General features: G+C 37.8%; 2 protein-coding genes across 3 annotated transcripts; both read left to right on the forward strand.

Annotated features, from left to right (window-relative positions):
• The first annotated feature begins 5,983 nt into the window (after window positions 1–5,983).
• On the forward strand, window positions 5,984–40,351 carry UFL1 (UFM1 specific ligase 1). Of its 2 annotated transcripts, XR_008380224.1 has the most exons (20): window positions 5,984–6,255; window positions 7,316–7,461; window positions 9,178–9,206; window positions 9,901–9,998; window positions 10,840–10,954; window positions 13,305–13,435; window positions 20,199–20,257; window positions 21,753–21,899; window positions 23,442–23,617; window positions 24,675–24,854; window positions 26,624–26,744; window positions 29,552–29,674; window positions 32,704–32,821; window positions 34,205–34,368; window positions 34,448–34,578; window positions 36,104–36,184; window positions 36,493–36,578; window positions 37,114–37,294; window positions 38,202–38,471; window positions 38,987–40,351. XR_008380224.1 is itself a non-coding variant. In XM_053592135.1 (19 exons), exons 1-19 carry the CDS (start codon window positions 6,179–6,181, stop codon window positions 38,418–38,420), a joined length of 2,382 nt encoding a protein of 793 aa, XP_053448110.1. In that variant the 5' UTR covers window positions 5,984–6,178; the 3' UTR covers window positions 38,421–40,351. The 2 variants fall into 2 exon arrangements, 1 of the variants encoding a protein (XP_053448110.1); XM_053592135.1 differs by having other exon boundaries at window positions 38,202–40,351.
• A 3,661-nt stretch (window positions 40,352–44,012) lies between these two features.
• FHL5 (four and a half LIM domains 5) lies at window positions 44,013–85,311 on the forward strand. Its single transcript, XM_053592689.1, has 6 exons — window positions 44,013–44,209; window positions 73,152–73,322; window positions 74,065–74,239; window positions 74,751–74,920; window positions 79,629–79,815; window positions 85,087–85,311. The coding sequence occupies exons 2-6, from the start codon at window positions 73,164–73,166 to the stop codon at window positions 85,248–85,250; spliced, it is 855 nt and encodes a 284-aa protein (XP_053448664.1). The 5' UTR covers window positions 44,013–44,209; window positions 73,152–73,163; the 3' UTR covers window positions 85,251–85,311.
• Window positions 85,312–144,179: the final 58,868 nt, after the last annotated feature.

Genomic DNA, 144,179 nt, shown 5'->3' on the forward strand with positions numbered 1-144,179 from the left:
GTTACTCTAAAATGAAATTCTGACAATATATTCATAAGTAATACTAATGAAGAATAAGTGGGAGCAGAAATATAGATGGGAAATTTACAGTTTATAAAGTATTTACATGCATTTGATTCCATAACTCAGACTACAAAGATTATGTACAAACGATAAAATGATATAAACCCAAAATGATGCTCTTATTGCAGGGAGTCCTAAAGGTTGCCATACACACATACATAGAGAAAACAGGGAATTATAGCTAAAGGTCTTTGACAGATGCAGGGCAAAGGTCATAATAAGCTAAATCTTGCTCCCCCCCCAACAAAAACCTAAAAATATCAAAAGAGACTCTTAAACTTTGTTTTAAAAGAAGAAAAAATATATATATAGGAAATCAGGAAACACTGTAAAAACAAATTATTAAATAGATGGCTTTGTAAGGTTTAAATCAGTGGTTCTCAACCTTCCTAACGCCACGACCCTTTAACACAGTTCCTCATGTTGTGGTGACCCCCAACCATAAAATTATTTTCATTCCTTCTTCATAACTGTAATTTTGCTACTGTTATGAATCATAATTTAAATATCTGATATGCAGGATGTATTTAGGTGACCCCTGTGAAAGAGTCGTTCAACCCCCAAAGGGGTCACAAACCACAGGTTGAGAACCGCTGGTTTAGATTAAGGAAACAGTGATTACGAGGACTTATAATATATTCTCTCTCCCCTTTATAATTATACATTCTCTCCAATTTTAATATCAGGTGTACCCAGATCAAGTAGGATGATTTTGAAGTATTTCTTCTTTTTCTATTGTCTGTAAGATTTGGCATGATCTGTTTTTTGAAATGATCTTTTACTTTTATTTATAAATATTAGCTATTTTTTGAGACTTAAAAAAAAATAAGAAGAAGTTAACTGATGACTCCATACTGAATCTCAGAGTCAAAGCATTCTATAATAGACATACTCTTATTTGACGATGTGAATGTTAATTTCTTTGCATTATTGTTATTATTATTGCTTAATATTTCGACACAGCAATTCTCTGATTTCTTTTCTGAATGTATTTATATTCATTCATTCTTTATGAGGTTTTTGTTTCTAGTCCTTATCTTAAACGTTGTTATTGTTATTAAATTTTAAGCCTCTTTAATTTTGTGAAGGCAAAAAAATGGAAACCTAATAAACACATATATGTGTAAAAAATAAATAAATAAATAGATTAAGGGAACAGTGATTATGAGGACTCAGTAGGAGTTTCTTATTTAAGAGTAAATCTTGGAATATTTACTACTTGTAGAACTGATACATTTGAATTCTATAATTCCACAAACAGGTGGCATTCTGTGATCTTCCCTTTGAATAAAAGGAAAAACATGGTACCTCATATGACCAAAGGTCTGTTATTCACTGTTTTATGTGAAATAAGTGAATCAGACTGTGAGATGTCCTCTAGCTCCAAAATTTTTTAAATCTGGGATCCTAATGAATCGGGGTCTCTAGTTTATCACAGGAATACATCCTTGATTTTATCTTAATCTATCTTGTTATTAACTTGAATAAAGACAACCACATTTATCAAGTTTATGGATGGCAGAAGATACAGAAATAACACTGTTGAATATAAGATTTAATTTTTGAAATCATCTCAACTGCTTAGAACAATTTATTCTTTGTGGTAATCCCAGAACACAGCAAAAAGACTGCCACACGAGACCTCAAAAAGTGTTAAAAGAATGAATAAAAAAAAAAAATGAATGAGTTAAACCTAACAAGGTGAAATTTATCAAATAAAATGAATTTGTTCAGGTACAGAGTAGATTAAACTTAGTTTCATAGCAATCTGGATAAATACTAGTCAGATATAGTTCATTACTGGCTCACTTTAAATCAAAAGTCCAACGAACAGGTAAAATACCTAGTAAAATTAATCTCACTGTCATCTGCTCCAGTCAGATTATGTGTAAAATACTAAATTTCTTCTGGGCATCATTTTCTAAAACTGACATTGGCAAACTGGAGTTCAACAATTTTACTCTGATGGGATAGCCAGAATATTAAAAAGGTCTGGAAATCTTGTCATGAGATGTAATTGAGGTATCTGAATGTTTATTTTGGAAAAAGAAAACGGGAAGGACATACTTTAAATATTTCGAGAGAATGAGAAAGATATCTTAGACTCATTCTGTTTAGGACCCAAGGAAAGCATATGGAAGCTACAGTGGAAATAGATCTTGCTGTAGTAGTAGTACAAGGAAGGGATTTTTAACAGTTATCTGTCTAAAAACAGATTCATCTGTCTTGCAAAGAAGAAAATACTTCATCATTTGAAGAATTCAAGCAAAAACTAAATAATCTGCTGGGGGCTTTGCAGAGAAATCATTTTTGTGTTAAGTAGGACATTAGCATGGATAATTTGAAAAGACTTTCCTGGCCTGATGTTTTATGGTTCTATCCCCCTTGAGGGACTTGCTGCCTCCCTCTTCAACACTGTCAGAATCTTTCTTTTCATTGATTTTATCTTCTTCCAACTTAATACCTGATCAGGTCTACCTTTGTTGTAAGCTTCCAATATTCTTAGCTGTTTGTGAAGCAGTACTTCTGTGATGGTTAATTTTATGTCTCATTTTGACTGGGATAAAGAATGCCCAGATAGCTGGTAAAACATTATTTGTGGTATGTTTGTGAAGGTGTTTTCAGAACAGACTAACATTTGAATTGGTAGGCTGAGTAAAGAAGAGGCTCTCCCCAACACAGGTTGACTTCATCAAATCCCTTGAGGGCCTGAATGGAACAAAGAGGCAGAGGAAGGGCAACTGGGCTCTCTGCTTAAGGTGGAATATCCATTTTCCACCCTTGGACATTAGCACTCCAGGCTCTCAGGCCTGCAGATTTGAGCTGGGATTTATGCTGTCAGCTCCCATGATTCTCAGGCATCCAGACACTGACCCAATTACACTACTAGCTTCTATGGTTCTCCAGTTTACAGATCATGCTTCTTGCTTCCATAATCACATGAGCCAATTATTGTAAATAAATACTCTCTCTTCTCTCTCTCTCTCTCTCTCTCTCTCTCTCTCTCGATAAAATATCCCACTGTTTCTCTGGAGAACCCCATTCTATTGCAACTTTGGCAGGAAAAAAAAAATCCCATTGTAAAATTCACAGTCTCTTTGCTATAATAGCCAATGATCCTGCATTTATTTTCATTCTCCTTGACTCTGCAGATATATTGTTAACTATTCCTTTTTCTATACTTTCTTGCTTCTCCAAATTCTCTGATCCTTTTCAATGGCCTTTTTTCTTTCCTTCCGCCTTTGAAATCTTTGTCTTTTCCTAAGGGACTGATACTTTCTGTGTATAGGTTTTTACTACCATTTTTGATGATGAGCTTTGAATAATTTTTAAATCTTTCATTACAATCAGATAAGTCGGTGATAGATTTGTGATTTCCCTATATAATAAATAGTAAATACTGATTTGTTTGACAATAACCATTTGGAGTTGTTTTCTAGTTTCCTACTTGAGCTGGGGACAGTACTTCAAATTCTACTGGTTTATTTTGCTAGTAGACAAGAGGAAAATGTTTCATATTTTTATTTTTAAAAACCTTGTCTTTCAGGAACTTTAAAGGATCACATTTGATATCAGATCAGTGCAGCCACTGATTCACATTACAGATGTTCACGGATTTTATTACCTTTCATATTTAAAAATGAGTCTGAGGACAGCTGAAGACACCATAAGTCCTTTACACACCATCCATATATCAAAATTCAACGGAAGTTTAGACACAACCACAGCTGTTAGAACATTTTGTAGAGAATGGAGCTCTATTTCCCAAGTCCACACAAAGTTTATTCTTCGAAGGAATCTCCCAGTTGTTACTAAATAGCCCTTGGGCTTTTTACCATTATTCTAGTCACATATTATATTACTTAAAGCTCTTCTACCTTATGTCAGGTATTTGCCAACATGGGAATATCCCCCACTCAAATGCTTATTGCTCATTCAAAATTACTGAAAGTATAGGTGGAGTATGTGGTTACTAGAGGGAGATAGTAGATTTAAGTCACATGAACTCAGATTCTGAACAAATGTGCATCCTTATCAAAGGTCTAGACCAGAGCTGTACAGTAAGATTTTCGACAAAGATGAAAATGTTTTTCTATACTGTTCTGTTAATCATGAGCCACATGTGACTATTGAACACTTGAAATGTAACCAGTGCAGATGATGGACTAAATTTTCAATTTTATTTCATCATAATTAATTTAAATTTAGCCCCATATGGCTAGGGACTACCAAACTGGCAGAATAAGTCTTTCCTCTAGAAAACACAACCATGAATTATTCTTATGTTCCCCTTCTTCAGAAATAATGTAAATGTTCATAACATTAACATCGGGCCACTGTACCAAAACACAGTGCTGCACCAAAATATTTATACTGACTTACTCATATAACATTCCTTCATAGACTATGGTCATTGTTGTGCTAAGTGCTGAAGAGCCTTTGGGAACTCCTGTAAGAACTCAGAGATTATTGAGAGATGAAATAAATAACTAAAGTACAATATAATTGTACTTACTATTAGAGTCATCTGAATAAAAAATTGCGGGAATATAGCATATAGAATAATTGTTCATAGGAGTTAAAAAATTTACTCCAGTACTTCTATTTATTTCATAGGGCACCATGGAAGAATAAGTAGCAAAATAATATGGAGGGAAAGTGAAGTGAGGAAGTTGACAGGCGTTCCAGAAAAAGACACGGACTCTTGAAAGCACTTAAGTGTGTCTATGAAACAGCAAACTATTCCACATGTGGTGTGCAAAAGACATTCCAAGAAAGAAGGCTGCAGGCTGACTGTGAGAGTGTTGGTGGTAAGCATGGCTGTCAAGTGGTTGCAGAGTACCCTATACTCCCCTAGTTTCAGGAATTTTTACACTTTTTAAGTATTTATTTTTTTAATTCTGCTTCATTAGATTTATAAATTGCTATGGTGAAACTATATCTGCTTTCTCCACTACTGTACCCCATGACATCTAACAGAGAACCAATGGTATTTATTTTATGAATGAATGTCTCTATTCTGAAGCAGATGCCCTTTGGAACCACATTACCTATCACCTTGCAAGTTACCTCTCACTTTGTGGTGTTGCACCTCTTGGTCTGGCATTAGCTTTCAGGTTGTTATTTTGTGGCAGTCTTAGGGACAGGTTTTATGACTCAGTTCTCTGCATTTTAAATAAAGCTAAGAACTTTAATAGGCAAACACATTTGTAGCATTGGATCTGAGTTACCTAGAATAATATAATTAGACGGGAAAAGAACTGAAATAATTCCCTTTTACCAACTCTTATCAAAATGGCATATGATAAAAAGGGATTTTTTTTTTTTATAGAGTGAGGCATAAAAGTAAAAGGGAAAGAGAAAGGTACTCCAAATATCTACTCTTTACTGATCTCAACACAGGGAAGCAGAATAAATGTTCCCCTTGCTTTCCCCATGTCATTTGCCCCCATGTACACTTAATACCTTGGGTTTACGTTTCATTATTTCATGGAGTTAATCGTCCTCATAAGAGAAATAAGACTCTACAGCACATGGTAACAATTCCACAGCCTTTATAAATGCCCAAATTTATTCTTTTTGTAAAAAAGAAAAAATAGTAATTACCTTCAGGAATGTCCCCCACGTGTCTCCCCCAAATGTGCATCGCTCTGTAAAAATTAACACGATTCTCTATGCAAAGGGGCCTGCTCGAATGTAATAGCTAGAGAAGAAAGGATGCTAATTACAGGCGCAGATACATCATTTCTTCGCACCGGCTCCCCAAAATAAATGGAAGTCAATAGAAAAGTGGTTAATTTATTACTGCACGGAAGCATTAGGGATAATGCAAACAAAGATGAGCGCTAGGACTTTATTAAGTCTGCACTCCTCCTTAGTCCCGCCCGCACCCCTCAGGAGACCCCAGCCGCCCTCTGAGGCGTTCCGGGACCGCGAGCCGCGCCGCAGACCCGCCCGGCGGCCGCACTTCCGGCCCGCCCCGCCGCCCGCGCCGCGCGTTCACTTTCCGCGTCGGGGCGGGGTCTCTTGTCCCTCTGCGCGGCCCGTTCCGCCTCGCCTCTCCTCCCGGCTGACGTGTCTGCGCTTCCTCTGCGTCTCTGCTAGCTGGGCCGTGATGGCGGACGCCTGGGAAGAGATCAGGCGGTTGGCTGCCGATTTCCAGCGGGCTCAGTTCGCCGAGGCCACGCAGAGGTGCCCGACCCTCCCCTCCCTCTCCAACGTGGAGCCCACATTAGGCCCCGAGCGGAGATGGCCGGATCTGGGACCTTAGATTCCTCGACCCCAGACCTTTCCCCTCCCTGTCACCAGACCCACATCCTCCCTGTTCTCCGAGCTTGGATCGCAATTCCGAGTCTCCTCGGTGGGGAGCTCCCAGTAATCACCCCATCCCCGCCCCAGCTTGGTGCTTTGTTCCCCGCCCTTACCGTGGCCGAGGCTGGTGACTCCTGGCTGAGTGTTCTTCTGATTCTTCCTCACCCACCTGCCATAAAGTCTGTATGGCATCCTGCCTATCATACGCGTTATGAGCTAAAATAAGTTTGAAAGGAGAACCCTATCCTCAAATACAGTACTTTACAAATAGTATGTTGACCCTTTAAAGTTGTTTTCGTCTTCCATAACAGACCCTGAAGCCATCTGTCACTTTTAGGGCTGTGGGTCACTAACCTTTGGGGGATGTGTCCGGAGGACCCTGAATCTGCTTTTTCATATTACAGAATATATATAATGCTAATGGAATCTTTTTTTATCGGTTGACTATTTCTTACCTGAGATGTTTTTATTCCTTTTGGGCCTAAAGATAGCAGTAACAAACAGTAGTAGTTAAGTTATTGCTAAGCCGAACCCCTCCTGTCTGCCTGCAGACTAAGTGTATGAGTGAGGCACTTATGCATTTAATTTAAAAGAAAATTTTTAGTAAACAAGGAATTGAAGTGAAAGTAGGGCAGGTTTTTTTCTTTTTCCTGTCTAAATAGTATATCCTCAGTTTTCTATTCGGATTAGAAGATTGGAAGCAGGCTTAGAAGAGACACCAAACTTGAAATTTGTAATTGAGTGATATATGTAAACCTGATTACTCAAGAGATTTTTAACTTAGTCAATATTGTTAAACTAATGAAAGATACAGATTTTGTAATGCAGAAGTTAGTGATTCTTTACATAAACTTTTTAAAAGCCTGTTTTTATAAATTGTGTCAATTTTATTGAGCACAGGTATATGAAATACACTTTGAAAACTTCTTCCCCTCCTTAGGTTGTCAGAGCGGAACTGCATTGAGATTGTGAATAAATTGATTGCTCAGAAACAGCTAGAAGTAGTTCACACACTCGATGGAAAGGAATATATTACTCCAGCCCAAATTAGTAAAGAAATGAGAGATGAGCTACATGTCCGTGGTGGTAAGTGATTCTTTAGTGTTTCTTTCTTGCATTTTTAGAAGCAGAAAAAAAAATAAATAAAAAGGAAAAGAAGAGGGCGGCGCCTGTGGCTCAGTGAGTAGGGCGCCGGCCCCATATGCCGAGGGTGGTGGGTTCAAACCCAGCCCCGGCCAAACTGCAACAAAAAAATAGCCGGGCGTTGTGGCGGGCGCCTGTAGTCCCAGCTGCTTGGGAGGCTGAGGCAAGAGAATCGCGTAAGCCCAAGAGTTAGAGGTTGCTGTGAGCCGTGTGACGCCACGGCACTCTACCCGAGGGCAGTATAGTGAGACTCTGTCTCTACAAAAAAAAAAAAAAAAAAAAAGGGAAAACAAGAAAAAGAAAACCATATACCTTAAAACCATAACTAAGTGATAAATTATTTGGAGTTTATAAGACATCCTTTTCAATTATTAATTTGATAATCTGCATTAAGATTTTTACTAGGCTCATACAAACATGGTTACATAATTATTGATAAACGTAAGTGATATTATCACTTTACAAAATAGCATTTTTTATCATTTTGAGTTATGTGTACTATATGTGAATTAATTGTTTTCACAATTCATTAACTTACTGCATGACTCAGGGAAAATACTCAGCTGCCTCTTATCAGGTGGTAATTGTGAAAAGGGAACAGATCCAGGCAGGGGTCCTCAAACTGCGGGCTGCGGGCTGCAAGCCACATGAGGCGGTGTGATTGTATTTGTTCCCGTTTTGTTTTTTCACTTCAAAATAAGATGTGCACTTACAAGGGTATGTGTGAAACTTGGTAAACGTTCTGTGAAGCTAGTGAATGATGCCCCATGATCATATCAAAGTACACAGCTATGATTTAATAAAAAAAAAAAAAGATGTGCAGTGTGCATAGGAATTTGTTCAGAGTTTGTTTTTTTTTTTAACTATAGTCCAGCCCTCCAACGGTCTGAGGGACAGTGAATTGACCCCCTGTTTAAAAAGTTTAAGGACCCCCAACATTCATTTTTAAAAGTAGTTTTAAATATTTGAAAATTCAATATGGTGTCACAGCCATCGTATGGTATGGAGTGCTAGTACAAGCAAACAACAAAATTTGTTACCTTTGTCTTTTTAAAATTTGAACAAAATGAGCAAAGTTGAACACTAATTTAAATAGAAGCAACTATGAAAACAATTCTTAATTAAATGTTATGGGAGTATAATCTTGGTGTTTGCCCTTTTTTTTATCTTCTTGCACAATGCTAATAAAATCTGAGCTGTAATTTGAAATGTTTAACTGATATTCTTTTGCTTATAGGTAGAAGCTTACCTTTTAATTTCAAGTAATTGAAAAAAGTTCATCTTAATTTAGTTGTCAGTATCTCTGGCCACAATAGATAAATTCTCAGTTGTGAAGGGAAATGAATACCCTCCACAGATCTAGCCGACTTATGCATCAGTTGAAGCTCATAATTGGCCTGATGGAGGGGAAAGAACTTTGATGCTGGTAATTAGCCTGATGGGAAATAGGGGAAGGACTTTGAAAATAAATTATTGCCTGTTGCTTCAGCCATGAAGCAGTTACTCAGTTAACGGTTTGTATTTGAAGACAATAATTATTGTAGCTCTGTGCTCTTTGTAAAAGGACTTTGTCCAAAACTTAAATCTATTATAATTTATAGTTTAGGGTTGGTGTGCACTTATAGGTATTTAAAATAAATGAATATCTTTTCTTTATAGGTCGAGTAAACATTGTTGATCTACAACAGGTAAATTTTAAATTTACAAATTGTTGCTTTGATTTCTCAATTTTTTGAGACCATAAATTTGTTTAGTGGCTTAAAAATTATTTACTAATACTCGTACTACTCGTACTGTATTTTGTATGATGTTTCTGAAGAAATAGTTACGTCCTCACTGATACCTTGAATCAATTTAATAAGTTCTAATATATTGAAATGATTAATTCTTTCTCAGTTGACTTGCTTATTCTTTATTCCCTTCCAAATAAATTCATGGTTATTTTATATAATTGTGGTGTTTCTACAATTTGGAGAAAAAATTCACTAAAGTTTCATGTTTACATGTTTTTAGTATGGGGAAGAAAAAACTATAAAAAAGAGTTGAAGATATTTTCAAAAAATATAATTGCACATGTCTTTGTCAAGGTACACTATCTACAAGAAGCTGGCTATTTTTTTGTGAAATGGTGGCCATTATATAAATATGTAACTTATTGCTAAATGTAAACTTTTGTACTAGTGAAAGTATAATTCTTCAGAACTAAAAGTAAATAAACCATAAGCCTTTTGATTTTTTATTTGACCAAGCCTTTTTACAATATTTCCAATCAATTCAAAATTCAAGAATAATTTCTTAAAAAAATAAAGTCCTAAATGCATAATTTCAAACTTCAAAAATAATGCATATCTATCACTAATAGAATTTGTGTTTATTTTTCAGGTAATTAATGTGGACCTGACTCATATTGAAAATAGAATTAGTGACATTGTTAAATCTGAAAAGCATGTTCAGCTAGTGTTGGGACAACTGATAGATGAGTAAGTACAAAGTTTAACAATGCTTTTTTTTGAGACACTGTCACTATGTTGCCCTCAGTAGAGTGCTGTGGCTTCACAGCTCACAGCAACCTCCAACTCTTGGGCTTAAGCGATTGCCTTACCTCAGCCTCCCAAGTAGCTGGGACTACAGGCGCCTGCCACAATGCCCAGCTACTTTCTTGTTGTAGTTGTCATTGTTTGGCAGGCCCCGGCTGGGTTTGAACCCACCAGCCCTGGTGTATGTGGCTAGTGCCCTAGCCACTGAGCTACAGGCACCGAGCCTGCTTTGTTGTTTTTAGTAGTATTTAAATTTAGGCTAATTGTGGCAAGTTAGGCATTTTATTTAGAATTTGTTTCCTATTTTTTTTTTTTAGAACTCTTATAGTGCTTATTTTCATTGTAAGGATTATTCTTCTTTAAAAGGAAGTGCTTAATTTTGTGGACTACTTGGGAATAATAAAAACTTTGATTTTTTTTTTTTCCCCTGTTAAAGAATTACGAAACATTTATTGTCTTTCCTATATGCTTTTAACTCTGAAAGCACACATTTGTTCCATAAATATAATGAAACATGACTACAAAATTTCTACTCTTTAAAAATAATCTCAACATTCACAAATTGATTATTAACCTTATACTTAACTACATTTGGTGGGGGGAAAATGATTTTTAGAATATTGGTAACAAATGATGTTTACTTATACGTACCCAATTTATTACTTTTGAGACATAATTCATTTCAATAGAAATTAAACATAAAAAATAAGAAAAAAATTATTCCTAATTTGTTTTTGTTTTTTGTTTTTTGTTTTTTTTGCTCTTTTCTTTTTTTCACTATTAGGAACTATTTGGATCGGTTAGCAGAAGAGGTAAATGATAAATTGCAAGAAAGTGGTCAAGTAACCATATCAGAGCTATGTAAAACCTATGATCTTCCTGGAAACTTTCTGACACAGGTATTTTTCCTTGATAGTATAATATGTCCTTTTTTAACAAAGAATTTTAAAAGGAGAGGAAAAAAACCAGACTTTCTCACCATCAGTTGATTTATTGTAGGTATCTGATTGATATATGTTGTAGCGATGTATTTTGGAGGTACCTCCTGTACCTGAGGAGACTGTTCAAAAACAATTATCTTCCTGAACTGAGAGACATTCTAAAAGCAATTAACAGACTAAGTTCTAGGGCTGTCTTGATGGAAAAGCAAGTATAACATAAGTGCATGAATTCACGTAATGCTTTTGATTTTAGTTGTATGGAAACTAACCAAGATATCTACAATTCTGGGGGCCCTGTTATATTTTAAGAAAGAACAGATGAAGATTATAATGTAGAGCGGGTACTCCTGGTTTCTTGTGGCTAAAGGTCAGGGATGCTACGGAGCATCCTTAATGCACAGGACATTCACATTAACAAAGAATTTTCTTGCTCAAAATGTCAGTAGTCCAGCATCTTTTGGTAGAATCTTTTTTTCCTTTAAACTGTTAATGTGATAGGAAAAAGAACCAAGGAATCTCACATATTCTCTTAACTTTAGGTACTATGTCAATACTCAAATATCTTGATTTACTGTGTCATAACAATGCTACCTGAAAATAGAGGCTATTTCCTTGTTTTTTTATTCTTTTTTTTTTTTATGTAGTTTGGCATTTTAGAATCATAGAGGTCCATTGGAAAGGTTATAAGCTTTAAAATTAAACAGATCTTGATTTGAATCCTCTCTATACAACTTATTTATTTGACATTAGGAAAATTATTTTATCTCTTTTATGCTTCAGATTGCATATCTGTGAAATGTATGTCTTTTTCAAAGACATTAATGAGGTATATCTGGTGATATATCTGTCACAATGAGTGGAAGCACTCAATAAATGATAGTTTTGCTTTGAAACAAGGAAAAAGCCAAATCTCTAAGTTTATATCACTTAAGAAAATTCACCTTAAAAAGCTTACCAAACCATAATTGTAGGAGATTAATTTATAATATAATAAGATTAATTCACATTAAGAGACTTTCCCTAATTGCCTTAAAAATGACATTTAGAGCACAGATTTGTTGTTTTTATTTTGAGAGACAGTCTCACTTTGTCACCCTCAGTAGAGTGCTGTGATGTCACAGCTCACAGCAACCCCCAGCTCTTGGGCTTAGGCAATTCTCTTGCCTCAGCCTCCTGAGTAGCTGGGACTACAGGTGCCCACAATGCCCAGCTGTTTTTTGTTGCAGTTTGGGTTGGGCCAGGTTTGAACCCACCACCCTTGGTATATGGGGCCAGCGCCCTTCTCACGGAGCCACAGGCACCTCCCCAAATTTGTTTTACGTAACATTCCAGGAGCCTATTTTATATAAGCAAGTATTAATATGTACTAATCGCAGGTCAAAAATATATTTTAAAAGATACTTGCTTACCAGTCCCAGCTGCTCGGGAGGCTGAGGCAGGAGAATCGCTTAAGCCCAGGAGTTGGAGGTTGCTGTGAGCTGTATGATGCCATGGCACTCTACTGAGGGCGGTACAGTGAGACTCTGTCTCTACAAAAAAAAAAAAAAAAGATACTTGCTTAAAGTATCAGATTAGATCCAAATGATTTCTTATAAAACTGTTTCTGAATACATTGTGGAAACATGCAGTTTTTTACTATTTTTCAGTTTTAGTTTTTCTCAGTATCATAGGCAGTATTCTAAAAGCTCATTAAGTTGTTTAGAAAATTATTTCTAGGTCATACAAGTATCAACTGAGCTGATAGATTAGATTTAACAAACTTGAGATGTAAAATATGTCCAGATCTATTTCAGATGTACTGGACATGAATCATAGTGCACCTATGGAGAAGTACTCTCAAGTTTGAAAACAGGTTCCCAAGAAACTAGATCATCTGCCATTCTAGATCCTATGGTCTGAGATAACTTATTAATATTTGCATCAGAAGAGAGAAATTTTCAGGTTTTGTTTCCCTAGCTTAGAGAATCATGAAAGAATATTTATTCCTCTCTGTTATGAGTCTCAGATTCTCCAGAGAAGATCCTCTCCAAGATCCATATATATGTCTTGGTTATCAATCATTTATATTTTACATTAGAAGTGGCTCTTATTAGCAAGGGCTAGTGATAGCTAAGTCTTGTAACATATAAACAAACTCATTTCTGGGCTCTGCTATGAGATAATGATGTTTTCTAGGTTATCTATGCTTGTTGAAATTTCTCAGTCATGTCATTGATGGCTCAGCATACAGCATGACTTGAGTCTGACTGCGAATATATATGGTTTTTTATCTTTGCACATTAATAAAAATTTATATCTTCACCCTCAGGCACTAACTCACCGACTTGGTAGGATTATCAATGGACACATTGATCTTGATAACAGAGGAGTAATTTTTACCGAAGCATTTGTAGCTCGACATAAAGCACGCATCCGTGGACTTTTCAGTGCTATTACCCGGTAAGCATGTTTTAAAGCATATATTGTGCATTTCCTTGATCATGGTTTGTATTTTTTCCTTGCAGCTGAATTATTTTAATAAAATCTCACTTACAGCCCCAGTGTGTTAAACAGATAAAAGGGGAGCTTCTGTGAAATAGTAGTGGGGATTTCAGAGTTCTAGAATACAGCCTCTCTCCAACTTCTCTCCTTCTCCCTATTTTTACCACCCTCATAGCCACAGGTGCCCTTCTGCAGAATGCACTTCAGACACTTCCTACTCATGGAAAGAACATGCAATTTGAAGTCGGGAACTTGAGTCATAGCTTTATCACATAGTAAGCATGCGACCTTGAGCAGATAGGTCAGTCACCTAACTTCTCTGGCCTCAGATGGGGCTAGATATTTTAGGATCCTTTTTATGATATAGCATCTATTATTCTAATGAATAATGGTGTTACTTTCAAAATCACTAACTTTTCAAGATAAGAATTTCTGAAATGTTTGGGTCTGTGTGACTATAGTATAGAATTCACAAAAACCTACATTCTCAGTTATCTTCTTTCTCCTTGGGCTTTGTGTCCCACCAATTTTTAAATATGTCTGGATTGCTCCCATTTTAAAACAAACCTCCACTCCATCTACTAGCCTATTTGTTCTCTTTTTAAAAGTGGCCCTTCTCAGGAGCTGATGTCTATATTTACTGTCTCAATTTTGTTACCTTCTGTCACTTCTTACCTATCTAGCATCTACTACAGACGTAGCACTAATGTCTCAAATCATTAACTCTAATGGATACTGTCTTTTTTTTGTTTTGTTTCATTTATCCACTTATTATATTTCAAAGCATTGCAAGTATTTTTGGGTACATAGACTGCTTTAATAATGCTTGAGTCATGGTTATAAGTGTGCCTGTCACCCAAATAGTGTTCATTGTACCCATAAGGTAGGTTTTCACCCATCCCCTTCTGCTCAGTTTTACTTCTCTCTACACATACTTCCCTCTGGAGTCATCAGTTCCAATTTAATAGTGAATACGTGTGGTATTTGTTTTTCTATTCTGTTGATACTTCACTTAGGATAATGACCGAGGTCTCTAGTTCATTCAAATTGTTGCGAAGACATTCAGCCATCCTTCATGCTGAGTAGTATTCCTTGGCACACATAGACCACATTTTGTTAACACAGTCTTGAATTAATGGGCACTTAAGTTGATTCCACTTCTTTACAATTGTGAATTGTGCTGTAATAAACATTTGAGTGCAGATGCTTTTTTTGATAAAATGATTTATTTTCCTTTGGGTAACTACCCACTAGTGGGATTTCTGAATCAAATGGTAGATGTACTTTTAGTTTTTGAGGTATCTTCATACTGTTTTTCATAGAGGTTGTACTCATTTGCAGTCCCACCAACAGTTTGTAAGTGTCCCTTTCTCTCTGCATCTGTTGTTCTTGGACTTTTTAATAAAGCCACTCTGACAGGCAGGGTGACATCACATTGTGGTTTTAATTTGCATTTCCCTGATTAGTGACATAAGCCTTTTTCATGTCTGTTGGCCATTTGTCTGTCTTCTTTCACAAGTCTTCTGGTTATGTCTTTTGCCCACTTTTTAGTGGGGTTGTTCTTGCTGATTTGCTTGAGTTCTTCGTAGATTCTTTTTTTTATTATTCAAATTAATATGAGGGTACAATTTTTAGGTTACATTGTTCACTTCCAAGGTAAGGTTCATTTGTAGAAGATCCCCTCACCCAGAAGGCATGTTACACACCCTCACAATGTGCACATTAGGTGAGATCCCGCCTCATGCCCTCCTCCTTCTGCCATACATATGTTCTCCCCCCTTTCTTTGTAGATTTTTATTATTAGCCCTTCATTGGACATACAGCTTGCGAATTTCTTCCAATTCTGTAGGTTGTATTGGCATGTCCAGTTTAACCTCTGAGACAGTAGATGTCACTTGTGGGTGAGAATCTATCTTAACCTGTAAGATTTAATCAGTAAAAGCTCTGTTAAGGCCTGTGCTAATTTACCTCCCTATCAATAGGTGGCACTGCCAAGAGAAATGGGCTGCAGTATTTGGGGGGGGGGCCCTGTGACCAGTTCTAGTACCTCAGGAAGAGCACTGAACAGTCCTAGGAGGTGGGTGGGAGCCTGGAACTTGCATGTATGCCTTTATTCTCACCACAGGAGAGGCGCATGGGGGAGTGAGGCTGGATGGAGCTGGGTTGCATGAGTCTACCCTGTGGCCCTGCAAAAGCTGGTCAGGTAGCTGTTTCATCAGGGTTCAAATGTCTGCTCCAAGCTTCTGGGGAAGACTATCAGGGAGGGGCTGAAGTGGCCCTGCCTAACCAGAATATCTGCTTCTGACGACCAGGGCCACCTGAAATTCACAGTCTGGCTGTCCAACTCTCAAACCTTCCCCTAGCCTGTGTGCCTGACCTGCTAGTGTGCAACTCTGCAAAATGTCAGCAGGCAGGGAACTCCCATATTGGGTATCCTGGGTCCACTACAAGTCCTCAAGGGAAGAGGCATGGGCCCCATTCTTTGTGGAGTCCTCAGCCTAGAGTACAGACCCACTGGGTTTGTACTCAGCACAAACTGCTCTTATGGTTGGAATGGGTCAGCTAGATTACCTGACTGTACCCTACGAAGTTGCTTGGTCTTTGGGGATGGGTTCTTCCTTGCTGAAGTACCTGCCCTAATCAACAGGTACTTCAGGATTGTACCTGTGAGGATAATGGGGGCTGTCCCAGATCACTGCACTTTAGAACCCCACAATATTTTCCCATCAGCTCTGCCATGTGGGCTTCTTCATCAACTGAGTCCAGCTCCTATACCTTCCCCCTTGTCCCTCAGCAACCCACAGAAGTCCTAGGGGCACAGGGTCTGGCCCACCTGTCCAGCCCACTAGGTGCAACTCCTTGAAACAGTGGCAAATAGGCAGCTCCAAAATTGGGCAGCCCAGGTGCACTGCAGGCTTCCAAGGGGGAAAGGAATGGTACCCACTCTCTGTAGGAAGCTCAGGATGCCACATTGCCCTCCTGGGAAGAGTGGTCTGCTTGCCAAACACCTGGTTCTAACCACTTTCCCGGTTTCAGTGGGTGGAGAAGGCACAGGGAGGGGAGCATCTAAATGGAGGAAAGTCAGCTGTCTGGCCTTCTGTGACATTCTTCTTAGAGGGGACCCCACACAGAGTGTCCAGCTCCCAGTAGTGTCCTTTACACAAAAGGAGCCAGTTTAGGATCAAATACACAATACTGCATTTCATTGGCATGTCTGTTCATGCACCTTCAGTCTGGAACACTTGACTTTCATGACCTTGACACTTTTAAAAATCAAAGGGCAATTATTTTGTAGAATGCTCAATTTTGCTTGTCTGCTGTTTTTTATATTATATGTGTTCATGTTGTGCATATTACACGTTTTTCCTATTTAGGTTACACATCTTTAGCAAGAATACAACAGAAGTGATACTCTGTTGTTGAATTCTATCAGGTCGCATACAATTTTAGATTTTTTCTGATGAGATAGCTGCTAGCTAGACTTCTTGTAAAGCTACTTATTTTCCTTTGTAATTAACAAGTATTTGTAGCGAGAGCTACAAATTCAAGGCACTGTGGGCTTATGGTTCCCTAATTTATCCATTGGATTATAATTTTCTATCATTATTTACATCTTTCAAACCGGCCGTCATTTAGCATTATTCTTCAGCATTTCCTTTCCTTCTGGTGTAAGGTGTTCCACGTTCGATTCTTACTTGCTCTATCACAAGACTAGAATAAGCCAATTCTCCAAGGATCCCTGGTTCCTTTTAGTACAGTATTAGAAACCAAGGTCTGGACACCGCATAGTTTATTGCTATTTGGTTCTCATTACTCCCATGCCATCACGGTGGACAAGCCAGGAGATATACAAACACATATGTATACTCCCTCCATCTCTGTTTATCTGTCTTGTTATGTCCTTGACTGTGTGTACAACGACCATGAGTTTATGCTCATACCTCCAATTTTAGTCTAATACGTTTAATTTTGTTCTAGTTTCCTCTTTTTCATATTTGTAACTCCCTTACCCAACCATGAGAAACTCAACTCTCGTTATCCTTAATGTATTTCCTTACTTGATGAATTTCCCCTGTGCCCAGTGTCCCACTGCTGCTGCAGCTCCTTTCCCACACGCATACTCTCCTTACCTCACACAGGCTCTGACAGCCCGCATCAGGTCCCCAGCCAAACATAAGAAGCTGGTGGTGGTTTCTGGGGAGAGGAACTATGTAGCTGAGTGGTAGGAAAGGAGGAAGATTCAGTTCTGGAACTTGTTTATACCCTCTGCATCAAGATCAACAATGTTTTTCTTATTCGTAGTACCCCTAAGTTTATTTGGAGATATATCACACCATGAAAACAAAACAAGTTCTGAGTCTCAAAAGATGTTGCTAGGCTATGTGGGTTCCAGTTAGTTCCATTCAGTTCCATTCCACTCAATAGCTTCATATTTGCCTCTTAAAAATAAGAAACTAGGTGGCACCTGTGGCTCAACAGAGTAGGGCACCGGCCCCATATGCTGGAGGTGGCGGGTTCAAACCCATCCCCAGCCAAAAAAAACTGCAAAAAATAAATAAATAAATAAATAAGAAACTACTCCACTTTTCTGGACTAACTTCAAAGAAATTACCTGCATCTTTTACCTTAAGTGTTTATATTTGTTGTTGTTATTGGTAGCCAGAAAGAAGAGCAAAAATAATTAATGAGAAGAATTACCTTGTATCAAATTGAAATAAAAATCCAATTTTGGTTTAATTATACCACAAAGAGCTAGAAATTCTGTACAACTGAATTCAGCATTTATTGAGCATCTACAAATTATGTACCCCAAATTTTAAGATAAAGTCCTTTAAGGAGCCCTCTATATTTTTGTAAGTATGTGTTTGGGTAGAAGGGAACAGCAAACACATCCAAAGAATAAAGCATGAGACGATTATAATAATTATTAAATAGAGGAGAGAAAAATTTACAGAGCACCTGGACCTTGTTGGTTTGGAGGTTTGCTATGGTTTGGATGTGGTTTGTACCCACCAAAACTCATGTTGAAACTTGATTTGCTACATGGCTGTGTTGGGAGTTGGGGCCTAGTAGTGATATTTGGGTCATGCAGATGGATCCCTCAGTGATAGGTTAATGCCCTTTTAATGGGAATGAATGAATTCCTGAGAGAAAGGAGATTGTTAAAGAGTCTTGCTTCCTGTCTTGCCATGTGATCTCTTTGCATATGCCCACTTTGTTTCTACTTTCCACCATGAGACCCTCACCAGGTGCAGCTGCCCAGTCCGAACATTCCAGCCACAAGAGTCATGAGCCAAATAAACTTCTTTTCTTTATAAATTACCGAGCCTCAGGTATTCTGTGATAGCAGCACTAAAAGGATGAAGGCTGGGTTCTAGATAATTTAGCTGAATATTTTGAATAAAATAATTTGATAATTTAGTCAAAAATCTCCCAACACAGGGGTTTTAAATACTCAGTTTAATTTTAGACAACTGTTTCTGTTTTCCCAAGTTTGTTGTAGAAAAAATTTACGACATCCTAAATAATCAACAGTAGAGTGCTAAAAAGTTAATATTACTTAAAAGTATTTTAATTATATGCATAAAAAATAAAAACATAGAGCAAATAGATGCATTTTCTTAAAATGAATAGTAAAAGTTATCAGAACAAAAAGTCTAGACACTTTTATCCTTTATATATATAGATGTTATTATGAAAGAAATACATTCATAGTAATCTCCCCAAAAGAAATGAAAACATACATTCACACAAAGACAAGAACATTAATGTTCATAGGAGCCTTATTCATACTAGCTCCAAACTAGAAATAGTTCAAATGTCTGTCAGCTGATAAGTTATAAACAAAATGTGTCACCGTACAGGATAATGTTGTTCAACAGTGAGAAGGAATTAACTAGTAATGTGCGTTTCATCATGGATGAACCTCAAAAACATGTTAATAGAAGAAGATAGAAACAAAAGAGCACATGTTGATTCTGTATATTAAATGTGAAGAGGCACCTTTATAGAACACGGAAAATAGATGGTCGATCTAAGAGTGATGGTAGGAATTACTACAGATAGTTCTCAAGGAACTTTATGGGTGTTGGAGACATAGTGATGATTGTACAACTCTATAAATGTATTAAGATCATTGAATTGTATGCTTCCAATTAGACAGATTTCATGTTACTTAGGCTATACCTTATTAAAAGCTGCTTAATAAAAGAAATACATAGTCATTATAGAAAATACTTATAAGCAAAAACAAGGGGGCACTTTAAATGAATTCTTCCCAGTCACCCTCATCTAGGAGTAGATAATTCCAAATTCTCTTCAGTGCACAGATCTTATTTTTCTTCAAAAATAGAATTGTATAACATTCACTTGAATATTCCCAAGTTAAGAACCTCCCAGACAGAAATAACACAATCAAGGAAAACAAATACACAGTAAAGGGCAAGGCAAATAGTCAAGTGTCGCAGAAATCTGAGATGAAATTTGGCAGAATGGGAATGTAAATTGTTCCTGGATTGAAAGACAGATCAATTGCCCTGGTATTTCAGTAGCATAATTCTGATTAAGGATTTAAGATATGGTATAATTTGAGGCATCATTTTTTTCTTTTAACTGATTTTTCATAAACTCTATCCTAGTTATTTTATTAATTCATAAATCTGTGTAACTCTATAAATGAGTAAAAAGGGATTTTTTTTGTTTCTTTTGACTTTCTACAAAGGCCTACAGCAGTGAATTCTTTGATTTCAAAATATGGATTTCAGGAGCAGCTTCTTTATTGTGAGTTTGGTTTAAATTATGTTCACTTAGCTGTTGAATAGATTGTTAATATAAAACTTATTAATTTCAGTGTTTTCTCCCTTAATAAAACTTAATGTAATTGAAATTTATTTCCTAATTTGAAAAAGCTTCTATAAGTACATACACTGTTATACGTACAGAGAGATTTTAAATGATAGAATTAAGAATAATTTTTCCTGGCTTGGTGCCCGTAGCGCAGTGGTTAATGGTGCCAGTCACATGCACCAAGGGTGTCAAGTTTGAACCTGGCCCAGGCCAGCTAACCAGCAATGACAACTGAAACAAAAAGTATCTGGGCATTGTGGTGAGCCCCTGTAGTCCCAGCTACTTGAGAGGCTGAGGCAAGAGAATTGCTTAAGCCCAAGAGTTTGAGGTTGCTGTGAGCTGTGACATCACAGCACTTTACTGAGGGTGACATCATGAGACTCTGTCTCAAAAATAATTTTTCCTTTGTTTCTTATATTTTTTTGCTGCATTTTCTAATATTAAAGTATTTAGTGTTTCACTAATAAAATTTTCACAGACTTTATAACAATAAAAATATAACCTTAGCATTCAAACAACATAATATTGTCTCTAACAGTGGTTCATTGTATGTTTTGTGTGTTTGTGAAGCTCTTATGAGGTTCTGAGGGTTTTGTTTTTTTTTTTAATGCTTTTCCTGGAATAATTTTTTAAAAGAAGATTTTTTTCAAATCACATATTTTGTGGAAATGTAAGAACTAATGTGAAGCATGAAAAAGAAAATTCAGTTATTATACATGTAGAACCAAATATGAATTCTCATTCATTATATTTTTAGAAGTATGAACTTTATAAAATTTTTGTTTAAGATAGATTTAAAATTAAACTGTAACTTTTTTTGAATCTGCATGATTGAGGGTTGGTGTGATTTCATTATAATGTAAAGTTCTTTAAGTAATAATTGATAACTTCACAGTTGTGGCCAGAATTTGGGTGCTTCAGTTTAAACAGTGGAAACACAGTAACTTGTAAAAATGTTCATAGTTTTATTTCACACCATTGGTTCTAATATGGTCCAGGTGTCTTGATTTTTCTAAATACCAGAAAATTGAAGTTGTTAACACCATTGACTGCATATTATCTATTTTCAAAATATTTTATCATCTACTTTTAAACAAATCATGAAATAAATAATGGCATGCTGATTTTTTTCACCAAAATTACTCAAACTATTTGAATTTGTTGCTGTTAACAACAAATTTTGTTGTTTGAGTCACAAGTTCAACACCTTTAGCTTGTTGCCAAAATTTTCCTGAATTTATGACCTGAGAATTCTCATAAATGACAGGAAAGTGTTATCTAAAATCTTATACCTTCATTTAAGCTATTTAAACTTTAAATTGGTTTTTAATAGGGTGAGATTAGGTAAATTATGAAATCATGAAGTATTTTACTTTTTAAGATTTATACCTACTCTGATTTATTGGTGTTTGTATGGGTTTGTTTTAAGCTGTGCTTGAGGAACTTGTTAATAGTGGACGCTTACGAGGCACCGTGGTTGGTGGGAGACAGGATAAAGCGGTGTTTGTCCCTGACATCTACTCCAGGACACAGAGTACTTGGGTGGATTCCTTTTTCAGGCAGAATGGCTACCTAGGTAACTTCTTTCCTTTAACTTTTCTAGTATTAAACACATTCTTCTAAAAGTATTGTACTAACCCTGGAGTCCATGGATATCTTCCTGTTATTGATCAGAAAATTATGATGAGTGTAAAAGTAATCAGTGCAAGTTTCTTTTCTCAGGTCTTGGAACTGACCTTAATTTCATAGTTACTAAACAATTTTAAGGTAGAAAGACCAAAATCTGTTATTGATTATTACCAATCTTCCAGTTATATTCACACAATATTACTAAACTTCAAGTATTTTTTAATTAATAAAAGTATATTTATTATATCTTATATATTTTTTTTTCATTGGGGGTTCATTGAGGGTACACAGAACCATGTTACATTGATTGCTTTTGTTAGATAAGGACCCTCTTATAATTGTGTCCCGCCACCAAAAGGTATACAACACCCCTTGTCCCCCACCCCCTCTCTCCTTTCCTTTCTCAGCTCTCCCCATCCCCCACTCCCCACCGTGTACTAGGACCTTAATTATCCTCATATCAGAATTGAGTACATAGGATTCTTGTAAAAGTAGGTATATTAATTATATGTTATATTTTATGAAGTCCAGTTTTTCAGTTACATCATCTTAAAATATATTGTTTGCTATCAGCTTTATGGTGCTTATTTGTATTAGTTATCCAGTACTTCAGAAACATTGAAGTTTTTCTTATTAATAATTCTGTTACTGAGGTTCTGCTCTCATTTGACAAAGTAGATTTAATTCATTTTATTAAAACACACAGATAGCTTACTTAGTTTGAGCAACTTTATAACCCAAGTCAAACCATATAAAGGATCACTTCTTTAGTAATAATCCTATCAATTATTGCCATTTAAATGATTTAAATATATACTAGGTTACTGGCTTTTGCTGTGTTACTGACTTTCTGTGATGTACTTTTCAGTTTCTTTAACCATAGGTTTGGATTAGAAATTTTTTATTTCTTGTTTTCTTAAGTATTTTTTGGTGTAAGGGTAAGGAAGATAGGAAAATCTGTCCTGGCTATAAATTTTAAGTCTGTATTTTTTACTTTTGTTTTATACACTAATTTTTTTTCTAGTTTAAATTAGATTGGTAAATTACTATGTTCTAAGTTATGTGATGAAACATTTGAAAAATAAATTTCATTCTTTTAATTAACTGTAATCAAAATTAATTTCAGTTTTTGCTTCTTGAACCATTGTCTTCTCCTTTACCTCCATTTCTGACTTTGTTACTCTGTAATCTCCACATTTCCCTTTGCCCTTCAGTTGGAGTGGGAGTAACACTTCCTCTGATATTAAGTAAGAACTTAAACCAGTTTTTTATAAAGATCTTCAGTAATAAAAATTTGGAAAGGTAAGAGAACCAGGGAGGCACCTTTAATGGGATAGACTGGGATACATTTCTTTGCTCTATACCTAAAAAATATTAGAATACAGTTTATTTACTCTCTAATAGATTTTGGTAGAACTTAAGTTTTTCTAAGATTTTAAAAGGTATGAGTGATTAATGATTCTAATCTAATTTTTTGATGTATTTCTAGAATTTGATGCTTTATCTAGACTTGGAATCCCAGATGCTGTAAGCTACATAAAGAAGAGATATAAGACCACACAACTCTTGTTTTTGAAAGCAGCTTGTGTTGGTCAAGGACTTGTAGATCAAGTGGAAGCTTCAGTGGAGGAAGCAATCAGCTCTGGAACATGGGTTGATATTGCCGTATGTTTCTTTAAAGCAGTTACAATTGATATATTGCTAATATGAGACCATTTAAACAATTAGAGTACGTAAAGGTAGTCTAGGTTTCAAAAATTTCAGCAGTCATTTTCACAATAAAAATCTTTATTTTATGCATAAAGTCTTTCTGGCTTTTGAAGTAGAGAGTGACCTTCTGCATGTGGGTAGTCAACATCCAAAATTCTATAAAACTCAAACAAGCAAAGAATATAACACATCAATCAGATATGGAAATTATTGAGACTTCTCACTGTCTTATCCAAGTATTTACAACGGTATTGGCATCAGACATCTGGTAGCATTTGTTTATCCCGTATCCTTTAATCGCCGCTAATGTCCTAACACAGCTGCTTTGGCACTGGTAGTATTTTACTTCAGTGTTCAATGTTGACCTGCCCTTCATGCCAAAAAGCTAAGTAGAGGTAAAAATAAATAAATAAATAAACAAGAGGGCAATCTATCTTTTCTAGTCAGGGCGCATACCCTCTTTATAAAGTAGAAAATTCCCTACTTTGGATATGTAAGTTCCCAAAGATTCCAGATAATGTTTTTAAATTCATTTCCAAATTTTATTAAATGCCTTCTTTATGCACCATTCTACTTGTTGGAGATGTGGTAAGCAGAGAAGTTTCCTGCCCTCAAGAAGGGCACTTTCACTGGGAAGAAATAGTTTAAGAAAATAAGATAATTTCTGATTAGAAAGAGCTAAGATGAAATACATTTGAAGTTAAAGTTATCAGGACACGCTCGTGGATTGTTTGAGGGTTTGTGAGAGAGAACTGACTGTGCCCTATAGTTTTCAGGGTGGTTTTGCAGATTTAAAGGTGCCCCTTAGGCATACAAGTGGGAAAGTATGCAGCAGGATATGTGATTTCAGAGCTCAGAGTGGTAATGAAACAAGAAATAAATTTGGGAAATTATAAGCATAAATGTTCCAAAAGCCATGGACATATTGAGATCACTTAGGGAGAACATATGTATATAACATTGGTTTATCTGTATTGATTTATACTTCATTTTATTTTGTTTGTAATTCTAGCCTCTGCTGCCCAGTTCTTTGTCAGTTGAGGATGCTGCCATATTGCTTCAGCAGGTGATGAGAGCATTCAGCAAACAGACTTCAGCTGTGGTCTTTAGCGACACTGTTGTAGTCAGTGAAAAATTTATAAATGAGTGTACAGAACTTTTCAGTGAACTGATGCATCAGAAAGCTGAAAAGGTATGCCAGATTTCCTTTCATCTCCTGATTTTAGCAGTATTCTTCATGTTAGAATTTTCTGATGTCTTTTGGAAAATGGGGTAAACAGTCTACCCCAAAATGAACACTTTGTATCATATATCATTTTCCTTTAATGTATCATTTTTTTATCACCTCTCCAAGATTTTTTTTTTCTCTTATTCCCATCAGAAGGTATAAATTAGAACTTGAGGAACTTACTTTATAAATTGAAATCACATAAATGAAATCATACACTTCACAGTCAAGTCACCTGAAGTATTGGTCCAATTGTCAAACAGGATGTACACAAACATCCTTTGTATGAATGTGTAATATGAATAAATACATGATCTGTATGAATGCATATTTATTTTTTAGTCAGTACATAATATATTCACTAAATCTAGAGAGCCTCACTAATTTTGCCTACTTGGGGTATGCAAAAAAGATAACTTATTGAGTAAGGAAATTTTGTTATCCCTCATGATTGATGGTTTTCCCAGGAGCAACTGCTATCAAAGTACTTGGGAATGGAGGTCAAACTAGGTTTTCTTTAATGACTGTTCTGTTCATTTTTCTAGTTAGCAGCACCATCTCCTTAATAAAGCCTGCTCTCAAATAATTAAAACAAGCCTGTTTTTCTTAAACTTTTAATAAATACATCAGAGTTTGTTAAATATGTAAATAATTTCTATTTAGCTATACTCCTTTTAAGCTGTTTAATAGCTCTTTGGTACAATTGTTTGCTTTTAGCCTAATTTGATGCTGTAGCCTAATAAGTAATAACAATAATTAGCCTAATAAGTAGCAGAGGTGATTAAAAAATATATACAGATTTGATATCAGTACACCTGAATTTAAACATGTGTACTCTCTGTGTGACTTTGGACAAAAAAATTAATAGTTTCCTTATCTTCAAAGAAAGGATGATGATACTTACTCTGGAAAGGATTAATATAATAAATAATGTATATAAATGTATATAAAACGTCCAATACATGTTAACTACCAGATATTAAATGACTATTATTTTTATTTGTGGTCGTTTGCTAAAGTAAAATTTAACATACTCATCACTTTTCTTCTTTCCTTGAGCTCTTCCTTCTCACAGCAAAAATAAGTTCAAAAAAAGGTGATTCTGCTACTTTAATTATCAAGATTCTAAGCACTTTTCTTCAGAAAATCTAAAAGGAAATACTGTGATAGCATTTTTTTACCGTGAAAATCTATTTTATCATTAGAGATTATAGGACACTTTCCCATGAGAAAGGACCTAGTAGTTCACTGTAGTTAACATAAACCTTTAAAAAGCAAAGATCATCAAGAATAGATCCTGAGGGAAAAATGTTTATATGACTTAGTATGCAACTTATATATGGTATTTGGGGAGTGAGGGGTGGAGGGTCCTTTATCTTTCCAATAACTTTAAGTATCCAGGTGGTATTGCACTTGCAAATCTCAAAAAGGAAGGAAACATGGGGGCATCTATTAAACAATGCTAAAACCAGCCAGGATTACATCTGATGCTATATGCTCAGTTGATAGGGACCAGTTGGATTTCCCATCAGCTAGAGAAAGGCCAAGAATAGCAGGGAAAGAGACTGATTTGGGGCAAGGAAATTCATCCTTTGAATGGCAGCTCTGAGACAAAGCTCCGTAGTTCTTAACAATGAAATCAAACAAGAATAATTAATATATAAGCAATTTTTATTTTATGCTTCCTCAAATGCTATATATTTTTCCTAACAAAAAAGCATATTTTATTTCAGGAAATGAAAAATAATCCTGTGCATTTAATCACTGAAGAAGATCTGAAACAAGTCTCCATGTTAGAAAGCATTAGTACAAGTAAAAAGGACAAAAAAGACGAGCGAAGAAGAAAAGCAACAGGTAACAGATGAGCAAGGAATGTTTAGAGGTGTTTGTGTTTGTTGCAGTGAACTTTGCATTTATTGCATTTATTAGGCTGTTTGGAAGGCCTTTTGTTTGATTGATTCGTCTTTAATTTTAACTGGTAATGTCAAATCTCTTGCTAGTGAGTTAAATTTTAATTATGAAAATGGAAATATTGATTAATTATTCTGTTTTCTTTTGTGAACATTAACTTATGTTTCATGATATTTCATCATCACCCTCCTCTCTTGTTTCCCCCCAGCCCAGTAGCCTTTGTATTAGACTGTCAAACTTGTCAAGGTCGTGTTTACCTTATAGTTTTTGCACAAATTGTTCCCTCTACCTGGAATGTCCTCTCCCAAAGGTCAAGTAACTGGTTCCTTCTTTGCATCACCTTCAAATGCCACTCCCATAGAGAGACTCCTCAGAAGTAAACAAAGTCAGTCTCTATCACCTTATCTTGCAAGTTTTATTACTGTAATGTGTTTTATTGTATAGGATCCTCATCCATCTCATTTATTGTTGTACTCCTAATACATACCTAGAACACTACTTGTGTTACAGTTTAGATAACTGAATGAATTTCCCAATAAATACAACATTTTTCATTAGCAAATAAATACAATTACATTGAACATACATCTAAAAGCTTAATTTTTGCCATGGGAATTTACTTGTATTTCTTTAAGACAGTTTCTTTTCTCTTCCAAAAATTTTATTCTGCAAAACATATCAATGGTATTCTGACACATCTCTCTATTCTTCCAGGAAAACTTTAGTAAATTACTCTAGTAAGTCACAGTAATATTCATGGCCATGCCTATTTTATCATTTTATTTGAAGATGTAATTATTAATTTGACATAATCATCATTCAATTAGTGTCTTATGTTAGCATAACTGGTCCCTTTTAGTTCTTATTGAAAACTAGAGGTCACCTAGTGCTGTGTTCTCAGTGACGCTGCTCTTCATTGAAGTGGCTTCATCATGGTGTGTGGGGTCGTGCCCAGTGAACGTCCTCCCCGTGAGAAACCTGCTGCCAGATATGTGACATATAGTCACTTCAGATTGTGCTTTTGAAAATAATATTTTTCCATCATAAAAGCAAGAGAAAAAGAAATTATTAGAAGCTTTAATTCTAGGATATGGTGAAATCTAAGGGAAATCTACTTAGAAGTTATAGAAAGATCTTTATATAAATCACTTTGTTTTATTAGAAAAAAATTAATCTTTTATAAAGAAATATATTTGCAGTATTTCTCAGTGTTCAAAACCCATTATATTTATTGCATTTTATAGAGCAAATATTTTAAATATCTCAATATTTTTATTTTATTTATAGTTTGTTTCATAATTTCTTTTTAGTCTCTGTTTAGCCAATTGATAATGACATTTTTCTACCTACCCAATTTAATATTCATTATCAACATTCATTGAGCACCTCTTAAATTTCAAGCCTTGCTCTAACACCAGACATACAAACATTATTGAGACCGCTCTCAAGATGTCTGTAATCTGGGTGATGGTGAGTCAGGATATCTCCTCTAAACATGGATGTAATCTCTCAACCAGGAAGGCAAAACTAGAGATCAAAGTGTAATTGAATTTATGAAGTATTCTATTAGAGGGTTAAGGATGAGGCTCTGGTAACAGAGATGCATCAATAGGGCAAATATCTTTTTTTTTTTGCAGTTTTTGGCCGGGTCGGGGTTTGAACCCACCACCTCCGGCTTATGGGGCCGCACTCTATTCCTTTGAGCCACAGGCGCCGCCCAAGGCAAATATCTTTTAAGAAAGGTAGAAGAGAAAGTGAAGGAATGGGTTTAGCTATGAAAAGATTCAGAATTACAGGAAAGTGACATGAGAGTAAAAGGAAGAGACTACATTTTGAGCAGATAACCCAACTAAAGAGTTCGCTTAAATTCAAGACATTTCCTATGTTTTTGTTTATCGATTTTTTATTGATTGGATTTACTAGGTTTTGTTTTAATAAGGAAACTCCAAGTTCAAAAAGAGTCTAAAAACTTCTTCATAGGGCTGGGTGCAGTGATTCATACCTATAATCCTAGCATTCTGGGAGGCTTAAGCAGATGGATTGCCTGAATTCATGGGTTAGAGACCAACTTGAGCAAGAGTGAGATCCTGTCTCTAAAAATAGCGGGGCATTGTGGCAGGTGCCTATAGCCCTACCTCCTCAGGAGGCTGAGGCAAGAGAATCGCTGGAGCCTAGAGTTTGAGGTTGCTGTGAGCTGTGATGCCACATCACTCTACTGAGGGTGACAAGTGAGACTGTCTCAAAAAAAAAAAAAAAACGGGTGGCGCCTGTGGCTCAAAGGAGTAGGGCGCTGGCCCCATGTGCCGGAAGTGGTGGGTTCAAACCCAGCCCCAGCCAAAACTGCAAAAAAAAAAAAAAGAAAAGAGAGAGGAGTAACTATTCCATTGTAAAATTTCATATTGTAACAGTAATTCACGGCTACTTTAAAAATAATATTTTATTGATTTGGAAAATCATAATGTATTTAAGTGAAAAAAAGGATACAGAAGTATGAGGGAGTTGAGGACACACTACACCAAAATATGTCACCTTGACCTTGAGAATGCCACGGTAGCAGGAAGGTCACTCTCACCTACACCATCACACTCTACAAAGAACAACAAAGTGAGACTCTGTCTCCAAAAAATAAAAAAAAAAAAACGCTTTTTGATTTTGCCTGTTTCTGCTGTAAAGTTAAATATGACAATAGTGCCATCATTTTCTGAAGGTAGTGATTTAGTGAGATAATACTAATGTCTTTTTCCCACCAGAGGGCAGTGGAAGCGTGAGAGGAGGAGGTGGGGGCAATGCCAGAGAATACAAAGTCAAAAAAGTCAAGAAGAAAGGAAGAAAAGATGATGACAGTGATGATGAGGCTCAGTCGTCTCATGCTGGTATGTGGCTCTATTTTGCTTTTCCTTTGTGTGTGCATGATTTTTTAAAACATTTTCTTAAGATGTATCTCATTAGGCACCTATGTTTATATAGAAAGTCCTTGAAGCTTCTGGAATGGAATAACTGAGATCCTAAAAAGAACATACAAGGTTGTATATTTTTTAAAGGAACAATTAAATAAAAGGCCAATACTTTAAAAAAAAAAAAAGGAAATCCTTGTTTTGCATAAATTTAAATTACCACAGTTGAGTTAAATGATGTCAGTCTATCACCAACACAGTTTAATTATTAGTTACCAAGATATCTTGTATATTAACTGAATAATTATATAAAGTACAGACTTTACTGCCAGTTCTTCAGTCTCCACATGAGCATGTAAGTAACAGATGTGTCTCATGACCCAGGACAGCCATGTCACTTACCTTCTCGTTTGCCAGTGATTGATCACTGTGCATCTGTTATTCTTTGAGCACAAATAACGACGCAGATAGCTGTGTTGCCTCATTGTCTCCTACTAGTAAACCCAGGGTTATTTTACAAAAATGGATAGTTGAAAGGGAAATTCACCCACAAAAATAAAAGTACAGCAAAGAATTACAATCAAACATAAATGGAGTTGCAGAAGGAATGGCTGACTGGGACTGTTGATGCTGCCATTGTTGAAGAGCCTCTAGCTACACAGCCAGAGGGGCTCAGTAAAGGCGCTGAGGAAAGTAGCTGTGACAGAAAGGATGAAAACGTCTTAGAGGGTGTGAAGTTGGCAAAAAAATTCATGTTAAAGGGACTCTTGGAGATACCCAAGATATTGAAAAGGAAAAGAAGAAAATGTTGGAAGTTGATCCAGAAGTAGAAAAGGCTGTGACAATTTGTAAGGCGTAGAAAAGATGCTGTTCCACACTGCAAAATACACCATGAGAAGAAAGCAAGCACTGTGCGAACTATTCTTGTAGGGTTTTGTACAAAGAATTAAAACACTCCTATTCTTCATGTTTCCAATATATTGAATTACAGTGTACTCAATTATAAAAATTTTTTCCTTTCCCTATGCAATGTTTTCACACAAGTTTTTAAAAGGCCACAGAACAGTATGGTTTGTCCTATTGGTTACTAAGCATCTGCAGGGCTTCAGCTGCATGATCAATTTCATGGTGTTCCACTGTCATGCAAAGCAAACACTAGGACATTCATGAAAAGTAGACTTCTGCAAATTTAAGTAGGAAACATGAATTTTATACATGTTTAATTTTTACAATAATAACTTCAATTATTCATATGTAAAGGGGACAATTTATTATATACATCTTTCTTCTCCTAAATTTGTTAGTACTTGGCAAGGTTAAGTCTGTGAGACATCTTATTTTGTTTTTCTAAATAAAATTATGATTTTTTAATTTTTCTGTTTAAAAAAATTAAGTATTGAAACCATGACATTGCCTTCCTCATCTCCAGTAAAAAGAAAACAAAACAAAACAAACTTCAAATAATAATTAGATTCACATTTCCCTCTTTCACAGAGTCCCTTCCATGTTGGCTACAGCAGAAAAAGGCAGCTAACAAGCCATAGCTATAATGTGCTACTTGCTGTTTGTAGGCACAGTTGCTTAATCTCTGTATTCTAAGACAGGTAGAATAGCTGCTGTTCTTAATGTGTGTAAAACAGAGTTAATTAAAGGGAAAGTACCTTTGTGGAAGCTACTAGCTCTGCTCTTATTTTAAATATTATTAAGACTATCCAATGTGGATTTTAATTTTTCACTGGTAAATGAATTTCCCAGTTTCCCAGATGTACTAGAAATGGGAAGTAAAGAGGCATTTAAGGAAAATACTTAAATAATTGTTAAATGAAGCATGTGATCTTCCTTTTGTGCATAGATTATTATTGAGGAACTATGGAAGTAAAACCATTATACCTCAAAAATGTAATTTTGGTGCTTTTGAAAAGGGATTGTGTTTTAATCTCCAAAGTGGAGATGAAATTAGGTTCTCAGCTAAATTGTAGGACCATACTCAGTATGAAAGAGAGAATATAATTTAATAACTTGTGAAATGCATGCAGGAAGCAAACAGGGAAATCATAGACCACTCAGGGTGAACATCAGGGACGGACAGCAGCTCTCGGAGAAGGTAATACTTTCTGTCTGCTCTAAAGCCATGATCTCAACTCCTTAGATCTTCATTCATAGTGAAAATTGATTTTTTGAGCTATTTTATTTTTATTTCTAAAGTTTTTTTTGCTTGTAGAATCGATAACCTAATTTAGCTAGAAATAATCACTTTTATACCTTTATAATTTCAAATGGAAATATTGTTAGCTTTCTTTGTCTGCAACCCATACTTTTCTAAGTAAGAGAGTAGGCATGGCATTTCCACAGATAACAATTATTTTCATTACAGTAGCTGCATACAAATTTGCCTTATAGAGTTATTTTTGCGAGAGCAAATATAAATTAAGGGTGTGAAATTATGAGAGTGTTTTTTTTTAATCTATGCTGTTCCAAAAAGATAAATTTTAGCTTAAACAAGTCTACCGAATTGTGCTTCTTGTGATTACCAAAGACTTTCCAAATACCTTAAGTAAATTATAATGATGATTTAGTTTTTAATAAATACTTATTTTTATAAAGAAGGAAACACTGTCCAGTAACCATTGTTTAACAAACAAATTATCCTTCCCTGAATGATCTTTTTCAGTCTACTTTATTATTTTGACTTCTAACTATTTGCATCATCCAGGTTTGATGAGGAGGGAATCATCTTTATTACTTTTTGATTAACTTATAGAAAATAGTTATGAATTAACTTAGAAAATGATCATTAAAATAAATTTCACTATACATCCCAATTTTAAAGTTGTTTTCATTAGGTATTGTTATTTGACATTAATATTTTTACTAATACAAAAATTAATAGCAGAGTCTCAGTGGTAGGTGGTAAATGAATTGCTGTCTAATATTAAGCATGTTAATGAAACTTACTTGCTATTTAATTTTTTAAAATTGCTTTTTCCCATCTCTTTCCTCTATAATAGTGAAGAAGAAGCCAGAGATCACTTTCATGTTCCAGGATGAGATTGAAGATTTTTTAAGAAAACATATACAAGATGCCCCTGAGGAGTTTATTTCTGAACTTGCTGAATACTTAATAAAGCAAGTATAAGACATATTTTTTGCTTTATGATAGAAATTCAGTGAATTATTAAAGTTTTTACCAATATCATAAAAAACATTTGAAGGTCTTTTCAAAGTTTAGATTTAATTTAACCAACAAAGGTTGGCGCCTGTGTCTCAAAGGAGTAGGGCGCCGGCCCCATATACCAGAGGCAGCAGGTTCAAACCCAGCCCTGGCCAAAAAATAAATAAATAAATATAATAATAATAATAATTATAATTTAGCCACCAAATTCTAGATTTTATTCACCTATAGGGGCAGTTTAATTCAACATATATCTGTTAAGCACGTTGAACACAGTGGTATGGGAAATAAAAGGTGACAGCCTGAAAGTGTCCTCAATTACTGATCTTCCATTCTTAACTCTGAGTTGGGGAGAAAAATGTTTAATCCCTGGCTGTTTCCTTTCATTGTGTGACAATTAACTCCAAAAGGAAGAATGTTCATTTTCTATTTTGATTTGACAGAAAGTAAACCATATTTACTTTCAAGGAAAAAATATACTAACAAACTAACCTCAAAATGAATAAATTTAGACACTACTACCTTGTGAATGAGCCAGGTTCAATTTTTTTTTTCTTTTTCTTTTTGTCTGCTTAAGACCAGCCTGGGCAATAAGAGAGACCCTGGCTGGTCTCAAGCATTCCTCCCATGTCTGCTGGGATTATTGTCATGAGTCTTGCCTCCCAGCCAATCTAGGCGGCATTTATTTTTATACAAAAATAAAAGAAGTTGTATGTAACTTGACCATTACTAAGTAACCTAGCCATCCCTCAAGTTAGTACCAGTATGTAAGCTTGCATAAATATAATCCAGGAGTTTATTTTAGAAGTATATCTTTTGTAGTGAGAACTTTTTAAAATGTAAATATTTTGATTCATAAATATATTATAGAACCATATTTTTTCACATGTAAAAAAATGGTTATTCATTTATCATTGCTTTTTTAAATAATGTATTTAATTGAGCATAAAAAGGGTGTTGTTGTTTTTTAATGTTTTACCTTTTAGTACTTGAGAAATTGAGAATGTGTTATATTATAATTCCTGAGAATGGAGAACAGGCTTATATTCCACTGTTCTCCAAATTAATTTTACAAAGCTTTTTAGAATTGTGTGATTTTGTTACTATTCTTGTTGTCTATAGTGCAATAACTTTGACTACTTTAAAATTTAGAAAAATAATTCATTTAAATTATAATTCTTGAGACTGGGGGACAAATTCTTTGTGAACTAGTCTCCAAATCAATTTAGTTTGAAAAATAGAGATCTTTTTTAGCCTGATGTCCATAGAAGCAGAATTTCTAATCTGCGTAAATCCTAGTACATTTTAATAATCTAATGTATTTATCTTGTGCACAGACCTCTTAATAAAACTTACTTGGAGGTGGTCCGCTCAGTATTCATGTCTTCAACTTCTGCTTCTGGAACTGAGAGAAAACGCACAATCAAGGACTTGCAAGAAGAGGTTTCAAATCTATACAATAATATTAGATTATTTGAAAAAGGGATGAAATTTTTTGCAGGTATACCTATTACTGTCTTTCTAATGATTCTCTTAAGTTGGGAGAGAAACCGTTTATAATAAGTACCTTTGTTTTCCAGATGATACCCAGGCTGCTCTTATCAAGCACTTGCTGAAGACAGTGTGTACTGACATCACTAACCTCATTTTCAACTTCTTAGCTTCGGATTTAATGATGGCAGTAGACGACCCTGCAGCCATTTCAAGTGAAGTATGTCAGTGATTTGCTTGCCACTCTTAAAGGATTTTGTTTTGAATCTGAGCCCATTTTATTTATTTTCCTTCATTTGAAATAGTTTAAAAGGAAAATAAAATACAATAAATTAAGAGATTTTAGGAAAAATATAAAAAAAATTTTATTCAAGTTTATTACAATGTATAGACAATTGCTAGTTGGATTGGTAATAAAACCAGTCTATTAATAGTAACAATGCTTAATTACTTTAGAATAAACAGTTTTTTTCCTAATCATTATTAATATCACGTCCTCCTTTTTTCTAATGACTTTCAAGTCCCTTAACATTCTGGCCAGTTTTCATAACGTAACAGTTATTTCCATTTAATGACATCATCTCATTTCAATATTTAGAGTAATTTCAGTTCAATTTTTTAAAATTTTAATAATCTCAAACTAAATTCAAATGCTCATTTTCTCCCTTCTTGACATATATAGAGCAAATGGCTCCCAGTTGCCTAGAGGAGGAAAGGTGTGGTCTGTCCCTAAGGTGATGACAATGACAAGGACTCCTTTCCTTCCCCCTCCTTCCCTCCTGTTTTTTCTCATCCTTCTAGTCCACTTAAGATTAAAGATTTAGGAAAAATGAGGGAGGCAAAAGAGTCTTCATGTGACCAGCTATATATCACTACTTTGATTAGGCCAAACCAAATCAGTCTGATTTGGCCTCTGGTAATGGTGGTTGTTGCCACATAGGCAGCATAGATTGTTTTCTTGGAATGTTGTTTAGTTTCATGTGACTTCCCATTTTAAGGAAAAAAATCCCAAACAGAGGTATAGTTAGCTCTCCCTTCTACCCCAGCAAGATTCTGGCCCTCTAGTACCCATCCTCTATTGAGAGAAGACAGGAGGTCTTGTTCCAAGCCCTTCAAGGGCCGCAGAGAGGCAATAAATACACAGACCCTGTCTTCCAGACAGGCTGTGCCCTTCAGAACCTACTGTCTAGCCTTTTCAGCGAGGCTCCTCCCTAAATTAACACTAGAAGAAATTAAAAGACTTTGCAGAAGAATGCCACCAACCTTCACTGGACACGTGTATGTGGAGAAGGGTGTTTGAGAAGGTTCCTCAGGGCAAACAGCATAACCAGCATCCAGCCATGGAACAGGTCTCAGCCCCTCTTGTACAGGCACCCTGATCTTTGTGAGTGGGGCCTTCACAGCTGGCACTGGGGAGGGGGAACTCTTTCTACACCAGAGGAAAAGAGAGGGTGACTCTTGCCCTAATAATCTACTTCCAGCAGAGTCTCTCTTTGCACTCTTCCTCTTACGTTGCTGGAGCAGGTGGGAAGAGTAAGGCTGAATCTTTCTAGCCTCTTAGGCTGACTGGCTACTGACTGCCTCTCTGATTTTAGAATGTTTTTAGCACATTTTTATCCCGAATTTGAAGATCTAAAATTCACTCAGCAATTTGTTACAGTAATAAATGTACTTTTTTTTCTCCTCACTCGATCCACTGCTTGTCAAAAGCACAATGCTGGAAGAATTTTTATTTTCCCCTACAGGTAAGAAAAAAAATTTTAAGTAAACTGTCAGAAGAAACCAAAGTGTCTCTCACAAAACTCCATAACTCTCTGAATGAAAAAGTAAGTAAAGTTTGATTCTATTTATAGATATCAGGGCTAGAAGTTGTTGTTACAAAGACCTTTGGGTAGATTTTCATCAGAATGACTATCCAAAACAGTATTTTGCACTCAGCCACCTCTTTAAGGGGTGAGGAGGGAACCACGCTGGGGGATTTTACCCTTTTTAGTCCTAAAGCACAATTTCTAATATAATGACAGAGACCTCTTTAAAAATTGTTTTGTGTATGAATTACAAAACAGTATTAAATGGCTATATTTCTTCAGACATCTGCATATAAAAATAAATTACACTATTAAATACCTTTCAGAGCATAGAAGATTTTCTTTCTTGTTTGGATTCTGCAGCAGAAGCTTGTGATATTATGGTCAAAAAGGGAGACAAAAAAAGAGAAAGGTAACATTAAATTAGTCTATATTATTAATATTCTTAAATACGGGACTTTCCATATGTGAAATTTGAATTTGACTCTATGACCCCTGCACAGAGAACTGTATCCACATGGCTGTAGATCTTCAGGCATACCACACTCTTAGTACACTTAGATATTCCTCTCTGACCCTCCAGTTAAGGTAGCAGAGTTTCTTATCCCGTAGTTAAATCCAAATGCTTTCTGTTAGCTTTGGGATCCTCCTTGCAGGAAACCTCATCTAAGTCAGTGTACTTTCATTTGATCTCCAGCAAGTCAAAGCAAAAAGCATACTGTGAGTATCCCTACTGGATAGCTTTTTCTTTAGTTTTCTAGCATACTAGTCTATCCATGTCATTTAGTGTTGTGTGTGTGTGTGTCCCATATTTAAAAGTTACCTTGAAATGTTGACAGGATTAGGTGATTTAAAGTAGAGAAGCAAAAAATGAATACAGAGGAGTGGATTGAAATTTCAATGCATTGTTTGATATAATGCATTTGTGTGCTTTTATTTTTCTTTAGGCAGATACTGTTTCAACATCGACAAGCACTGGCTGAACAGCTGAAAGTCACGGAAGACCCTGCTCTCATTTTGCACCTCACCTCAGTGCTGTTGTTTCAGTTCTCAACCCACACCATGCTCCATGCACCTGGAAGATGTGTCCCACAGATCATTGCTTTTCTTAATAATAAAATTCCAGAGGTATTATATTTTGAATGTACTGGAAACTTTTCAAGATTTAGATTCTGAATACTTTTGAGTGGATAGATACGAATTATTGTCAGTACGCAGGTACAAAACATTTAACATCATCTGCCTGCTTCTAAGACTATGAACTGAATCAAGGGATTGATTTTAAAAATTCAGCATAGCTCAAGAATCTTTCAGGTTCCTTTGAGATCCATAGTAAAGAATATTTTTGAACTTGGAAAAAAGCTTTGAGAAGAATGTCAGATCTGCCATTTAACTTCTCTGGGTTTAACTTACACTTCAAGAGCCAGCTCAAAAGTTTTGTCCTGCATAGCTTCTCTTGTCCTGCTCAATTAAAAGTAATTTGCCTTCTTTGAACTTTCCTATCATTTTGACTATGTATACAGATGGTGCCCTAAAAATGTATACACATTTTAAAAAAGGAAAAAACTGTATTGAAATTGTAATTCTCAGTATATACTATTAACGTGTGTTATCTTGTATCCTGTAACTGCAGAAGGCAAACTGTACTTGAATACAGTTTTTCGTTTCTCAAAATGTGTATACATTTTTTTGGCACTCTGTATGTATACACATATGTGTGTGTATCATATTCAAGTATATAGTGAATATATTGTACATATGTGTTTCTATATACGTGTGTGTATATATCACATATGTAGGTGATAGAATCTAGCAAAACCAGCTTATGGTAAAGTGATCTGCATTCATATTTTATCTCTCCTAAACTATAAACTCCTTGAGAGCAGGGACCCTGCTCGATTTGGCTTTCTACTTACTTGCCTGGCATTTTGTAAAGATAAGAACCTCAGTATGTATTGGTTGAACACATTCTACTTGATCTGTCCCATAGAAAATCGAATTGTGTTGTTAACTTTTCCTCTTTCCTTTTTCACAGGATCAGCATTGTCTTTTGGTGAAGTACCAAGGTTTGGTTGTAAAGCAATTAGTCAGTCAAAATAAGAAGACTGGGCAGGGAGGTGATGCTTTGAGTGATGAATTAGACAAAGAACAAGAAAATATCATCAGTACTACTCGTAAAGAGCTTCAGGAACTTTCTTCATCCATTAAGGACCTTGTTCTCAAATCCAGGAAATCATCTGTGACTGAAGAATAATGATCTTGATTTACATTTGTCATACAGTGAACACTTTCCCCAGAATTAAAGGTGAGTGGTTACAAAAAATAATCATTTCACAATTCCCTACTCCCTGCTAATACCCTTTCCCACACACACGATTCAGTTAAAATGATAGCATTGTATTAAATGCAAACTTTATAAAGATGTGAGTTTTATAAATTGGTTTCTTCATGGAAGTTTTCTTTTTCACATTATTGTCACATAAATTCCATGTGAAAATTTTCACATATAATTATTTTCACATAATTCTGAAAATTACACATTTAAGGTTTATATTCTTTCCAAATGCTGGATGAAAAATAAATTTTCTGATACCTTCCATCTCTAGGAAAAGACTCATTGGTTTTGCTATTAGATTTCAAATGACATTATTATATTTATACACATTTAGACAAAAATCTAAAATGTTATGTTTTAAAAATTAAAATACCCTTTGTTGTCAGAAATTAAAATAAGTCATGTATTTTATTTTAAAATTAGTGAGAATGCATCCAAATTGAAATTTCAAAATATCACTAGGTCCTTGCTCTTATTTCTGGCAGAATAAACTTTTATGTGATTGGGGCCACAGGAATGCCTTGGTAGGGGCACAAGAAGCCTATAGGAGTCCATGCAATTGCTGTGCTCTCTTCTAAAACAAGCTAACAAGTGTGCGAGCAAACGTACCATTTATTGCCAGTAGGTATAACTCACATTTAACATTGGAATAAAAATTTTACAGATTTTCCTTTGATCCAGTTTGTATTTCTACATTATATTTTTTAATGTCAGTAGTTGCTCTGTCGTCTAACACTGTAAATACGAGTGTGACAAATAGTTCACCTTTTCCAGTAGGAGGTTCTATAAGTGCTTTATGTCATTGGAATCTTTTTTCTATAAATAGAAACCCTTATAAGAAATAGGTATTTTTGTTTTCTAAAGATTGTTAGTTAGAAACAACTAAAGCAGTTCCTTGGGGTAATCATTTCAACCAAATGATTTCAAACAAAAATTTATTAATTATCAAAAAGGAATTAAATTATTTTGAATATAATAGTAATTGAAATCTCAAATATTTAAAAAATACTATTTTATATAATTCCTTATATGGCATTTAAAATTTTATATTTCAAAATATTTGAATACAAAGATAGTCTACCTCTATTCCATTAATACTCCAAAGTATTAATCCTAAGTGAAGATAATATAATTGCTGACTATGCATTATTCTTAAAGTTGATGGAACTAGAACATTTAATTTAAAAACATTTTCCCTAGCCAGGCATTGTGGCGGGTGCCTGTAGTCCCAGCTACTCGGGAGGCTGAGGCAAGAGAATCGCTTAAGCCCAGGAGTTGGAGGTTGCTGTGAGCTGTGTGAGGCCACGGCACTCTACCGAGGGCCAGAAAGTGAAACTCTGTCTCTACAAAAAAAAAAAAAAAAACATTTTCCCATGGATAATTTTTTATTATATATTTTATATATATATTATATATATATATGAGCAAAGGAAGAAAGGGGCAAATCCTCTGTCATCACAAACCCGGTTTACTTTTATTTATTCAGCTTCTAAAATTTTGAACACCCAATCTATTTTTTATCTAACCTTTCTTCAAGAACCTTATCACTTACGTTTCAGCAGATACCAAAGTAATCCATGTTCAAACTAGATCATAGAAAATAAATATAAGAGATGATGAAGCTAATAAAAAGAAACCATTGTCTTGGTTTGCATTGTTTTTTCATTTACCAAAAACAATTCTGATTTTTCCACAGTAAATAGGATTTTTATTGCTTTTGTTCATAAAATTACATAGCTGATTCTGTATGTAAAGGTCTAATTTCATTAATAAAATAAAAAATGTTTATTGTAACCTTAATTGGTGGGGTTAAAAATGTTTAAAATAAAGTTGCCTGTTGTTCTATTAAATTATATGGTACTTCGAAGCTTCCATTATTTTAACTAATGCTATCAAAATTTTATGTGTATATTATATGTAATATATTTGTATTGGAATTCTTATTCTGAACATTACTAAAGTATTTTTTTTTTTTACACAAAAATAGTTCTCAAAGTCTTTCATTCCTATCTTAGTAATTTCTCAAATTAGCTGGATTTCAGCAAGTGTGTAGCTGCATGTCTGTGTCTGTTAACTCAACTGTCACAGTAGAGATCCTGGAAAATGTTGGGGTTCACGTGCAGGTGTTCAACCTCCCGACCCTTATATTTTTAAAGAGTCAAAAGAAACACTTCTAGCCATCAGAGACTGTGGAAAGTGGCGTATAGTCTCAAAATCATAATATATTTTAAGAAAAGACCTTATGCTAAGAACAGTAAATGAAGCAGTTGCTTAAGGTGAAATAAAACCATCTTGAACTCTTTAGAGAATGTGTTTTAGACCAACAAGCACAAAGGATGAGGTCAAGGTGCAGCAGTGATCTGGACCATATCGCAGGCTGTAGACTGAGAAGGAGCAGTTCATTCCCTCCTCAGGAATGCCTCTTGACCTAGCGCCAGATGGGTTTTTTCTGTCAAGTCCTTCACTTGTGGGAGTTTGGGGATGGAAGGGATGCTTTCTTTCACTAAGAACAATGAAGCCTTTACCTCAGTGCACGTGGGAGATAAGGTAAGCACAGAAAATTCCTCCAGGGTGTCTGTTTTCCACATGGATCTGAGAGCACCACTGAGGTGACATGAAAATGACCTGCTGATGCACAGTGTTAACCTCAAGGACCACTCTGCAAACAAGAATAAACAGATGCGAGGGGAGACTTCTTCCAAACCACTTAAAAAAGAAAAGCCCTGATTTTCAGGCTTTTAGAAAAAAGTTACTCTATATTACAAAAACAACCACAGTATTTTACTGTGTATAATGTGCACTTTTTGTCCAAATCTTTGAGGGACAAATAAGGATGCATATGATACTGGGTAGTAGGGCTCAGGAGAGGGGATCCCAGCCCGCCTCCCAGGCTCCTGTGCCCTCACTCCTAGGCCCGCCAAGCACATGGAGTTCCAGTCCGGGGGGATCCAGAATCTGCTGATAGCTGGCTGGAATGGCCTTCACCAAGGGCCTCAATCAGAAGAGAGGTCCAGCTGGGATGCAGCTCTTCAGTGTGAGGGCCAAGGCCCAGCTGCACAGAGGAGCCCAGGAGCCCCACACAGGCCCCAGGGAACCTCCTGGCTGCCTGCAAGCCAGTGGCCACAGAAACTCCTACCCCCAGCCACATGTGTGGCCATTTCAGCTAGTGCTCCCCAATGTGGCAGGAAGGGAATGGCTCCTGGCAGAGAGGGAAGAGGCAGCCTTCACGGAGTGGGCAGCCGTGGGAAGGCAGTGCCATCCACACATTTGCCAGGAGGGCCGTTAGCCCTCCCCAGACATGTCTTTCCCAGCCAAGAGCTGGTCACTTCTCAAGGGGCATTTTCCTGAAAGCTTGGGCCAAAAACATGGGTGTGCATTATACATGAGAGCACATTTTACATGGCAGAACATGGGACTTTAAACATGTATTAAACGTTTGTAGGTTCCCGGTGTTGCGTTGTTTTACCACACTTGGCCCAATTGCTCTCTCGGTCTCCTAAGTGATTAGTAGTGAGACAACCTGGGTGTTTGTTCTGAGGAGCAAGAAAGACAGCATTACATTGACAGTGTGATGGAAGAAAGGGAGGACATGGTGAATTTACAGCCTTTGCCCGATTTCTTGCATCTTGTATGACAGTACGAGGAATGCAAATGCAAATTTTTGATCATATGCCTTACTTTCAAGGACATGGCAAAAATCAATAATTATAATTCAATATAGTGTTTTGATAGAAGCAAATGGGGTGCTACGAGCGAAGACATGCAGTTAAGACCATCTTGCATAGTGGGGAGGTTAGACAAAACCCCCTAACTGAGTCCTAAAAGAAAAAGTAAGATTAGTGTTGGTGGAAATGGGAGACAGGAAGGCGGGCGCAAGGAAAGGAGGTGCAGAAGTATGAGTTAGTACGACACGGTAAGACATTTGGGGAGCCGTAAACTATGCAAATACGAAAAGTCATCTGGGGAAGTAGTACACGTATAAATGAGACGGACCAGAGGCGACTGTGACATCCTTATGTGCTCAGCTAAAAACTTTAACCACTATGCTGAAAACACAAAGAGCCTTTAAAAAAGTAAATTAACCAGGGAAATAAAGTAATTAGATCTATCTTTCAAAAAGATCACTTTTATTCTAGAAAGCCAATGCTCTTCAGGTGGCTAATTAAGATTTTTATGATCTTAATGAAGAGCCTTTGGAATTGCGGAAAGTTGAGGAGGGAGAAGGAAGCTCAGAAGTTGACTCCATGAACATAAATTTCCTTCCCAGGAAGCAGAGGTGTGAGAAAGAGGGTGGTGCCCGTAACCAGATGGGGACTTGGGGGTTCTCACATCTCTAAGGGGCTGCTTTTCACCTAGGAAGGGAAGAAAACACACACAGGTGATGGCTTTTTACCAGTGGCGTCATGAGGCTCAAAATCTATTACTCATGAAATGTACTTGTGTTGTTTCACTGAATTGAAATTTGTTTCTGCTAATCACCATGCTCACCTTTCTGTAACGTCTTCATCATCCAAATCAGATGACTCGAGAAAAGGGCAGAGATAATTGACTCCGCATTTCTCTATCTCAAGTTCTTTGATGTGTATACCTGAATTTGACCTTAGAAAACATTAACATATCATGGCTTCAGCACTTAGAACAAGGCCTGGTTAAGTTTCATCTGGGGAAAAAAAATGGATTTCAGGCAAAATATTTCTACTCTCATCCTACCTTACAAACAGAAGAAATGGCCTCAAATGGAGATTCTAGGAGAAAGGGTCACTTGCTTTATGAATCAGTATGACTCACTGCAAATCTCAACAAACATTACTTTAGATTTAACTTTTAATATCTCTAGCTACTTTTCATGTTTTTAAATTCAACCCCCTACCCCACCATGAGTCTGTGCTTAAATGAAGTCATACAGCCATGGATGTGACATAACAATTGTTGCCAGCTCATAAAGAAGTAGCAGAAGCAGGAAAGGCTGAGTCCACACTGGAGGTGCAGAAAGCAGGGAACTACCTTGAGTCATACTACTCAATTTCAAGGCTCAAAGTTTCCAAATTTCCCAAGAAGGCAGTGATAGAGGCCACAGCTCAATCTCTCAAGCTACCAAGAACTCTGCAGGTGAGAAAATGGGGCCTATCTCTATCCAGATAAATGAACAAAAAAAAAAAAAAAAAGCTCATAATTCAGCCATTTCTAACCAACCTCAAAGAAACATTCCAACAGCCACCAGCAAACAAAACCAAAACAGATTAATCATGGAAACAGAAAACACATCATCCTTCTAGCAAATTGTTGTTATAAATATTCCCTTCATTTAGCCGAGTCAGTGGAAATATCTCAAGTGTGTATGTCTGTATGAATGCTGTGTATTTTAAACTTTTTGGAGCTTACCCAGATATTTCAAATACTAATCCTGGTAGAATTTCCCTTTAAGGATGTCCTGCAGAGAATTTGTTACTTGTAATTTTAAGTAAAAATTGAAAAGGACTGCTTTCTCAGCCCAGTAGGAGTCAGCTATGGGCTAGTCACGAGACTCGGAGGAAACACAGGGGCCCTCCTAGTTTCTCCTACAAAGTTGAAAAAGCTGCAGTTGGGAGGAACCCTCAGATAGCCCTGGCGGCCCATTCTGTTCCTTTGCAGTTGTGCTAGAGGAAAGATAACCATCACATGTTCTTTCAAACCGTTTAAATCACAGGAAGAAGCCGCATCAAGAAAACGTGAGTTCTCTCCCCTTAATGTTTCCTTTCTGTGCGTTTATATGCTATTTTGCCTTCTCTAAGTTTTTCTTTTTTAAAGGACAAGAGTTTCTACAAACTTTCCAGTAAGTGCTTAAGAGAAAACTTGCTTGGCAAAACACACACCTGGAAGATTCTTGGCCATCTGAGCCAACCGTTATTTGTTCGTGGAGGCAGCACAGAGGCCAGGAACTCCTTAGAGTCGCCTCCTGAGTTTTCTTAAAGGTCTTAAGACATGGAGCATAGCTTCATTTTTGTAAAAAGGGGGAGAAGAGGAAAGATTCTGGAATTCTATTTAATTTGTTTGAATGAGTAACATTATCACTGAGGATATTCCATGCCTAGATTTATATTTCCAGAGCACATTTTGAAGTCACTTACAGATTCCTGCTATTTTCAAGAAAAATCTGCCCACTTTCCAGAAGCAGACATGCAACAATTCATAATCTTAGGTTTCTAAAGATTGAATTAAAATGTCTGTCGGTCCAGCCCACACAGATAAGTAATGTACTACAGCAATCTGAAGTGCTGCTGCTTGGAACCGAGACAGCGTCATTTGGGCCACAAGGGTGCCTGCCATATGTGTTCGTGCTTCCTCACTATTTTAGTCTCGCTCTCTGCTGTCTGTCATCCATGTGAATACCGAACGCAGCTTTTCAGCTGTCATTCGGAACTTTAGCAATGTGATATCGAAACAGAATTATTAACAAAATGAGTGACTCTTAAATGTATAAGAAAACCCTCAAGCCATTTTATTAATAGCCATTATTTCATATATCCACAATACTGTTGGATGTAAATTCTAGCATTAGCAAAGTGTAAATGGATTAAAATTTAACACGAATATTACAAACGTATGTGCCAAGCAAAATATTTCCTGACACATGTGTAAAGCCATGATCCAAATTGCTTTGCGGAACAGGTAAACTCTGATGTCTGTTTTCTATACTTGTTTTGTTTATTCCAAGATTATGATTGGTTGCCAATTCTGAGTTGATTTTATGTATAAAAGAGTAGCAGATGTGTGTTTTATTGTAACATCACCTCTCTAACAAATTTACCTCTTATTTTTATTACATTAACATTTGCTGACAACTCTTTGAGTAAAGCTGGGTTAATTTGAGTTTCTTAGGCAAGGCTAGAAACTTTTCTCCTATATTAAAAGTAAGTGTTCAGGATATTTTAAAGGAGCTTTAATTTGGTTTTTCTTTTGTTGTTTGTATCTTTTCAATCTAGGGAACATGATCCCTTTAGAAATAAAGATCCAACACCTGCATTATTAAACGTGCTTGCATGTCCATGTTCTTATAATTATCTTTGTCTTCTGTGACTGTCATCATTTTTCTTGGCTACCTTTTGGTACCCTGGAAACTCTCGAGAGGGGAGGAGGACTATTTTCCTCCAAACATCTCAAATCAGTGGAAAATAATGAGATTGAGCATTTGTCTATCTCTACATCAAATTACTTTTGAAATCACAGTTCTTCTTATGAATCTAACAGGGTCAATAGGCCCTCTTTTCAGAAAAAGCCAACCCGCTCCAGCGAGAAACTGGCGATGAACCCCATCCTCCACCTCTTTCAAGTCACACAACTCACAGAATCTCCAAGTTCTTCCAGTGCTACCTCTTAAAGCCACCCACTTCCTCCCTGCATCACTGCTACCTCTCACGCCAAGGCTCCGTCTTCTTTCCCTTGGTTAATGGTGACCCGTAAACTGGTCTCCCTGCCTCTAAGAATTGCCTTCTTCCATGGTGCTCTCCATACTGGAGAAAGAGTACAGCTGGAAAGTATGGCTGGCAAGCAAATTAGGCTTTGCCCCTCCCTTGTTCAGATCTTCCCCTGACACGCCACTCACCTTAGGGTAATGTCCGTGTTTCTTCCCAGGGAATTTCCTTTTCAGAGGAGCAGTTTAGTATAGTGGATTACAGAAAACACCAACCTCAGAACTGCTTTGAAATTTTTGTTAAAATGTCAATTCCATAGGTTTGGGTTGGGGCTTGACTTACTGCATTTCTACCTGTTAGCTCCTGGGTGATGCTAATACTCTGGGTCCATGAGACTGTGGGAGACAGGGTTAGAATATTTTTTCTCATGCCAGACTGGCTGGTGCTCAAATCCCAGTGTGAACTTAGAGACATCCCTCAGCCTCTGTCTCATTTTTTGTCTATAAAATGAAGATCATAATGGTGCTTTTTTTCCCTTAGGTTTGATGTGAGAAATAAATGTGTTGGTATATTAAAATCACCTACAGCAATGCCTGGCACAGAGCGCTATTTAAATGCCAGTTTCTATTATTATAAGTCAAGACCCTGAATAATTTAGCATCTACCTTCTTCTCCAAATCAACTTTTACTATTGCACTGATACACACACACACACACTATTGCTGATCAACACTGAATGATCTTCAACAAATGAAGAACAGGGCAAATGCCTCTTTTCTGTCGGGCCCCCCTAGGTACTTCCCGCAAAGCACTCTCCTAACTCACCTCAAGTATCAGCTCCTGGTGCTGCATTCCCTGGGAAGAACTGACCGGCCATTCATCTCTCAAGTCTATACTTCATTCCGCTTTTGTGTTTCTTATGCTACCAATGTACCCTACTGGGCACACATTATAATATCCCTCATTTACCAGGTGGGATCTCCTAAAGACCGTACGGTCCATTTGAATAAGGAACCGTGACATTTAGGACTGAATTCTAGCATCCTGAAAACTCCTATGAAGGTGGCAGGTGACCAGTAAAGAATAATGTATTAATGCATTTCCAAAAACCTATAAAATGAGACATAGGCATTTGATCTGGGAAAAGAAAAGCCTTGATCTGGTTGGAAAAAAGGGAAATGTTGGTTAAAACAGGGTGAACTTCTCTCCAAATGCTGCCTCTGGGGTGGATTGTGAACCCATTGGAAAGAAAATAGTGTGTATGTGTGTAAATGTGTATACATACAAGTATATATGTGCACACATTTATGTACATATGCACACATATATATTTCCATACTCGCTCTAACCTAACGTCTATAGCCATCATCATTTGCTCATTTAACTCATACTAGATAGTGAAAGAGGCTGAAAACTGTACGTGTGGCTCTTCAATGGCTCTTCTCAGGATTAGTTTGTCTGTGTGAAAGTTCAGACCTATGGTGAGGATAAGGTGAATCCAAACCTATAAGAATGCCTTACTAGTTCATGGTATTTCAACAACAAGAAGTTTTAAATTCATTAAATAAATAAAGCTATGGAGTCAATGGGGAAATGACATTGTGATATGAAGAAGAAATTTGAGGTTCTGAAGTCTGATTCATGCTAAATCCTCTGAATGTGGGCAGGTTCGTTCGCCTCCCTCCTTAAAGATAGACTGAAAATAGCTATATTGTAGAATATTAGATTAGATTAACAGTCAAAGTGGTCATTTTCATTTTTATTTCTTCTCAAACTCTTTGTCATAATTCAGGGTCTAGCAGACCGTGGTGCTTTTTATTTCAATTTGCATGGACTATCTTTTTCTATTTATTCATTTTTATTCCATATGTGTCCTTACAGGTGAAGTGAGTTTCATGTACTGAGTAGTTGGGTCACAGTTTTGTTTATCTGTTCAGCCAGTCTACATTTTTTACATGGCATATTTAATCTGTCTGCATGCCAGGTGATTATTGATAAGTGAGGACTTACACCTGTCATTTTGTTAAGTATTTCAGGTTGTTTTGTATATACTTTTTTTCTTTTTTCATCCCTTATTGTTGATTATTGCAGTTTGGGGATTTTCTGTAGTGAATAATGTAATTGTTTTCTTTTTCTACTTTGTGCATCTGCTGTGTCAGTGAGTTTTATACTTGTGTGTGTTTTCTTGATAGTGATTTTCACTTCCAGATGTAGGACTCTGTGGGGCATTTCGTGTAAGGCCATTTTAGTGGTGATGAATTCCTTCAGTTTTTGCTTGACTTAAAAAGCTTTATTTCTCCCTCATTTCTCTAGTATAAGTTTGATTGCTATAGTATTCTTAACTTGCATTTTTTCAGCATATGTAATTACAGTCTCTTGTGGCCTGTTAAGTTACCACAGTTCCCTGTCTAGTTGCTGGTCTAATGGGGATCCCCTTGTATGTGACTTGGCATTTTTCTCTTGCTGTTTGGAGAATTATGTCTGTCTTTGACTTTTAACAATTTGATGATAATATGCCTCAGGGAGAACCTTCTTGGGTTGAATCTATCTCAGGACCTTTGAACTTCCTAGATTTGAATGTTCATATCTTCCCTTTTTTTAATTTCTAACTATGCAACTTCAAAAGACTTATCTTTAAGTTCAAAGACTCTTTTCTCTGTTTGATCAAGTCTACTATTGAAATTATCCATTGTATTTTTTTATTTCATTCATTGAATTCTTCACCTGCAGGATTTCTATTTCTTTGTTGAATTTTGTTTTCCTGATTTTGTTGAATTATCTATCTGTATTTTTTTTTCATCTCATTGAGTTTCCTTAAGATCATTATTTTGAATTCTTTCCCCAGCAATTTGATGATTTCCTTTTCACTGGGGTCTGCTACTACAGAGTTATTATTTCCCTTTGGTAGTGTTATATATGCTTGCTTTTTTTGTCTTGTGTTCCTGCATCATGCACATGGTAGAACACAGCTTCCAAACTTTCCAGAGTGGCTTTTGTAGAGAAAGGCTTTCACTTGCTCTTTGGGAAGGGCGTGGTGACTGTTTCTAGGTAGGTGAATTGTCTCCGTGCAGCTTCCTCAGCTGCACTCAAGCTTTGCAGTAACTATGGCCTCCTCAGTTGCCTGTGCCATAGAAGTTTGTGTCAGCAGTGGTGATAGCATAGGTTGTCGTGTCAAGGACTCTTGAGGCCCTCCTCATTTTCCCTACAATGGGGAAACTTAGCCAAGGTGATCCCTCATGGCGTCAGGTATGACAGGGCCTATAAACAGCTACAGTGGCACTGAGTTCCAGGTACAGGTGCTCAAAATATCTGTGGCACCAGAGTTCTAGGTTCAGAGCCTCGCAGACCTATTGTGGCAATGGGGTCTTGGGGTGGATGTTTACTCTCTCTGGCAGTATTGGATGTGGGTTACCCACAGAGTGAGGGTCTCTGATTCTGAGGCATTCTTTAGCCGCTCAGACCCAGGGTGCTGGGTTGTCGCTGTGATTCTACACCTGGAAAAAGGGCACAGAACTTGCCTGATTCCAGGGCAAAGGGGTGTTCTGTATTTGGACTAAAGGATCGGGATATGGCTATAATTCAGGAACCTAAGAAAATGGGGTTCAGTGTCAACACAGTTCCCAGGGAATGAGAGAACATCTAGTATTGACTCTAGACCCTGTGCCTATGGGGCTCTAAGGTATACTAAGCCCTGTGAGGCCAATGCATTTGCAATAAGTATTCCAGAAGGTGGAGCACAGCTGTCATTTGGGTACTGCAGAGGGCATAGAACTACAACACAGCAATGACTCCACTCCCTGGGAAAGAGGTTTAGTCCACATCCAGGGAAGTCAGATACAAGGTTTGTTTGACCTATAGAGCTTGGTGTCTTAGCTCGGCCACTGCTCTGTTTCCTTGGGATATGGGGTGCTATGTCAGTTCATCCCTGGGATGTGGAGCTGTTCACTCAGCCAAGGCACTAATTCCACAGGGAGTGAGGTAGAATTTCAGCCCAGGGCTGGAGGATGTAAGTTTTTTGGGTGGCATAGGCACTGTGTCCCTGGGTTGCAAGGCACTGCTTCAGCTTAGGTACCAACTAAGCATGAGCACTCTGGGTGGCCAAGGCACTGTTTTCTGGGATGTTTTCAACTTATGCGCCAGGGAGGTGTGACTGCTTGGGTAGTTAAGGTACTGTTTTCCCAGGAAATAGGATATGCTTCAGCAGCAGCAGGGGTAGGAGTAGGTGAAGTGATTCCACCTCTACTTGGTCTCATGGGAAGGGACGTAACAGTCATTCATAGTATGGCTTCGGGATGTGGGCCTTTCAGGCTGGAGTGGTTTGGTGGCAACTTACCCTGAGGGATGAAGTGAAGCCATGGCTACTTACCCCTTGAGGAACACTCCAGTTCCTATTTCAAGATAGCATAGCATAGCAGCCACAGGGCCATGGTGGGGCAATGTTAGCACCTTCTTCAGGTGTGTGGGGGGGGGGGGGCATAGCTGTGTGGACTCCAGGCAGCTCTTCAAGCTGGACTTGGTCCTTTTAAGGACTGCAGGGACCCCAGTGGCAAGGTCTGTAAGTGTCCAAGGTGCTGAGAGGGGTTGCTGGGATGCTCCTGCTTACTTCCTTACCACAGAGAGCAGTTTCCCCTGGTTCCCAGCTGATCCCAGTTGTGGGATAGGGGCCAGTATGTCCGGCATTTCCTTCCATTCTTTATGTGGCCATCCTGAGTTTCTGTGCTCCCCTGGGTTTCTGCTATTTCCTGATATACTCCAGCACTCTTCCTCTGTCCACTTTCACTAAGATGTGGCTGTTGATTCACTGCTCTGGCAGTTCTTGCTAGGGGACAAGCACCAGGGCTTCCAACTGGCCACCTTGCTAACAGTTCTCCGACTAATCACTCTCCTGATCAAGGTGTCAAACTACTTACCATTTGGGGGTCAGAGCCAAAAAGTCATAGATATATATAATTCATTCATTCTTACATTCATCAATTGATCAAGCCGGTATAAATCTACAAAAAAAATCAGTCAAGATGTTCAATTTTCTTTATATCTCAAAACTTTTCATTGTGCAAATGTCCAGCCAGGATTCATCAATTTTGACTAAATGCCTCAGAACTAACCTAATGCTTCCAATTTTATGTAAGATTTTTTTCTTTACATAAAGATCAACACTGCTCTTGCAGATTTGTGGGTATAATTTACATTTCAGAAAAAAAGCATCTGACACCAAACTATCATGCTGTCTAAATTAAGATTTTTATTAAAATGATTCCCAGTTTTGTAATCATATTCAATCTATTCATTTGTTTCCTTAAACATTTTGATAGTTATACTAATACAGAAGATTCTAGTCTTTGACCTATAATTTTTTTCAAATATTGAAGAATTAAACTTTCATTTTGTTCTATATTTTCCTTAAATTTTAATCAAAGTAAGGGGAGAGGGAGGGAGGGGGGAGGGGGATGGGTGCAGGCAGAGTAATTGGTGGGACCACACTTACGGTGCATCTTACAAGGGTACATGTGAAATTTACTAAATGTAGAATATAAATGTCTTAAACAATAACTAAGAAAATGCCGTGAAGGCTATGTTAACCAGTTTGATGAAAATATTTCAAATTGTACATAAAACCAGCACATTGTACCTCATGATTGCATTAATGTACACAGCTATGATTTAATAAAAAAATAGAGAAAATAATTTTTTATCAAAGTGATACATTACAGCATGCGATTTGAAAATTACTGAAATGTAAAATTTTAAACACTCCTTAATCTCTCATAAGAGGCTTAATCATTTTAGCATATCTTTTCTTCTAAGCTTATTTCCTACTGTTTAAAAAATATTTATATAATTGACATCACTCTGATTATTCTATTTTGTACTTTTTCCACTTAAAGCATTATTATGAGCATAATTTTACCTTGCTGTTACTTTTCCAAAACATGTTAACCACTTCTAGTAATCTTTTAAAAGTCATTTATTAAATAATTCTACTATTTTTTTTTATTAAATCATAACTGTATACGTTGATATGATCATGGGGCATCATACACTCGCTTCATAGACCATTTGACACATTTTTATCACAGTGGTTAACATAGCCTTTCCGGCGTTCTACTATATTTTTTAAGCAGTTTCGGCAAAGTTCTTTTTAAAACCTAATAACTCTTAAATATACTTAAACATCCAGAAAAGCACAATTAAAAGCACAAAATATACTTTGAAACTTGAGATCAGAGGTCAGAAAATGCTTTTTTAAAGAATCAGGAATAAAAAAAAAGAAAAAAAAATCAGGAATATTTTAGGCCTCAAAACTACTCAACTTTACTGTCATAGCTCGAAAGCAGTCTTAGTGTACTAATGAATGAGCATGTGGCTGTATTCTAATAAAACTTTATTTACAAACAGTAAAATTTGAATTTCATGTAATTTCATGCCTCAAAAATATTACTACTCTTTTGAGTTTTTTTTAATCATTTAAAAACATAAAAGCTGGGCCCCGCCTGTGGCTCAGTGGGTGGGGCGCTGACCCTGTATACCGAGGGTGGCAGGTTCGAACCTGGCCCCAGCCAAACTACAACAAAAAATAGCCAGGTGTTGTGGTGGGCACCTGTAGTCCCAGCTGCTCGGGAGGCTGAGGCAGGAGAATTGTGTATGCCCAGGAGTTGGAGGTTGCTGTGAGCTATGTCGCCACAGCACTCTACTGAGGGCAATAAAATAAGAATCTATCTCTAAAAAAAAAAAAAAGTAAAAGTTATGCTTAGGTCTCAGGCCATACAAAAACAGGCAGTGGCTAAATTTGCCCCCTGAGTTACATATAATTGCAAATCTCTGCATGAGAGCCTAGTTCCAACTAGCCTGCCTTCCCAGAGTGTTAAACACTTTGAGTACATGCATATGTATATATTTTTAAGAAGAGGGAAATAGCTTTTACTAGAAACTTATGGAATCCTTAAACTATAATTGATTAAGAATCATTATTCCAGGTAACATACCCTGTTTCCCCGAAAATAAGTGGAAAACAAAACTTGCATGAGAGACCAAGCCCGGCCCCTCTGAACTGAGCTATTCTCCGTGAACGTGAGAGCCCGGACCCTACGAAGTTCCTTTCCGGCTGGGTCGAAGTTCCTTTCCCGGCTGGGTCGGGGCAGGTGCAGGGAGCTCACTCCCCCAGGGAGCACAGTTAGGCCTGCTGCACACTGGCAATCTCCAAGGAGGAACTTCCTGGAACTTGGGCTCCAGGTGAAGTGCGCCTTTGCCTAGGTAACTACCAGTTAAGTCACTCCTCTAGTGGAAGAGCAAAGGGACCTTTATCCTCAGTGCTTTCAAAGGAGAGAAATTTCTTTAAAGAGCAAGCACAGAAATCTGGAGGAAACAGAGGTTCTCTCCTACATCTATAACTCCAAAAAGCATTCTTGGTCTGTTTTAAATTTAACTCATCAATAAAAATTGTTGTAGGCCCAATAAAAGAGGCTGTTAGTGAAGAGAGTATGTTACAGGTCTGCCTCTGCAGGGTGCTTCTCGGTTGGCTGAGAAGAAAACGGGGCTGTCTCCAAAGCAGTCCTGCAGGCTGGAATCTGCACCACCAGCACGACTCTGTGGCCTGCCTTCTGCTTAGGAGACGTCTCCCACCTCTTCTTAGAGACTACCTGTGTTCAGTCTGCAAGGCACAGTTCTAGAAGAAGCCTTGCTTGAAGTTTTCCAGAAATCTCATGAAATTCCCAGTGTGTACCTCCAAGCACTTCCACACAGCCTCTCTCCTTTCTTCTCCCACTCCCTTCCATTCAAGAACATTTACTGAGTTCTCAGCTCACGCTGGGCATGAGCGCACTAGAAACCAGGAGTCTGTTGTTGAACACAGGGTCTGCCCTGCCTTTTTTTTGAGACAGTCTCACTGTGTTGCTGTTGGTACAGAGTGCTGTGGCACCACAGCTCACAGCAACCTCAAACTCTTGGGCTTAAGTGATGTTCTTGCCTCAGCTTCCCAAGTAGCTGGGACTACAGGCACCCACCACAATGCCCGGCTATTTTTTGATTGTCACTGTTGCTTAGCAGGCCACGGCCAGGCTCAAACCTACCAGCGCCGAGCCTGCCCTGCCTTTTCTGTCAAGCAGGAGGGACGGTGACCAGAGATAAAGCATGCTGTGGGAGGGACAGCACCAAGAGCTATGAGAACATACAGCCAGGGTCCTGTCTGGCAGAAGTGGGGTGGGCTGGCTGTCTCCCTCCCATGCCACCACATACGTTTCTCATACGGTAGAGATCTGGTCCTATCTTTACTGCCAAGCACCATGGGAGGCCCAGAGTTGGTGCTCAAGAACTTTTTATGAAATGTACAGAACATATATTCAGAGAGCTCTTTCATACTGTTGAATTTCAACATGGAAGAGACAGACTGAGGCAGATCCCGGACTGTGAACAATTTTCAATGCTATGCTAAAGTGTTTGGGTTATGGAGGCCTCTGAAAGCAGCGTAATGTGCAGATAGGTCATTTAAAAACTCTACGTTAGCCTCTCTATTTAAAAAACACAAGGGGAGGGCGGCGCCTGTGGCTCAGTGAGTAGGGCACCGGCCCCATATGCCGAGGGTGGTGGGTTCAAACCCAGCCCCGGCCAAACTGCAACAAAGAAAATTAGCTGGGCGTTGTGGCGGGCGCCTGTAGTCCCAGCTGCTCGGGAGGCTGAGGCAAGAGAATCGTGTAAGCCCAAGAGTTAGAGGTTGCTGTGAGCTGTGTGACACCACGGCAACTCTACCCGAGGGCAGTACAGTGAGACTCTGTCTCTACCAAAAAAAAATTAAAAAAAACACAAGGGGAGAGGGGAGTGATTGTTTCTATGGCCACACATCCGAATTCCTTCTTCCTACATTCATTTAACATGCACGTGTGCCAGGCTCTCTTTTAGGTGTCATCGACGTGGCCCTAAACAAGATGGGAAAGGTCTCTGCTCTGAATGACATGTCGAAATGTTGTAAAAATTCACACATTAAGTGATGTGTAGGATGAAACCTAAAACACTAAATTGTAACCAATATTTCTCAACTAATACTGTGAACGTGCCGTTTCCAAGGGAATAATAACATATTCACACCCCACTTCCTTATGCACAGAATTAGCATAAAACCCCGGATTAACATGTCATGTTTGCAAAGCTGTAAACACACAACTGCTGAGTGACTCCTGCAAGTATTTTGGCTACAATCATCTTCCTCTGATGGATGTTGAGAACCAACATTGCCTAAGTCTCTGAGACTGAGAACAGATTAAAAAGGAAATTAAATTAAAGCTGGCTTTAAATACCAAATGGGCCCCCCTCCACCACCACCAACAACAAATTTTAAAGTGTGAAAAGAGTAGCTTATAATTACTGATGAGTGTTATCACCAAAGCATGGGATATAGTTCTGCCTTATACCTTCTAAAATCACATTCTGATAGTAAGTAGATCATTTTGCTTCAGGCATAAATACTGGAAAAACTAGTTAACATCAACATCTATCCCCCAACACCCCCTACACATACACCACACAGCACACATTCTCGTTAACACTCACGTACACACAAATACCACACATGTACATACATCACAACCTCATTTTTAGGTGAGGATCCAGAAAAGAAACCTAAATGGAGTTTTGGGCTTTTCTGCTCAACCTCCGTAGTATTCCAATTGTAACTATAATAAACCACAGCAAATAGAAATCGAGTCACCTTGAATGCTGGAGGGGATTTGAACACCCTTTTGAAAACAGCTGTTTCATTTTGTGCAGTGAGAGGCAGCTTGGGTTCAGGCAAGGAACAGACCTCTCTGTTTATGTACATGAGGCTGTCCCTGGTCAGCAAGTGAAACCTAGAGGGACAGATGAAAAGGGGGTGTTCATCCTTTTCTGTTTTTGACAAATTGCATTAGTGACCAAAGCTATCCTTTCAAAAAAGCTTTTTCCCCATTTCAACATAAAAAAAAAATAAAAATAAAACAAAACAAATAGGAGACTGGAAACCTGAATTCTGGTTGAAGCTCTGCCAGCTATAATACTTTGTCACTTTTTTTTTTTTTACAGTTTTTGGCCAGGGCTGGGTTTGAACCCACCACCTCCCATATATGGGGCTGGTGCCCTACTCCTTTGAGCCATAGGCACCGCCCCTTTGTCAGCTTTTTTAAAACAAGGAAGTCAGTTTGCCTCTCTGAACTCGGTTTTTCTCATTTGTTAGATGAGAATGACAAACCAACAAATTTCTAAAATCCCTCCCAGCTCCTAGATTTAGTGGCTCTGTGAAAAATGGGCTTTTACAGGAGTGAAATAAGACAAAATGACCACAGCACTAAGGGACTTAGTCCCTAAACCCCTCAGCCCACATCTGTGGGGGATTTCTTTCTTCTGAGTTTTCCTACAGTTCTCCTACTCTCCTTCCTCTTTCTCCTTCTCCTCCTCCTTGTTCCAATGATTGAGATTTAATTTTTAGGAAACCATTACTGGAAAGACTAGTCGGCTGTAAAACTAATTTATTTCAAAGTAAAAGTTAATTTTCTTCTGGAGAAGAAAAGTCATAAAGAAACAAATTGTGCAAAATGACCCAAATGGTGATAAATGTAAGTCGATTTTAAATGTGGCATAAACCAACATCTAATTTAGCTGATGTTAAAGAAAATCTCTTTCACTTCTGTTTAACAACTTGGTCCCAAATAGGCCACTCATTGCCAACTTGTAATCTAGTCTAAAAAGGAGCTTGTTAAAATTCACGTAGATTAGAAATATGAGTATTTGCTGCTATTTGCTAATTTTTATTTGAAAGATACATACATTTCATTTTTTTCTAATTTTTCTGGAAAGACTAACTGTATAGATACTGTCTTTGGAATTTAGTTTTCAGAAAACAAGGATTTGAAACTGATCTCTCCCTTCTAGTTCTTGCATTCTATGACTTAAAAACAAAGCAGTTTAAATGAAGTAAGTCCAAAAATAATAATAATAATAAATAAATGAAGTAAGTCCATTCTTTTTATGTTTATGATTTCAGTTAATATTTGAAATAGGCTACTCATTCATTTGGTACAAAATCCCAAAGGTACAGAAGGCTATAAAGTGAAAAGTAAAGCTTGCTACCATCCCTGTCTCTCAATCATGCTGTGTCTTGTGGTATCTTCAAGAATGACTCTAGGTTTGCATTTCCCTGACCATTACAGATGATGAGCGTTTTTTCTCGTGTTTGTTGGCATTCAAGCATATTCTTGGGAGAAGGTTCTGTTCTTGTCACTTGCCCATTGATTGATGGGGTTGCTGCTCTTTTCTTGCTGATTTTCTTGAGTTCTTTGTATATTCTGGTCATTAGCCTTTGTCCCGTAAGTAACATGCAAATATTTTCCCCTATTCTGAAAGTTGTCTATTTGTTGATTGTATCCTTAGCTGTGCAGAAGTTTTTAAACTTGATTGGGTCCCATTTATTTATTTGTGTTGTTGCTGCAGTTGCCAAGGGTATCTTCTTTATGAGTTCTTTCCCAAGGCCAAGAGTTTTTCCTACACTTTCCTCCAGGCCTTTTATCGTTTCATGTCAAAACCACCTAGAGATACCACCTAACACTAGTGAGAATAGCCCACATGACAAGGTCCCAAAGCTGCAGGTGCTGGCGTGGGTGCAGACAGAGGGGTACACTGAGGCACTATTGGTGGGATTGCAAACTAGTAAAAGTAAACTTCCCATTTTGACCTTGCAATCCCATTACTAGTTATCTACCCAGAAGAAAAAAAAAATCATTTTACCATAAGGACATTTGCACTAGAATGTTTATAGCAGCTCAATTCACAATTGCAAAGATGCAGAAACAACCCAAGTGTCCATTGAACCATGAATGGATTAATAAACTATGGTATATACAATGAAATAATATTCAGCCGTACAAAAAGATACTTTGCATCTTTTGTATTTACCTGGTTAGATTTGGTGAACATTCTCGTAAGTAAAGTATCTCAAGAATAGAAAAGCAAGTATCCTACGTACTCAATACTAATATGAAAATAGTAGACCAACAACCACAGGCCCACAGGAGAGAAAAACACAATTAAATTCAAGAAAATGGGAGAGAGGAAGGGAGAAGGGGGCTCTATTAGTTCCTAGCTATCAGGTACAATTAGGGGAATATGGCACACTTCCTGGATGAAGAACTTAGCTACAACTCAGACTTTGCACTTGAGTTTACCAATGCACATAAGGTAACTTAAATCATATGTATCCTCAGACTGACCCATAATAAAAAAAAAAAATTGACTCTGGGTATTTTTAAATTAAATATCAGTTGATGAGAAGCCAAGTTTGATTTTGATCAGTACCAAATGTTAGGGCACTATTGGGATAACAAATCATTATTTCATTAAATTTTTGTCATTTTGCATCCTATATATAAACTTTCTTCATCACCAATGTTGGTATTTTTCTACCTCATAATATTTTCTAAGATATTTCACTCTGTATTATCTCATTTGCTCCAAAGCACCATCTATGAATATAATTTCCAATGTTCCACCTTGGTAAGCAGATTATAAATGTCATGATGTTTATATGCAATATTTACATGTAACCTACATGTTACATATATGTATTCAGATACTGTTAAAATGCCTAATAGTATGCTAAAAATGGAGTAGTTTTATAAAATGTTTCTGTGAACTATTCCCCCCAAAACATAAAAGTTGTTCAACCAGAAGTTAAGAGTAGAGAGGCAGATTTGAAACTTGATCAATATGAGAAGGAAGGACAAGGGCACATGAGCCCTCTGACCAGCCCTCAGTGACAGGTGTCTGGGCTTCACGGAAGTGCCTGGGGTTGGGGCCTTCACAGGGCTGGGAAGGGCCAGGAGAGCTTCTGCTATTAAATGTCTAACCCTACCCCTCCTGGCCCTCTGCAGAAGCAGTAAGAATCTAAGACTACAGTGAACACTGTTTTTGAAAATAGAACAAAAATATATAATGAGACAGTGGATATCTGCTCCCTACTACACCTATCAGCCAAACTGCTGGTTGACTTGCAAAGAGATAGGCCTACTAGTTCAGAGGGAAAAAAACTTAGTGTATGTCAAGTGAAAATCAAGGAAAGGGTGCCCAGCACATACTTACTTAGAGTGCTTTTAGTCAGTATGCAAACCATAATGAGGTCTCCCAACAGAACATTCCAAGCCTGGAAATGCCAGAGCATGTTTTCTTGGCCTTGCATCATCTTCACTTTCAATTAAGTATAAATCCTTTAAAAATTACCAGCAGTTTGACATGTCACCCAGTAAGTGCTGAGTGCTGCTTGGCTGCAGAGCAGAATGAGGAAGACATGGTGATTGCTCCCAGCTGGCTTCCATTTTGGTTATAAGGGATATAGCAAGTCCCCAAACATTTATAATACAAGGCAGAATATGAGAAATACCTAAGGGAAACACAAAAGGCTTTCTTTAAGTATATCATAATATAATGCATCTTACAAATGTGCCCTTACAAACCTTAAACTTGAAAATAGTTTCAGTCAAAAGTGACACAGAGCACATTGACAAGATCTTCTTTAGAAGGCCCAGAAATGAACTCGTCTTTTATTATTATAGTTTATGACTTTTAAAGAGGTTATAAACCAACAGAATCTATAATACACATTAATGCCAGGATAAATGAAAGCCAATATATTATTACATGGTTAGACTTGGAGTAATCTCAAGAAAGAATGATGTGATTGATTAGGAAATCTTATTTATTAATCTTGGTTGAATAGCTGAAAGCTCTTCCTAACTAATTTGTTTAACTGGGGCTGTCAGTTAGGTAAATCATAGATTTAAAAAACTGCTTTTTAGGCTGTTTAGATAAAGCATAGATCTATCATTTTATATTGGCCACCTTCCAAATAAAGTATACTCTTTATTTGATTGGACAGTTTCCAATACTATGCATGTATTACTATAATAGAATAGAAACTTTCTTATATGAGAACATATTTGTCTTAAATATCATACAAAATTATTTTATTTGATTCTCCTACATCATGGGGAATATATGCTTTTGGTTTTTCAACATTAGTAGGGTTGAGATGAATGAACTGGATTGTGATTGAAGCACTCTGCACAGCTCCCCTAAATTCCTGGATCTGGGGTTACTAACCCAACCTTCTCTCAAGTTGCTGTTTAAATTGAATTTATTTGTCATCCATTTAAGATAAATTAACCAAGTGAGGATTGATTCTTCTCATCACTCATTATTAAAGGGCATTAAAATTTATTTTTAAAATCCAGAAAAATAAAATAACCTTCATGGTTTGATAGTAACCAATTCATAATCTCTTTATAAATCATGATATTGAACTCAAGAATGGAAAAAAGAAAGATGCAAAAGGCGATGTCCTTCCTCTCTGATAAAGCATATTCTTCCAGGCCATGGCAAATTTTTTATGTGATGTTATGCCTCCCGAATATGTGGCCCTGTGGGAGCTATTCAGCTGTTTAGTACACATTGGAGGTGATTAATGCACGTTACAGGTTTGGTCCTTACTTGGTAGACTTAGTTTCCAAAATAGCAGATCCTTGTTCTTCTGAGATAAACTTGCATATGTCATCAGATACAAAGGAGAAGCCAGTAGAAATAGAATGAAGTAGCTGCATCAGTCACGCTCCCTCCCCATTGCTGAAACCAACCGATACCATGTTCAGACATTAGCAGTTGCATACCAATGGGGGGGCAGGGACCTTTTGTATTCACATGTCCTTGACCCCTTCATTGGTGTGCAACTGTTTTGATTTTTTGGGTTTTTTTTTTTGCAGTTTTTGGCCTGGGCTGGGTTCAAACCCACCACCTCCGGCATATGGGGCCAGCGCCTTACTCCTTTGAGCCACAGGCGCCGCCCTGCAACTGTTTTAATGAACATGCTGAAGGGGTGATCTCCAAATAGAAAAGAAGACAGGAAAAAAATAAACCTGACACAATTAAAACCTTAGGGCAGTGTTTTTTCAACCTTTTTTCCTCATGGCACACTTGAACTTAAAACGTTTAAACTTCCACAGCACACTTAAATTATGTTGTTTAACATAATTGTTAACATAATTATGTTGTTATGTCAACAAAAAAGTAAAAAAAAGAATATACTTATGTGCTTTGAACTAATTAATGATCTTTAAAATTTTTCACAGCACACTGGTTGAAAATCACTGTCTTCGAGAATTTTACAGAGTACTTGCTGAATTTTCCAAGCAGCATAGAGAGGAAGAGAGGGATCATTGTGGATTTATATTAAATCTCTAGTGTCCATTCACAGACTCCATCTTTAGGAAACAGGGTTGATTGGTGGATTCACATACAAGAAATATTGACCCTGCCCCTCCCATGGGCTGAGCCTATGCTATAAACTCTCAGGTGAACTATCTCTTTTAGTTCCATCTTTGCTATATTAAATTTGTGCACTAACTCAAATCTACAAACAAGCCTTTGAGGAGACCCCGAGGCAACCTAAGAACTGAATCTCTCTTCCCAAACATCTTGTACAGGAAAAAGAGCAAGTTTGCAGGGTGTAAAAGGGCAGACTTGGCTAGTAACTACAGAAATGGTCGTGGTTTTTTTGCAGGGGCGACCCCAGTGATTAATTTGAAAGCACAAAGTTGAGATCTGCGTAGACAGAGATCTAGAGAGAGAACTCAGTTTCACCTTTAAAAAAGGCAATACCAGTCTTGACAATTTTCTTACGTTTCAACGAGGGAAAAGAAATCAAAGTTGGTATTAAACCTATACATTTTTAAAGAGTCCTACATTTTTACTTTTTAATATAAAGTATTTGATAGAATATTGATATACTACATAATTACATATTGTTATGAACTTTACACATAATAGCTACCATAGTTACATGATTCCGAATGTAATCTCCAAGAAAATCCTATGAAGGTGAAGCATTTTTTTTCTTCTCTTTGTGAGTGTCCATAGAACAAATTAACCAGATGGAAACCTCTAGTCAGCTGTTTTGTTTCATGGGAGAGCAGTTCTCATGTCTCAGGAGAATTTGCATTTGACCTCTCCACACAAGACAGTTAGCTTCCAACGAACGGGGTTTGCAAATATGTCCCTAGAGGCTAATATCGAACATTCCACCACAATCCTGTGATGCTTGTTTTAGTTTATTTTTGATTGATGGCCTGAAGTTATGGCTTTAGTTATTTTTAAGATTGTTTGTTGAGTTTTTTTCAAGTAGTTTTAAGATATGTTTATTGAGGGAGGAAAAAAATGGCCTCTTTCATCAAAACATAGACTACACTTACCATTGCACATTTTCCATCAAGCCAAGGACACCTGGGGGAACAAGCAGAGAGAAACAAACAAGGGGGGAAAGCAAAGAGAAACCTAAAAGTAGAGCCTATTTACCAACTATTCTAACTCCTTTATAGCTTTAAGATATGTAATTTTTTTTTTTTCTGTAGAACATCTACTTATCCCATGTGGCTTAGTTAACACAGACTAAAAGTAAATTTGGAGAATTAATTTTTCTCACCATATATTATTTAATTCCCCTAGATTTTGTCAAATTCAGTCGCTCATTATGCCAAAAACATTTCAGCCAACCTTGTAGATATCAGAAGACAATGACCTTGCAATCCCGGGAGATATGGTTGTCTCTGAAATCATATGCATAGGCTCAGAAAGGTCCCAACAGAGATTGAAGTACCCAATCAAAAGGTTAAAACTGTAATGCCCCATATTTAGAGAAAAATCTTTTAATAGTGTCAACAGATTATCCATCTACTTTTTCCTTTTCTTTGATATTTCCTTAGCTGTTATTCAAAGGGCACCTTAGATGTTCTCTTCAGCCACTTTTGCAGAGAAAGTGAAAGATCTGTCCCAGCCATGGAGGGGGTGCAGGGGGCCTTAGAGCTTTACCTTCTTCTGTTCCTTAACCTTTATTCTCAGTCCTTTCACATATTTGCTACATATGTAGTAAGAATTAATTCACTATTTAAATGAATATGTGACGTGCAAAGTTGTAATTCTTTATCCCTTATTCTATTGATGGAATCCTTTGCATATGTGTTTTCATGGGTTCTGGTGTTGGACTCTGGTTCTTAGAGAACAGTAAGTTTCCATTTATTTATTTATTTCATCATAAAGCATTTGCTGAGCTCTGACTTTGCCTCTTGAGATACACACGTGAAGCCAGCAACATTTTTTCCCTTAAGGAGCTAACAATGGAGTGAGGGGACACACAGGACAAAACAACGGTTATGTGTCTAAGGAAAAATAAACATAAGCATGAACTATGAGAGCAGGTACTTGGTCCTGGGGGATCTGAGAATGCTCCAGAGAGAAGGATTTTCACCTGGACCTTGACTGACACAGAGAATCATGAGATTGAACAAGGATGGATCATAAGGAGAAATAGAGACGGGATAAAAGTCATGTGCATAAAAGGACAAAGTGTATTTGAAGAATAGGAATTTATAGCCACTGCCAGTGATTATAAATGTGTATGTGGGATGCATGTATGTTGAGAGTCTGGTGCTGGCAATGGGCTGGAGATAGAAAAGTGGAGAAAAGAAGGTAGTGAGGGTCTCAATGCAGAGTAACTGAGTTAAAGAAGAGCTATTAGAAGTTTTTCCCCAGAGAAAAAAGATGATCAAATGGGTCTGAGAAAGAATTTTTTGGAGCATTGTGGAGGAGGCTGTGGAACTTCCAGGGAAATTGACCTTGTCATTAAAGAACAAAGTTATGTAGTAGGAATGTGTTTGGTTCTACTCAATAGAGTAAGAAATCCTTAAAATATCTTCAGTTCATTGTAAGCCACCAGGTTTCATAGAGATATGAGGAAGGCCTAAATTAAGATTTAAACAATGCTTCTAAGGTAAAATCGATAGCCTGTGATAATTCATAAAATTATATACGGGGGGTACAGGGAGGAATAAATGATCTAAACACTTGCCTTAGAAGACCAGGTGCATTCCATAAATATGCACCATAGATGTTTGTAGAAAGCAGAATACCTTGCTCAATGAGGCTTCAAAAATGCTTTTGACTGTCCATCAGCCACCATCTGCCCTTAGAGCAATAATTCAAATTCTTGAATGAGAAAACAAGGTAAATGAGAAATGAGAAAACAAGGTAAATCCAGTTAATTATAGTTAAGATTGTAATTAAGATTTTTCATTTTTATTTTCTTTCTTTTTTTTTTTTTCTTAGAGTCTCCCTCTGTTGCCTAGGCTACAGTTCCTTGGCATCAGCCGAGCTCAGAGCAACCTCAAACTCCTGGGTTCAAGTTATCATCCTATCTCAGCCTCCGGAGTAGCTGGGACTACAGGCACCTGCCACAATACCCAGCTAATTTTTCTATTTTTATTAGAAACAGGGTCTTGCTGTAGCTCAGGCTGGTCTCGAACTCCCGAGCTCAATGGATCCTCCTGCCTTGGCCTCCCAGAGCTCTAGGATTACAGGTGTGAGCCACCGGGCCCATTGCAAATTAAGATTCTTCATCCAGTCTCTATCTGTATCCAAGTTTTGTATATCAGTCAGACACACTTTGAAGACTTCTACATGTTGCATTAACACATCCCAAGAGCATCTTAATATTCTTTATACCATTTAAGTTAAAATTCTTCCAACTTCTTCCCTAAAGAAAAACAGAAACAAATCTACTTTACAAAATCAATAAAAGACCTGACTGGTCAATTGCAATAGTCTTGCAGCAGTCCCAGTTGAGCGCAGATGTATTTATACAGGTGAAGCTACTCTGCATAGCTTGATGAAAATTAAACCAGAAAGCCCTGCAGACTCTAAAGAACAGTACATTTTTACATATATTCAAAAATAATATTTGTGGCATTATATGCAAAGATCATGTATAAGAGATAAAAGTAATCTTAAAAACCATCTATTGTATGTCCTCTATTTTAAAACATATAATCAATGTGGTTATTTTATAGAGCATTACCTATCTTCATGGAAAATGAAAAGCCGTAATCAAATCAATGCACTAATTTATAATTGGTATTTAGAATAAGAATCTATAGTAATTCAACTCCCTCAAGTTATAATACAAAGAAATAAAATTTTCTCAAAAACACATCAACAGGGTCCTTGAAAACCAGAATGCAAAACTTACATCATAGTATACTTCGACTCCACCATAGGAAAGTAAAAGCCCTCTTATTTTAAAAACTTATAATTTATGATGGGAAAGGAATAAAACGTATATAAGTAGTCTGTCACTTGTATGATGCTGTGTAACTGAAACTCACGCATATTGGAACCACGTCCTTGTTTTGCACAGTTTTATGGTAGCTGAGTACTGAGCAAAAGAAGGGAGATGGGAGAGAGGACGTGAGTTTGTTTTCTCCCGCTCCTCCATCCTGCATCTCCCTCAGCTGTCTGCTCATACATCCTCTCCCCAAGCATCCCGGGACTCCTTGTTAGCACCGTAACTTCCAGGACCACCATCAGCACCCAAAACTCTTTCCTGGATATTGCTGGATGAATACCACTTCTGTTTATTCATCATCCACTTGTTCTAACATTAAAAAATAAAATGGACATACACAAAAGGCCTTCAAAAAATTGATGGGAAAAAGGTATACTGTGAAAAAGTGACGCATGATTTCAAAATTCCTTTACACCAAAATAGACTTGTACTAACTTGTATGTCCAAAGAGAATTTAGTTGGAGGCACTAAAAGGAATGACATCAGTTTTAAAAGAGCCCCTGTCAATTCTGCTGAAATTGAAGCAAGAACAAACATCAAGCTTATGGTGAGGCTTAGGTGGAAGAATGGTGAAATCATTGATGCTTTACGAGAAGCCCCAATGTCATTTCTGACTCCAGGGCTCTCATTTTCACTCTTTTTTGTGTGTGTTGATGAATAGAGATTCTTAAATTTCATTTATTAATTTTTTCCCTAGAAGGCTAGTACTTTTTCTGCCTTGTTTAAGAAATATTTCATGCTATGAGTTTAGAAAGATGTTCTCAAAGAGCTGTTTTTTGTTATAACCTTCAGACCTGTAGCCTATTTGGAATGAATGTTTTGTGTATTATGTGAAGTAATCTAGTTTTATTTTTTATATGGAAAAAATACAATTAACCCAACACCATTTACTGAAAAAAAAACAACTTTCCTGCCCATCCTTCATCACTGTCCCTTAGGTTATGTGTCCTTGCTTCTGACCTCTCCATGCTGCCCCAGTTACTCAAGTGTTTAATCCTCAAACTGCCCATTGTAGTGCTATGTACTGCTTTGAGTCCTTATTCAGCAAAGTCTTTCAATCTTGTTTTTGTTTAAATGTGATTTTACTGTTGGTGATCTTCTGCATTTCTTTATAAGTTATAGAATAAGCCTGTAAAGCACCATTAAAATTAGGTAGAATTTTGGTTTGCACCCATAGAGCAAATAGAGGAGAAAAAGAAAATAATAGTGAGTCTTCCCATCTATAAACGTGGTATATCTCTCTTATCTGGGTTTTCTTTATATACTTTCAAAGTTCTTTTTTTTTAATTTCAAAATATTAAGGGGGTGAAAATATTTTTGGTTACATCTATCACTTCCGTAATGCTTGAGTCAGCAAGTGTGCCCATCACCCCAGAGTTCACCGTGCCCGTCGGGCAGTTTCCACCCCTGCCATCCTTCCTCTCTCCCTGGCTTGATTTCCACTGGGTTTTGCTTCCGTCTGTTCACAAGTGTGCTCATCAGTTAGGTTGAATTCAATAGCGAGTATGTGTGGCGCTTGTTTTTTCATTCTTTATATACTTCACTTAAGACAGTGGTCTCCAGTTTCATCCAAATTGTTGCAAAAGGCATTAATTCATCCTTTTTTATAGCTGAGTAGTACTCTATGGCATACGTATACTAACTTTTGTGAATCTACTCATGAACTGACAGGCACTTGGGTTGATTCCACATCTTTGAAATTGTGAATTGTGCTGCAAAAAACATTTGAGTACAGTGTCTTTTTGATAAAGTGACTTCCTTTGTGTAGATGCCAAGTAGGATCTGGGGTTCCTGGATCAAATGGGATCAAATGGTAGCTCTGCTTTTAGTTCTCTAAGGAATTCCTCCTGTTTTCCATAGAGGTGGCGCTAATTTACAGGCCCACCCACAGTGTATAAGCATTCTTTGCTTGCTGCACGCATGCCACCATGTATTGTTTTTGGACTTTTTAATAAAATTCGTTCTAATGGGCAAGATGATCTATGATTATTGTTTTAATTTGCATTTCCCTGATTATTGCTGATGCTGAGCATCTTCCCATGTTTGTGGGCCATTTGTCTCCCTTTTTTTGAAAAGTTTCTGTTCATGGTTTTTGTCCACATTTTAATGGATTGTTGGTTTCAAGTGAGTATCTGTTCTTATCAGTTTAAATTTAATCATTTTCGTTGTAGAGGTATCATACATTCTTATTTGATGTATTGCAACATATTGAGTATTTTTAAATGATTTAAAATTTTATTTTATGTTTGCTGATATTACATGGAAATACAATTGATTTTGTATATAGATATTTTAAACAGTGATTCTAACTACACACTTATAAATTATAATAACTTACTATAGAATCTTTTGAATTTTCTCCACAGTCAGATCCTCAACAAATAAGTTCATTTGTTGCCTTTCGATTCTTCATGTGTTTCTTTTTCTCATCTCACCGCACAGTCTATGAATTCCAGTATAAAGCTGATAAAGTGATGATTGTGGATATTCTTTTTCCATTTAAAATCTCGGGGTAAAAGCTATCAAAATTTACCATTAAATATAATGCATGCTACAGTTCTTCAACCATGTTGAAGAAATTGCTTTTATCCCTCATCTGCTAAGAATATTTTTTTAATCATAAATTGAAGTCAGATTTCATGAAATACTTTTTCTATAGCTGCTCTTTTCTTTGGTAAAGACAGTGAAATACAATGATTCTCTTTTAAATTTTAAGCTGAATTTATATTCCTGAAATAAAATCAACTTGATCATGATATTAATTTCTTCATATATCACTAGATTCAGTTGGTTGCTATTTTTAGTTTATTATTTATTGCCACGAATATTACTGGTCTATAATTTTTCTCTCCCATAGTGTTCTCAATTTTTGCTATCAAATTTTTAATGAGTTCAACATTAACTGGGGTATGTTCCTGGTTTGTAACTACTTGGTATAATTCTTACAGGCTGGGCTTGGTGGCTTATACCTGTAGTCCAAGCACTCTGAGAGGCCAAAGTGGAAGAATTGCTTGAGGATAAGAGTTTGGGACCAGCTTGACCCCATTCCTACAGAAAAAAAATAAATCAAGTAGCTGGGCCTGGTGGCATGTGCCTATAGTGCCAGTTACTTGGGAGGCTGAGGCAAGAGGTTTGCCTGAGTCCAGTGTTCAAGGTTGTAGTCAACTATCATTATAACACTGCAGGCACAACTGGGTGACAAAGCAAGATCCTGAATCTGAAAATAAAACAGCTCTTATACATTGTAATTACAAATCAACTTTGCTCAAGATTTCTAAGTCTTTGAAAGCAAAATTTTCCCAATATCTTTAATAAACTAACGCTCAGAATAAGATTCCCAGGACAAAAAAAATCACGTGCATAGTCTTCATCCTAATTCCTACAGCTTTAGCTGTTAGAGAATGATTAAAAACAAGCCATTTTGCCTGCTCTTCTGGACAGTTATTCCCTGGGGATTTAAAATTATTAATTTTAGATATAAAAAAATAGTACAGAATGATGTACAGAGGAGAATATGGTGGTAAAAAGTGGTATGATTGAAAAAAATGTACACGCTTACCTCTTCTAACTGCCCCCTCTCTATTTAGAACTACTTTCACTAGAAGTTTAAACAGCTTTTAAAAGCTTCAGAGTTTCAAGGTCTTTATCCTGGATGTACCCAAGTGACAACTCTCAAGACCATTCCAACTTTAGATGAGCTCCTGTGCCAATCTCCCTCTTGGTTTCCCCTTGCTCAGTAAGTCCTTCCTTCCCTCCTTTCTTCCTGATTTTTCCAACAGTTTATTTCTTTATAATCTTCCTAGAAAGACCTCTCCTTCCTTTTCCTTCTATAACTTTCCTGAGAATTCTGTAATATATGGTTCCAATAGAATGTGAATCATTTATACAGTCATGACACCTCCATTTTTAAGAAATTCCCTCAGGACACACTCAAAGTTCAATGGTTAAAAAGATTTCTTGAAAATGAGAACTGAGTATCTTAGCACATTTTTTCAAACCAAGAAGAGAGTAAACATTCAGTCACCAAGATGTGGAATCAGCCCAAGTGCCCATCAACACATGAATGGATTAATAAAGTATGATATATGTATAGCATGGAATACTATTCAGCCATAAAAAACGGAGACTTTACATCTTTTGTACTAACCTGGGTGGAGTTGGAGAAGATTTCACTTTAGGAAGGTATCATAAGAATGGAAAAGCAAGTATCTGATGTACTCAAAACTAACATGAAGCCAAAAGACAAACAAATACATGAGCACACAAGAGAAAAACTCAATTAAATTCAAGTTGAGGGAAAAGGCAAGGACAAAGAGTAGAGGGGAGGCTGGAGGGGGATGGTGTGCTCTCACCTAACAGGCACAAGGTGTGGGTGCAGGGCACACCTCCTGGGTGAGGGACACATCTACAACAGGGTCTTTACCTAACAAATGCAGATGTTGTTACCTAATTGTTTGTACCTTCATATTAATCTGAAATTAAGAAAAAAAAAGTCACCCAGTTAATAAGAAAGGGAGCCAGGATTTAGACCCAACTATTCTGATTCAAGAACCTTCTTCTTAACTCCTGCCTGGCATTTCACTTCCTTCACTGCATTTTAAAAACAAAAAACATATTCAGAGAAGAGAAGGAAAAAAATCCTATAATATTTGTTAACTATTATGCTAGCTTGTCACACTAGGGCCAGATGGAAAAATAAAAATAAGAATTGTTTTTAAAAAATAAATATCTATGGAGCAAGGCTTCTTGTGTAGTTAGGATGGGATAGGATAAGGATGGGGAAGGACCATTTTGTGTTATATTTAGACTTGTGACCTGATCACCACATGAGATACAAGTATCTTAATGTTGTCATAGTTAACGTGTGATTTAACATAAGTAATTAGAATATTACCAATTTCATAATCCACTTTTTGTTTCTTCATTCATAATGTATTAAAAGCCTCACAAAATGGAAATAGCCTGGCAGTTCTTTTTTTTTCCTCTTGGAGCTTTTTTTTTTTTTTTATTGTTGGGGATTCATTGAGGGTACAATAAGCCAGGTTACACGGATTGCATTTGTTAGGTAAAGTCCCTCTTGCAATCATGTCTTGCTCCCAAAAGGTGTGGCACACACCAAGGCCCTACCCCCCTCCCTCCGTCCCTCTTTCTGCTTTTCCTACCCCCCCATAACCTTAATTGTCTTTAATTGTCCTCATATCAAAATTGAGTACATAGGATTCGTGCTTCTCCATTCTTATGTCACCCTCAGCAGAGTGTCATGGCGTCACAGCTCACAGCAACTTCAAACTCTTGGGCTTAAGTGATTCTCTTGTCTCAGCCTCCCAAGTAAGCTGGGACTAAAGTCACCTGCCACAACTCCCAGCTATTTTTCTATTGCAGTTGTCATTGTTGCAAACCTGGCCTGGGCCAGGTTTGAACCGTCAGCCTTGGTGTATGTGGCTGATGCCGTAACCACTGTGCTACGGGCACTGAGCCAGCCTGGCAGTTCTTAACTCCGATAAACCATGCTTCGTGGTGTTATTTTATACATATATATGTATATTTACATTTTAAATAGTTATATTTGTAACTAAATGAATATTAATAATGAAAATGACATTTTCTGTATTAAATAATGAAAGTTAAAGGTCTATATCTTGTTTTTATTAAGTGATGAAAGCTTCAACATTGTAAATGTTAAAAAAAAAAAACTTTTATTTTTAAACCTTTCAAGAGAATCAGATCTATTTTCCTGCTGTCTCCAAGCCCGAAGTAACCCTCAGACTGTGCTTGTATTCACTAGGAAGGGACATTTCTGTGAAATTAATCAAACAGAGAATTCAGTGTTCCTTGCAGATAGTTTTGGCCCTGTTCCCTTGTAAACGTTCTCCTCTGAATTTTCATCTTTCCTGGGAAAAGACCCACGTGTTCCAAATCCTCTGGCTTTTCTCTACTTATTAGTGAGGAACATTATAGAAAAACTGCTGCACACGGAATTAATAGCAATATATGTTCAGCAAGGCACTGTGACAGGAACTTCATCACTAAAATAAGAGAAGGCAAAATGTGTGAGAATAACAGTGCAAATGTAGTAAGTGCAAGCTAACATCAAAAGTGCTATAAGAAACATCATGATAATTAATTGAGCTTCTGGTTTTCATAAAATTAAAATAAATGTGGAGGGAGAGAATTAGAAAATAGTCAAAGCTCCTACTATATTCCAGTAAATCCAGAGATGGCAAGATGGTGGTAAATCTCATTTTCCAAGGAAAATCAGTGCTACTATTTTTTTTTTCAAGACATAGTCTCACTCTGTCTCCCTGTGGAGTGCTATAGCATCATAGCTCACAGCAACCTTAAACTCTTGAACTCAAGAGACCCTCTTGCCTCAGTTTCCTGAGTAGTTGAGACTAGAGGCTCCTACCACAAAGCCCAGCTCATTTTTCTATTTTTAGTAGAGACAAGGTCTTGCTCTTGCTTGGGCTGGTCTTGAACTCCTGAACTTAAGCAATCCACCTGCCTCAGCTTCCCAGAGTGCTAGGATTACAGGTGTGAGCCACCATTCCCAGCCGTGCTACTATTTTTGGTAATAATTAAAAATTCATGTTCAATGCCAAATTAAAACGTTTTGAAATTTATGTTTTCTTCCTTAGTAAGTTTTCTAAATGTATAAAATAATCAGAATCCGTTCATATCAATTTTTTATTCATCTAACAGAATGAAATTAATCTTGCAGATAAATTCTAGCTATTTAATTAATAGCTATAATGAAACAGCTTCTGCTGTTATTTATGCTATAGTACTTTGGCTTTAAAGCATGAAGGCACTCATCTGTTGTTTTCTACCACTGATGATTTTATTTGTACTTCTCTATCTGGATAATTGTTCTACAGTAGTCACAAAGACTTAGCCTTTGGTGGAATCTCATCTGCTGAGGAGTTTATTTGGTCAACTTGGTATAGGACATTTGAATGGAGATGTTGGCCAGGCATGGTGGCTCATCCTTGGTCCCAGCACTTTGTAAGACCAAGGCAGGAAGACTGCTTGATGCAGGAGTTTGTGAGACTAGCCTGAGCAACATAGCAAGACCCCCTCTCCACAAAAAATAAGATTAGCCAGGTGTGGTGGCATGTTCCTATAATCCCAGCTACTCAGAAGGCAGAGGTGGGGATCACTTCAGCCCAGGAGAACTATGATTACGTCACTGTAGTCCAGCCTGGGCAATAGAGCAAGACTGTGTCTATAAAAACTTAATTAAAAACATAAAAGTAATTTTTTTAAATAAATGGAGATGTCCAGGACACGAAAGCTAGAAAGTAAAAGAAATATTGGATTCATTAGCATATTTGGGGTAGTTGAAGTCACAGGTAGAAAGAATGTCCTGGGCATTGTGGATGGTTCTGGAAAACCCTAGGATTAACATGCAGAGCCCTTGTTAGGAATCCAGTGAAGATCTGAGGAATAAAAGCAGAAACTATAGAATGGCAATGTACGGGTGGTGCCTGTGGCTCAAGGAGTAGGGCGCTGGCCCCATATGCTGTGGGTAGTCGGTTCAAGCCCAGCCCCGGCCAAAAACCGCAAAAAAAAAAAAAAAAAAGAATGGCAATGTACTTGATTATTCATTTCTATTTAAGTTTGAGTAAAAAAGACTGTTATTTCCATCAAGCTCTGACTCTGGACTCTCCAGCAAAATAGTAAGTGAAGATAGTTATTAAAAGCCCTAGCAACAGTTTGTATTTATATCCTTGAGGTGAAACTATGCCATTTCCACACATATCATATCCTCATTGAATTCCACTGTAGCTCAGGATGAATACAAGATGTTTTCACAATCTGGCTACCAGTTGATGCCTCTTCTTCTCCTTCTTTTTCTTCTTCTTTTAAAGCAAAACACACCAGAACTACCAAGATGAGGGAGAGTGACCTTTCCTGAATCACTCTGTGTCACCATGACTACGAGCATATTTAACCACATTTGAACATTATGGATTTGTGCTTAAGAAACTATAACTTTCTTCAAGCACCTCACTCACACTGTAGTGAGGCTTTATCATTTCAAAATTCTGCTTTTATAAACAAGAATGATTTTCTTATTCACAGGTTCAAACAAAAATGACAACTGTTCAATTTGATTGCCAATACTGCACAGCATCACTTCTTGGGAAGAAGTATGTCCTGAAGGATGACAGTCCCTACTGTGTTTCATGTTATGACCATATCTTTTCTAACTATTGTGAGGAGTGCAAAGAACCAATTGAATCGGATTCCAAGGTAGGACTCTCCCCAGTTCACAGAATCACCCTATACGAAGAGCAGACATGTTTTAGAATGCCTCTTTTTATTTAGCGTTGACTTTTAACACCATTTCTCTACTGCTGGATATAAGATCTTAGAAGTTACTGTTAATCAAGTTCTGGTCACTATGCTCAGCACTATAAAAATATAACACATTTAATCCTCACATGATCTCACCAAGTAGGTTAGGATGCTAAACATCAAAGCAGTTAAGCTATTTGCTCAAAGTTACACAGCTAGAGTATTGAATAGGTTCTACAATGACAGGACTATAAATAAGGAAAGGTATAAAGATTAAGAATCTGTGTTTTCTGAATTAAAAATCAAGGCTCATTTCTACTAAACCCCATTGTGCTCATTCCTACTACAATACACTTCCTTCCTTCAAACCTTCCTTCCTTCCTTCCTTTTCTGCCTTAGTTAGGTGGTGGTATTTTTCATCTGTCTGTAGTTCATAAGAGGAACATAGAATTTGAAGAAATAGAGAATTTCACGGATTTTCCAGCTGCCCTTAGTGACCCACTAAAAAAGCCCCAGGCTCTGGCTTTTAATTCCCCCAGAGAATCTCCTCTGTACGGGTGTCAGTGTCAATAACAACTTCCCTCAAGCAACTGGCACAACCTACTGGCGCTAAAGGCCCAGGAACGTCCAATGTTGTCATAAAATGGCCTGTTTTGTCGCAAACACATTTAATTAACTTTTATGTCCTGTCTCGAAGGATCTCTGTTACAAAGACCGTCACTGGCACGAGGGATGCTTCAAGTGCACCAAATGCAAACGCTCTTTGGTGGAAAAGCCATTTGCCGCCAAGGACGAGCGCCTGCTGTGCACCGAGTGCTACTCCAACGAGTGCTCCTCCCGCTGCTTCCACTGCAAGAGAACCATCATGCCGGGTAAGCCGGGGCTCGCCTCGCACCTGCCGCGCCGACCCGCGGGCGCCCGCGCGTGGCCGCGGCCGTCACCACACCCTGCCTTCCAGAAAGGCGTCCTTCTTACCCTCGCTGGATCTCATTTGGTGTGCTTTAGAAATAAAACGATCGTTCATTCCTTATTCTTGAATAAACGTAACTTTCAGAAACATTTCAAAGCAGAACCTGACCCTCAGAACAAAGATAAAACGTGTACCAAAACGCTATGTGAAACGCCCCGGCCTAGGCATAACCAGGACATCAGAAAGAAGGATTCATCAAAGAGCGATTTACCATCGTAATAGGTGAACTCTAGGAACCTTTATTTTCCTAGATGATGTTTCTGAAACGGGCTAAATACTATTTTCTAAACAGACAATTCATTTGTCACTTAAAAAAAAAAAACCTGTTTTTTAGGTAATTTGATCTATGTGTGCTTCATGGAAATCAAATTATGCTTGGCTTGTACTAACAGGTGCTTACTTTTGGGGTACAGGTTCCCGCAAAATGGAATTTAAGGGAAACTACTGGCACGAAACCTGCTTTGTGTGCGAGCACTGCCGGCAGCCAATAGGAACGAAGCCTTTAATCTCCAAAGACAGTGGCAATTATTGTGTGCTGTGTTTTGAGAAACAGTTTGCTCAACACTGCAACTTTTGTAAGAAGGTAATTATCTAAAGAGGATGAAGCTTGTGGAAACTTCTAGGCGCATTGCTTTTTAGCTACACCATATATAACTGTCTACCATGTTTGTATTTACACATTCATGTTGATTTTGAATTCCAGCATATCCACTAGCTGTGGTAAGATGAAGATGAACTTTTTTTAAATAAAATTCCACCCACAACATGAAGTTAGTATTTCAAACCGTTCAAGTGATTTGGTAGTCCTGTTTTATTCACTGCTTTTATAGAAAATATCAAGTATTCTAGAAGAGGACACACATCCCCCTTTGAATTTTGAATATAGAATGTTCATTAGAAAATAATTTTTTTCTATATGGGTTATTTTTAATTTTTATTTTTACATATACATGTGTTAATTAGGTTTCCATTTTTTTTTTGCCTTCACAAAATTAAAATAGAAAATAATTTTTAACCTACTCAATTCTACCGATTTGCATTGCAGAGTGACTGAGGAAACTGATTTAGGCAGGATGTTTACCTCCTCACATTATGTCTCCTTGCCCTGAGGCTCTCTTCTTTCCTAGATCATAGGTTCAGCAGAGTGCCAAGTTCATGAGGGGGATGAACTTTTTGAGTGGAAAACCAAGTCCAAAGACATAAAAACTGAGAGCTGAGAGTTCCTTCACTTCAAGTTCTAGAGTACATATAGGGCCTTTGGACTTGGTTTTCCACTCAAAACACATTTTGTTATAGGAACAAAAATGTCAATTTCTAAGTATACTTTTTCCAATTCTTTTCTATCTTGTGAAGAAATCACTCATGTCTATCAATTTGATAAAGCCTGCCTATATTCCATAAAATACAAAAGGATGTTCTAGAAGGAATCCTTGACCAGTGAGGCATCCAGAGTTTGAAATGGTACTGTGCATTGTGATGAGGAAGCTTAATCATGAAAACACAATGTAAACATGAAAAACATGAAAACACAATGTAAACATGAAAAACAACATCTTTGATCCACGGGCAACTTTGACAGATCTCTTAAGATATTTGCATCTGGACAGACAGAAGTCTCACTCCCACTCTCTACAGGTGCATATACAAATACATATGCACACACACAGTGGTTCTCTACGTGTGTTAACAATGCTGGTACTGCATTTTAGGAGGCATCAGTACACTATTCTAAGTCATAATTATTAAATTGTGCCATAATGATGACTGTGAATTACAGTTGCTCATAACATGACATGAAATCATCTTATATCTTGAGATCTCCATCTACCAGAAACACTGACTTAGAAAATGACTTTACAAGCAGCAGTCAACCCATGACCCTGTGACAAATAAAGCTCCAAAATTAGTCAGAGTTAACAACATGCATTTAAAAACATACTGGAAATAAAATAGTTTTATCTCACTGTTTTGAGAAATTGTTTTGGCCCATTTTAGGCTTTATTTCTTAAAGACTCAGGCTAAAACATTAATGACACTTATGAGAATTATCTTAAAATCATTTATTGGACACAATATAAAATAACTTTCAATGCTATAAAAGTTTACGAGAGGAACTTCTCTAGTACATCAGTGCTGAGCTCTGTCTGGGCCAAAGTGCTGGCATTTCCCAGGTTGTAGGAGCCTGACTATATTTAGGATATGATCTGAAGTCATCAAACATTTGTGAAATATTTATATTGGGTAGTAGACAGATCTTGACATGCCAGATTAAATTCTATTTGATTTTCAAAACCACAAGTCTTTTAAGGAAAGCTAGATAGATATAAATGGTTTTGATTGAGATGATCCAAGCTAAACAATTTTTTTCAACCCAAACCAAAGACAGAAAGGGTGATTTAAGGGTGGAAAGCTCACAAGGGGTAGAGAAAGATTTTCACACAGGAAGTAGGATAGTGAAGAAAAAGTTTATTTTGCTGGAGAGAGAGAGGAGAGAAAGATGGTGTAGCATGTGAAAGGAAGAAGAGGAAGGTGCTGGCCCCAAGCCAAAGAGGCTGAGGACTTTGATAGGGAATTATAAAGGATAAATAAAGGGTTAATGTTGTAAGTTGATAACAGAAATGGCTGTGAAACTGCCTCTCCCTCCCCCAGTGAGTCTGTCTAGAGGTCTGGCAGGAATGTGGGGGAGGTGCCTGTACCCCTGCTGTCTGCTTAGGGTTTTTCAAGGCTCAAGAAAAGGTTGGTTTTATCTGATTTCTTGGAATATAGTCAGAGGGCTGCTGAAGGGGAGCTCTGGTAGAAGCTGAGGGGCCACATACCCTCTTTTGTTCAGTATTTTTCCAGTTCTGCAAAACAAGCTCATAAAGCAAGTTAATCCCCCAGATGATCAAGAGAGAAGCAAACACTGGAGCCAGCCCACCATTGTGTGCAGGGATGTTTTTGTGTTAGATGATTTATACTGGCAATGCCATTCTTTCAAAAACTACCTGACAACCAGGCTCTTAGAACTTTTTTCCAGAGATTTGTGTTACATTAAAATTTATTTTCTACCAAAACCTAGTGATCTCAAACTACAAGTGATTTCAATTCAAACTCCTCAGAGTTCAAAAAGAGTTTTAAATGTATTCTCCGTGCTTTGTCACCTACTGAGCGCAAAATCCTTACTGCCTCCACTTTGTCAGATAAGAAACTTGTTTTAAATCCTGGGATCAATCACTGGCAAAATCCAAGCTTAGATACAAGACTTCATCTTAACCTTCCTACCTCTTCAAAAGGAATATAATCACAAGTAAACTATTTTTAATGCTCCAAAGTTTCTTCTCCCCAATTAAGTCTTTGGTGTATATACCAAGTTTTGTTTTGCTGTGAATACGTTTTTCAAGTTTCAAATCTTTTAAGCATTGCCTGATAATCATTAGGCCAAGCAAATCAAACGAATCCTGAATTCTGCTGTGCCTGCTATAAGGCATTTGAAGTCAGTAGGGGGTATTTTAAATTGCTTTGCTTCACACACACTATCATGCTTCCCATTTACATATTCAGAATAGCATGCCTTTTTCCTCTAGGGAAAAATAACTTATATCAAATATCTTTAATTCCTATGATATTTGTTATAAGATTAAAAATTCTTCAGAATACTTCTCTCAGAAGTCCACAACACAAACAACATTTTTGAGTTTGTAAACAATAATATAGTTTAAAACAGGCTCTGCGTTTTCACTATCTAGTTAATTGGAATACAAAACTTGTAGGAACCATCTCACATGTCCCATTGCTTCAGTGATCATAAGCATTTATATGGACACATTTCCGATCCTGCAGCAACTCCAGGAGCTCAGTAGCCATGGATTTGAAAGATGATATGACTTAAAAATAGTTTCAGAAGATTTGTCCAGTATTTATCTATCCAAATAATAATAAAGATCTTAATAACATCTCAATAAAGATATGTTACCTTTTTTAAAAGTAGAATTCCTGGATTAAAATTATTTAGAAAAACTTTATATTATCTTACGGGAAATTAATTATCATCTCTGGTACATCATCATGTCACACCTTAAGGCTCAATGCACACATACAATCAGTGTTCCCTACTTTAAGTCCTGAATCCAGTAGCACCCCATTGCTAGATACAATGTTGGATTGCATTCCAAGAATGTTTTTGTCCTTTAGTATCTATTAATTCATTCCTGAGGACTCGTTAACTGCTTATCAGCGCAAAGTAACCTGACTCAGTATTGTACAGTATGGTTAAGCATACAAGCTGCAGAGTCAGATTGTGCAGGTTTGAATCCTAGATCTCTGTGGCCATGGCAGGTAACTTGATGACTCTAACCCTCAGTAGCTGCTCATCTGTACAGGGGCAATAATTATAGTCTCTATGGTGCAGAGGTGCAGAGAATATTCAGAAGAGGTCATCCCTTGGAAGAATGCTAAGGACTGAAAAACCACTTTAAAAATGTTAGTTATTATTAGCATTATTATTAGTTTGTCCAAGTGATTCCCTCCCTCCTTCCCACTAAGGCCCAGAACTCGTACTCTTAACCACTCCACCTGCTGCCTTCTACACACTAGGCAACTCCTACCGCCAAGAAAACAATGATGGTGCTGACCAATTCTATTCAGGAATGCTACTGCTGGATATTCTTGGACCTGGTGTAAAGCTTTAAGGAAAAAGTAGAATGTTTTTAGAATCCTTGAAAATTAGAGATGGCTATAGAAAATAGTTCTAAAGACAGATCTTTGAAGACCAAAATAAGAAAAGTCAGGTAAGTATGAGGAAGTAATTTGAGGATCTCATTTTGTTTTTCTTGAGTCCAATATTGTCCTACCTGTCTCTGTTCCCACTGCAGGAGAAAAATTAAAATATGGAGGATGTCAAAAAATGTACATACATTTCAAGAAAGGAAAAAACTATATTAAAATTGTAATACTCAAGTCATATTTGACTCATGCAATTACAAGAGCTGCAAGATAGGATATACAAGATAACAAATGTTATTGGTATCTATGGAGTACATAATTTTAATACAGATTTTTCATTTCTTAAAATGTGTATACATATTTGACACTTTTTAACACAATTTTCAATTTTTGCCAGTTCTAGGTAATTTCCGTAGCCTCTGGCTTCTCACACTCATTCAAACAAACAGACATGTTTAAGGAAAAGAACATCCTAACACAAGATGATAGAGTAGCCCAAAGCATCAGCTGTGGACAGAGAAGAGAACCATGAAATGATCTGAATTGTAATGGCTCCCATGGCCATTATCTTTTTTGTGATCCTTCTGTAGGTGATAACTTCAGGTGGAGTAACATTTCGTGACCAGCTGTGGCATAAAGAGTGTTTTCTGTGTAGTGGCTGTAGGAAAGAGCTCTGTAATGAAGCGTTTATGTCCAAAGATGATTATCCATTCTGCTTGGACTGCTACCACTATCTCTATGCCAAAAAGTGTGCAGCCTGTTTCAAACCTATCACTGGTAAGTTCTTTAGTTTCATGTGATCAGATGATGAGACATTTATGTCAAATGCTGTCTAGTTAATTTATGCAAATCTTTCATTTATGTTTCTTTTGAGATTAAACACAACTAGGTGTTCATATATCAGTATACATATTACATGACCCCCCCTCAAGGAAAGTACAGAGTATAATTTGGGGGGCTATACTCTCTAAAGGGTAATTACATTCTATACCTTATGGTACTGGTTGTTCAGTTTGAGAAAGAAGGAGAACAGACTGAGCTGAGAAGTCAAAGAAGACCTTCACCAAGAGCTCCATTGAAGATGTGAGTGAGAGAAAGAGTTACTAATAAATCAGAATTCTCCTTAGTTCTCAAATAGGTAGGGCCAAGCATCCTTAAGGCAGAAAAGATTTTTAATTAAACACAACTATTGTAGAGAACATCTGAAGCTATAATAATTAAGATGACATAGGTCAGGAATTAATTAAACTTCATTTTAAGATACTTCTAACAAATTTATTATTCTCTTTTCTCTCTTTTCACTTGCAATTATGAAGTGCACTTATGAACAGATGAAAGAAAACAAGACAGCATTTTACTGAAAAAAATACATGTGATATGACTTGCAAATAATGCAATGATAAGTTGATTCATGTTAAATAGGTTTCAAGGTAAAAACCTCAGAGATACTTCTAAAAGGCTAATCCTATAATAAAGAAACTGAAGCTAGCATGACATTTGAGATACCCAACAGCTATTCTTTTTGACAGTTTATGGTCACTTAATGAGGTGTAAATACCATATTTCTACTCTTTGTTCCTGGTATTCTTAATTATATTTAATTTTTTAGTTCAGTTTATACATGTGTAACATAGAATTAAAGATTATTTCATCACTTTCCTCCTCTTTCATCTTCAAACATCCATCTAACAAAATAGAAGTTGAAACTTCATGCATTTTCCAACCCAAAGAAAGAGTTTCACTGCAGACCCCAACTTGGCAGGATTTCGCTGACTTCCAAAGGGAAGGAGGGAGGGAGTAACTTGGACAAATAGTGTGACCCTGTTTGTCTATACAGAGGACACATATTTGTTAGAATCTCACATTGGCCCATCAGCTACATCTGGCCAGCAGGTAGGTTATGTTTGGCCTAAATATGTTTGGAAATAACTAATGTAAAATCCATGTCTGTACCTAAAAGTAAATTAAGAACCAGCCATGGCAGAACAGACAGCCTTCATCTTCTCCATCTGGGTCATGGTCACATGGAGCTGGATGGCTGCCCTGTTGCGTGGGACAGGCATGCTCTGGTCCTCATACCCTGTCTCATCACTTGGCTTTGTGACCTCCTGGGACCCTGCTAGGAGTTGCAGTTGCACCCTGCCTTCTACACACTAGGCAACTCCTATAGCCAAGAGAACAAGCCACCATCTCCACTGAATTTAGTTAGAAAATGGCACTTTCAGAAATACAACAGTTCCTAGAGCTCCGAAGCTCCTTAGTAAAATTTACAATCACAGTGAATTTATTCTGCAGTAACACTTTTCTTGAATTGGATCAGAACAAAAGAGAGCTCCAATGAGGAGGTAAGAAAGTTAAACAAATCAAAATGGATTTAACGTGCTCTAGGGGCTCAAGTGGCTAATAATATCTTCAAACAGCCTCTGCAAGCTTGGAACTTGGGTTTCAATTGTGATTTATCACAGATTCATATGTCTAAGCGATTTTTCTGATAGATTGTTCCAGATCAATCACTAAGCTCGGCTTCTTTATGTTCAAATAGGAAAACAACTTTGTTCTACACAGAAACATGAGGATGATGAAGAACAAAATACCTAACCCCAAAGTAGCCCAAATGCAATATTACATATTTAATCTAGAATAGTCGGTTTAAAGGGAATGTCTACTAATTATCTTGATCCTCTTTTGGCTTTGTGATTGAGATGTGAGAGACAGAAAGGCTTGCAAAAACTTTCAACTCACTTTAGCAGTTCTTGATCTGATCATTAGCTATCTACAAGCCATGCGGCAGTGCTTCTTAAAGTTGAGGTCTCTGAGCTGATGTACCATAGGAAATTCTGATAGTGCCATGGATTTATGTTTGGAAAGTTGAGCAGTCATGCATTCATGCATGAAAGTTTGCATTCATGCAAACAGTACATCACCTACACATGTCCCTGACCATCCCCATTCTCATTTGTCTGTAACTGTTAAGAAGCTTTGTAATTTTTGGTCAAAGGATACACAATTTCAGTTAGACAACAGTAATAAATTCAAGAGATCTATTGTACAGCATAGTGACTTTACTAATTACCTCTTATATATACTTGAAAACTGCAAAGAGAGTAGATTTTTAAGATTCTTACCCCCCCCCATACACAGACACACACAGATAAGTGAATGAGGCAATGAATACCTTAATTGGCTTGATTTAGCCATTCCAAATGTGTACCTACATCAAAATATTATGTTACATATTATATATATAATTTTTACTCACCAGTTAAAGATTAACTAATTTTAAAAAGAAGCTATGTTAGAATGTTTTCAAAATACTATTTTGTATTAACCAAATCTATTTATAAATCATCAGGTTAATTTTTTTTAATCCCATCACAATAAACTTGCTTCATTTAAACAACCTCCAGGTATAGCTACAATTTTTTCTCCTTCTTTAAGATATGATTAGCTGCTCAAACTACTGGGAATAAGTGAAGCAACTTGATTGATGAGCAGTGCTCTGGACTGGGAAGTAAGCGATGTGGTCTTCCTCTACCTGATTATTGTGTGACCTGGGCAAATAGCTTACCTCTCCTCCAAGGTCCTCATCTGCCTCATTTGCAGAAAGAAGAGTTGAACAGGCTCATGTATTAGCTATCTTTCAGAGAAAGATGCTAATGTTCCTGATTATATTTTACAAAAGATAAAGTCTAACCTAATTCCATGAGGTGAAAAGCATAGCTTCTAAAGGCAAAGAGCCTTGGGCGTGGATCCCAAATCTGCTGCTTTCTAGTTGGATAACCTTGGGCAAATGGTTCCTTGGCTTTTGTCTGCACATTGGGAGATGATGTTAATATCTACCGCAGGAAGTTAAGGCAAGGGCTACATACAATAACACACACAAAGGGCTTAAACTAGTGATGGGCATATTCAAACACCCAACAAATGCTAGCTCTTATTACACTGACTTGTCAAAAACTTATGAAAACAGATAAAACATGTACCAGAGATCTATTTTCTGGATGGCTTTCTTACTGCAAATAACTCTCATGACCTAAGGGAGTAAACATACCCCAATTTGGAACAATTTACAAACATCTCACATGTTGGGCCATTCCTCTCTTAAAGTCTTGCTGCCAGATGTTACTATTTTTCCTTCTTTGCAAAATTCTTGAAGAATCACATTTGCCACTTATATAAAACTAACTAATAAAATATTTTTAAAATTCATGAGCATCAAAATGCTAGACATGTAATAATTAGTTTTATGAACAGATATGATTTATATACATATAGAATATTACTCTTACAGTCTGCTTATTAATGTTTTTGATGACATTAAGGGAATTAATTGGGACACAATTGATTTACGCTTATTAGAAAGTAATGATAGAATCACAGATAAGCAAGCTATAAATTCAATCAAGGAAAGTAGAGAAATTTGACACAAATTTCTTCATGAACCACTAAATTATATATAAAGACAAGTAAGGTTTTCAGGATGGAAAATAATGGGTTATTAGCATATGTAAGAAGATTTTTATCTCAACTAGAACTCACCCTTGCACTTCACCATTCCAAATGGAATATTTGGAAAATGTATGCAAATCAACACATGAACTATCTTAGCCTCATTCTGAGAATGATAAGCAAACTAGAGGAAGTCCATAGCACAAAGATTGCTTGGAGAAAAGGTCAAGGTGGCTCAGTGCCTGTAGCTCAGCCACGAAGGTTCCACATACACTGGGGCTGGCAGGTTCAAACCCAGCCCAGGCCTGCCTAACAACAATGACAACTACAACAAAAAAATAGCCCGGCATTGTGACAGGCACCTTGTAGTCCCAGCTACTTGGGAGGCTGAGGCAAGAGAATCACTTAAGCCCAAGAGACTGAGGCTGCTGTGAGCTGTGATGCCAAAGCACTCTACCAAGGGTGACACAGTGAGACTCAAAAAAAAAAGGTCAAGGAAATAAAGACCCAAGAATAGACCATGTTAACCTCTTCCCAATTCCTGTACAACTTCTTGAACTTTACCCTGGAATCAGACAGACAAAGATCAGAGCCTCACTAAAGATTCAAATTCTACTACTTTTTAAAGAAACAAAATGGTTCGGGTGAGGCCCAAGTCACAGTGCTGGGGACTGACAGGCTTAGAAACTAATCACTGCATAGCATGGTCTCAGTGGCCAGAGTGACCAGTTCAGTTCACCCAAAGCTGAAGTTGTCTCTGACTGGGGTAAAAAGGTCATCACATTAGGATGATTATAGGATTAAGTTCATGAACTCATCCTAGAAAAAGTGCTACATATTACTATGGTCACTCCAGGAAAAGAGTTAGAAAATTGCTTTGAATGATGGACTAGGCACTGGCATTGGGGCATTGCTTCCCAAGGGGAGTTCTTCACAGGTGACCATAGTGATAGTCAGCACTGAGGCAGGTAGCACTTTTTCTAGGATGAGTTCACGAACTTAGTTAAGTCAGACCTTGTATGATGGCCTGGAGGAAATCCTCTATTTGGGCTTTCTCACAATTGTGTTTAAAACCCTGTAACCAAGGGACTTATTCTATGTCAGGTTAAACATGGAAAAACTGAGGGCAGAGAAGAGAACTAAAAGACATTAAAATATCAGACACCAGGCTAAGAAATATACATTTGTTTCATCTTATCTTTATTTTTCAGCTAAGCAAACTTAAGGCCACACAGAGAGAAAGGGAAATGATATTCACACATAGATATCTCTGACTACAAAGCCTACACTTTCCTCCCACGGCACTACACCGTATTCCCTTCCCCGTCTTTGACAAACCTTATCTACTTCCAACAATGTGTGGTTTCTATTTCCACATTCTACCTACTTCTACAAGTAATGGCAGATTTACCTGGGAATCTGCTTGTGTGGCATAGGTGGAACTTGCCCGGGATGGGCATTCCCAGATGGACACAGGGACAGGCTGTACTCTCTGCTGGTTATTTGCCTCTATCTTTAGTTTCTCGAGAAGTACCTTACGGAATATTCAATTGATTCCTTGAAAGGATAGATTACTCTTTTTCTCCAATTCCTTTACAGGTCTCAGAGGGGCCAAGTTTATCTGCTTTCAAGACCGCCAGTGGCATAGCGAATGCTTTAACTGTGGGAAGTGTTCTGTCTCCTTGGTGGGTGAAGGCTTCCTGACCCACAATAAGGAAATCTTCTGCCGCAGATGTGGCTCCGGGGTGGACGCTGACATCTAGAAGGAGACAGTGTTCCTCCATCTGTAATCCACTTTGCCTTTGTCGTCACTAAATCTAGAACCTAGTTGAAGTCGTAATTTTTTGACTTAAGCGTTAGAAGATATTAATGTAGAGGTTATAGTGGAAAAATTTTTACACACATTCTTATAGAACTGTATTCCAAGGGCACAGAAAAGCACAATCTAACAGAAATTAATATATGCTAAATCACAGAGTCACCTCTCCTTGCAAAATACTGCACTCTACTTTTAGAAACATAGGAAATGATCTCTGCATAATCAAGTGGGTGGCTTATGCTTAGGATTCATGGATGTAATTATATTGAAAAATGATGTTTTTCAAACCTGCAGAGCAGAAGAAAAACTGAGAGATCAAATAGAAAGGAACACATGTGACTAATGTTTGCCTTCTTAGCTAGCCAGTTATATGTAACATAATAGATTGGCCATGAGTGGTAGAACTAAATTGATCAAGGAAAATTGATTAGCAACCATCACATTTAATAATCATGTCATCTCTTGATAATTCTTGTGTTATTCACACATACTGGCTTTAGAATTGAAAAACAAAGTGGAAGTTTGCCTTCATACACGTCTCCACAGCTGGTTGGTCCCTGTTTAATCATGGAATCTGAAAACTGTGGATGCAATGGTGCTCATATTCTGCCTAAGTAGAGGGGATCATTTCTACCTACAAGTAGCCAAAGCATGGGTTTCAACATTTTGTGTAAAATGTATTTTCAGGGGCGGCACCTGTGGCTCAGTCGGTAAGGCGCCATCCCCATATACCGAGGGTGGCAGGTTCAAACCCGGCCCTGGCTGAACTGCAACCAAAAAATAGCTGGGCGTTGTGGCGGGCACCTGTAGTCCCAGCTACTCGGGAGGCTGAGGCAAGAGAATTGCTAAAGCCCAGGAGTTGGAGGTTGCTGTGAGCTGTGTGATGCCATGGCACTGTACCGAGGGCCATAAAGTGAGACTCTGTCTCTACAAAAAAAAAAAAAATGTATTTTCAAAGCCTGCAGTGATTTTTCTAAATGCTTACAGATTCTATGAAATAAAAGTCTATTCTTTCAAGTGGAGCTAACCAGGATAATCCTTGTCCCCAAAGGCAAACCTTTAAAGTAAATAGATCATTAAATCATCACTTGTGGAAATGAGTTTTAGGGAAGGGATTGAGTGTTAGAACATGACTTTCATCCAGATATCTAAAGACATAATAGAATGCATAATTAGCTCTGTGCCTCATGCATTTTGCCTTCTAAAATTATATAGATGATTAATGGGCAGACATAAAAGTGGGCTTTAAAGAAATCTGGTAATAATAAGAACTGAAAAAGAATAATTCACTGCTGGTAATTTAGGACCTGCAAAGCTACACAACAGAGTGATGTGGGCTGAGAGGAGCCTGCCCCTTTGCTCCCCATACCTGTGCTACCCACCTGACCCCAAGCCAACCATGGCTCCACTGCAATCTACCACAAAAGCCAGTCTACCAACTGCTCAGTACTTACTGGTCACAAAAGGAAATACAGCCTTAGTGAAATGTCTCTCACTCTTCTTTTATCTAATTTAGACAGGCTTCAAGTGGGGGTGACCCTACCCAGCTGACCCTGAACAATATTTTCCACATTGTTGGGGACAAATGAAGGCAGCCCGTGGTCTCCACAGTCAGTTATCACACTCAGTTATGGGGTTTCTCCGGTGGGGTCGAGGGAGTTCAAAAGAAACCCACATAACTGTCACATATACACAAGTGTCTACTTTCGGTTTACTGCCAAGTGTTAAAGATTTTGATTGGAATAGAATTATAGGCTATGGTTGATTACAATGACAAAAATAGCCTCACAGGAGACTCAATTAAAATTGTTATGGAAATAATTTTTGAAGTAGTTTAAAAGCAAAGGCATTCAGGGATGTTAATTTGGAGATACTAATAGAAAGTTCAGGCCATATAGACTTCTTGAAAACTATTAATTTTATTTTTAGATTAATAAGGCTAAGGTATTTTCTCATATTCACATTGTGACATCCAGGCAAAACTATCAATATTTTTCCTGCATTATATGAAATTTCACACTAGGGCATAATATATCAATTGTTCTATGATCTAGAAAATAATAGTGCATTACACATATAGAAAACCAGACTGTTTGAAGTCTAGATACATATATAACATGTAACATTTTCTTCATTAACCAGTTATAAATAAATATACATACAACAGGTAATGTTTTCTTAGTAAAGCAAGTGGTAATGTTTGGCATTTTGCTGTGTGTGGGGGTGAGCATGGATATGATCAGGCTTGTATTCAGTCTTTACAATAAAATTCAAAGAATTCTTTTGTTTTTTTAACTTAAAAGTTATCTTACTTTGTTTCCTTTATCTTTATTTTATCTTTTTTTATTTTGGATTAATATGAGGGTACATACAATTAGGTTACATTATTTGCATTTATAAGGTAAAGTCCAAAGTATAAGTTGTAGTTGAGTCCTTCACCCAGGAAGTAGGCCCACAGAATTATTTTCTAGATGGAGATTTTACTATTTTTGATAAATATATTTAAATATATAAACTTTCACATATAAATAGTTCTCTATTTAGAAGGTGGCCTGGACAGCAAACATGTATTAAGAAAGTGATATCCTGGCTGGGTACGGTGGCTCACGCCTATAATTCTAGCACACTGGGAGACGGAGGTGGGACCATTTGAGCTCAGGAATTCAAGACCAGCTTAAGCAAGAATGAGACCCTTGTCTCTACTAAAAATAGAAAAACTAGCCATACTTCATGGCAGGCACCTGTAGTCCCAGCTACTGGGGAGGCTGAGGCAAGAGGATGGCATGAGCCCAAGAGTTTGAGGTTGCTGTGAGCTATAATGCCACCAACACTCTGCGTAGGGTGAAAGAGTGACACTCTGTCTCAAAAAAAAAAAGTGCTATGCCTAAAGTTACAGCTCACACTGCTGTGGTCCTGGGAGGTGGGAGGGAGTATCCAGGCATAAAAATGTAGAAGTGCCAGGTGCTGCGATCCTTCCGTACAACTTAATGCACCACTGTAGACATTCCATGCATTAAGCAAAACAACTAAGAAGACCTTACACTGACATACACACAAAGAGAAATGTAAAAATCATACACATATACTTGATTTATATAGCAAAGAGAAAAGCTCTTTTGACATGGAATGGCCTGCCTTAGGAAGCAGTGGGCTCCCAATAATTCAAGGGTAACATCTGCACACACAGGAAAGTAGTTAAAAGCGAATCCCATGTGCTAATAACAGCTGGATCACTTAGAAGTAGCTGAGAAACTGTGCCAAAGAGCAAGAGGAAATGAGATTGTTAATACAGAAAGGGTCAGAGGAAGGAAGAATATTAACTTTTATGATAAAAGGTATATACACAACATGCCATAGAACGTTACCAACTGTTCTTAAATACAGGAGAAAATTATGACAGTGTTTGAGGAAAATTATGCCCATGATTCCATGTGGCAGAGAGCCAAAGGAGGCAAGGGTCCCAGGGTTAGACATCTTACTGCAGTCACACATCATTCATTGAGTTAGTGGCTACAGAAGCAAAAAGGGAGAAGAAATAAAGGACAGTGTAGGCCAGGAACTATATTTGCTGATGTAGGCAAGTACACACATTAACAAATATTTTATGTTGTCATGTTGACAACATGCAAAAAAGGATTTCTGCTTCAATGATAATGGGTATGATTCCCAAAGTTTCAATTTTTACTAGCTCCATTGGTTAAGTGAAATGTGATTGTGCTTAGTATTCAAAACTTACACGATTACTACAATGTTAACAAAAGAAACATTCTGTTGTACATTGTAGTGAAATATTGGCCAACCATTGTGAAATACGCATCATATTGATCACAAGTGGTTAAAAATCACTGCAAAACGTAATCCCACAAATAAAAAAATCAATCCAAAAACGTGTGATGTTACTAACACCATTTCTGAACTTAAGAGAAAAGGTACTTTTTAATCCACTTGACATATCAATAGTTCTTTTTTATAAGAAAATAACTGCCACAATGTTTGATATACATTTTTAATTGAGCACATAAACTGTTTTCCAATACACTTACAGATAGGTGTTTATTATTACAATAAGACAACTTTTTGGTTGTTTTACAAACTGATTTTCAGAAGTCTCTTATGCTGAATAAATTTGCCTTTTACACAGTATATAGTTCTCAAATTGCTTTTAGAAATTTATTTTTTACATTAACTGTGCGGTTAACAAAATAAACGTGGAATAAATTCCGTACTGTTTCTACTTCTATCAAGTAAGGGGATATAACTTTTACCTTCTTGTCGCCTCTATTTTGACAATACCCAAGTGAACTACATATTCGGATATCATTTCAGGACTTTAATAGAAAAAAACATAATTGAATTCTTCCTGATCCAAATAGCATCCCTCTCCTGTTAAAGCAGAAGAACCATGTCTTTACTCTTATAATTATCAAATTTTAAGATGTTCTAAACTAAAAAGAATTCTTTTATTTCTAATTATTTCTGTGATTCTAAAAATATTTTATGATAAATAGCCCATTCCAACTGGATTTGTCTGCTTTGACTGAGGTAGTCTTTTGCTATTTTCTTCTTTATGTAGTCTAAGAATTGTTAAAATTGCTAGTGATTTTAAACTTGTATTTTATCTAAAGTAAAATTTGTGTCTAGAACACAAACCTTCATGAAATTTTACCTAATCCACACTGTAAGCTTCACTTCTTTTCTCTCCAGAGTTACTTTAGATACTGAATTCCTTTAATGTCAGGATGTGTTCCACAAAGAAATATTTGGGAGAACATCTCTCACCAAATAATTCTGGTATATTTTTTAAAATCACATGATTTTGAAAGGTAAAGAAATTTTTATGGGCACTCAAAAAATAAACTTTATGTTTAATGTTCTCTCAATGAAAGTCAGAATACCACTAGAAATTACAGTTGCTAGGATATTACATTTATTCTGACTGAACCTCTTGCCCCAGGAGCATTAAATCTTTACGTCTTCATTATCCTATCAGAAACATTCCAAGCGTTAGATGGTGTCACCATACAAAAAAAAATGTATGGGAACTTTGAGATTGTCTTTTCTGGGAGAGATATAGGAAACCTATCAAGACATAGGGAATGTGTCACCAGGATAGATTTGACCTTACCCCTTCCCAGAAATTACTGAATCTAGATCACGTTATGTCAACATAACTAAAAGATATCAAGGAAAGAGGAACTAGTCACCATTTGAACCATCCAACTCAAAAGAATTTAGAAATGAGTCTATCCACTTAAGTTGTCCATGTGGCTACTTAGGTATTGCCAAAAGTGCGTCGTCCAGAAAGAATTAAAGAAGTTCTTTATCAGAATTATAACCATTTTTAATTCTCCTGGCTGATCAGCTTTAGAGTTAGATACTCAGTTGAGTTTGGCAGGCAAGGAAGTTATTTCTAAAATTGGAAATCAAAAATCAGAGGGTGGAGGGGAGAGATTCAGGCTAAAAGTTAGAGTCTATAAAAGAAATAACAGTTTAAGCATATTTGAAATGACTGGATATCTCTGTGGTTGAGAAAGGGAGCAGCTCACTGTGATAGAATTATGATCCATGTCACAGAGGAGCAAAGAGTATTTGGGTCAAATATTTTCCCACGAATGGTAATCAACTTATGGAGTAGATGTCCATAAAGGGTTCTCTAAATGAGGAACATTACTGACCTCAACAGACATTCTTTCAGTGACTCAAACAGTGGCATTAAATGCTATTCCCACTATGCACAAAAACAAAATTCCCCGGGCTTATTCTTTCTTTTAAACACATGACAGCCTGTCTCTGAATTGTCTCTGTAACATCATTGATGAGTCTCTTAAGACTCCAAACCAACCTTTCCAACAAAATGAATGAAGAAGCACGCATAGGGAAGACATGGAGAAAAAAGAGTGCGGTGATTTTAAAATTTTCCATGCCTGAAAAACAAATAGAAAATTAAACTGAACTTTCGTAACTTTTGCTTTCCCCATATAATGAAATTTTTTCAAAACTACAAGGTAGTCACAGGAAGAAAAGTATGTGAGAAAATTAAAAGTCTGATGAAATTGTGGACTTGAGAACTTTGATTTAGTGCCTCCTCACTTTCATGGAAATTACGACATCCATCAATTGTTAACAACTGAGATGCAGCCACAAAGTCAATAGTCTTTTCTTATTTTTTAGCTTTCTACTCGGCTATGCGGTATTTGCTGTTGTTGGGCTCCCCCTTTTTCCTTCAACATCTTTCTTTCAATGGCTTCCATGACACTAGTCTCTCCTATGTCTCATAAATCTCTGCCTCTCTCACTGATATATCGTGCTCTATCAATTTCTTAAAACAAAGTCCTAAATATTCTCACGCTTCTTGCTCTGTTTTCTCCTCTGTTGGTGAACTCATTTAATCTTGATTTTTTTTTTGGTATGATAATTTTTTTCTTCTTTTTTATTAATTTTAAATCATAGCTGTGTACATTAATGCAATCATGGAGCACCATAAATTGGTTTTATAAACAGTTTGACACATTTTCATCACACTGGTTAACATAGCCTTCCTGGTATTTTCTTAATTATTGTGTTAAGACATTTACATTCTACATTTACTAAGTTTCACATGTACCCTTGTAAGATGCACCACAGGTGTAATCCCACCAATCCCCCTCCCGCTGCCCATCCTCCCCCTCCCTCCTCTCCCTCTCCCCATTCCCCAAATTCTTAGGTTATAACTGTATTATAGCTTTCATATGAAAGCCAAAAATTAGTTTCATAGTAGGGCTGAGTACATTGGATACTTTTCCTTCCATTCTTGAGATACTTTACTAAGAAGAATATGTTCCAACTCAAATGCTCATCATCTTTAATCATCAGAGTAATCTTGATTTTTTTTAACTGCCTTCTCTGTGTAGCCGAGTCCAAAACCTATGTCTCCTGCCTCGAATTCTCTTCTGAGTTCTAGATCCAAGTTTCTTGCCTTTTGAGCATCTCAAACTCAGTGTTACACCGACAGACAACAATAATTCTATTATCCTTTCTACAAATCCATTTATCCTCATTCCTCTTATTAGCACATTACCCAAACAGAGCTTTTAGAATTCAGGTCTTGTGTACAAGAAAATTAGTCATTTGGGAAATGCAAATTAAAACCACAATGAGATACCATTTCATACAGACAAGAATGGCTGTAAAGAATGGCAAAACCTGTTAAGAATTTAGAGAATAGAACTTGCATATACTGCAAGCAAGAAGGCAAAATAGTACAGCAACTTTGGAAAACAGCTTATTTTCTCAAAAAGCTAAATATAAAAACTACATACACCCCAGAAATTCAACTTCCAGATATCCACCCAAGAGAATGAAAGCGTATGTCCACACAATTGTTCATAGCAGTATTATTCATACTAGCGAAAGACTGGAATAACCCAAGTATCCAATTGTTAAATAAACAATGTGGTATAGCCATATGAGAATATTATTCAGTCATAAAAAGGAACATGATAACAATACAAGTTACAACATACATTCACCTTGGAAATATGCTAAATAAAAGAAGACAAAAAGCCACATATTAGAGGATTCCATGAGTGTTCTTCTTAATGGGCATTAAGTCCATATAGCATAAATTCAGACTCTTCACATAACTACTTTAGATGGAATTCTAGAAAATAAACATATAAGCAATTTTTTATCCGTATTACCTGGCCCTTAACAAGAACCCAACTTCTGCTGCCTAATGCCTCTGTATTGAAGTCAATATGTGTCTTCCAAGGGAGGGAAAATAAAAGTCTACAGCTGGAAAGTGTTCGAGACAGGCCTTGGAACTGGAGAAACAAAATGCGGAGTACTGAAACTTTAACCTAAACATCATTCTTAGATTTTCCATGAAATCTCAAGGTATCTCTATTCACCATTACAAATGCATTACCCAAAGCTGCCAGAATGAAGCGTTGGCCAGTTTATGAGGAGAGTAATACCAAAACCTGCAACTATTTTGATTCTCAAATGAAATATTAAGACCCTTTAATTTGTGATCCTAATGTGGAATAGTGGTTGAAAATTCTCAACTCATTATCTTCCTCATGGATAATTGGCACCTTAAGATGAGAGCCACATCCCCATCGATTACTTCTGATGCAAATGCAGGCAGATGTTGGTGATCGTGTCTGAACTTTCTTTACTGCCCCCCGTAATAACCTCCAGCACTCACCATGTCCCTAGTAATGTGGAAAGTGCTTGCCTTTATTTTCCGCAGTGATTAATAATGTGGTACCTTTAATTATTCCCATTGGACTGATGAAGAAATGGAGGTTTAAAGAGATGAAATTGGTTGGAGTCAGCACAATACTTGTGAGTCTGATTTGAGACGACGTTTCCGGTGATGCTAACAGGGTATGGTGCGGCCTCTCTGCAGGAAGCCTCCTCATCTTTCCCCTTTTCCACATGCCCACTCCCCAAGTCCTGTTTCACCTGCTGGGTGTCTTTTAAGATTGTTTTCTCAGGCTCGCGCCTGTGGCTCAAGCAGCTAAGGAGCCAGCCACATACACCTGAGCTGGCGGGTTCGAATCCAGTCCGGGCCCGCCAAACAACGACGGCTGCAACCAAAAAATAGCCAAGCATTGTGGCGGGCACCTGTAGTCCCAGCTACTTGGGAGGTGGAGGCAGGAGAATCACTTAAGCCCAGGAGTTGGAGGTTGCTGTGAGCTGTGATGTCACAGCTCTTTACTGAGGGTGACAGCTTGAGGCTCTGTCTCAAAAAATAAAAAAGATTGTTTTCTCCTTTTCATTTCCGTAGTTCAGGCTTCATTGCCTCTCACCTGGACTTTTAAAATTGTCTCCTGCTAAACGATTTCTGTGTCTTACATGGCCTGGTCCTGTTACCTTCTGTACACTTCCTCCACCAGAAAATGTCCCTGAATTCGCGTCTGATCACGACGTCGTCTTGCTCACCAGCCTTTACATTCTCCATCAGGTCCCCTCCAAAATCTGCCCCCACTGTTTCTTCCTAAGCTTCTCTCTCCGTATTCCTTCCCCACTAGAGGATGGCGCCTTGTCTATTCTATGCACCATCACACGCACATTACCTAAAGCAAAGCCCAGCACAGAATAGGTCCTCAAATACATGCTGTGTGAAAGAATGAAGAAATCTTACACTTCAGCCAGGTGTTATTACCATTGCTCCCATAATAAAGAAATGCTGGGGGGGGGGGGTGTTAGATTTGATTCTTTTGCTCAAAATAGTCTCCAACCTGGGGAGTCCTCCCTGTCATCTCCACTTGTGCAATTTAATTCCTATTAAAATTGAGCCATTCTTTAAATGAGAGCTCATAAATCAACCTTCCCACCTGGAAATATCCTCCCCTCCTCTGTACTTTGTTTATGGTAACTTGGGCCTCATACTTATTACATTTGCTTTGAATTACAGTTAATCCTCTATTTGTTTATGATACCAGCCTTTTATTTCCCATGCTGTTCAGCATAAACTAAGCTTAAGTAAATGCTTGTTGATTTATTTTGATTTTAATTTTTAATGATTGTGGGTACATAATAGCTGTACATCTTTATGGGTATGTGTGATGTTTTGATACAGGCATACAGTATAAATTAATCCATCAGAATAATCAGGATATTCATCACCTCAGGCATTTAACGTTACACTTCCTTGTGTTGGACATGTTTCAATTACACCCTTTAAGTTTTTTTTTAAGTATACCCTAACATATTGTTGAGTATAGCCACTTTGTGGCTATCAGATATCATTCTCTCTAACAAACTGTATTTTTGCACCCGTGAGACATTCCCACTTTATCCCCCTTTCTCCATTACCCTCCCAGCCTCTGATTACCATCATTCTACTCTGTCTCCATGAGATCAATTGTTTATAATACTTAGCTCCCACACAGGAGTGAGAACATGTGATAATTATCTTTCTGTGCTTGGTTTATTTCACTTAGCATAATGTTCTCCAGTTCCATCCATGCTGTTGCAAGTAGCAGGATTTCATCCTTTTTGTGGTTATATAATATTCCATTGTGTAAATTCACCACAACTTTATCCATTCAACCATGAATGGGCACTTAGGTTGATTCCAAACCTTAACCATTAACTATTGTGAATAGTGCTGCAATCGACATCGACATGGGAACGCTCGTATCTTTTCGATATACTGATTTCCCCTCCTTTGAATATGTGGATATATTCCCTCCCAGTGCTGGGTAATATGGTAGCTCCATTTTCAGTTTTTTGAGGAACCTCCATACTATTCTCCGTGGCAGTTGCACTAATTTACATGCTCACCAACAGTATACAATAGGTCTCCCTTCTCCACATTCTCACCAAGATTCATTATTGCCTTTTTGATAAAACCCATTTTAACTGGGGTGAGATGATATTTCATTGCAGTTTTGATTTACATTTCTCTGATCACTAATGATAAGCATTTTTTCATGTACCCGTTGGCCATTTGTATGTGCTATTTTGAGAAAGGTCTATTCAGACCCTTTGCCCATTTCCTATCAAGTTGTTGGGGTTCCTTACATATTCTAGTTATTGATCTCTTATTAGACAGGTAGTTTGCAAATATTTTCTCCCAGTCTGTGGTTGTCTCTTCATTTTATTGATTATTTCCTTTGCTGTGCAGAAGCTTTGATGTGATCTTGTTTGGCCAATTTTGTATTGGTTGCCTGTGCTGTGGAAATAGTATTCAAGAGGTCCTTGCCCAGACCAATGTCCTCAAGCATTTCCCCAAGGTGTTCTTCTAGAAGTTTTGTAGTTTTATGTCTTAGATTTAAGTCTTTAATTCATTTGGATTTGATTTTTGTATATGGCAAGATCTAAAGGTCTAGTTTCGTTCTTCTGCATATGGATATCCAGTTTTCCAGGACCATTTATTGAACACACGGTCCCTTCCCCCACTGTATGTTCTTGGCACCTTTGAAGATAACTTCACTGTAGATGCATGGATTTATTTCTAGGTTCTCTCTCTGTTCTACTGGTCTATATATCTGTTTTTATGCCAGTCCCATGCTGTTTTGGTTACTACAGATAGGTAGTGTAATTTAAGTCAGGTACTATGACTCCTCCAGTTTTGTCCTTTTTTGCTCAGGATGGCTTTGGCTATTCTGGGTCTTCTGTGTTTCCATATAAATTTTAGGATTATTTTTTCTATTTCAGTGAAAAATGTCATTGTTATTTTAAGCAGGATTGGGCTGAACCTGTAGATTGCTTTGATAGTATAAACATTTTAACAATACAGGCTGTTCTTCATGAAGTCCTCATACATAGGGAAAATGGGAGATTGTATCTAAATGTACCTTAATTTACTAAATGTTCATTACAAAATTTTACAAAGAGGTGGCCAATATGTAGAAAATATCTTGTAAATATTTTATAATGAATATTTTGTAAATAAAGGCATATTTTGGTATAATTTCCCATTTTACCTATGTGTGGTGGGTGACTTGGTGGGTGATATTTGGGAAACCATGAATTGATTCACCCAATGTTCACTGATTGTTAAAATTGAATGGATAACAAGCCACTTCTGAAATTCTTCCTCCGAACTGGTAAATATTGATACACAGGTAAAGAACAACAATGGTGAGAACATTAATCACATTGAACACTAACTGCTTTGCGTGGGTTTCACCCCGCCAGCAGCCTCTGGCGTAGGTACTATCATTATCAGACAGGGAAATAAAGCACAAAGAGGTTAATTTGTCCAATATTCCACAACTGCTATGAGAAAAAGCCAGGGTTTTAAGGGGGGGAGGTAGCTTTAGAGCTCATACTCTTAAACTTGGATATTAATACCTCAAAAATTGGGAAAAAGAAATTTTAGAAAGAGCCAAATATAAACAAATTTGTCTGTATCACAGGCCATTTAGTATGAAAACACTTAGAAACTGGGTATACTGGATTTATATTCAGCATGTCCAAAACCTTTAGCAACATTAGGAGAATGTTTTAAGTCAAATAACAAATGTTTTAAGTCAAATAAATAAATCATTAAAATCACTGGGAGAATAAATTTGAGGCATAGTTGGTGGAAAAAAAACTAGTTGTGTTACTAATGCAAAAAACATTTCCTTCCAGTTAGCAAGATGCTTAGAAGTCATAGCTGTGTGATAATACAGATTTAAAAAATACTACTACTAAAGGCATGGTTTATTCTTCGAATTATCCACTAGATGGCAGAATATTGTTACTGTCCAAAGCACTATTACTGGATTAGTCCAGGCTCTTTTCTAATTTCCAAAAAGTCATGCAAATTGGTTTCACCTCTACCCCAGGGCTGGCCTTTTCACAAGTGGCATTTTAAAACAAACACTTTTTAAGCTGGGAAAGAAAAATCAGGGGTTTTCACAGTTATAAATATCGGGTATGAGGATGCTAATTACACGTGTGTGTTGCTCTGCTTTATGGGAGCAGGAGCAGATGACAGCCATGCTGGAGAAGGACTGAGAGAGCACACACAGAATGGCCGATCTGGATGCCAGATGTTAGAGTGCAGCCAAAAAGCCTGCAGCTGGTTTTTGTAACTTTTAAGTCACAGCTTTCATCCTTCATAGCACATTAGACTCACCTAGGAGCCCTACCCCAGGTCCCATTCTCTGACGATACAATGTGGACACTGGTATTTTTCAAAGCTTCCTCAACAATGGGAGAATTAGACCAACAAAACAAATTCTGGTGTTTTTTCCACCACTGGCATTCTAAGATTGGTGTCTCACAGCACATCTATTACTGTAATCTTCGTGAGTGCAAGGGCTCATTCTGTTCTAGATCCTCCGTGAATGCTAACGTAATGAATCCACAACATTATGAAAGACTTGGGGAAAAAATGAGACACGGAAAGGCTTTAAAACTTGCCCAAGACTACCACATAAGAGGGAAATGCGAAATTTTACCTAGCAAAGCCGGAGTATGTAACACTATGCCAAATTCCCTCATAAATAGTTGATTAATGAACTTTAATATATCCACTGCTCATATCGAGATCTAAAATTGATCTGCACTAACCATAAGATCCTACCTTGTTATTTAAGGTATAGCTACTGACCTGCTTAGAAAACTGGCTTCACATGTCTAGAAACAGAGATGTGTCAAAGACCAACTCTAAAACAATAATAAAAATAATCCGTTCATTTGGGAGTGCTATTGTTTTTCTAGCTGAAATTGTATTTGAACTCAGTAAATCCTGGTATTTTGCAAAAAAGAGTAGCAATAGTAGTGCACTTACTAGAATTTTTAAGAAAGCCTTGTAAGATGTTTTCATATAGATTTGACTCCAAGATTCATAGATTCTAAGAAAACTGAATTCTGTCCATAATCTTACCTCTTTTTCAAAAGCCTCTTTTTTTCCCTGCCATTTGAACATATAGATCTTTGATCCAGCAGGAAGGCCTTCTGTAGAAACATGGATGGGTGTAGTATGGATTCTTCTCCACTCAGCTTATTAAGCTCAATCCACTGCAAGGAGTAGGGTGCAGGCCACATATGCCGAGGATGGCGGGTTCAAACCCAGCCCCGACCAAAAAAAACGATCAATCTATCACTGAACTGATTCATGGTCAAGTCTCTTTGCCTTCTCTTTTTCTGTAATTTGGCAGAAATCAATTTCAGTTTTCACAGCTTTGAGCTCGCTTTTCTCTCCAAATACATCATCAAAACAAGCGTAGCTATTCTACTTGACCTGAGCCAGGACTTCCACATATACTCCACATCTCTACCCTCCCGCTTCTGTCCGACCCCCTCTCTGTCTAGATAACAGCCTAACACATCTAGCAAAGCCAGTGAGAGAGTATTGCTTCCTATCTTCTTTTTCCAAACAAGATACTCTACCACCAGTTTTCCCTGCAAAAAGTACAATCGTGTCCCCTCCACCCAATCAAACCCTTCCTTCTTTCTTTTCTCACATGTTCAATTTTTTTACAAAATGGTTCTTATCCTTTCTTTTATTTTGGGGGGGATGGTCTTTAATATAAATTTTGACTTAATGATCCATCATGGAAATTTCCATAATGATATTGCCTCCCTTTTATGAATTCCATTTTTTTCTTATTTATTTTTTAATTGACATACACAATCATATATATATGGTATACAACATGATGTTTTGGACTAGGTATACATTACGGCATGGCTAAATCAAGCTAATTAACATATGCATTACTACTTCACGTATTTATTTGTGGTGACAACACTCAAAATCTACTCTCTCAGCAATTTCCAAGAATACAATACGTAGTTATTGACTATAATCCCTGTGTCGTACGATAGATCTCCTGAACTTATTCCCCTGTGTAATTGAAAGGAGGCAAAGGATCTCGTCTCCCTAATCCCTCATTCTTTCCATGAAGTGTATACTTTCTTCAAGATGACCCAAGCACATATGAGCTCTCAAGTATTTCACATATAGAGTATTATAATAAACTCAAATTATTGCCCAATTATCCTCTTTCCCCATTAACTCCTCTGGAGTCAAGTCTTCTGAGTCCGCTCACCTCACGTTCATCTCATTACTCCTCCCTCAGCAAGCAGAGCAGCAAAGAAGATAGTCTGGCATCAGACAGACCTAAATCAATGTTGTCTCTCTCCCTTTTATATAAACATAAACATGAGTTTAATGGTTTACTAAGACGCAGAAAAAAGCACGAGGAGTTGACTACTGGCCAGAGGTTGGGTCTGTCACATCCCAGTTATTAACATTTAAGTTCCTGGTTTGTTTGTATCCAAAACTATAACCTATGATTTCCCCTCCAAAATCCTCTAGAAGTTACAAGAGGAATGCTCTTGGACTCAACATGTAAGAAAAATACAGAAAGATAAAATACACATTTGGGAAGTTATGCAAGACTACATTTTGAAAGGATAAATAGTCGTATATGAGACCAGGCATGTACATTTTTAACAAAAGATTCAGATACACATTTTATTTATTTTTTTTTTCTCAGATACACATTTTAAAGGGAGGGACAACAACCACAGTAATTACTGATTCAAGCAAGAATTAACAAGGCTAGTTGGGCTGAGCTGGTGGTGTGTGTGCACAGCTCTGCCCAGTTCTGAGTGGAGTGAGATAGTGGAAGCTTGAGGTCAGCCATGGCGGTATTATTTAAAGCAGGAAATTGGCAGATCCCATATTCAGCACGAATTTCAAGCTAGAAAATGAACAACTGCAGGGCTGTAGTTTTGTTTTTATGAATTTTCGGGTTTTTTTGAGACAGAGTCTCACTCAGTCACCGTGGGGGTGACTGCCGCAGCATCATAGCTCACAGCAACCTCAAACTCTTGGTCTCAAAGTGATTCTCCTGCCTCAACCCAACCTCCTCAATAGCTGGGACTACAGGCTCCGCCACAACACTGGCTAGTTTTACAAATGGGGTCTCGCTCTTGCTCAGGCTGATCTTGAACTCCGGAGCTCAAGCAATCCACCCACCTTGGCCTCTCAGAGTGCTGGGATGACAGGTGTGAGCCACCACACCCAGCCAGGACTATCGTTTTATTAGGCCTTTTAAAATTATTATTTTTTCCCAGAGGGCTGGTTGTTAGGAGAAACTTCTCCATGCGTCCCTTATGCTTCTCCGCGTCTTGTTGGGTATACCAAGATTGCACCCTGATCTCTCTTTACCCAGGCTGTTTCTCAGGGTTGTGTCTGCAAGGGAGACACTTTGAGAGATGAGGCAAAAAACAGGCTTGTTCACTGCTTATTAAAAAAGCACCAGGTTCTGGCGGTGCCTGTGGCTCAAGGAGTGAGGTGCTGGCCCCACATACCAGAGGTGGTGGGTTCAAACCTGGCCCCCACCAAAAAAAAAAAAGGCAATGGATTCTTTAAGCTCAGTCTTTTTCTGCTATAATGCCACACACTGCACAGGCAGGTATTCATCTGGACCCTCTGTGTTGCTCTCATGGGACTTGGGGATCAGGGGCGCCGATCCAAACACACCCACGCTAACACACTGATGCAAACATATGCTTGCTGGGCCATGAGTGTTTTTTTTTTATTTTTATTTCAGATCTGTATAAGAGTACATATGATTAGGTTATATTGTTTGCATTGGTTAGGAAAAGTCTCAGTGAATCCTTCACCTAGGAGGTACACCACATACCCCTAGATTGTAACCTTTAAGTAGCCCCTCCTCAGTAAACCCCTTCCCCCACCTCCCATTCCTCCCCTCTTTAGATTTAACTGTCTTTTTTTCTCACGTGGGCCAGCAATTATTTATCTTCTAGTTTGAAATTAGTATTGAGTACATGAAATTCGTGTTTTTCCATTCTTGAGATAAATGTAATAAGAAGAATGTTCTTCAACTCCCTCCAGGTAAAAACAAAAGGTGTAAAGTCACCATCTTTTCGCAGATGAATAATATGCCATGGTATATATACACCACAGTTTATTAATCCATTTATGGTTGATGGGCACCTGGGTTCTTTCCAAATCTTTGAGACTGTGTATTGAGCAGTTATAAACATTCAATGCAAATGTCCTTATAGTAAAATGACTTTTTTCCTATTGGGTAGATCTCTAGTAATGGGATTGCAGGATCAAATGGAAGGTCTACTTTTAACTCTTTGATGATTCTCCATACTTCTTTCCAAAAGGACTGTATTAGTTTGTGGTCCCACCACAATACAGAAGTGTCCCCTTCTCTCCACACCCTTGCTAGCATCTGAAGCTTTGGGACTTTGTGATGTGGGCTATTCTCACTGGGGTTAGGTGATATCTCAAGGTGGTTTTGATTTGCATTTCTCATGAGTTTCTTGGCCATTCTTCTGTCTTCCTGGGAGAAGTTGCTGTTCCAAGTTGTGTGACTAAAGTAGGTGACAAAGCTGGTTAATGCTCTTTGTTAAATTAAAAGGGGGAAATTCAATTTTGAAATAAACAACAATGGTAAAATACTACAACCTACAGAATAAAATCAAATCCATGTGTCCACTGATATATTAATACCTGCCACAAACATACATACTTACAAACTGAAGGAGAAGAGATAGTTCTTTTTTGTGGTGGAATGTAAATTAATATAGCTGCAGAAGAAGAGTTAGAAAATAACCATTTTGCAACATCATCATAGTAATTGATTTAGGCAAGAAGGATCAGAGAATGCCCCATGGATTATTTTTTTAGTTACAAAGAGAAAAGTAGTAACTTTACAGAGGATAAACAGTGGACACCCCCTTCACTGGGCGATGGAAGCTGAGATCATCATTAATGGAACTAATTAAATCTCAAGCCACCTGCTATGCAGTGCAGAGAAAGACAGTCTATCTATTTGTTTGGCATTCTTGGTAAAAACACACAATCTATTTTCTAATCATGGGATAAATGAGAAACTTTCTACCAAATAACCTTACCTTTTTAAAATGTACACGATATCAATGACAAAGAATGACTAGAAAAAGAAACAGTCCCAAATTAAAGAAACACAATAACTAAATGAAATATCTGATCCTAAAAAGGATCCTGGGCTGAGAAAAAGATAACTGTAAAGGACATTATTGGGACAATGAATAAAATTTTAATATGTAAATTTTAAAATTTAATAAAATTTTAATTTTAATATGGACCCAGAGATTAGATAATAGTAATGTATTAATATTAAATTTCCTTATATTATAATTGTATTGTGAGTATATAGGAGAATATCCTTCTTTCTGGGAAATATACACTGATATCTTTAGGAAAAATAGGCATTATCACTGAAATTTACCTCAAGTATTTCAGAAAAAATACAAATCTATATTTGGAAAGAGTAAGAGAAAAATATACAGTAAATGGTCAAACTGTAAGCAATCGGTGTATCTGGTAAGAGTACCTATCACAGAAGTTCTTGACAGTTTTTTTGTAAGTTAGAAATAATACAAAAGTAACAAGTAAGAAATAAAACAGAATATTGTAATTAAGTTTTCTTAGGAGACCACAGGAAACTTACAAAAATATTGTTTAAATGATTTGAAATCATGGAAGCATAGCAGGAATCATGCAAATCCATGCTAGATAAACCCTAGCAAGGAGAGGACGTGAAATAGCACACCTCTGGGCTGAGAGCAGCTTAGGCAGAGTCTGGCTCCACCCTCCTGACAGAGAGTGGTGCCCTCTCTGGTGGCCACCAAGTACTGCGGTACTCTCCTTAGTTCACATCACATCCTAGCCATGTGGTTTGAGGCACTCAGGTCCCTGTTTGTAGAGTTAGTTAAAGACATTTGGTATTTGGGAAATAACCATTTATACTCTTGGTAAACATAAAATTGTTCTTTATCTAGTGTTCACATTAAGGCCCCCTTTCAAATAGAGCTGTAGACAGTTACTATATATATATACAACTTTTGAGGAATATAACAATTCCATAAAATGAGAGACCCCATAAAGTAATAATAGATTTCAGTCAGACAGCATATATGAGTATATGGATGAAAATACAATCAGAATAGCAGGACCTGAATTTTTCAGATAAGGAAAAATTTTTATGTATTAGAACTCTTTTTTAGCAAATGACTAGTGTCTCTAAATGTTTTCTTCATGTCTTAATTTTCTTGTCTGAAAACATAACCCAATTTTCAAACTATAGTCTCCATTAGTAGCTTTAAATAGCCAAACAAAGGAAAGTGATTTAACTGAGTCTCAAACTATTCTGCTAACAGGGGTAATAATACTAGTATCTATGGCATAGAATTATAGTTATTTAAAACGTTAAATGCTTATTAAAGGGTAAAAGCATAGTGGTTGGCACATAATCAGAATTCGAACAAGGAACACAGGGTACACAGTACTTTTGCCTAGCTAGACATGTGTTTGGTAATCATGAGGGTCATTTCTATTCAGTAAATTGATACATAATAGTTATATATGTTTATGGGATATATGAGGTTTTTGATCTATACATACAATGTATAATGATCAAATCAGGATAAGTAGTGATATCCATCACCTCAAACATTTCTCATTTCTGTGTGTTGGGAACATTCCCAATATATTCCTCTAGCTATTATGAAATATAATATAAATTCTTATTAACTACATTTGTCCTACTTTGCTATGAAACACTAGAACTTAATCTGTCTACCCATATTTTTATACCTATTAACCAACCTCCCTTTATTCTCCCTTCCTTCCCTCTGTTAACCAGCACTCTGCTCTCTATCTCCATGAGATCAAATTTTTAAGCTCTCACATATGATGGAGAACATGAGATATTTGTCTTTCTGTGCCTGGCTTATTTCACTTAGCATAATGTCTTCCAGTTCCGTCCACATTGCTGCAAATTTCTTATGGAGCTTTTCTTCATTCTTTCAAAGTGATGTAGGTAAATAACTTTTCCCTTACATGTCAATATATGCATTGAAAACCTTTTCAAAATAATTTTAAAACTAATCATTCCATTCTTGTGCTCAGCTTTAATGTCAGATCATTTCCTAGGAGCAGCCGAATGCTGACATAGAAACGCACATTGGTTCTCCTATGTATGCTGTTTCTATTTATAGTGGCTCCAAACTGCAGGAGCAAAGACCACAGCACAGGAGCCGCCTTCCAAGGACTATATGCGTTTATTCCTCGCTATAAGAAATGCTTTTTGTTGTATCCTGGGATCAAAAACCATATTTTTATTCTGTTTGGGTTTTTTGTGATTGTTTTTATTGAAAGATCAAAAAATATTTGATCTATCTTCAGGACCCTTTTCAACACACACACATATGCACACACATCTAGCTTTGTAGACAAATGAAATCACTCAATTGCCTTTTTGGAGAAGTTAAAATAAAAAAAAAATATGTTTTCTGACTGTGAGACCTAGCACTTTCCTATTCTTCCTAGAAGTGGCAAGTTAATAGGCAAAGCTATCAAAAAGAACTATTTCTGTTTAACATCCTCTCTGTTTGGGCGTAGAGAATAATCCCTAGAAATCTGATATCATTTCAGATTGATTTCCCTCTCAGCACTCCTTTGCGTATGTTGTTATTAACTTCTTAGAAAGCTACAGGAAAAGCATATGTAACAGGACAAAACACTGTCCCATGAGGGCTTTAAAACAGATCTTACATAAGTAAGTGCCAAGAATAATAATACATCTTTTGGGATTCACAAATCCTACTTATCTGAGAAAGCAAAAGAGGAAAATCAAGAGAACAGACCCTCGGGGACCCTGCTGCCTCACTGCGCTGTTTCTCTCATTCTCCTCCTCTCCAAAGTCTCATTTTTTTACATGTGTAGACACTCTCAGCTCCCTCCCAGTCCTCTCACTCCCAGACAACCTTCTACACGGAGTGGCCCGGGTCCGGGCCTCAGTTGCTTCCTCACGTTTGGCAGCACCTCTGCTCACCCACCAAGATTGCCCTCACCCCCTTGGTTGCTGAAGCTGATGACAGGTCTATACCCTCGCCATGTCTGGACATGCTGAAACACTACTTGAAATTGTTACTTCTCAACGCTGCTCTTTCGTCCTTCTCCTAAATCTCCAATTTCTCATTCTTCATTTCCACGGAAGCCTCCCTTTCCCTTAAATATTGCTGCCCCTGCCTTCTTCCTCTCTCTCCTCACTCTGCGTACTCTTTTTAGATATAGAACTAATTCATTCCCTTGCTTCAAATTCTGCCTGGATCCCTGTGATTCCTGTCTGGAGCCCAGCTTCCATGCTGTAAATCTTGTCTATTGGCCAAATCCACCTGGATAGCCAGTACCTCAAACTCCACTTTCCAGAATAGAGATTAATATCTTCTCACTCGCCGTCTGCACCTGTTCCTGTGCAGCCTCTCTGTGAATGAAGCAGCCTAGTAATTTGAATAGCTCACATGTATTCAGGACTTGTTCTGCACCAGGCGGTTTGCTGCATTTTTCATACATGCTCTTGCATGCAATGTTCACCGCCACTCTGAAAAGGAGGGGGATTACTGCTATTCCCATTTTACAAACAAGGAAAGGACACACAGTGTGATTACAGAACCTTGCCAAAGTTGCACATGGAGAGGCAGACGGAGTCTGAGGGACTCCAGAGACACGTTTCTGCACTGTCTCTCTCCCTTCTGCGGCTCTCTGCCTCTGGTTGACATCATCGCTCTGTGAGTTATTACAATACTATTTGTTTCTTAACCTGGTCTTTGCAATCACCTTGGTTTAGTCTTCATTATCTGTCACATAATTACTCTAAAGTCTCTTTTTTTTATTATCTAGTAAAGTTAGTTACCAATTCTTGCCTCTTCAGATGTATCCTCCAATTTACTGTGGGAGTTATTTCCAAACCACCCATCTGCTCACATTAAACCACAGACCCTCCCTCCACCTTTCTGACAGATAAGGGCCTTTAAGATTCCTGTCTATTTACCCAGTCTCATCTTCCTTTCGTTTCTTTTTTTTTTTTACATTTACAAATGTTTTAATCATACCAAAACATGAACCTGGTTAAAAAAATCTATTAGACGGAACCATATGATATCACTGGTGTTCAACTAATTTCAGCCTACAAAAGCAGCAATTTCACATACAGCTTATTGCTGCTGAAGCTTCTAGCGGAAAGCAGTAGCTGCATTCTTTACCCCTACTTGGCACCAAGTGGAGTCTCCAGAGATAACCGCTGTTTATCATTTCAGTTGGTTCCTCTATCTGTGACCTCAGGGTTTCTCATAATATGCAGAAACAGTTTAGATTTGGCCCTGACAGACTCAAAGCCATGCCTCAGATAAGAGAAGGAGGGCTTTTGTTTACTCTTAAACATAAAAGATTTATAGTATGAGAAGCCAGACTTCTCCCAGTTCATGGTACACTGTTACTAGAGGGTGGCCCATGTCTCAAAGTCTGAAATAAAATCCATGGTTTACACAGCAAAAAAGCCAAAGAGAAAAAGCCAAAGAAGGACAAAGGGCGCACGAGCATGCTGCCCCATAAGAGAGGTTCTGAATGAAATGTGTGAGAGGTTTGCTTGAAGTGTATGCATTTATTCCACTGGCCAGACTTGCACGCCAGCCTCACAGGTGAAGGAGCGTTGTTTGCACTGGCCATCCCGGGGGCCCAGACCCTCTAGTGGACAAGGGGAGACAGTTACTAAGTGACCACTAGAAGTCTTTGCTATATGTGTTTATATTTCTTTGTCTAGATTTATCGATGCTTCAAGCATATATTTTTTATTGATTTCCATGGATGACACACATGTTAAACTCCCACCTCACCTCACCTATTCTTTGAACATAGTTAAAAGCTACTTTTAATCCAATCTATATATTAACCCGAATGAGGAAATGTAATTTATGACACAGAAAAAGTTATCAAGGCATTATTTCCTTTTTGTGGAGAATTTTTAATATTGTGTCAATAAAGAAACCATTTTTGCATCTATAATTTCCTTGTTAGTACTTTCAATACTGCCCTTGAGCTCCAAGCGACCATCCAGGATTCCATACTTTCCATCAGGTCCACTTTCTGCCTGGACCTGTCTGTCCTGGGGGCCTTCATTTTCCTGCTCTGGAGGCCTCCTGGACAGCTGGGTACTTCTCTTTGCTACTCTCCTTTATTGGAGACATGGTTTCCTCGATTCCATTTTCCTCCTTAATGATTTATTCCCTATTTGGTTGGAACACATCTTCCACTCATTACTTAAGTGATACGGAAGGTAAACCCTCTGCATAGGCCTCGTCTGCTCTTACTCTTCAGCAGTAGTTTGAGTATAAAGTACACCGTTAAGGTACATAGAGCTAGATGACAAATCATATAATAGATAGATACCAACAGATACAGAGAGATGAAGCGTAGATAGGCAGATAATATAATAAATAGATACCGACAGATACAGAGAGATGATGGGTGGATGGGCAGATAATATAATAGATAGATACCGACAGATACAGAGAGATGATGGGTGGATGGGCAGATAATATAATAGATAGATACCGACAGATACAGAGAGATGATGGGTGGATGGGCAGATAATATAATAGATAGATACCGACAGATACAGAGAGATGATGGGTGGATGGGCAGATAATATAATAGATAGATACCAACAGATACAGAGAGATGATGGGTGGATGGGCAGATAATATAATAGATAGATACCGACAGATACAGAGAGATGATGGGTGGATGGGCAGATAATATAATAGATAGATACCAACAGATACAGAGAGATGATGGGTGGATGGGCAGATAATATAATAGATAGATATCAACAGATCCAGAGAGATGATGGGTGGATAGGCAGATAATATAATAGAGAGATACCGACAGATAGAGAGATGATGGGTGGATGGGCAGATAATATAATAAATAGATAACGACAGATACAGAGAGATGATGGGTGGATGGGCAGATAATATAATAGAGAGATACCGACAGATACAGAGAGATGATGGGTGGATGGGCAGATAATATAATAGATAGATACCGACAGATACAGAGAGATGATGGGTGGATGGGCAGATAATATAATAGATAGATACCGACAGATAGAGAGATGATGGGTGGATGGGCAGATACACTTCCCTTCAGAATTTTGAAAACCACCTTCTACTGCATCATTCCTCGTTCCTAGACTTACTTTCACACATCTGACGTTATTCTGATTTCTAGTCTTTCACATGTGGCTTTGTCTAACATTCAGAAGGCATTAATACCTGTGTTCTAAAATTTTCTTTATGTTTGTCTGCTAAAATTTCCTCATGAAGCACCCGAGTGTGGGTCACTTTCATTTTTGGCGCTGGCAACTTGGTAAGGCCTCTACTTCTGAATATTTATATACTTCAATTCTAAAATAGTATATTTCAACTCATCATTTACTTCCTTCTACTTTCACTTTTCTTTTTTTTTTTCTTTCTTTCTGAATTTAGTCAGATGTGGGATTTCTTAGATTTATCTTCCGTCTACTTCTGCTAATATTTTCCACTTGTGTTTTTATTGTATTTTGGGAAATTTCCTGGACTTTATATTCCAAACCTTATTTTTAAATCTAGCTATAAAAATTGTAGCTTACAAGACCTCTATCCTGCTTGCTAATTTTTTAAGTAGTTCTTAATAGTTAAACATGTTCTTACTGATCTTGAGCAATTAATTGGAGCAGTACAATTTTTATTTGCAAGGGGTTAACTCTTTTCTATCCATTATTTTTTTCCCTCTGGGTACTTCTCTGTATGCTGATTTTGCTTCTCTTTTGTATTTAGGGAGCTTCACTGTTATGCCTAAAGTTCTTTATTTGATAACACACATTAAAAATGAAAACTTAGAAGCTAACAAGCAGCTTTCTATGTGTGAATGAGGTGTGTTGACTGGCATGTTTTACTTCATGGTGACTGGGTGGGAGCTATGTTTCCCCCCAGGCATTCCCAATCATCGGTATGGGAAGGACTTTTCCCTGAAGCCATTCTATTTTCCACAGAACTCTCCAATCTCCTGCCTGGAATATGTACAGTGAAGCCTAGACCAGATAAGGGACTAGGGATCAGCCATCCTTGAATGCAGCTTTTCAATCAATAGCCCTATATTTGCCCTTCATCGCAAGTATTTCTTGTTCAATTCTTTTTTTTTTTTTTTTTTTTTAGCTAGAGTCTCAAGCTGTCACCCTGGGTAGAGTGCCATGGCATCACAGCTCACAGCACCCTCAAACTCTTGGGCTTAAGTGATTCTCTTGCCTCAGCCTCCCAAGTAGCTGGGACCACAGGCACCTGCCACAAATCTGGCTATTTTTTGGTTGCAGCCATCATTGTTGTTTGGCCAGCCTGGGCTGGATTTGAACCCGCCAGCTCCAGTGTATGTGGCTGGCACCCTAGCCTCTTGAGCTACGGGTACCCAGCCATTCATTTCCTGTTCAATTCTTACAAAGAAATCATCCACACTCCCTTTTCTGAAGGCTACACATATAGTTATTAATTCAATGTACTCAGGGATAGAAACAGGAGTTGAGATTCCCATTCACATACGGACATCTAATCAATTCCTTTGTACCATTTTCTGTTCTGCATTTTATTTTTATGTTCTGAAATATATTCCGTCCTGACCCTTTGTGCATTTGAGGGAGGCAAAAAAGCTCCTTATCTTGCTCTGGTAAGTGGGCAATCTTTTTCCTATCCAGTATTGATACTTTAATCATCACCAGTTTAGCCATGACACCTCTTGAAATAGAAATACTCTTGTACTTTTGGTTATTGGCTTACAAAATTCCTCATATGCCCTTTTGCCCCACATCCTCTCCCTGGGTACTTCCTTTCCCGCATGTGTGTGTACACACAGCACACTCCTCTTCACAGAAAACAGGACATTCGAGCGTTTCATGAGGAGACTGTTTAGAGAGGTATGAAGAGGGTTAAAGGAAACCAAGAAGATGGCCCAGGATCCCAGAATCATCAAGTTTGGAAAGCTTTACCTCCTCTGGCCTTAAGAGCCCAGAAGATGAACTGCTTTTGCAACCAAAAGAGCGATAGCTACAGAAGAGGGCCAGCCTACAGAGCGATGGTCTCAGGAAGAAGACAGCAGATGCTGCCCCAGGCCTGGACTTGGCCGGGAAGGAAGCAACAAAATAACGGCCAGACAACTCCTGATATCTCACTTTGGCTGAACTCCTGATGTCTCGCTTTGGCTGAACTCCTGATATCTCCCTTTGGCTGAACCCTAAGTTCAGCTTTTAACGGGAAGTTAAAGAGCTCAGTCCTATGTCTTGGGCCTCTGGAGAGGCCAGGGGGTGACAAGGACAGTCCTGCACACACCTGGCTCAGCAAAGTGTTCCCAGAAATCCCCTCCACAGAGGCCAGTGGGTGACAAGGACGGTGCTGCACACACCTGGCTCAGCAAAGTGTTCCCAGGAATCCACTCCTGCATCACAACTGGCATCATGCTTATTTTTAAATATCATCCCTGCTCCTATTAACTTCTTAAATTCACAAACTGTAACAAACTTTCATCCCCCACTATCCCCTCTCACCCTCTCCTCTGTGGGTTTATACTTCCCATGTGTGGGAGTCAGAGAGAGGGGACTATTTCACTCCATTTTAATGGAGTCTCAGGAGAAAGGAGCAATAAATGTCTGGACAATCTGGCATCTTAACCAATCAAAACACTGCTGTTTTCCTTAATCTTACTTCCTGATCCTTTGTAGATCTTTATGAGTACCATGTCAGCTTATATCTTCAAGGCTTTATTCATCTAGCTGGAACAACCTCCATTGGCCTGAATTATTCCTAATCTTTCTTCAAATCACCTCAAAATCCTCTCCCCGAGGAAGCCCTGCCCGCCCTTCCCCAGTCTGTCCTGAACACCCTTGTGTTCTTATCACTATGGCAATACTGTTCCCATTTTGCTGCAACTGTTTCTTTCTACCTTTTCAAGGAAGCCATCAGCAGGAATAGTATACGCGTATCTGTGTCCAGTGGTGCTGAGTCTTAACAGACCACGTCGTCTGAGTCACATATTTATATTTAGCATCTGCACCATGCTAAAGTGACATCCATAGCTGATGTACCCCACATGAAGACACACTTAAATATCAGTAGGATTTTTCAGAAAGATCAGAGCACAGGCTCTTGGCATCCACCTGCTCAAACCCAGAGCCCGAGGTGCATCCCCAAGGCCAGCAGCAGTCCCCAGAGAAAACCAGCCTCTCTGTTGTGGCTTTAGGAGGGAGGAACACCAGCACCCTCTCTGTGCTCAGCACACAGCTCCATGTAGCCTGAGAGCAGAATTTCCTTTGCTGGCAACTAAAGGTACATCCTAGGGATGGGGAAGTGTTTTAAAGGAGTTAAGTGGCATAACATGATATATATAAAATTTACCCACGGAGGTTTGCCAATTGTCTCCCAAGTGAGTACAAATCTGAGATGCCAATGGATCCCAAGGCCTTCCCAGGCAGTCTGGAATTCCATACCAGGAGATGCAGATTGAGAACCAACCGATGGTGTTTCAGTGGAGGCATTTGAGACGCAATGCAAAAAGATGAACTCATATTATTCAGGCCAAGCAATAGACCACCTGCTAAAAGTTATTGACACAATGCAAGCCAACCCCAATGACAAAAGAATTGTCAGATGTGCTTAGAATCCAAAAAACCTCTGATAGCTCTGATGTCATTTCAGTGGCCAGTGCTACATTGAACAGTAACTTTTAGCAGGCATCAGGAGACACGGGGCCGGGTGCCTTTCAGCATCATTGGGTACCATCCGTCACAGACCTGAAGCAAAGCAGCTTTGTACATATTCTGAAGTGTGATCATCTTTACCCAAATCACATTGAGCCAATGAAAATTAGTAGACTTTTCTCTAAGCTCAGAATCTTCAAAAAGGTGAAATACTTAGTATGTTAAAGCTGTGTATTTTAAGATTGATGACTTTAACATTCATCTGACTCATAAAAAGGAAATGGCCAGGCCAGGCTGGTGGCTCACCTGTAATTCTAGCACTCTGGGAGGCCCTCCTGGGGGCATCACTTGACCTCAGGAGTTTGAGACCAGCCTGAGCAAGAGCAAGACCTTGTCTCTACCAAAAATAGAAAGTGTGGGTGGGCTGGGTGTGGTGGTGGGCACCTGTAGTCCCAGCTACTTGGGAGGCTGAGTCAGGAAGATCACTTGAACCCGGGAGTTTGAGCTTGCTGTGAGCTAGGCTAACACCATGGCACCCTAGCCTGGAGCAACAGAATGAGACGCTGTCAAAAAAAAAAAAAAAAGGAAATGGCCATCTGAAATGCCTTTGAATATTGAAAGGGTATGGCCAGTCTTTAGGAGGTTGTCTGGCTGCTCAAATTAAAGAGTTTTTTTTTTTTTCTCTGAAGGAAAAAGGAACTAGGTTAAAACCCCATCAGTATCCTATCAGTTATAATGCATTATTAAGAACAGCTTCCTTTGGGGATGACACTTTTAGTAAAGTAAGACCATATTTTTTTTTTTTTGGGGAAAAAAAGAACATTAATTTGCTTAAAAATGTGTGAAAATCCTAAGATAAGGAGATTGAAAGGTTTTGTACAGGTTCGGCGTTTGTAGCTCAGCGGCTAGGTCACCAGCCACATACAGTGGAGCTGGTAGGTTCAAGCCTGGCCAGGGCTTGCCAAGCAACAATGACAACTGCAGCCAAAAAATAGCCGGGCATTGTAGCAGGCTCCTGTAGTCCCACCTACTTGGGAGGCTGAGGCAAGAGCATCGCTTAAGCCAAAGAGTTTTAGGTTGCTGTGAGCTGTGATGCCACAGCACTCTACCCGGGGCTACATAGTGAGACTCTGTCTAAAAAAAAAAAAGAAGAAGAAGAAAGAAAAAAAAAGGAAGTTTTGTACACTTAGAAAAAGGCATGAATTTCAAACCTATATGTGTATGAACAAGATAAGCAGATTTCAAATATCATATAAATAATATTATATCAATATATAAATATTATTACCATAATGTAAGTGTATAATACAGCCATAGTCACTTAAAATGCTTATTTCATATAGTGCTATAAACATTATAAATCAGCATTCTGTGCTTAAAAAAATTCAACAAAATTCCTTCAGTATAGTATAAGGGAAATTATTTATAATAAATGAGACTAAATCCTTGAAGGAGACAAAACTTAAATTAGTCAGATGTTTGCAACCAGGGAATTGCATTGAATGTAGTTGTTCCCAATGCACAGTTAGAAGTATATGGTGTAAAACACTCAAATATTGTACCTCAAATAGGTCTTCCATCAGTGACTTGACTGTCCAAAATGATAAACAACTCTTGGTAAGTTCTAAACAAAGCAAAAGTAATCTTATTGTGGTTGACACACATTCGCATTCTTCAAAAAGGCAGCATACATGAGTAAAATGATGTTTGGCTCTGGGACTCAGGTAACTACAAAAACAAATCTTTCATCTAGTCCCACATTTTAATCTCTTTCTTTATTTTTTTATTTCAGGTTCCTAGAAGGGTACAAATGATAAGGTTACATTTTTTGTATTTGTTACGTAAAGTTCAAGTTGTAGTTGAGTCCTTCACCCAGGGGTGTGCTGTATACCCTATACTGCAGAATCTATTCCAAAACATAGAGAAGGAAGGAACCCTCCCCCAACACGTTCTACAAAACAAATATTACCCTGATACCAAAACCAGGAAAGGACTCAACAAAAAAGAAAGTCTATGACCAATATCACTAATGAATATCACTACAAAAATATTCAACAAAATCCTAGCAAACAGAATACAGCTACACGTTAAAAAAAAATGATACATCATGATCAGGTGGTTTTATCCCAGGGATGTAGGGTTGGTTCAACATACATAAATCCATAAACATAATTCACCACATAAATAGAAGCAAAAACAAAGACCATGTGATCCTCTCATTAGATGTAGAAAAGCATTTGACAAAATTTAGCATCCCTTTCTGATAAGAATACTTTTAAAAATAGTCATAGATGGGACATTCTTAAACTAACTAATAGAGGCCATCTACAACAAACCCCTGGCCAATATACTGAATGGAGTAAAACTAAAAGCATTTCCACTTAGAACTGGAACCAGACAAGGATGTCCACTGTCATCACTGCTGTTCAACATAGTGCTGGAAGTTCTAGCCAACGCAATGAGGTAAGAGAAGGATATCAAGGGTATTCAGATGAGACAGAAGAAGTCAAACTCTCACTCTTTGCTGATGATATGATCTGGTACTTAGAAAACCACAGGGACTCAACCACAAGGCTCCCAGAAGTTATCAAGGGATACAATAAAGTCTCAGGATACGAAATCAATGTTCACAAATCAATAGCCTTTATTTACATCAATAATAGTCAAGCTGAAAATCAAATCAAAAACACTATACTCTTCACAGTAGCATCAAAGAAAATGAAAAACTAGGAATATACCTAACAAAGGACATGAAGGATCACAGAGATAACGGTGAAACCCTGAGAAAAGAAATAACAGAAGACATTAATGAATGGAAGAACATACCATGCTCATGGCTGGGAAGAATCGACATTGTTAAAACGTCCATACTGCCCAAAGCAATCTACAGATTTAATGCAATCTCCATCAAAGGACCAATGTCATACTTCAAAGAACTTGAAAAAATAGCACTTCATTTCATATGGAATCAGAAAAAACCCAAGTATTCAAGACAATTTTTAGAAATAAAAACAAATCTGGAGGCATCACATTACTAGACTTCAGGTTCTACTACAAGTCTATAGTGATGAAAACAGCATGGTACTGGTGCAAAAATAGGGACATAGATCCATGGAATAGAATAGAGAACATAGAGATGAATCCAGCCATGTCATCTGATTTTCAATAAACCGAACAAAAGAATCCCTATTTAATAAATAGTGCTAGGAGAACTAGTTAGCCACATGTAGAAGACTGAAACTGGACCCCCACCTTTCATCACTCACAAAAATTGACTCTCTCTAGATAAAAGATTTAAATTTAAAAATGAAACAATAAAAATTCTAGAACAGTGGTTCTCAACCTTCCTAATGCCACAACCCTTTAATACAGTTCCTCATGTGTGGTGACCCCCACACATGAGGAGTGGTGTCTCGGTTCCTAAGACCTTCAGAAATATGCAATGGTCTTAGGCGAGCCCTGTGAAAGGGGAAAAGGTCATTCGACCCCCAAAGGGGTCGCAACCCACAGGTTGAGAACCGCTGTTCTAGAAGAAAGTATGGGAAAACCTCTTAACCTCTTTGAAATTAGGAAATTCATCTTATAGGCAATGGCTTCTTACAGTCTCTTCCAACCAGAAGGCAGTCGAGGTGAGCAAACTTGATGAGGTTTTCATATTATCACTTCAGCTGAGTTCTCTGCTTTAGGTATTACGTGTTGAGCTTAATTGTCCAATAAAATGTTGTTTAAAGAGATTATGCCATGACGCATCATTGAAACAAACACTTATTCACAGGCATGAGAGCGGGGAGGGAGAACATCATTTCCTCTCCTGATCACCAAGTATTATGATTATGACAACAAAAAAATACCCAATAAATTGCAGAACCCCCTGGGAAAGGGAGTGGGGGATGGGTACTGCTTCTGTTGGGCATTACTATCCCCCAGCTTATCCCAGGAACTAGTCCATAACATGTGTTTGACAAGTGCTTTCCAAAGGATGATTGATCAGTGACTAAACTTTAAATGTCCCAGTAGGTTAAATACTGCTTGCTCAGCCATTGACCTTCATTGAGGATGGATTATTTGATTATGCCTAGTGTGGGCTTCAGTTCTCTGACATAGAATTTTTGCCCCCCACTTAATAGTGCATTATTTAAGCAACTGAGATCAAACTATAATTCATTTTGTTTTCACTCACACACTTGTTGGATAAATACTTATTAACAATTCACCACAAACCTAACATTGTACTATGTACTGTGAAAAACAAAGTATATATAGATTGTGCCCCAACTTAGCTTATAATGTCATAGGCAGAAAGTTTTAAAAGCAAGAATGATATGATAAGTACTCTGAAGGCAAGGAGGGAGTAGAAATAAGATTCATCTTGGTTTTAGTCATACTAATTTATTCCATAAATGATAAATACATTCCTATTTGGAATGCAGATATTGCCACTTTAGTATCTCTGGAGGCCATTATAAAAATCACATTTCTGTGAGATTCTTTTGGCTGAGTGAAGAACATGATGAGCAGAATAAATGCAAGTATGCTTTTTTTACTTTACATTTGTAAGAATGAGCGATACTTTAAATAACAAATACAAATAAGGATTCCTATATCAAGTTTTTACTTTACATTTGTAAGAATGAGCGATACTTTAAATGACAAATACAAATAAAGATTCCTATCCCAAGTTTTCTCAAGAATCCTACAATTTTGGTCTCCAACGAATCCAGTAGAAATGCTTGGCCTTGAACGGTTATTCAGCAAAATAGGCCCTGAATGCTCTTCAAAGTGACACAGACAATTTATACACGCTGTCCATTCTTTGAAGTGTAATATAAAGTGAAAGAATATTCCGAATTTTTCATTTCCTCAATTTAATAAACAAACTGGTGATATAATCTCTAATTGACATTTTTATTAGTAGAGGTAATTGAATGTACTTTTTGAAAAGCATATTACTAATGTTACTGAATTGCAAAAAGAAACTGTTTTACAGATCATAAGTACTTTAAAAAAAAATTTCTCTTTCTCCTCTTTCTTATACATACTATCCCAGACTCCAGTATTTTGAAAGGAAAAAAATGAAAGATGATTAGAGGTCAGAAACAGAAATGAAATTAGTAAGTGGAGTAGGCTTGCCTCAAGCTGTTATGTTAACTTGCAGTTGGGGCTAAAGAGATTACTCTAAAAGTCAACAAACTCATTTTCATGGTATTATATTTTCATCATTATGTTTAATTTTTTTTTTCAAAAATGGTAGAAAATAACATAATCAAAACTAAAGTCCTGCATCAAAAGATGTGATTCCTGGGTGGCGCCTGTGGCTCAAAGGAGTAGGGTGCCAGCCCCATATACCAGAGGTGGGGGATTCAAACCCAGCCCCAGCCAAAAACTGCAAAAAAAAAAAAGATGTGATTCTTTATCCCTCTAGAATCTCAGACACATCTACCTCTTTAAATAAACAGCACATTTTTAAGGCATGAACTTTAAGAAATAAATTTCTAATTTCTCGAATGTACTTGGAAATATTCTTCTACTCTGTAATAACTGGATTATTTATTTAGTTTAGAGACAAGGTCTCACTATGTCACCCAGGCTGAAATTGCAGTGGCACAATCAGAACTCACTGCAACCCGCAAGTAGCTGGGACTATATGTACGCACCTCCCTGCACAGATACTTTTTTTTTTTTTTTTGCTATGTTACTCTGGCTGACCTCAAGTGAGCTTTCTACCCGGGCCTTCCAAAGTGCTTAGATTACAGGTATGAGCCACTGCACCTAGCTTAGATAATTTAACAAAGTGGATTAAATATTCCACCCTCCAATCACTAGACTATTTCTGTTCCCCAAAGTTTTGATTCATTTCTGACCCACTGAAATCATTTTATGTTGATTTCTAAGCATTAGTATTTGACCTTTTCCCTTCATATCTTCTTTCTTGTTCTCACTTTCATCCCACTTCCCCCTGCACGAAATCTTTTGTTTCACACATCTGAGTTCTAAAGATGAGAAGTTCACTGCTTGTCAAGGTGTTAACAAGATCATCTAAAATAAACCTAGTGGACAGCATTTACAGATAAGCAGTAGCATCGTGAATATGGATGTGAAAACGTCAAGGTTGAAACCTTAGAAAATTGTAGGTGCTACAGTTAAATCTTAAACCTAAAAATAAATAAATTTAGTATTTTACTGCTTTTATCTTTTAATGAGTAAGTACACTTTGATTCTGCTATAGTGATGTGACATTTCTCATACATTAAAAAAGTGACAGATTAAAAAATCCCTACACACAATAACCTGGCCCGTTACCATAAAACTCACAAATACTTGTGCATCTGTAGTCTCAGAATTTAAAGCTTATGACAAGAGTTGTCTAAAAAAATGCTTTTGTTCATCTCCTTACCACTTTACTGATAAAGCAGGTAACTGAAAATGCGATTCTGACTGTATTATTCTTATAGATACCTTCTAGTCCCAGTGTGAAGACATTCCTATGAGGTACTATGACAGGTATGGAGTTATGAAAGCTGTGGGCTAACAGCAATGCTCTATCCAGACTTGCCAAAGATTAGATAACTAGAAAAGCAAAACTTATTTTCCATCTCTGCAATTCCATAAATTGGTGATCTACCTATTTGAAGGTAAAATTTTTATACATAGAAAAATGATTAAAACTTTGTGGTTAAATCAGAAATTTCTTTTACCCCTTTCCAGACAAATGTCAAAGTTCTTATAATAAATCACAGAGCAATCTGATTTTTTTCAGTTAGAATTGGATTTACTTCTTTCACTTTCAAGCTAGTAGTTATCTGTGCCAGGTACAAGTTTGCCTCAAGCCTATATTTTATTACCTCTCAAAGCCAAACCCACCCATCTTTTTCTTACTTTGTCGTGTAGAATCTGAACTCTGCAAATCGCTTTTCTTCTTTGCCTCCTGACTTGTTAAGTTCTACCAACAGCAAGTATTAGAGGGAAAAGATAGAGTTAGAGGAGAAAGAGACTTACTTTCAGCACTATCTGCCACGTAACTTCAAAAAATGAGAAATCTTAAGCTGGGTATGTTGACTCACACCTGTAATTTCAGCTGCTTGGAAGGCTGAGGTTGGGAGACTGCTTGAACCCAGGGATCAGAGGTTACAGTCAGTTATGATCCTGCCACTGCATACCAGCCTGGACAACAGAGCGAGACTTTGTCTCTTTAAAAAAAAAAAAAAGCACTCAAGTGCACTCCGATGGAATCTATTGCACATGGCAGCCAGTGTTGTTCGCCATCGTTGCTAACATGCTATCCGTCTCCTGACTGGACTCTGACAGGAATATTATCTTCAATATTATCTTCAGTGTTCGAGCTAACAATTCTGTAACCATCAGAATCTGACCAGGAGGCAAATACCACATCAGTAATTTGAACGGGGGAAAAAATTAACATAAGTAATTGCTAACTAAAATGAAATCCAACATTGAATGTAAGGGTTGCAGAATTACAAAGGCAGTTGAATTTGAAGCCTTGCCCATCTTCTCATTTAGGGCACTGTTTGGTATGGAATGGGACCTAAAAACTCAGAATGAGAATATCTGATTTGACTCACACAAAGCTGAGAATTTTCAAATCCTACATTCATCTTAGCTTTCCTTGTGTAAATAAAATAGCCTTCTTTTTAAAACCTATAATAACTTCCTTCCTTGCCAGAGGAAGTCCCTGCCCCTCCCTCAGTTTCTGGATGTAAGTCACTTAACAGAACCTTTTGTTTAGGGTGGCCTGTGGCTCAAAGGAGTAGGGCTCCATATACCTGAGGTGGCGGGTTCAAACCTGGCCCCAGCCAAAACCTGCAAAAAAAAAAAAAAGAATATTTTCTTTAAAGGACAGGCCAGGGCTCCTTGAGAAAAGATCTGCAGTACTGCTACAATATGTTGTATATTTTCAACCAAAGCCTTCCTCCCAAAGACCTTTTAATAGGGTGATTGTATACTAGGGGAAAAGAAATACTAAGATTTTCAGAGATTAATAAACATGGACTCTGAACCTAGACTAATTCATAAAGACTCAACATGTCACCCTGCTCTACAAGTCAAACTGAGGGTTTACAGTGGTAAAGAGATGGAACATGAACCCATGTTTGACTTGTAATGACCCATTGCCACATACACCTGTTCTGTGGTTATATCCCAGTTTCTTAATGCATAATTGGAACAGACATACTTGGAAATTTCAGAATCCCCACGTAGTTGCTTTTCCAGTAAGAATAAAGGCCATTATCATAGAAAAGGCTAAGTGAAGCCCTGAACGATAGTAAACTAAAAGCAATACCACATGTCCAAGAAAATTACGGAAATTAATGCCATTTCCAAAAACTTTGAAAGATGCAAGGGTGATGATTCTTATCACGTTCCTAAAAGTCACCTATTTGTAGATATCAGATGAATCTTGGACAATGATTGAGAATTATGACAAACTTAATCAGCTCATTAATAAACACTTCCAAGACAGCTGAAGCATCTGTGATCACTTACTACCATAATCCTTTAACCCCTGAAGTGAGTAGTTAGTGAATAAATTTGAATTATTATGATGCATTTTTAGCATTTCTGTGTTATATGATAGGAGATTCTTCAGGATATGCAGTCTGCCATATTCACAAACACAAATTTGTCGATTTTCTCTTCACAGAATCCAGAATTCCTCTTGGATTCATTTCTGTCTTACTCAGCTATGTCCTTTAGTAGGTCTTTTTTTTTTTTTTTTTTTTTTTTTTTTTAATTTGGCCGGGGCTGGGTTTGAACCCGCCACCTCCGGCATATGGGACCGGCGCCCTACCCGCTGAGCCACAGGCGCCGCCCAGTAGGTCTTTTTTAAAAAAGTATTAGGATTGGTAGAGCCTCTCAGTCTTTCTCTGAAAAACATTTCCATTACAACTTCACTATTAAATTATAGTTTAGCTGAGTACAGAATTCTAATGAAGAGTTTTTTCCTATTAGTATTTTATACATATCATTTCATTATATTCCAGTACCTATTTTGAATAAGAAATATTTCTATCCAGTTGTTATTCTTCATTCTGAAGTTTTCTTTCCTGTCTTGTTGGGTTTCAGATATTCTCTGTCTTTGATATTCTCTAGTTTAATAACGGCTGAGGATTTTTCAAAATCAATCACAGACATAAAACTAAAGATCCAGAAAACTCAGAGAACACTAAGTGTGATAAATACAAAAATATCTATCCTTAAGAACATCATATTCAAACTTCAGAAAACTGAACATAAAGAAAAAAATTTTAAGGAATCCAGAAGGGAAAATTACCTAATCTATAAAGGAACAAGTATAAGAATTACAATAGCTTTTTCTTCAGAGACTATGTAAACAAGAAAAGCGTGGAATGAAACACCTAGCATATTTAGCTTAGCAGGGTACAGAATTCTGGGCTGAAAATTGTTCTGTTTAAGTAGATTAAAGGTAGATGACCATTGTCTTCTTGCTTGGAAAGTTTCATTAGAGAAGTCTGAGGTCACTCTGATGGATTTGCCCCTGTAGGTCAACTGGCGCTTACTCCTGGCAGCTTGCAGAATCTTTTCTTTTGTCTTGACTTTGGACAGGTTCATCACAATGTGTCTTGGAGAAGCTCGGTTAGAGTTGAGGCGACCTGGGGTCCGATAGCCCTCTGAAAGCAGTGTGTCAGAATCTTTGGTGATGTTTGGGAAATTTTCTTTTATAATATTCTCTAGTATGGCTTCCATTCCTCTGGGGCATTCTTCTTCCCCTTCTGGAATTCCTATAACTCGTATGTTGGAACGTTTCATAAAGTCCCATAATTCTGACAGTGAACGTTCTGCTTTCTCTCTCTTCTTTTCTGCCTCTTTTACTATCTGAGTTATCTCAAAAACTTTGTCTTCTACCTCTGAAATTCTTTCTTCTGCATGGTCTAACCTGTTGCTGATACTTTCCATTGCATCTTTAAGTTCCCTGATTGACTGTTTCATTTCCTTCAGCTCTGCTATATCCTTTTTATATTCTTCATATCGTTCATCTCTGATTTGATTCTGTTTTTGGATTTCCTTTTGGTTATTTTCCACTTTATTAGCAGTTTCCTTCATTGTTTCCATCATTTCTTTCATTGTTTTCAACATGTGTATTCTAAATTCCCTTTCTGTCATTCCTAACATTTCTGTATAGGTGGAATCCTCTGCAGTAGCTACCTCATGGTCCCTTGGCGGGGTTGTTCTGGACTGGTTCTTCATGTTGCCTGGAGTTTTCTGCTGATTCTTCCTCATGAGTGATTTCTTTTATCTGTTTCCTTGCCCTAATTTTCCTTTCACTTCCTCTTGCTCTTTAAGTTCTTGTGCCTGTGGACTAAGGGTTACAGGACCAGAAAGGTGAGAAGGTTAAAGAGCAAAAAAGGGATGAAAGAAAGGAGGACCGAGTGATAAGAAAAAAAAGAAAGATAGAGAAAGGAGAGGGGGTAGGGATAAGGAATATTGACAAAAAGAAGAGAGGCACAGAAAGAGGGAGACAGGGCAATATAGGTGTACAGTAGGGTACTTTGACACAACCTTAAAAAACCCCACCTTCTGGGGGTTGGGTGCCCAGTTGGGTGGTTCCCTTGAGGTCAGCAGCTCTTTGCTAACCTGGTCAGACACAGTACCCCACCTCCACCAAGTAGAGAGGAAAGACAAAAATGCTATAAATCAAACCAAAACAAGCAAACAGAAAACTTTATGGCGATAAAATTGGGTGAAAAACCAAGTGATAGCGGTAGAAACACTAGCAAAAATGAAGTTGTAGTTATTAAAAAAGGCAGCAATGGGAAATTATAATTAAACTAGAAAAATTGAGAAAGGAAAAGGGATCTGTATGGAAAAGATTGAAATTAAGAAACAAAAGAACATCAACAACGTCAAAATAAACAAACAAAAAAACCCAACCAAACAAAAAAAAAAGAAAAAAAAATACACAACCAAAAACAAAGCAGTTTGTATATGTTGTTGAATATTGTCTGGGCAACACGTGGTCTTTTGGGGTATGAGATGTTAGTCACAGTTCTGATACGACTGGAGGCTGCTGATTTCTCAAACCCCAGCAGGTAGACACCCTAAATCTCTCTTCAGCCCACTTAAAAGGCACTTTGAACTTGTAAACTTGCTGAGCAGAAGCTTTCCCAGCTTTCTTGCTGGAATCACTGCTGAAGTGGCTATCCACTTACTCAGTGTGCCAAAACCAGTCTCACTCTGCCCCTGAGGGTTAGGGCTGCAAGGCGGCTCAGACCCCACCCTTAGGCTACTTGGTTGCTGGGTTACCAGCTCCCACCCGTTTCTAGCTCTGCGACCCTGAGGGCGGAGCTTGCCGGGGCAGATCACTGACAATGGATCCGTGTGACCCACCGCCAAACACTATTAGCTCCGTCTGGCTCAGCGGCTCAGACTGGGGCCCTAGACAACGGCCAAAGTTCTCCGCACTCCCACTCAGGCCTTCCCCAAGGCAGTTCAACTCAGTGCCAAGTCCAAGGACATCAAAAGAGTTCACAGGTAAGGCCTTTCTGGTTTGCAGTCTCGCTGCTACTGAACTTACAGTTGTGGGCGGGTTTAGACGGGTTGAACACACGCGACCACTTGCCGGTTTTCCACTGTTTTAGTCCTCCTCTTGGGGTCCAGAAGTCTCTCGCTGACTCCCTGTATCCTCATAGGAGTGATGATAGGCAGGTCCCACCAGCCAGAGATGCCTGGAGTCCTATCTCCCCAGACTCACGGTGCCCAGATGCAAGGAAGCTGTTACTCGGCTGCCATCTTGCTCCGCCCCCCCAACACCTAGCATATTTAAAGAAAAAAATGACCAACATAGAACATTGAATTTAGCAAAATTACCCTTCATAAAGTGAAGAAGTAAAGACTTTTACAGATAAGCAAAAATGGAGATGTTTGTCAACAGTAGACCTGCCTTGCCAGAGATGTTAATAGATCTTCAGAGAGAAAGAAATGATATAGGCCAAAGCTTGTATCTACATAAAGAAAGGAAGAATATGATCTAAGAAATAAATGAATAATAAAATCAGCTAAGAAATAAATGAAAAATAAAATATTTTTTATTCTGAATTGATCTAACAGATAAAAGTTTGCTCAAAAATAATAATATTCTGGCCAAGCGTGATGGTTCACACATGTAATCCTAGCACTCTGGAAGGCCAAGGTGGGAGGATCCCCTAAGCTCAGACGTTGCAGACCAGCCTGAGCAAAGTAAGACCCCATCTCTATTAAAAATAGAAAAATTAGCCAGGCATGATGGCACACACCGATAGTCCAAGCTACTTGGGAGGGTAAGGCAGAGGATTGCTTGAGCCCAGGAGGTTGAAGTGGCTGTAATCTAGGCTGAGGCCATGGTACTCTTGCCTGGATGACAGAACAAGACTCTATCTCAAAAAAAAAAGATATTCAGCAGTTATAGCTTCTGGTTAAATGACATGAATGACACCTGTATTATAAAGAATAAGAGGGAGGTATATGCACTACCCATAAAGCACTATTATGTTATTTGAAAGTTGATTTGTATTTACTATAAATTTATAATTTATTTGCTAAGAGAGGAGACAAAATGGAACCATATAAAATGCTCAATTAAAATCATACTGAAGAGAACAAATAGAATATTAAAAACCAAACAGCAAGGGAAGCTAATAGAAAACAGTTACAAATATCATAGATACTAAACCAACTATATAAATTACCACTTAAAGTGTAAATGGACTAAATATACCAATTAAAAGACACAGACTCTAAGGTGAATTTAAAAAAAGATCCAACTATATTTTGTCTATAAGAAACCCACTTTAAGTATGAAGACAGATTAAAAAACTAACAGATGAAGAAAGATATACCATCCTACAACCTAGTGAAAATAAAGCTGGAGTAGTTATATTAATTTCAGACAAAAAAAGCTAGAGAGAGAGAGGAAAATTATGCAGGATAAAAAGGGACATCATATAATGATAAAGAATCAATTCTTCAAAACCACACAGCATCCTTAATATACAGTAAGTATGGCTGAGAATTTTGTACCCAACAACAGAGCATAAAAATACATGTGGCAAAAGATGATAAAACTGAAGGGAGAAACACATGAATCTACTATTATAGTTGTATTTCAACATCTGTCTATCAGTAATTGACAAATATAGGAGGCAGAAAATCAGTGAAGTATAGTTGAACTAAATAAATAGCACCATCAATCGAGCGGATTTAATTAACATTTGCAGAATACCTCGTACAACAACAGAATATAAATTCTCCTCAAACTCACATGGGATGATCACCAAGATAGACCACATTCTGAACCATAAAGTACACTTTAATTAACTTAAAACACTAAAATTAAATCTACGTATATTTGCAAGAAGTATGCATCTTATGACATACATATTTCTGGTTTTAAGCATTTACAAACAAGGAGAAATGAGTATTTAAATGAGTAATTAGTTGTACTGAATTTGAAGAGGGAAGAAAGTGAATCTTATATTTACATCTTGGAGCATATAGCTATAATATTTCAGAAAATAAAGTTGTTTACAAATGAAATAGGAAATTTAATTTGGTAAGAAATAGTAGAGAACAGAGAAAACTTATTTTTATGTTATAACCAATAATTGCCATTTATCATATAAAAAATGTGAGGGGGATACCAAAAAGACTAGTTAGTACACAACATAGTTTTTAAAATGAAAATCAGGTATTTTATATTAAAACTCCCAACTAAAAGCCGGCCAAGTGGCTCATGCCTATAATCCTAGAACTCTGGGAGGCTGAGGAGGGTGGATCGCTTGAGCGCAGGTGTTCAAGACTGCCCTGGGCAAGACCAAGCCTCACCTCTACTAAAAATAGAAAAACTAGCTGAGCACTGTGGCTGGCCCCTGTAGTCCCAGCTATTTGGAAGGCTGAGGCAAGAGGAGCTCTTAAGCCCAAGAGTTTAAGGTTGATGTGAGCTATGATGCCACAGCACTCTACCCAGGGCAACGGAGTGAGACTGTCTCAAAAATAAAATGAAATAAAATAAAATAAAAAAGTAAAATAAAATTCCCAACTAAGCATTGTCAAATTGACCTTTTCATTTAGCATTTGCTTTTCGATCATACCATTTTCTGGCATTATGAACCTTGTAAAAATTGGCTTTATTTTCTCTACAACTTTAAAAGTACAGAAGGAATGGAAATAAACATTTCTTCCACGTTCATAATGGCACCTGAGTTATCAAGTTATCCACAATAATTTTATGAAATTCATATCCATCTTTAACCATGTGAAAGGCTTTCTAGATAGGTTCCAAATATTTCCTGTGAAAATGTTTTATGACAACTTCTAATCTGAAAATGAAAGATATTCCTCATCATTTTCAGCTCAGATTCAGACATCTTTCCAGGGACAGCTCACAAGATATATTACACACACAAAAAAAGAGTTTCATATGTTATATAAGTTGTTTTTACAGAATACTGAATCTGTTCCACATACTTTTCAGATTCGATGATTAAAAACCTTATGATATTAGAAATTTCTCACCTATGACACCTATACTTGTAAAGAGTTACTTTCTAAGTTTTTCATACTTGAATATTGTATCTTCTTTTACATTCGTCATAAAATTCATAAATTCTACTAATATTCATGATTTCTTTTCAGAAGAAAAAAACTATTGAGTTTTGCAAGTCAATAATACATTAATGCTCTCTAGGGAGGGAAACATGTATTTCTCCATCTTATGTTCTCCAAAACACAGTAGCTGTTGGTGGAGGCAAACCACCAGACTCAAAGAGGCAAATAATATCATTGATAGACCACAGCTATCATCACATAATTTTGTAGTGTTCAAGTTCTAGTAAGACAGACTCATAGACTTCCAGAGACTTCAAGTATAAGCCTTTGTGGGAGGTAGATAGGTTGACTTCTCAGTGGAGCTGCTGCTGCAACCTTGGGGTTTCCAGGGAAAAGCTGCAGATGTTGGATCCCTGGGGGCTTATCAAAACCATAAAAAATAGAGATGAAAAGAGCCCAGAGGCACTGGGACACTGAGAGTCAACAGGTTGGTGGGAGTTAAGCTCTTTGAACTTCTGATATATAGTTGTTGTGCCCAGATCTCGAAATCCCCCACAAAGACCACCAGGGAGCTGAGTCCGCTGCAAAAGCAAAAGGGCCTTTTATTGCAAGTTCAAACTTGGGCTCCCAGAGACTCAGCTGCAACTGATCCGAGCCAGGAGCCCAGAGCTCTGGAGCAGGGGGTTCTTATGGTCCCCCTCAGTGTGTGGGCGTGCACAGCTTGAAACAAAGGGGGTGCTTCTGGATTGGTTAGGTGGGGGGTCCCTGATTGGTGGGCAGTTGTCTCATGATTTCAGGAATTGCCTGGGCTTGTACTGAGTGAAATGGCAGGGAAAGCGAAACTTAACTCTTAAGATGGCGCTGGTCTGGTTCTTTCATAGTTAGTTAGGAAACCTGGCTTACTACCCCTGCAGGGATAGGACTAGTTTTTCCCTTTCTAAATATGGCACCCACCAGCCCTCTGGTTTGTTAGCAACCTCCTACCTTTTACCCAACCTCTGTCTATACAGTCTTCCCTGGGGGACTTGGAATTCTTTCAACCCTATCTGTTGGCACTTTTGCATTTTGCATATGCACCTTTGTTAAAAATCAGTAAAGCCGGGGAAAGGAAGAACAGAGAGAGGGAAGAAGGAAGTGGGGTGGGGTCTTGGCGTGTCTCACACCTTTTGGGGGCAAGATACAATTGTAAGAGGGACTTGACCTAACAAATGCAATCAGTGTAAAAAAATAAAATAAAATAAAAATCAATAAAAGCCTTCTGAAGAGGCCATAGAGGGGCTGCATTTTCTCAGCCTTACCTTGGCCTGAGATAATGTAAGCCTTCTCCAGGCATTCTCACATTTTATATTTTAAACTTACATATCCTCAATGTTATTTTCCCAGTTGGCTTTCCAACCAGCTGGGGGTTGCACCCCAAGACCCCCAACAAGCCTCTGATTTTTTTTTTTTTTAATCTTCACCGGGCTCTGGGCCTCTCACTTCCATCAACCAAGGGATGTTCTGCTCCTATTGCTGAGTTTGGGGGGGGTTCTTTTTTGGTCTTCTTGTTGTTGTTGTTATTGTTGTTTTTAAGACAGACTCTCACTCTGTCGCCCTGGATAGAGTGCCATGGCATCATTATAGCTCACAGCAACTTTAAACTCTTGAGCTCAAGTAATCCTCCTGCCTCAGTTTTTCTGTTTTTAGTAGAGACAGGGTCTTGCTGGTTGGGAACTCCTGTGCTCAAGCAATCCTCCCCCATCAGGCCCCCAGAGTGTTAGGATTACAGGTGCTGGCCTGCTGAGTTTATTCTTATCTGCCCTTTCCACTTACCACCACAGACCCCTCCAAGACTCACACCTCCATTCTCCCACCCATTCCAGGTTGGAGAGTCAAAGCAACAACAGTGACACGGCCTGCCAGGCACCCCCTCCCCCCATGCTCTCTCTCCCTCTTCTCTGCTAGAGTCACAGGAAGTCTTTTATTCCTATAATCAACTTAAATATGCTTATTTTAGAGTTTCAAACTATTTAATAATTTCAAATATCTGTGTGTGTGCACACACACTTCATTTCCTCTTTCTGATCCACTTTCTCATGTGATTTGCTATTTCATATTGAGAGTTTATATTTCATGGAGCTAAAGCATTTCTTAGGCCTTTTCACACATGCAAGGCACATGAGCAGGATATACAATATAAACATCATTATGAAGCTCTGAACCTTCATGATTGCAAAAAAGACACCTGAGTATAGCTAGGGAGATGTGTGAATAAATTCAAAGACTAACAAGACAGAAATGGCTGCCTTTGTCGGTTTGGTCTGCTATAACAAAATACTTTAGATTGGACAATTTATAAACAAAAGAATTTATTGCTTTCAGTTCTGGAGGCGGGAAAGTCCATGATTAAGGTACCAGGAGATTCATTCTCAAGTGAGGGTCCCTTACTCACCGATCTGAGTGTCTTCTGTGTGTCCTCACTTGGTGAGAGCAACAAATAGTCTCACCCAAGCTTCTTTTATGAGAGCAGTGTCCTCGTTCCTCAGATTCTGTCCTCTCCATCTAATCACTTCGTAATACCATCACATTGGGGACGAAGTCCCAACACATAAATCTGGGGAGGAGGCCCAGTGCAGTGGTTCACACCTGTAATCCTAGTACTCTGAGAGGCTGAGGCAGGAGGATCACCTGAGCTCAGGAATGCAAGACCAGTCTGAGCAAGAGTGAGACCCTGTTTCTACTAAAATAGAAAAATCTACTAGGTGTTGTGGCAGGCACCTGTGGCCCAGCTACTCAGGTGGTTGAGCAGGAGAATTGCTTGAATCCAGGAGTATTAGGTCATAGTGAGCTACATTGACGCCACGGCACTCTAGCCTGGGCAACACAGTGAGACTCTGTCTCAAAAAAAAAAAAAAAAAAATGGGGGTAGAGCATGGGGCCACATACATTCAGACCATGACAGCTATAATGTAATGAACTTTGATAGGAAAATGATATCTCAAAAGAAGATGGGAAGCAACTGGTGTAAAACATAAAATTCCTTCTTTACAAGTTAATAAATGGATGCAATTTGAAAGCAATTTGAAGACAGAAGGATTATAACTTGGTGAAAATTATTTTGGCAGCTGTGTCCAATACCAAAATAGGGTGGGGAACCTGTGGCCTACTGATTTCAAGATTATTCTTTATTAAGCACCGAAGCAGGCAAGAAAAGCTTCATCTTGCTCTACTGTGCCCCTTTTTAAAAAAAGATTTGTTATGTAAAATTTGGATTCAGTCAAAAGCTGACGTCAAGGATCCAGAAGGCCTCACGACCAAGACCACAGGTCCTCAGTCAGTGAAGAACACTCAGAGCACAGAGTATCATCTCACAAATATTCTTTGTGCATCTACAACCTGCCAGATTATTTACTGAGTGCTGAAAACAGCATGTTAAGCAAAAACCACACTGGTCTTTGTACTCATAAAGCTGACAAACAAGATAAATAGTATGGAAGAAGGTTTCCCTGAGAAACTCATTTATCTGAAGGATAAACTGGAGTTAGCCAAGAGCAGTTCAGAAGCAAGGAGAACATATGTGAAAAATACTAATTTTCATCAGATTAACTCTAAATTTTTGTCTACCTTGTGTCCCAATACTTCATCATTCATTCATCCAACAAACATTATTGAAGCGTTTACTCTGTACCAGTTACAGTCCAGGTGTTAGAGATACAATAAAAAAAATCTTAAAATATGGTGAAGGAAGGAGAAAGGTAGATGGGCCATTTCAATAGCATTAATAGTAGGAACAAAATCTCTAATTACAAAATTAACGTAATTACTACTAAGATCTTAAGATTCCTCTTCACAGTAGATTTCTAAATTACATTAAACATTATGTACAAGAAGAGGCCGTCATGGGGGTGCAAAGGCTAATGAGAATACTGTGCACTCATTCCTCAAAAGAAGCCACAGTGAGTTCTTGGGCACTGTCTTAAGCAGAAAGGGGCCTGGCTAGCGCTGGAAGTGTCAGCTCTTGGTTTCAGCTTTGTGACTAACTGCTGCTGCCTTTGTTGCAATTACAGAGGAAAATCACGTAAGAAGCCCTTTCATAAACAGCAGACGAAAAGGTAAGGGGAGACTAAAAACCACCGTAAACCCTTATCCTCTCAGAGAAGCAGCTGTGTTGCAGTGACACCCCTTGTCCCAGTGGGTGGCTGCGGTGAGTGACCACAGGCCTTGTGAATGATTAGGAGCAGGAGTCTGGAGGACATTCCCTAAACTCACCTTCCTGTGCTTCCACAGAACTCAGCAGAGAATTTTTGCATCTTTCCAATTTTCCAATTTTTGCTTATTTTGATGTATTCCATCACAAAAATTAGACACATAAAGTCTCGTGTTCTATTTATTTAGCGCTGACACATTTAAGGTGCCAACTACAGACTTCTCAGGAAACTGTAGTGCTCATGGAATTCTGCCAGTAGCCTAAGAAGGTTCTAAAGGGCTTGGCTGAGAAAAGGAATCATCAAAGTGTAATTCCATTCAGCATGAAAGGTCACAGGAGTCAAGGTCTGCTGCCAAAATGCTGCTGCTGGGGATTAATTAATTATCACTCGAGCATCCAAGAATATCTGGCGTTTTACCGAGGCTCCCTTTCGCAGTCTTTCCTCACTAAAAACGGAGGAGGAAAGCTGGCGAGGACAAGGAAAGCTCAGCTCACCTCTCGGCCAAGACAGACAGGAAAAGGGCAGATGTGTACCGTGGTAAGCCCTTCTCTATTTTCAGGGAGACAAGAATAGGTTTTGCAGTCATTTACCTAGGACCCATTTTACTTTTACATCCATCAACAAATAAACAATATGACTACAATTTATTGAATTCGGGCTACATGCCAGACCTTAATTAGGGCACATTTTGTGTTTAATCATGCAGCCTTCACAGTAACCCTGCCAAGTGTTAGTATCCTCATTTCACACACAAGAGAACTGATGCTTTAAGTATTGGTCAAAGTTACATAACACACAAATTCTCTGCCCGCACTGCCGGTCTGCCAATGCTCCTTCCCCACGCCGCACGAGTCTCGCTGAATCTGAGCAATTCATTTCTTGCTGTGGCAACTTTGTGAAATACGTAAAATATTGCCTGTCTCTCAAGGCCATTTGGATCTCCCCATTTCTTCCACACATAAAACCTTAGGAATAATGAACTTGCACTGAATATTAACTCAACCCTGATCAGTACACCTAGAATCAGCCTAATTCTTACCAATACAGGTCAACTTACAGCATAAAATGGAGCATAAACCTCGCACCTTTATATTATACCACAGTGAACTGAAAACAGACAAATACTTAACTCCGTCTTTTGTGGGCAATGACACAGATTTAAGCACTCTTCTTTGTCTGGATCTGTTTTGCTCTGAGATTGGTAACACACCTTGTGGGACATGAAGAACTTTCTTATTTGCCATTTCTGTGAAGACATAGTTTCAAATATCAGGCTTATGATTATACAGACACTTTGGAAGGTGTGATAGATATTCTGGGAGTTGCATTGAATTCCTCGCATACAAATTCTTTGAAATATGGAAATATTATAATCTTTTTGGAAGAAGAGTGAAATTCTCAAATACAAAGGAAAGGCTAAGATGTTAATTATGACAGGATCATAACTGCCACATTAGTGTCAATCCTAACTTATGGTTGCTTATGCCTATGTTAACAATGATTTTGCTGTCATTTTAAAATTTTTTCTGCTTTACTTCAGCACACAGACCAATGCCTCGTGTTGAAGAGAGACAGGCATTCAGTGTAACAAACAGATATTGAGTGTCTACTTTTATCCTCTTAATTTTGCAACCAATCCCTAGAGATTTCACATCCTGCCTAGCAAACCTCATTGTGCAATGCATTGGATATGACAGTGTCAAGTCAGCCTAACGTTTTCCAGGATTTGAATTTCCTTTATTATTCTAACACACAAGTCAGATGATCCTGAGATCTATTTCCAATGTTTATTTTGATATTTTCTATCACAAAAATATGAAGACAGCACTGAGCATTAACAAAGTGTACAGATGCAAAATACCATCCCTACTTTATAAATAGCTCATAATATTTATAGGAGTGCCTGGGCATGGCTCTGTGAACCAGGTCATTAGTTCTCCTCATTTACAGAATAGGCAATAGATTAAGGATACTTACTAGAAAGGTACAGCCACACGGAGACTCTAAGAGAGATGAGAACCTGATTGATAGGAGAGGAAACCTAGGAAAGAGTTTGACTCAGTGAAAAAAACAAGGAGGCATGGATATAGATATATCCCTGGTATTTATAGTAAGCCCAATTATGTGTTCAAACCATCTTTAGGGGTGTAGAACATTTAAATGCCTATTCTATGGCATTCACTGTGTTGGGAACGTTGCACAAAGTATGTAATTTAATTTATATAAAACTCTTATGAGAATGGATGTAGGTGGGATAACTTTCCCCAATTCACATGACTTGAGAATCATGACTCAAACCTGGGCCTTTCAGGTACAAGGCTCGAATTCTTGCCATGATCTGTTTGTGGCACCTCATGTCCAGCTAGAGCAATCCTACTGATGCTCCCAAGTGCTATTTTTTAAGTGCAGTCCACATATGTCTTATGTCCAATCAAGTATTTTATTTTACGTTACGCTTCCCTACCCTTAAACAATCTAATTCACTCTCTCAGTTTCAATCATCACCTTTAGTCAATTAACCTGTAAATCTTTAGCATCCCGGCTTCCCTCTTCAGTTCAGAAGTCTATTTCTAACTGCTTGTCCTGTTTCTTCCCCTAAATAGTCCCCTGGAACCTCAAAGACAGTACATTCTTATGTATATTTGTTTTAAAAAACTTAAATGTAGGATGGACATTAGTTTTCCTATCATAAACACTATTTCCTATTCTAAGTGCTTCATGCACTAACTCATCTAACTCTCCCAACAATATATGGTATGATACTACTATCTCCATTTCACAAGTGAGGAAAATGAGGCACACAAAAGTTAGATCAGTGATCCAAGCACATATATGCCCTTTCACTAGGGCAGGAGAACAGTGTTTACTGGTATTTGAACCTGGGCACTGCAGTTTCTTTTTTTTTTTTTTTTATTGTTGGGGATTCATTGAGGGTACAATTAGCCAGGTTGGGCACTGCAGTTTCAGAGCCTGGGCTCTTCCGACTGTGCTCTCCTCCTCTCCTGCCATGTGGATGAGACGGTTACCTGGGCAGCTCCAGGCCACTGGTAGCATCAGGACTGGTCTTTGTACTCTGAGCTATTCTATTTTCACTATGATATTCCATCGTCTCTCTTCATCTGCCTCCACTGTAACCTCTGTCTTTCCCGGATTTCCCAATTCTGTTAGTGACTTCATTGTACTCTCGGATACCCTGGGTGAAACCCATCATCCTCTTCCTGGTCTTTCTTTATCCAGCCAATTGCCCAGTCCCTAAAATTAGGTTTAAATTTATCACATCTCTCTCATCTAGTCCTGTGTCTCCTTTCTTCACTGCTCCTGCCTTATATCTCCCCCTCGCGTCTAATTTTAGACTCCCTCCCACTTCCATTTCCTCATCCACAGAGCCAGCCACTTTCTGCTCCTTTAAATGATTCTTATGGCATATGCCCTTACATCTAGAGAACGTACATATTGCTACTGCTTGATTTTTTTAATTTTAGGCGTTAGTTTCTTACAATAGATGGCGAAGATTCAGCTCTCTTTCTCCCTAGCTCCTCCAAGACATTTCACAATTTTCATCTTTCAGATATAAATGTGCTGTAATTTTGGTTGATCAGTGTTTACATTGTCACAACCAAGTATTTTCTTTCCTTTATTGACTCATGTAGCATAATCCAATGTCTTTCCTTTCTCTATTAAAAGGTTGGATTCCCCTGGAGTTTCCTTTGCTTAATTTTCTATCGCAAATTCAGATTCTCCCAGTTACGTCAGTATTTTCTCCATACATTCGAGCACCTTTCGGTCTCTTCTTTCTGATGCGTCTCACTGGAACTTTGACCTGCTCTGTGATGATTTCCCTACCCAGGCCAACTGCACCGCTGCCCTTGTTTTTCCAGACCCATGTTATCTTCTTTCCAGCTATAATTGCTCCTTTTGCTGAAGCAGTATCCTGAGAAAAGGTGCCTGAAAGGTAAATTCGACACTTTCTTGTTCTACCCTCTCATTTGACAGACAGTGTTTGTAAGTATAAAATTCAAGGTCAGAAAGCAGCATCTTCTAGTCTCCAGCATTGCTGTTGTCTGTGACATTTTTCTTGATCATCTGTATGAATCTACCTCTCCTCCACCTCTTATTTAGTTTCCTAGCCTCTGGAAGTTTGTAGGATCTTTTCCTAGTCATCAGTGGTCTGAAATGTAACTATGATGGGCTTTGGTGTGAGTCTATTTTCATTTATTTTGCTGAACACCCAGAGTCCTTTCCACATGGAAACCTCTGTCATTTAATAGTGGGATTTAAACCCCCCCCCACACACACACACAGATATACACATATTCATTTTATATATATATATAATCATTACTTCATACCTGTACTATAAGTTCCTTGATGGTACGAATTACATCTTATTCTTATATATTAGCCAATGCAATAAATACATAGGCTCATTTAATTGAATACTTAAATCATAATATACAAGGGTATATAATAATTTCTAAAAACTTAAAATATTTTTCCTAATTCTTACATTTAATTATTTATTTGCAACATTTAAAACAAAGTAAAATCCCAGTCACTTCTTCATCTCTGCTGTTTTAATTGATTCACAGCATTTGTATCATGGTCTGAAATTCTGGTACAAATTGGATATCTATGAGGAAAGAAATTCATTATCCAAAAGTGTAATTTCTCCCATAAAGTCTATTGATCAACATTTCAGTGCAGCTTACTGTTGAGAATTTGCACATGATTTACTAAAGCAATTTTCTCAGATAAAAGAACATTGCTAACTAGGGGGGTGGGTTATGAGTATCATTACAGTAACTTCAGAAAGAGGCCCAGTATCCATAGATTTCTCTGAACCATTTTTTAAATCAACTGCACCATTTAAAACATTGAGTGTCAGCAGGAAGAGAGGGTAATAGGGAGTAACTCAGGCTGCAGAAGAAATATCTATAGAGTTGTCAAAATAAATCCATTTTTAGGCTCAATCTCCCCACACCACCACCAAATTCTTATTTTTAGGACGGTATTTTATCCACACAAATTTTGATCAGATTATCAATTACTTTCTACTGGATGCATCTTAGGAACATATATTTATAATGTATGTTTTTACATATATTATATGTAAAACATATATATTACATATCTATCTAATACACATATATTTATAATGTATTATAAAAATCAAGAATATATATTCATTGATTATACAGCCAGCACTGTGATACATTATTTTAAAGGCTAACTAGTTTCATATAAACCACAGTCACTCTACCTACAATGTTTAAACTCCTTCCCTCATACCACACCATCTTTTCAGTGATGTAATTGAAGGTTATATTCATGATCACCCATTCAACATTAAATAAGTGGCAAGCATAACAAAAAGCAAGCAATTACTAAATTATCTATTGGACAAGGAATGTTCACAGGGCTCAGGTACCAACCTGAGACAGGAGTGAATAAAGGGAGTATTAGTGTCCCGTACAGATGCAGAGAATCCTGATACTCCCTAGAGTACACACAACACATATACTCAATCGGCTCTATTCCAAATTTGGCCTGAAAACAAATATAATTCTTTACAAATAACAAATAAATCACCCAAGGCAGTTTTGTCGGGCCCAGGTATCTGAGAAGCATTGCTAAGGCGCAGGTGTAAAGCGAGCTCCTTCCTGCCTCAGACTGCACTGTAGCGGATTCCTCCCGCATCAAGTCGTCCTTGAAGGTGCGTGTGAAGCTGTAGGAGAGGAGAAAATATGCAGAGGCAGGGGCAGGGAAGGAGCAGGAAGCTTGATGAGAAAGGACAAAATTCAAGGTTCCTGCTTTATCACATCCTCGCATGATGATGGTTAATTTTACGTATCAACTTGGAGAGTGTTTTTTGATGAGATTGATGTTTCAATCGGTGGACTCTGAGTAGAGCAGATTGCTCTTCATTATGTGGGTGGGTCTCTCTCAGCTGGCTGAAGGCTTGAGGATACGGTGACGGAGGGACTGCCACCAAATCCTCATTTCTCTCCCGTAAATGAGACCCTGCAAACTGAAGGGAAATATTTAAATTTAGTCTCAGATGGAAAATAGCTGTACAGAACCTCACATCTGAGCTATCTTGGGCCATTCTATCATTCTGTTTTATGTCCCTAGTTTGCATATAGCTGTGGCTTGACTTTGCAGGTATCCCTGGAGAATGGCACAGGACAGCATTATACACATCAAAATATGGTGTTTGATTCCAATGAGATTTATCCTTATCTGTGGAGTCACTAACTATAGTCAGCCCTCCAGATCCACCGCAGCCAAAGTCTCAACCAACAGCAGATGGGTTTGCAAAAAAACATTCAAAATAACAGTATAACAATAAAAATAAGACAAATAAAAAATTAAGTATAACAACTATTTATTACTTGCACATCCACAGGTTTCGGTAGCCACAGGAGTCCTAGAACCAATATTCCATGGATGTTGAGGAATTACTGTGTATATATTTTTTAACTTGATTACCTGTGGATCTGGGAACATTTTTATCTTATAAAGTCCTAATATCTTACTTCTGGTGTATAATCTGTTTTAAAATAGCATTTCAGTTGTGGAAAATTCTCACTAACTAGGCACTCTTTGCAAGGCACTCTCTGAAGGTCCAGGGAAATGTAGAAAGGCCCTGGGTTAGGAGGCCACGGCTGTCATGGAAAAGTCACTTAGCTGCTCTGAGCCTTAACTTTCCTGTCTGTGGAAAGAAAAAAATTGAATTAAACACAGAGTATCTCATTAAGGACAATTTATTTGCAAAGAACAGAGGCTGCCTCAAATGAGCTCAAGTAGAAGGTGAGATTTTCTCAATGTGTGTTGACACTGGCTGAGACTCTGGCAGTGCGGTCAGGGCTCTCTGTCGCTCTCCACCACTCGCCTATGCTTGTCTGTTTGTATTGGGCCTCGTCCTTCTACCATAGGCAACTTCACAACACATGGAGAAAAAGAGCTCCTTTGGAAACCTACATCCTTTATAGCTCATGTTTTAAAAGGAAGAAAAGCCATTTTTTTTCCTAGCATGCCATTCCAAATCTGGGAGGAGTTCTCACTGGGCCACAAGCCCATCCTTGAACCAAAGGGCCCGAGGGACACTGTAATCAACAGCTCTGCTAAGTCAGGTGCTGAGCAGGACCCTCAGGGGAGCCACCAGCCACACAAAGACTGGGGGACGTCCAGGCACCTTCCTTCTCTGAATGTTTGTGTGTGTTTTCATTTCTACTTCTACTGGAGCATCTGCTCCTTTGTCCTCGCCTCAAAAAAAAGCCTCTTCTTGAAAACTCCTGTTTCTAGCTCCCAGTGCCCTTGCCTTGTACATGACTGACTCACTCTGGTGCTGACCCTGGCCACACAATGTGACGGTGAGGCTGGCGCGGTGGCTCATGCCTGTAATCCCAGCCCTCGGGAAGGCTGAGGTGGGTGGGAAGGCTTGAGGTCAGGAGCTGGGAGACCAGCCTGCGCAAGAGCAAGACCCCATCTCTCCTAAACATAGAAAAATTAGCCAGCGTCATGGTGGGCACCTTAAGAGGATGAGGCAGGAGGGTCACTGAGCCCAGCAGTTAGAAGCAGCAGCGAGCTGTGACGACACACTGCTCTCAACCTCATGGTGACAGAGCAAGATTCCATCTCAGAAAACAAAAAAAAAGAAAGAAAGAAAGAAAAAGTGACTGTACAGCTCCCCCCTCTCCCTGACTGCCTCAGATTCTGCGTCCCATTTCTAAATTTCCAAGAGAAAGAATCTAATTGACTGAAGTTGTGTTGGGGGCGGGGTCTGGCTAGGTTACACTCACCTCTCCAGCGCTGTACATGGCTGGGGCATCTGAGAAAGGAGATGTGTGTCTTCTCTGCCTATTCTACTTGCCTGACTCCCGGCCCCTTTCACTATGACACAGGCCGTCACACTCACACTCACACACACAGGGACCTGCAGATTCTCCCCAGCCTCTCTCCACCTCAGGTCTGTCCCTTATGCTGTAGCTTCTGCCTAGGAAGCTTTCTTCCAAAATTTTTGTGACATACAGTCATGTACTGCTACACAACTATGTTTTGGTCAGTGATGGACTCCCCATACAGTGCTGGTGCCATGAGACTGTGGGACCTTTCTATGTTCAGATATGTGTAGACACCCACTGTGTGACACTGCCTACAGCGGTCAGTATAGTAACATGCGGAACAGGTGAGCAGCCGAGGAGCAGTAGGCTGCGCCACACAATCACATCTAGGTGTGTGTAAGTGCAACTCTACGACAGTCGCACGTAGGATGTATTTCTCAGACCTTATCCCATCATTAAGTGATGCATGAGGATATTTCAATTCATCCTTCAATTTTCGTCTGAAATATCACCTTCTCAAACAGGTCTTTCTTGCTGACATAATTCAGAAAATATCTCGTAAAATTCCATAGCTTTATCCTCTCATATGTGTGTGCGCACAGGTGTGTAAAAATCTCTATATTATCTTTCTATTCCTCTCCCTCAGTGGTCTGCAAACTTACACGTTAAAAGAGTAAACTTCATTTTTTCTAAAACTTTATTCTTTTTAGGCTCTGTTCCTCCAAAGAGCAGAAACTTACCCTCACTTTCCCTAGAGTTGCGTCCATGCTCCCATTGAGCATGAGGTGAGGGAGGCATTGAGCAGTATCAGCTGGTCCTTAAGATCATCACCCCTCCTCTTTGGGGTCTGACGGGAAGGGGGTATTCCTGCCTGATCTTTAATCATCTATTCATTTCACGGCTCCATCTTCCCTAATTTCCACTTGCACGTTATCTAAGGTGGCATCTTCAAAATTAAAATTTTCTCATGAAAATGTTTATTTAGAAATAGGATACTTTTCAATATTAAGAATAAAGAAAGTCAGGGCAGCACCTGTGGCTCAGTGAGTAGGGCGCCGGCCCCATATACCGAGGGTGGCGGGTTCAAACCCAGCCCCGGCCAAACTGCAACAAACCGCCACAAGCCGGGCGTTGTGGCGGGCGCCTGTAGTCCCAGCTGCTTGGGAGGCTGAGGCAAGAGAATCGCATAATCCCAAGAGTTAGAGGTTGCTGTGAGCCGTGTGACGCCACCGCACTCTACCTGAGGGCGGTACAGTGAGACTCTGTCTCTACCAAAAAAAAAAAAAAAAAGATGTGGTAAACTTGTAGAAGACTGAAACTGGACCCACACCTTCACCATTAACAAAAATTGACTCTCACTGGGTAAAAGATTTAAACTTAAGACATGAAACTATAAAGATTCTTGAAGAGAGTGCAGGAGAAACACTTGAAGAAATTGGCCTGGGAGAATACTTTATGAGGAGGAACCCCGGGTTCCTCGGGTGTTGGAAGCAACACCAAAAATACATTACTGGGTTCTGATCAAACTAAAAGGCTTCTGCACAGCCAAGAACACAGTAAGTAAAGTGAGCAGACAGCCCTCAGAATGAGAGAGGATATTTGCAGGTTATGCTTCTGACAAAGGTTTGATAACCAGAATCCACAAAGAACTCAAACTTATTAATAAGAAAAGAACAAGTAATCCCATTTCATTGTGGGCAAGGGACTTAAACCAAAGCTTCTCTGAAGAAGATAGGCACATGGCCTATAAACACATGAAAAAATGCTCAGCATCTTTAATCATCAGACAAATGCAAATCAAAACAACTTTGAGATGTCATCTAACTCCAGTAAGAGTGGCTCACATAACAAAATACAGATGTCGGCATGGATGTGGATAAAAGGGAACACTTGCACTGCAAGCTAATACGTCTCCTTTGGAAAGAAGTATGGAGAATACTCAGGGATCTAAAAGTGGACCTGCCATTTGATCCTGCAATTCCTCTACTAGGAGTATGTCCAAAAGACCAAAAATCACTTTATAATAAAAATATTTGCCCCAGATTGTTCATTGCAGCTCAATTCATAATAGCCAAGTCACGGAAGAAGCCCAAGTGCCCATCGACCCATGAATGGATTAATAAATTGTGGTATATATATATATACCATGGAATATTACACAGCGTTAAAAAAAGATGGAGACTTTACCTCTTTTACATTTACATGGATGGAACTGGAACATATCCTACTTAGTAAAGTATCTCAAGACTGGAAGAAAAAATATCCAGTGTACTCAGTACTATTATGAAACCAATTTACAATCACTCACACTTTCATATGAAGAATAGCTCACAACTATGGCCCAGGATGAAGGAGGGAGGAGAGGGAATAGGAGGGGCTGGAGAAGGTCAGATCAAGGGAGGGTGAATGATGGGATCACACCTTTGGTACATAATGCAAGGGTACATGCCGGATCTATTAAGTATAGCATGTAAATGTCTTAACATAATAATTAAGTAAACGAGATGACATACATATTAACCAGTGTGATATAAGAATTCCTAATTCTATATGAAATCAGCACATTGTATCCTGTAAATGCATTAATGTATATATACATGATCTTTGTGTTTATGATTTAATTAAAAAAAGAAAGATGCAGTAGGGGTAAAACCTCACGTAGCACAGGAGTTGGTCTGTGGATCACATTTAAACTAAAGCAAAAATTGTGGGGAAAAAACAAAGAACACATAAATTTTGGGGAAACAACATAAGAGCACAGTATGAAGCTGTCAATGTTGACAAAGACTTGAAGCACTAAATGCACCCTAAGGAAATTTCATGTGATCTAAATTTCTTCTGTAATCAATGAGCTATTTAAATAGATTATATTCACCTGCCTTGTACAACAGTATTTCTGTCAGCAAGTTGCTGTAATTAATTTGTTTTAATTAGGGAAAGTAATGGGCTGTCATTTATTTTGCTCTTCAAATTATTCTCAGCTCATTCTGTATTGACTGAAAGTTGGTTCCTACCATGACACAAAGAAAGGAACTTTGTTTATGTTCAGACTGTGTTTGAATGGCATATTTAGATATTTCCAGTAAGGGATATATGAAAGCCTCAGATACTGAAAGAACTAATATATTTTTCATTGTGTTTTATTTTTCTAATTGTGTAACTTGCTCATGAACAGAATCATGTTATTTTAATCTATAGATATTACTTACAAAATTTGATGACTAATTTTTTTTTTTTTTTAGGTTATGAGGTAGGTAGGGATATATGTTCCTTCAACTTTGGAAGTTAATTTTTTATTTTTTATCCAAGTCTCTCTAAACAATGTTCACAATACAACTAAATAATAATATTTAAAAATAATGTAATTTGACCTTCTAATTAGGTCACATCATTATTTCTTAACCCACCTTGAAAACAAAACATAAATGGTTCATAATGAATCAAAATATTAAGTCTTTCGTAATTAGCAAGACAGAGACCAAAGCTTGCATCTTGGTTTAAATATCCTTCTTATGGGAAAGTGCATTCTTTTCATAACAATGAAAGGAATTGTTATTCTGGCATTCCCCACAGTGAGGCAGTAAAAACATGGAATTTAGATCCAAATACCCTGGGGTTGACTCCTATCAAACCTCTGGGGACCACACAGTTAACAGGGAGATAAAAGGGTGGTTGTATTGAAAGTACCCAATAATAATACAAAAGAATTTTAATACAAAAGCACCCAGTGTATTAAAGTCCCTTCCTGGACCATAAAACAGGGAACAAATGATAGTGGAACATCAAGATTAAAAGCATAGACTCTGGCCTGGCAAGATGGCTCACACCTGTAATCCTAGCACTCCGGAAGTTTGAGAGCAGCCTGAGCTAAGTGAGACCCCATCTCTATTAAAAGTAGAAAACCTATCTGGGCATTGTGGCAGGTGCCTATAGTCTCAGCAGCTACTTGGGAGACTAACACAAGAGGATTAACTGAACCCAGGAGTCTGAAGTTGCTGTGAGCTGGGCTGATGCGTGAGATTCTGTCTCAAAAAAAATGGCACAGACTCCAAGGATCTAATTGCCCTGACTCAGACCCTGCCTCTGCCCCGACTGGCTGTCAAAACTCAGACAGCTTGACTAATCTCTCTCTGCCTTAATAGTTTCATCAACTATAAAATGAAAATAATAAAACAGTATCTCCTGCATAGAGGTTTTATGAGGATTTAATGAGTTGATTCACGTAAAGGTCTAAAGACTGCGTGGAATGCAGAAAGAATTAAATGAATAGTCAATACAATTCCGTGATACTGATGGGAAAATGGAACTGCCGGGTGCTGAGTCAGCCTTCAGTTCATCTCAGCTCTGCTCCAAGGGTCTTCCAAAAGCTGCCCACTCCTTCTGCTTCCTGCTTTATGGAATGTGACTTATGGCTGGGGATAACCTGCGTTGAAATGTACATAATTTCGGGCGGCGCCTGTGGCTCAGTGAGTAGGGCGCTGGCCCCATATGCTGAGGGTGGCGGGTTCAAACCCAGCCCCGGCCAAACTGCAACAAAAAAATAGCCGGGCGTTGTGGCGGGCTCCTATAGTCCCAGCTGCTCGGGAGGCTGAGGCAAGAGAATCGCGAAAGCCCAGGAGCTGAAGGTTGCTGTGAGTCCTGTGACGTCACGGCACTCTACCCGAGGGCGGTACAGTGAGATTCTGTCTCTACAAAAAAAAAAAAAAAAAGAAATGTACATCATTTCAAATGCTCATGTTTTCCTTATTGTAAAGGAGAAACATATACTTGCAGAAAATTACTTACATAACATTCATTTATATAAAATTAGTAATTTATATATAATTAACAATTATATAGTAACTTAACATAAAATTACTTATCTGAAAGCATAAAGAGAAAAATAGAAGTTAGAGTTCTTCAGTTCTTTCCCCCTTCCAGAAGCTCTGGTGCTTTTCTGTATTCCCTTCTAACTTCTAATGAAAGTCCTATCTTACCACTAAAAAAAAAAAAGAAAGAAAGAAAAATAGAAGTTAAACAAACTAGGCTTTATGCTTGATGTATTTCTTTATATATGTTTTCCTAGGCATAAAGAGGGATGTTTAACTAAATTTATGTTATTCAATATATCTACACATGTACACAGATTTCTATCATGTTTTTTTAAACTTTAGTCATGAGCATTGCCCCAAATTGTTCATTTTTATTCAAAATTAATGTTAATATCTACATAATATTTCATCATTAGAATTAATTCACCAGGATCCCACAGTTGTATATT

The sequence above is a fragment of the Nycticebus coucang genome, chromosome 5 (genome assembly GCF_027406575.1).
Source record: "Nycticebus coucang isolate mNycCou1 chromosome 5, mNycCou1.pri, whole genome shotgun sequence".
Lineage (NCBI taxonomy): Eukaryota > Metazoa > Chordata > Mammalia > Primates > Lorisidae > Nycticebus > Nycticebus coucang.

What these genes read in the sequence shown, in the direction of transcription:
- UFL1 (XM_053592135.1), top strand. Translation starts at nt 6,179, where the DNA reads ATGGCGGACGCCTGGGAAGAGATCAGGCGGTTGGCTGCCGATTTCCAG. An exon ending in AGGGATGAAATTTTTTGCAG is followed by an intron (nt 34,369 to 34,447) that starts GTATACCTATTA and finishes TTTGTTTTCCAG; the next exon opens with ATGATACCCAGGCTGCTCTT. An exon ending in GGAGACAAAAAAAGAGAAAG is followed by an intron (nt 36,579 to 37,113) that starts GTAACATTAAAT and finishes ATTTTTCTTTAG; the next exon opens with GCAGATACTGTTTCAACATC.
- FHL5 (XM_053592689.1), top strand. Translation starts at nt 73,164, where the DNA reads ATGACAACTGTTCAATTTGATTGCCAATACTGCACAGCATCACTTCTT. An exon ending in CAATTGAATCGGATTCCAAG is followed by an intron (nt 73,323 to 74,064) that starts GTAGGACTCTCC and finishes CCTGTCTCGAAG; the next exon opens with GATCTCTGTTACAAAGACCG. An exon ending in CTGTTTCAAACCTATCACTG is followed by an intron (nt 79,816 to 85,086) that starts GTAAGTTCTTTA and finishes ATTCCTTTACAG; the next exon opens with GTCTCAGAGGGGCCAAGTTT.